This window comes from Homo sapiens, chromosome 2 (genome assembly GCF_000001405.40).
Source record: "Homo sapiens chromosome 2, GRCh38.p14 Primary Assembly".
In the NCBI taxonomy this organism is placed as follows: Eukaryota; Metazoa; Chordata; class Mammalia; order Primates; family Hominidae; genus Homo; species Homo sapiens.
The window spans coordinates 91,849,730-91,993,908 of record NC_000002.12 but is presented as its reverse complement, the minus strand read 5'-3'; the positions used below and the strand labels follow the sequence as shown (position 1 = coordinate 91,993,908).

At 39.9% G+C, this 144,179-nt stretch overlaps 4 pseudogenes across 1 annotated transcript, besides 2 other annotated features; 1 reads left to right on the top strand and 3 right to left on the bottom strand.

Moving 5' to 3' along the window:
- On the bottom strand, window positions 30,297-30,386 carry CHEK2P3 (CHEK2 pseudogene 3; annotated as a pseudogene).
- ACTR3BP2 (ACTR3B pseudogene 2) lies at window positions 51,439-52,776 on the bottom strand (annotated as a pseudogene). The gene has a single exon (NR_027714.1). The product of NR_027714.1 is annotated as an ACTR3B pseudogene 2 (transcript).
- SLC9B1P2 (solute carrier family 9 member B1 pseudogene 2) lies at window positions 62,195-111,003 on the top strand (annotated as a pseudogene).
- On the bottom strand, window positions 113,506-115,214 carry PABPC1P6 (poly(A) binding protein cytoplasmic 1 pseudogene 6; annotated as a pseudogene).
- Window positions 141,128-141,628: an enhancer, noted in NCBI's record as "H3K27ac hESC enhancer chr2:92040307-92040807 (GRCh37/hg19 assembly coordinates)". NCBI's record gives its function as "activates a minimal SCP1, AML or CMV promoter by ChIP-STARR-seq in naive H9 embryonic stem cells {active_cell/tissue: H9 hESC(naive)}" and the evidence as "EXISTENCE:reporter gene assay evidence [ECO:0000049][PMID:30033119]".
- Window positions 141,629-142,129: an enhancer, noted in NCBI's record as "H3K27ac hESC enhancer chr2:92039806-92040306 (GRCh37/hg19 assembly coordinates)". NCBI's record gives its function as "activates a minimal SCP1, AML or CMV promoter by ChIP-STARR-seq in naive H9 embryonic stem cells {active_cell/tissue: H9 hESC(naive)}" and the evidence as "EXISTENCE:reporter gene assay evidence [ECO:0000049][PMID:30033119]".

The window sequence follows — 144,179 nt, the reverse complement described above, 5'->3', positions numbered from 1 at the left end:
ATCATATCGGTATACACAGAAAATATACTGAATGAAACAAATATAATAATTTGAAGAGGTATCTTGATGAACAAGGAGTCATTAGAAAGGTTGTATTCATGTCTTTGAAGGAAATTGCAATGTGAGAAATTAATACTTTGACTACTATACTAAAAGTTTATTGCTAACATCTATTGAGTTATTAACGTGTGTTAGGCAGAGTACCACATAATTTCCAAGTGTTATCTCATTTATTCTAGGTAAAATGTAATTTCAAACTCTGGGAGTATAAATGAATTAGATAGAATAAAATTCTATTTAAATGGCCATCAGTAAATCGGTATCTAGGAACAGGGTGATACAGTGGCCAAGTTTTCTATTCTTACTAATTGTTGTGTTTCATTTTCAATGTTTTCTTGAATATTGCCCTTTTTTGGTGACTGATTTTTTTTTATTTTAGAAAACTAATAAACTGACTCTTCTTGGTACTGACTCTTGGGTTTTATAGAAGAAAAAGTAATTAAATTCTGTACATTTACCTTTACCTCATTTTTTCTCTTTTAAATTTACTTTAATTGACATATAATAAATGTACATGTTATGGGGTACAGAGTGATATTTTGATATATTTATGCAATGCATAAAGATCAAGTCACAGTCATTATCATATCCACTACCTAAATCATGTATTATTTCTTTGCAGTGAGAATATTCAAAATCTTTTATTTTAGTTATTTGAAAACACACAATAAATTCCCGTTAACTACAGTCACCCAACAGTGCTGTAGAGAACTAGAACTTCTTCCTTCTCTCCAGCTGTAATTTTGTATGTACTAACCACATTTTTCTTATACTCTTCTTTCTCCTACTCTTTCCAGGATATGGTAACAAAAACTCTACTATCTACTTCTACGAGATTAAAAATCTTAGCTTCCATACATAAGTGAGAACACATAGTTATGTGGTGTTTATGTTTCTATGCCAGGCTTATTTCACCTAACATAATGCCCTCCACTTGCATTCTTGTTGCCACAAATAACAGGATTTTGTTCTTTATTATGACTAAATAGTATTCCATTATATATGTATGTCACATTTCTTTATCCATTCATCTGTTGATGGACACTTTTGTTGATTCCATATCTTGGCTATTGTGAATAGTGTTGTAATGAACATGCGGGTGCAGGTAACTCTTTGATATACTGATTTTCTTTCCTTTGGATATATACTGAAAACCATATGATTAAATTAATAAACACAATAAAAGCATTTGGCAAAATTAAATATTCTTACATGACAAAAAACTTCTCAACAATTTAATATAGAAAATATATGCCTTAACACAAAGGACATAAAGGACAAATCTACAGCTAAGATCATACTGAGTGTGAAAAAGGTGAAAGATTTTACTGTGAACAAGAAAAGATTTTATTGTAAGAAGAAAAGGATGCCTATTTTCACCAATCATATTTCACATAGTGAAAGTCTTAGCCAGGACAATTAGGTGAGAGAAAGAAATAAAGGACATCTGAAATGGAAAGGAGACAGTCAAATTGTCCCTGTTTAAAGACAATGTGATCTTATACACAGAAAAAAATAAGATGCTACCAAAAGCTTCTTAGGGTGATACATGAAATTAATAAAGTTGCAGGATATAAATCAACATACAAAAATCGGTAGCATTTCTATATATTGATAGTAAACTAGCTGAAACAAGAAATTAAGAAAGCAATTCCTTTTACAATAGCTACAAAAATGTACTTAGAAATAAATTTAAGCAAGCAAGTAAAAGATTTCGACAACAAAAATGACAAATATTAATGAAAGAAATTAAAGAAAACACAAAAAAGGAAAGATATCCATGTTTATAGATTGAAATAACTAATATTCTTAAAATGACCCACTATCCTATGTGATTTACAAATTTAGTACAATCACTAGCTTGTATTTTTAAAAGCACCTTTGCTGCATATTCTTAACATATTCAATGACAATGCCTGGATTTAAGTTTGAGGTATTATTGTATCTATTTTACATTGGGCACAATATAATGTTATCAGAGGTAACGGTTTTGATTGGTCCTAGGTCATACAGTAATATATACATTGTGATTTATAGACATGCTATCTTTTAATACTCAGGCATTTAGAAAGTTCATTTAGACAAAGTTATAAAAACTTGCCTTCCTTTCTGCCTATATCACCTAAAAATCCTAATTTAAGAGGTAATAACATTTTTTATTTGATATACAATTTATCAGCACAACAAAAATCTAACAATTATCATGTGCAGAGTGTGAAAATCTCATCAGATTAAGGAACACAAAGACATCTTTTTCATATTTCGAATGTAAAACTGTTTTGGACACTGTTTTTTTAGAAACAGTTAAAAACATTTTTTCATTAGTTTTTCATGTCAAACTGTGACAACCAGCATGAAATAACTGTCATCACAGAAGCATGGTATATTCGATTCCAAAACATATTCTTTGTAAGTTTTAATATATTTATGTATTATTTATACTTAGATTGTAACCCATAATGTAGATATTATTTTTCCTTCAACTCTTAAGAATATTCTTAAATAATAAAATTAAAATGAATTATAATTTTTGTTGGTTGGGAAAAAGAATAGACACACACGTGACAGTGCATCACTTCACCTCATCATTTCATCTCATCATTTCATCTCATTTTATCTCATCTCATCATATCATCTCATCATTTCATCTCATCTCATCATTTCATCAAATCTCATCTCATTTCCATTTCATTTTCATTATTTCATTTCATCATTTCATTTCACTATTTCATTTCATTTCATCTAATTTCATTTATTTCATTGTGTCACTTCATATCATCTCATTTCATTTCATCTCATTTTTCATATCATTTTTCATCTCATCACTTCATCTCAATTCATTTCATCTCATCATTTCATCTCCTCATCTCATCATTTCCTCCTTTCATTTCAACATTTCATCTCATCATTTCTTCTCATCTCATTTGAATTTCATTTCATTATTTCACCTAATTTCATTATTTCATCTCATCTCAATTCATCTCATCTCATTTCATCTCATCATTTTTCATCTCACCATTTAATCTCATTTCATTTCATCTTATCATTTCAGCTCATCATTTCATCTCACCACATCTCTTCATTTCAACATTTCATCATTTCATCTCATCATTTATCTCATCTCATCTTTCAATTTCATTTCAATATCATTTCATTTCATCATTTCATTTCATCTCATTTCATTATTTCATTATTTCATTTCATCTCATTTCAATTCATCTCATCATTTTTCATCTCATCATTTTTCATCTCGTCATTTCATCTCATCATCTCCTGTCATCATTTCATCATTTCATCTCATTTCTTCTCATCATTTCATCTCATCATTTTATCTCATTTCATCTCACCTCATTTCAGTTTCATTATTTCATTTCATTTCACTTTATTTCATTTCATTTCATCTCATCTCATCATTTCATCTCATCTTACCTCATTTCATCTCATCATTTCTTCTCATCTCATCTCATCATTTCATCATTCCATCTCATTTATCTCATCTCACCTCATCTCATCATTTCATCTCATCTCATCATTTCATCTCATCTCATCATTTCATCTCATCCTTTCATTTCATCTCATCATTTCTTATTTCATCTCATTTTATCTCATCATTTCATCTCATCTCATCTCAATTCAATTTCTTTTCATTATTTCATTTCATCTCATTCATTTCATTTCATTACATCTCATCATTTCCTCTCATCATTACATCTCATCTCATCTCATCATTTCATCATTTCATCTCATCATTGCATCTCATCATTTCATCTCATCATTCATCTCATCTCATCATTTCCATTTCATTTCCATTTCATCATTTCATCATTTAATTTCATCATCTCATTTAATTTCACCTCATTTCATTATTTCATTTCATTATGTCATTTTATTTCATCTCCTTACATTTCATCTAATTTCATTTCATCTCATATCATCTCATCATTTCATTTCATCTTTTCATCTCATCATTTCATGAACTCATTTCATCTTATCTCATCATTTCATCATTTCATCTCATCTCGTATCTTCTCATCTCATTTCAATTTCATTTCGTTATTTCATTTATTTCATGTCATGTCATCTCATCATTTCATCTCATCACATCTCATCATTTCATCATTTTATTTCATCATTTCATCTTATCATTTCGTCTCATCATTTCAGCTTATCACTTCATCTCATCATTTCATCTCATCTCATTTCAATTTTATTTCAATTTCATTTCATTTCATTATTTCATTTCGTCTCATTATTTCATTATTTAATTTTATTTCATTTCATCTCATCATTTCATCTCATCATCTCATCTTATCTCATCATTTCATCTCATCATTCATCTCATCATTTCATATCATCATTTCGTATCATCATTTTATCTCACCATTTCATTTCATCTCATCTCATCTCATCTCATCATTTCATCTCATTTCATCTCATCTCATTTCATCATTACATCTTATTTCATCTCATTTTATGTCATTTCATGTCATCATTTCATCACATCTCCTCTCATCTCATCTTTTCATCTCATCATTTCAACTCATTGCATCTCATATCATCATTTCCATTTCATTATTCCATTTCATCATTTCATTTCATTATTTCATTTCATTATGTCATTTCGTCTCATCACATTTCATCTCATCTCATATCATCATTTCATCTCATCTCATCATTTCATCTCATTTCATCTCATTATTTCATCTGATTTCATGTCATCATATCATGCCATCATTTCATCTCATTTCATCACATCTCATCTCATCATTTAATCTCATCATTTAATCTCATTTCATCTCATCTCATCATTTCATCATTTCATCTCATCATTTCTTCTCATCTCATCATTGCCATTTCATTATTTCATCATTTCATTTCATCATTTCATTATTTCATTTCATCTCATTTCATTATTGCATTTCATTATGTCATTTCATTTCATCACATTTCATTACATCTCATTTCATTTCATCTCATTTCATCTCATTTCATCTCATCTCATCCCATTTCATCTCATCATTTCATCTCATTTCATCTCATCATTTCATCTCATCTCATTTCAATTTCATTACATTTCATAATTTCCTTTCATTATTTCATTTCATCTCATTTCATTATTTCATCTCATTTCATCTCATTTTTCATCTCATTTTTCATCTCATTTCATCTCATCATTTCATCTCATCATTTCATCTTATCATCTCATCTCATTTCATCATTTCATCTTATTGTTCATCTCATTTCATCTCATCATTTTATCTCATTATATCATCTCATCTCATCTCATTTCAATTTCATTATTTCATATCATTTCATTTCATTATTTCATTTCATTTTATCTCATCATTTCTTCTCATCATTTCATCTCGTTTCATCTCATCATTTCATCCATCATCTCATTTCATCTCATCTCATCTCCTTTCAATTTCTTTTCAGTTTTGTCATTTTGTCTCATCACTTCATCTCATCATTTATACTCACTATTTCATCTCAAAATTTCATCTCATCATTTCATCTCAACATTTCATCATTTCATTTCATCATTTCATCTCATCATTTCATCTCATCTCAAGTCATCTTATCATTTCATCTAAGTGAAATGATGTAATGGAATCATAAAATGAAATGGATAGGATGCCCTCAGTGATGTTAAATTTAAAAATTGTTTCTTTTCATGTATTCATTTTTATATTTATATGTATTTCTATTTATATTTACTTATATTTCTTTTTACTTTTTTTAATTATATTTTTACTTATTTATTTATAGACAACGTCCTGTTCTGTGGCCTAGGCTGGAATGCAGTGGTGCATTCACAGTTCACTGCAACCTCAAGCAAACCTCCCACCTTAGCCTCCCAGGTAGCTGGGACCCCAGGTGTGCACCACCACACCTGGTTAATATTTTATTACTTGTAGAGATGGAGACTTGCTATGCTGCCCAGGCTGGTCTCAAACTCCTGGACTCAAGCAATCCTCTTGCCTTGGCAACCCAAAATGCTGGGATTACAGATATGAGCCACAGTGCCCAACCTATTTATTTATTTATTTATTTAATAAAGAAAAGGTCTCACTATGTTGCCCAGGCTGGTCAACTCCTGGACTCAAATGATTCTTCAAACTTGGCCTCTCAAAATGTTGGGATTACAGGTATGAGCCACCATGCCTGGCCTAAAAATAGTATTATATTTTTGCATTATATAATTTTCAATTAGGTAATATGAATATTCTGTACAGGAAATATGCCCTTAATTACACAGGAATAAACATTTGTTATACTGAGAAAAATCTATTAGAGCTAAAAATAAAAATTAATTTGGAGAGGTCATTAGACACTCATATATTCTTACGTTTATACATTCTTTCATATATTCATATATTCTTTTAACAGTATCAATGGTTTGGAGTTATGTGTACAAAACCATGACCTATATGTAATACAACTAATAACAAGCACTTACAATTCAAGGCATATTATATACAAAGCTTTAACTTCTCATCATCATATTTTGTTTTTTTTTCTTTCTGTTTTGGCAGATACTATGAACACAACATTCAACTCACAGACACTATGGAGCCCTTACTAAGCATAAAGTACTGTGAAAGGTCAGGGCTAGGACAGAACTGAGACAGGGCCAGGGATAGGACAGAACTGGGGCAGGGTCATGGCCAGAGAAAAACCAGGGGCAGGGTCACGGCCAGGGACATGAGAGGACCAAGGCCAGGGCCAGAAGTAGGGCAGAACCAGGGCCAGGGCAGGAACATGGCAGGGCCAGGGCCATGGCAGGATCAGGGTCAGCAGAAGGCCAGGGCAGGGTTAAGGTAGCACAGGGCCAAGACAGGGCAGGGTCAGTGTAGAGCAAGGAACGGGCCAGGGTATGGCAAGGCAGGGACAGGGAGGTCCAGGGCCAGAGTCAGTTCCAGGATATGGACAGGGCAGGGCCAGAAACATGGCAGGACCAGAAAGGGGACAGGGCAAGGGCAAGGCCAGAAAAGGACCATGGTAAAAACATGGCCAGGGAGGGTCCAGGGCAAGGGCAAGGCCAGGGCAGAACCAGAGCCAGGGCAGGCCAAAGGCAGGGCCAGGGCAGGGCAATGCCAGGGTGGGGCATGGCCAGTGTAGGGTGAGGGTAGGGCCAGGGCAAGTTCTGGGCCAGGGCAGGACTAAGATAGCACAGGGCCAAGGCCAAGGACCTGTACTAAGATAGCACAGGGCCAGGGCAGGGCCAAAGGAGGGCCAGGGCCAAGCATGCCCAGTGTGGGGCCTGGGGATTGTCAGGGCCAGGGCCAGGGTCAAGGCTGAGCCAGGGACAGGGCCAGAGCAAGGGCAGGGCCAGGGAGAAGGCAGAACCAGAGAGGATCCAGAGAAACAGCAGGGCCAGGGCAGAACCAGGACCAGGATAAGGCAAAGCCAAGGCCAGGGCAGGGCAAGACCAGGGAAGGGCAAGGCCAGGGTAGAAAAGACCAGTGTACAGCCAGGCCAGGGTAGGAAAAGGCCATGGTAGGGCCAAGGCCAAGGCGGGGCAGGGCTAGGGTAGCACAGGGCATGGCCAAAAACAGGGCAGGGCCATAGCAGTGGCAGGACTAGGAACAGGGCCAGGGCAAGCGCTGGACCAGAGCATGGTGGGGACAATACAGGGCCAGGACAGATGACGGGATGGCAGGTCCAAGGTCGTTTCATGGACTCGATAGACCTGGGGTCAGGCCAGGGCAGGGAAAGTGCAAGGCCAAGGAGAAGGCAGGGTCGGGGCCAAGGCACTGCCAGGGCAGGGCAGGACCAGTGCAGGGTGAGGGCAAGGCCAGGGCATGGAAGGGCAGGGCAGGACCAAGGAAGGGCCAGGAGAGTACCATGGCAGAGTCAAGGCCAGAACAAGGGTATGGCTGGGGTCAGGAATAAGGTAGGGCAAGGGCTGGGCTCAGGCTGGGACATGAAGGGCAGAGCATGGCCTGTGCAAGGCAGGGCCAGAGCCAGGCCATAGAGATGGGAGGGCAACACCAAGGCAGAGTCAGGGTAGATCCAAGGCTGAGCAGAGTCAGGGTGGGTCCAGAGTCGAGGCAGAGCTAGGGCACAAGCAGGGCCATGGCAGCACCAGGGCAGAGGAGGGCAGGGCAATGCAGGACTGGGCCATGGCAGTGCCTGGTCAACTGCAGGGCAGGGTCAGAAGCAGGACAGGGCCAGGGCCAATGCTCAAGCCAGGGACAGGTCATGACAGGAAGTGCCAGAGCAGGGCTGGGCCAATGTAGGGGCAGGGCAAATCAGACCAGGACACCTCCAAGTCCAGCTCTGGCCCTCCCTTGGCCCTGGCCCCTTCCTGACCTGACCTTGTCCCTGGCCCTGCCCTATCCATGCCCTGTGTGTTTGACCAGTGTTTTATAACCAGAATCCTACAAGAAACTTAAATCAGCTCTTTTTGTGCATTTTTAGTAGAGATGAGGTTTCACAATGTTGCCCAGGCTGGTTCCAAACTCCTGAGCTCAAGCCATCTGCCTGCCTTGGCCTCCCAAAGTGCTGGGATTACAGGAGTAATCTGGCCAAGTATTTAACTTCTTTATGCCTGTTTCCTACATTTGGAAAATGGGGATGCTTTAAGTACCTAGCACATAGAATTATTGTGAGAATCAATGCCACACATATTAACATATTGATAAAATTATACTCATAGAACAGTACTGGAAGCAGAGATAGTATTAGTTAAAATTTAGTGATTATTTACTGTAAATATTATTACTATTACAAACAACATAGTATAGACATTATTACCACTACTATAGTTATCTTAAAAATCTAAAATAAAAATTTTATGTAATAGCCTAATGTAATCTCTCCTGCTCTGTCCCGTCTCAGCCCTAGTGCCGGCTCCGCCCCTAGTCCTACCACATCCCTGGCCCTGACCCTTCCCTGGTCCTGCCACTGCCCTGGCCCTTCCCATCTTCAGGCCTTACCATGGCCCTACCCTGGTCCTGACCCTGGCCCTACCCCAGAGAAGGGGTATGGCAGAGCCAGGGAAGGGCCGGGGCAAATAAAGGACGGGACACATCCAAATCCAGGAAAGGGCCAGGGCCATGACAGAGCCAGGGCAAGTCCTTGGCAGGGCCAGGTTCCAGGCCAGGGCCAGGAAGGGGTCATGGCATGGTCACTGTATGGCCAAGGTCCAGGCCAAAGCCAAGGCAGGGGCAGGGTCAGGCCTGCATAAGGGCAGGACCAGAGCCAGTGATACAGCAGGGCCAGGTCCAGGGCCAGGACTGTGCCAGGACAGAACAAGAGCAGAGCAGGGCAGGACCAGAGTCAGGCCATAGAGAGAGTAGGGCAAATGCCAAGGCAAGGCCAGGGTAGTGCCAGGGCTGAGGCAAGGTCAGGGAAGGTCCAGGGCTGAGTCAAGGCTGGAACAAAGACAGGGGTAAAGGCCGGGGCAGATCTAGGGCACAAGCAGGGCAGGCTAGGGCAGGGCAATGGCAAGACCAGGCCATGGCAGGGCCAGCCCAGGATAGAACAGGGCACAGGCAGGGCAGCGCCAGGGCCACGGCTGGGGCAGGACAAGGACCAGGACCGGGGTCCAGGCCAGGGCAAGGGTATGGGCAGGGCAGAGGTAGGGCCAGAACCGGGGTCTGGGCAGGACCAAGCAGTGTCCATTGCAGGGCCAGGGTTCAGACCAGGGCCAGAGCAGGGCTGGGACAAGGCCAGGGCCAGGAACAGGAAAGGGCAATATCAGGATAAGAACCATGGCAGGACCAGCAACGGGGCTAGGGCCAGGACAGGGACAGGGACAGGGACAGGGACAGGGTCAGGGCTAGGGCAAGAATAGCATGCCAGGGTAGAACCAGGCCAAATTAGGGCCAGGACAGGGTCAGGACCAGGGCTGGGCCAGGATATAGCCTTAAGTAGTGAAGGGCCAGGGCCAGGGTCCATGCCAGTGCCAGCGCCGGTCCAGGGCAGGGGCAGGGCCATGGCCAGGTCAAGGACAAGTCTGGGGCAGGGCCAAGGTCCAGGTCAGGGTAAGCACAAGACCAGGACAGAGCCAGGGGAGGGACAGGGCCATGGTAGGGCCAGGTTAAATCAGGGACAAGACACCTGCAAATCCACTTCAGGGCCAGGGTCAGGGCAGGGCCAGTTCAGGGCCAGGGCCAAGACAAGGCCAGGGCCAGGGCTCTCAGGGTCATTGGCAGGGCCAGGGCCATGGCAGGACCAGGGTCAGAAGCAGGGGTCAATGTCAGGCCAAGGCCACAGACAGGACCAGGTCTGTGCTAGGGCCAGTGTGAGGGCCAAGGTGGGGTCAGGGCAGGGCTAAAGGGAGGGCAGGGTGGAACAGGCCCAGGGTAGCACAGGGTTAAGGTAGGGCACGACCAACCAGGGCAGGTCTATGGCTGGGGCCGGGGCAGGGCAAGGGCCGGGGCAGGGCCAGAGCCAGGGCAGGGCAAAGAGTGGCAGCTCCAGGGCAGGGCCAGGGTTAGGACCATGGACATGTCCAAGGCCAGTGCCAGGGCAAGGACAAGGGCAGGGGCAGGGCCAGTGTCATCTAAGAACCAGGGACAAAGCCAGGCCCAGAGCAGGGACAGGACAGGTACCTGGCAGGGCTAGGGTCTGGGACAGGGCCATGGCAGGGCCAGGGCCACAACCAGGTCTGTGCTATGGCCAGGTCCAACACAGTGCCCAGGTAAGGCTAGGGTGAAGGCCAAGGTAGGGCCAGGGCAGGGTCAAAGCCAGGCTAGGGCCAAGGCAGGACCAGGGCCGGCAAGGCAGGGCCAGGAAAGCATAGGGCCAAGGCAGGGCAGGGCCAGGCCAGTGCCAAGACCTGGGCAGGGCCAGGGAACAGCCAGGGCAGGGCCAGGGCCAGGGCCTGGGCAGTACCAGGTTTGGGGCAGGAGCAAAACAAGGGCAAGAACAGTGCAGGATCTTGGCACAGCCAGGGTCCAGGACAGTGTCAGGGCAAGGCCAAGGAAGGGTCAGGGCGATGGTAAGACCAGCAACAGGGCTGGGGCTAAGCCAGTGACAGGACCAGAGTCAGGGCAAGGGCCAGAGCAGTGCAAGGCCAGGGTAGGGCCAGGCATTTCAGAGTCAGGGCCAGGGGAGAACCAGGGCAAGATCTCAAGCAGGGAAGGGCCAGGGCCAGGACAGGTCCAGGGCAGGGCCATGACAGGGCCAGGGGCTGTGTTAGGGCAAGGGCAGGGCCAGAGCAAGGTAAGGGTCAGGGCCAAGGCCAGGGTAGGGACAGGGCAAGAAATATGGCATGACCAGGGGCAAAGCCAAGGCCAAGGTTGGGCCAGGGCTGAGCCAGGGCTGAGTCAAGGCAGGGCAGGGCAGGGCACGGTATGGCCAGTGCAGGACAGGACAAAAGTCGGTCCACAGAGAGAGCAGGGCTGATGCCAAGAAAGAGCCAGGCTAGTGCCAAGGCTGAGGCAGTGTCAGAGCATGTCCGGGGCAGGGCCAGGGCCAGGGCCAGAACCGAGCCAGGGCACAGCCAAGGCAGGGTAAGGCAGGGAAATAGCATGGCCGTGTCAGTACTGGGACAGGGCAGAGCAGGGCAAGGCGATGGTAGGGGCAGGGCAGGGACAGGCCAATGCAGAGCCATGTTACGCTGGGGCCAGGACACCTCCAAGTCCACTTCAGGGCCAGGGCTATGGCAGGACAAAGACCAGGTCCAGGGTCTGGGCCAGGTCTGTGCTAGGGCCAGCTCCAGAGCAGGGCCTAGCGAAGACTAGGGTGAGGGCCAAGGTAAGGCCAGGGCAGGATCAAAGGCAGAGTAGGGCCAGGGCAGGGTGATGACACATCCAGAGCACAGTAGGGCAGGTTAATGGCAAGACCAGGGGCAGACCACTGCCAGCTCAGGGCCAAGGAAAGGCCAGTGCAGAGCCAGGAAAGGGTCAGGGCCAGGTAAAAGGCAGAGCAGGGCTAGGGCCATGGCAGAGTCAGGTCAGGTCCTTGACAGGACCAGGTTCCAGGCCAGGGCCAGGGCAGCAGCAGGGGCAGGGCCTGGATAAGGGCAGGGCCAGGGATATGGCAGGACCAGGGCTAGGGCCAGGGCCAGGCCATAGTGAGGGCAGGGCAAAATTCGAGGCAGGGTCTGGGCAGGTCCAGGGAGCGGCCAGCACCAAGCGGGGCAAGGCACAACCAGCACAGTGTAAGGCAGGGCAGTGGCACCACTGGGCCATGACAGGGCAAGGTCAGTGCCAGGAGAGGGCAGAACAGGCAGGCCCATGGTGGGGCCAGGGAAGGGATGGGCCAAAGCAGGACCAGGACATGTCCAAGGCCAGGTCAGGGACAGAACAGGACTAGGACCATGACCACTGGCAGGGCCAGTGCCATGACATGACCAGGGTCAGGACAAGAGGCAGGGTCAGAGCCAGGGCCAGAGCCAAGATCAGGCCAGTGCAGGTTCATGGCAGGGCCAGTGCCAGGGCAACACCAGGGCAGGGACAGGGTAGCACAGGGCAGCACAGGGCCAAGACAGGGTCAGGATGGGACCAGAGCAGGATAGGGCCGAGACAGTCCAGGTAACAGTAGGGCAGGTACAGGGCAAGGCAGGGCAAAGCCAGGCCCATTGCCAATGCACCAGCCCTCCCTACAAGGCTCCTACCACCTGGCCACTGCTGCAGCCCGTCCATCGCTCTAAACCTGACCCCCAACCCTGGCTGCAGCCGCCTGCCCTCCTAGCGTGGCCGCTCTCCTACCTCTCTGGCACACTGCAGTCTCCGTCGCTGCCACCCACCCGCAGTGAGGCGAGTCATGGTGTCGCAGGCTCTAGGTGTCTCCTCCTCCTCCTGGCATGGAGTAGCTGGGCGGGCAAAGCCAGAAAAGCCTAGAGGAAGAGCGGTGGAAGGGTTAGAGCCTCAACTTGTCATGCTGGCCACTGGGTGGCAGGGGCCAGTTTCAGCAAAGGAACTCACACCCACCCTCCAAAGTCCAGCCTCTCCTTTTGGCCCAAGCTGGCCGGGAACTGGTGTCTGGGGTGGGTGCTGGAGACACCACAGCACCCAGCTCCCCACTCCACAGGAACCATTGGGCCCACCAGGGCTGCACTCCTCAGGGAACAGGAGAAGCAGAAAAATTCAGACCCAGCCAGCCCTCCGCACCCAGGTGCCAATTCCTGTTCCGGACGCCTCCACACACAAGGCCCTGTTCCCCGTGGTGTCCCCAGGGGTGCCTGGCAGCCTCTGAGGCACAGACCCAGAGTGCACAGGCCCAGGAACCACGGTGGGTGTGGGGGCTCTGCCATGCTCAAGATTCCCACGCAAACGCTGTGTGCCTGCCGCACTCAAGTATGACCAAAAGTGGGTCACCCTCTGGAGTGTGGAGTCAGGGAGAAGAGAACCACTCCTTCCTTGGATGCCAACTCTGCTGACCGCCGCCAGCAGTGCAGCCCCTGATAGCACCGAACTCCCCCGCCCTCCACAGCTAGTCCTGCCCTCAATAGCGCCCCCCACCTCCGTCCCCCAATGCCGCCAGTAGCGTATACCCGATAGTTCCCTAACCTGTCCTCCTCCATGGGCATTGCAGCCCCAGAAAATGCCCATAACCCACCCTCCCTGCCGTGGGCAGTGCAACCCTGTACAGTGCTACCAACCAGTACCCCTAATGCAGGCAATGACACCCTGGATAGCGCCCCCAACCCACCCCACACTGCGAAAGGTGCAGCCCTGTATAGCCCCTGTGCTACCACTCTGGTCATGCTGCAGTCTCTGTCACCACCACCACCAACCACAGTGAGGCAAGCCAGTGGGCCACAGGCTCTAGCACCCAGCAGCCAGGCACGTAGCAGCTCTTGCCAATGGCCGGCTCCTACTTGACCATGCTGCTATCTCCGTGGCCATCTTCTTTGACTACAAAGGAATAAAACTAGATATCAATAAGAAGAGTAATTTTGGAAACAATACAATCACATGGAAGTTAAACACTACCCTCCTGAATAAATGACTAGCGGGTCAATGAACATACTAAGACAGAAATTCAAAAATTTCATGAAACAAAGGGTAACGAAAACACAGTATACCAAAACTTGTTATGCAGAAAGCAGTACAAAGGCAGAGATTTACAGCTATAAGTGCCTACTATCCAAACAAAAGAAAAACTTCAAATAAACAATACATCTTAAAGAACTAGTAAAGTAAGAACAAACTAAACCGAAAATAAGAAAATAAATAAGATCGTAGCAGAAATAAAATTGAAAGAAAAAACACACAAGATTAAACGAAAAGTTGGTTTTCTGGAAAGCAAAACAAAATTGACAAACTTTTAACCAGGCTAACTAAGAAAAGAGAGACAAGATTCAAATAAATAAAATCAACAGATAAAAAAAGGAGACATTACAACTAATACTTCAGAAATTCAAAGGATCATAACTGGTTATTATATGCCAATAAATTGGAAAGCCTAGTAGAAATTGGCAAATTCCTAGATGCATACAACCTACTTAGGTTGAACAATGAAAACATCCAAGACCAGAACAGATTGGTAACAAGTAATGAGATTGAAGCCATCAGGAAAAGTCTCCCAGTAAAGAAAAGCCCAGGAACTGATGTCTTCACTGCTGATGGCTTCACACCAAACAATTTAAAGACCTAGTACGAATCCTACTCAAACTATTTTGAAAAACAGGAGGGAATACTTCCAAACTTATTCTATGAGACCATTATTACTGTGATACCAAAATCAGACAAAGACATCAAAGAAGGAAACTACAGGCCAGTATCTCTAATATTGATGCAAAAATCCTCAACAAAATACCAGTGAATCAAATTCAGTAATACATTAAAAAGATAATTCATCATGATCAAGTGGGATGTATCCCTGGGATGCAAGGGTCAATCAACATACAATGTGATACATCATATCAACCAAATAAACGACAAAAACAGTATGATCATGTCAACTGAAACTGAAAAAGCATTTGATGAAATTCAACATCCCTTCATGCTATAAATCCTCAAAGAAACGGGTACAGAAGAAACATATTGCAACATAATAAAAACTACAGGAAAGACATCCACAGCTAGAATCATATAGAGTGAGGTCCAGGCTGCAGTGAGCTGTGATCCCACCACTGCACTCCAGCCTGGGCAACAGAGTGAAACCCTGTCTCAAAAAAAAAATATGTAAAAAGAGGTATGAGCCTCTTTTATAGGTGCAGTTACTCACATCTGTAATCCCAACACTTTCTGGGAGGCTGAGGTGAGAGGATCTCTTGAAGCCAGGAGTTCAAGATCAGCCTGGGCAACATAGCGAGACCCTTTATCTACAAAAAATTTTTAAATATTTGCCAGGTGTGGTGGCACGTGCCTGTAGTCTTAAACAATTATCATGTGACCCAGATAGTGTATTCCTTAGGGATATACCCAAGGGAAATGAAAATATACATCCACACTAAAATTTGTACACAAATGTTCACAGCAGCATTGTGCATAATAGCCAAAAATTGGAAAAAAAGCTCAAGTGCCTATCAGCAGAGGAACTGATAAAATATGGTATATCCATTCAAAAGATTACTCAGCATTAAAAAAGAATGAAGTGCTGATATACGCTACAGCATGGATAAACCTTGAAAACACTGTGCCAAGTGAAATAAGTCAATCACAAAGACCATATGTAGTAAGATTTCATTCTGTGAAACCTCCAGAAGAGCTAAACTCAGAGACAGAAAGTAGGCTAGTTATTGCCAGGGACTAGGGGAAAAGGGAATAAGGATGACTGCTAATGGGTATGGGATTTCTTGTGGACTGATGAAAATGGTCTGAAAGTATCTAGATACCTGTCTTGTTTGTGCGATTCTGTGAACATATTATAAACCACAAAATTCTGCACTCGAGGGGTAGATTTCATGGTAGGTGAATTTATCTCATTTATCTTTATCTCAATAAAGCTTTTTAAAGACACTTTAAAAAGACATATCTGTATAAGCTACAAAAATAACACACTGAGAGACTAAAATGCTTAATTTTTCCATTTTTCTTCTTCAGCACAATCTCAAGTCCAAAAGTCTTTCCTTCCTATATATGCATATTTTGTCCAGTGAAACCAGAAACTCTATTAACTTTTTTATTAGAAATAAAAAAAAAGCCAGGTGTGCTGGCTCACAGCTGTGCTTCCAGCTACTCAGAAGGCCGAGGCAGAAGGATCACTTGAGGCCAAGACTGGGAGTTCAAGACCAGCTGAGGCAACATAGCTAGATCCTGTCTTTAAAAATATTTTTTAGGCCAGGCACGGTGGCTCACGCCTGTAATCCCAGCACTTTGGGAGGCCAAGGAGGGCAGATCATTTGAGATTAGGAGTTCAAAACCAGCCTGGACAACATGGTGAAACCCCATCTCTACTAAAAATATAAAAATTAGCCAGGTGTGGTGGTGGGCACCTGTAGTCCCAGCTACTTGGGAGGCTAAGGCAGGAGAATTGCTTGAGCTGGGAGGGTGGAGGCTGCAGTGAGGCCAAAATCATGCCATTGCACTCCAGCCTGGGTGACAGAGCAAGACTCCATCTAGGAAAAACAAAAATATATATATATGTGTATATATATATATATATTTTAAGTTAAAACCCTACTGAAATGAAACTAATAAAATAAAATTCAACTTAAATAAAAAAAGTTCCTGAAATATTAATTTTCAAGCAATTCTATTTTAGCTTTGACTCTGAACAAAATATAAACCTCAATTTCAAAGTATCACAAAGATTGGCTGGGGGCAGTGGCTCATGCCTGTAATTCCAGCACTTTGGGAGGACAAGGCAGGTGGATCACTAGAGGCCAGGAGTTCCAGAGCAGCCTGGCCAACATAGGGAAACCCAGTCTCTACTAAAAAAATACAACAAAAATTAGCCGGGTCTAGTAACCCCAGCTACTCAGGAGGCTGAGGCATTAGAATCGCTGGAATCTGGGAGGTGGAGGTTGTAGTGAGTGGAGATCATGCCACAGCACTCCAACCTGGGCGACAGACTGAGACTCTGTCTCAAAAAAGTAAAAATAAGGCCAGGTGCTGTGGCTCACGCCTGTAATCCCAGCACTTTGGGAGGCGAAGGTGGGCAGATCACTTGAGGTCAAGGAGTTTGGGACCAGCCTGGGCAACACAGTGAAACCTCCTCTCTACTAAAAATACATAAATTAGCTGGGCGTGGTGGCACACACTTGTAATGCCAGCTACACCAGAGGCTGAGGCAGGGCAATCGCTTGAATTCGGGAGGTGGAGGTTGTAGTGACCTGAGATTGTGCTACTGCACTCCAGCCTGGATGACAGAGTGAGACTCCATCTCAAAAAAAAAAAGAAAAAAAAAAGAAAACTTATATTTAAAGTTTAAAAAAATCACAAAGACAACAAATACTCAGGTTTAAGCAAATTCCCACTTTTCTTGAATTAACAGTAATTCATATTTGCTTTGTCAAAAATGTAGATATTTACATGCCCCAACGGAATGAAATCCTAAAAGCCTAGTGTTCGCAAATGATGAAGAGAAAGAAACATGCATATTTTAATTTAGAATTTTGATTCAGAATTAATTTTAACCTAGCTGGAGTATACATAATCATTTATGTATTTATTTACTTATTTAAGAGACTGGGTTTCGCTGTGTTATCCAGGCTGGAATGCAGTGGCACAACCTTGGCTCACTGCAACTTGTACTTCCTCAGCTCAAGCAATCCTCCCACCTCAGCCTCCAGAGTAGCTGGGACTGCAAATGCACGCTACCACACTCAGCTAATTTTTGCGGAGACGAGCCTCGCTATGTTTCCCACATTGGCCTCTAACTCCTTGGCTCACTACAGCCTCAAGCCCCTGGGCTCAAGCAATCTGCCTCCCAAAGTGCTGAGATTACAGGAGTGAGCCACCGCAACCAGCCTAGTGGATAGTGTATACTAAGCAACATATACCCTGCTTTTGCCTAGAACATACTGAAAACATGGCATTAAAAACAATCACGAAAGTTGGGAGCTGAGAAAAATCATATACTGTAAAACAAATCTGACAGATATTAATCTCAAGAAACTCCTGAAAATGTCTCAAGAACTCCTATGCTGCACTATCCCTAATAATTTAGATTTTCTACAGATATTTTCTGATCATCTACCATGTGCCAGGCACCATGCCAGGTACCAAGATGCCATGGTGAGGTATACACAAAACTGGCTCCTGCTTGCAGGAAGCCTACTCTCTAAAACAGTGCTTGCCAAGCTCGACTGATCACAACTTGGGAGCTTAAGTTCCAAATCGGCTTCCCTGCTTTGGTGAGCCACAATCCGTGGCATTTTTATCAGGCGCTCCCAATGATTCCTACACTCTAACGGGTTTGGGAGGCAAGGGTGGGGGTAAGCTGGAGAGCCCAGAGCCATCCCGTCCAGCGGGAGCCCCACCTCTAAAGTCCATGTCGCTCAGCATCCTTCCCCCTGACTAGTGGCCCAAACACAGCACGAAGCTGAGGTGGGTAGAACGCTTTCCAAAATGGCACTCTGTGATGAGCCACCGACAGACTTGCTCGCCTCCAGGGACGAAGAGCTCACTCCTCACAAACCCCACCTGGGAAAGGTAGCACCTGAGCCTCCTGGGCTGCGCCGACACTTGTCTCCCCGCGGGTGCCGCCTACTGCTCTGGTGGACTCCAGTCCCCAGATTCCGCCCCACAGGGACTGGGGGGAGGGGGGAGGCGCCGCGCGCATTAGGCCCCGACTGTATACCGACCCCCCCTCCGGTGTGCTCAGGCCAACACCCATACACACCCTCACACACCCACACACACCCACACACACTCCCATGGAAACTGAGGCAGACAGGCGGTAGACCAGGTCCAGCCGCCTGACAGCTCGCGGCTGGGATCGAACCCGGACTGCAAGACGCCTTCCGCCTCACAGGCGCTCCTCAGCCGCTGAGGCCTGGCCTGGCTGCCACCGCCGGAGTTTCACAAAGAAAGTCTCCCGGCCCGAGCCCCTCACGCACTCACCGGCGCTGACGCCGGCTGCGACTCGGGCTCCCGCCGCCTTCAGCTCCTTGCGGGGGTCGGCCCTTGGGTCGGCTCGGGCGCCGGCGGCGACGACTGCTCCATATCCACGGGGTCCTGGCCGCGTCGGCCTCGAGCTAACGGTCCCGCCAGGTAGGCGCGCGCGCCAGTTCCGCGCGCCATGTTCCCGCCCTGCTGCGCGCCCCCGCGGCGACCCTCACTGCCCCCCAACCGCGCTCGACCCCCCTCCCCGCGCGCCCTGCCTCGCGCCCTCTGGAGCTGGCCGCTGTTCCCAGTGTCTCACCCACCCACGCCGGGCCTGTCCGACTTGGCGGGTGAGCGCGTGGTTCCCGGTTCCGCACCGCCGCCTGCCTCTCTGCAGACCACCCCAGACCTGACCCCTCGGCCACTTTCCCACACTGCCCCTTTCGCTTCCCCTACGACGCGGGGCCTAGGACGAGGGTCTGGGCCAAGAGGAACTTCCCCGCAAGAAGTGCCAAGCTAAGGACGCTACTAAGGGGGCGGGATCACCACAGTGGAGGTGTGCAAGCACGTGCCTGTGTCCCGGAGACAGCCAGACTCAACGGAGAAGATGAGTTCAACTCCCACATCTCCACTATCCCTTGCGTGTTAGGGTCAGGGCTTCGGGACTTGTTTCTCCTAAATCTTTTTCTTTTTTTTTTTTGAGACAGTCTCGCTCTGTCACCCAGGCTGGAGTGCTGTGGCCCGATCTTGGCTCACTGCAAGCTCCGCCTCCCGGGTTCATGCCATTCTCCTGCCTCAGCCTCCTGAGCAGCTGAGACTACAGGCGCCTGCCACCGCCTGCTAATTTTTGTATTTTTAGTAGAGGTGGGGTTTCACCGTGTTAGCCAGGATGGTCTCCATCTCCTGACCTCGTGATCCTCCTGCCTCGGCCTCCCAAAGTGCTGAGATTACAGGCGTGAGCCAGCGCGCTCGGCCTGTTTCTCCTAAATCTAAAGACTCAATATGATAATCAAGAGAACGCCTCAGTACCGCACCTAGCACTTAGTAGGTAGTGATCAAGAGAGAAGACCTCTTAAGTGGTTTTAATGGTTAAGGACCACAGGTTCTCAAGAAAGGGAAATCTCAATTCAAGTCCCGCCTCCATCTCTTGGAAACTGAGAAACCTTGAACAAGTCACTCAGAGGAGCCAAAGATCCTTGATTTCTACATGTGCAAAAGGGGAGTGTGGCAGTAGCACTGCACAGGGTTGACTGAGCTTTCAGGGAGATGATGACTGTACGATCATGCCTCTCTTAATCACAGGATGGTTCTGAGAAATACCTCCTTAGGTGATTGCAGCATTGTGCAAACAGCAAAGTGCATTTACACAAACCTTGTATAGCCTTGTATAGCCTACAAAACACCTAGGCTGTATGGCATAGCCTATTGCTCCTAGGCTACACACCTGTACAGCCTGATACTTTACTGAATATAGCATAAGCAGTTGTAACACAATGTAAGTACTTGTGTACCTGAACATAAAGAAGGTACAGTAAGAATAGAGTATAAGAGATTTTAAAATGGTACTCCTGTATAGGGCACTTACCATGAAAGGAGCTTGCAGGACTGGAAGATGCTGTGGTGAGTCATTGAGTGTGAAGGCATAGGACCTTACTGTACACTACTGTAGACTTTATAAACATCATATGCTTAGGCTACACCAAAATTTTTTAAAGCTTTTCTTCAATAAATTAACCTTAGCTTACTGAAATGTATCTTAAAAAATTTTGCCAGTCGTGGTGTCTCACACCTGTAATCCCAGCACTTTGGGAGGCCGAGGCAGGCAGATCGTTTGAGGTCAGGAGTTCGAGACCATCCTGGCCAACAGGGTGAAACCCTCATCTCTACTAAAAATACAAAACTTAGTCAGGCATAGTGGTGTGCACCTGTAATCCCAGCTACTCAGGAGACTGACGGAGGAGAATCGCTTGAACCCAGGAGGTGGAGGTTGCAGTGAGCCGAGATCATGCCACTGCACTCCAGCCTGGGCTATTACACGCATGGAGCTGTCATATCCTGTGATAACAATGCCTTCTTCTTCCAGAACACTTCCTGAAGGACCTGCCTGAGGCTGTTTTATAGTTAACTATTTTTTAATGTAAGTAGAAGACATACATTCTAAAATTATGAAAAACACTAAATACACCAGGGCTGGGCACAGTGTCTCATGTGGGTAATCCCAGCACTTCGGGAGGCTGAGGAGGGCAGATCATTTGAGGTCAGGAGTTTGAGACCAGCCTGGGCAGTGTGGTGAAACCCCAACTCTGCTAAAAATACAAAGATTAGCTGGCCATGGTGTTGGGTGCCTGTATTCCCTGCTACTCAGGAGGCTGAGGCAGAAGAATTGCTTCAACCTGTGAGGCAGAAGTTGCAGTGAGCCAAGATTGCGCCACTGCACTCCAGCCTGTGTGACAGAGCAAGACTCTGTCTCAAAAAAATAAACCAGTAACATAGTTGTTCATTATCAAGTATTATATATTGTATGTAATTGTACATGCTAGGCTTTTATAGAACTGGCAGCACAGATTTGTTTACACCAGCATCACCAGAAACACAGAAATGCATTACCCTAACATTACAATGGCTATGTCACTAAGCAATAGGAATTTTTCAGCTCCATAATCGTCTTATGGTCAACTGACTTACATGTGGTTTGTCATTGACTAAAATGTCATTATACAAGACATGACTGCATATCCCAGGGCCCAATGCCTGGCACACACAAAGCTAAGTTTCACTGGTGTAATTCCCACCCTATCCATCCAAGACTCCTAAAAGTTTAATGAAAGGGCTCTGCTCCCAAAACCCTGTGGTATAAGTAGCTGGGAGGAGCTCGCCCAACTTGGGGCTGCAAGGACTCTTTCTTCCCGCATCTTTGCTTTCCTCTCTCTCCGCCAAACTTCTCTGAAAACCCTAAAGTTGGCAGAAAAATGGAGAATGTTTTCCCTACTAAAAAAAAGAATCTTCAAGGTCTCTTGGAATTTGTAAATGGGTGCATTTACTAGTCTGTTTTTTTAATGGTTTTTTAATTTAATTTTATTTTTTTATTATTATTATACTTTAAGTTTTAGGGTACATGTGCACATTGTGCAGGTTAGTTACATATGTATACATGTGCCATGCTGGTGCACTGCACCCACTAACTCATCATCTTACATTAGGTATATCTCCCAGTACTATCCCTCCCCCCTCCCCCAACCCCACAACAGTCCCCAGAGTGTGATATTCCCCTTCCTGTGTCCATGTGATCTCATTGTTCAATTCCCACCTATGAGTGAAAATATGCGGTGTTTGGTTTTTTATTCTTGCGATAGTTTACTGAGAATGATGATTTCCAATTTCATCTATGTCCCTACAAAGGACGTGAACTCATCATTTTTTATGGATGCATAGTATTCCATGGTGTATATGTGCCACATTTTCTTAATCCAGTCTATCATTGTTGGACATTTGGGTTGGTTCCAAGTCTTTGCTATTGTGAATAATGCCGCAATAAACATACGTGTGCGTGTGTCTTTATAGCAGCATGATTTATAGTCATTTGGGTATATACCCAGTAATGGGATGGCTGGGTCAAATGGTATTTCTAGTTCTAGATCCCTGAGGAATCGCCACACTGACTTCCACAATGGTTGAACTAGTTTACAGTCCCACCAACAGTGTAAAAGTGTTCCTATTTCTCCACATCCTCTCCAGCACCTGTTGTTTCCTGACTTTTTAATGATTGCCATTCTAACTGGTGTGAGATGGTATCTCATTGTGGTTTTGATTTGCATTTCTCTGATGGCCAGTGATGATGAACATTTTTTCATGTGTTTCTTTTGGCTGCATAAATGTCTTCTTTTGAGAAGTGTCTGTTCATGTCCTTCACCCACTTTTTGATGGGGTTGTTTGTTTTTTTCTTGTAAATTTGTTGGAGTTCATTGTAGATTGTGGTTATTAGCCCTTTGTCAGATGAGTAGGTTGAGAAAATTTTCTTCCATTTTGTAGGTTGCCTGTTCACTCTGATGGTAGTTTTCTTTTGCTGTGCAGAAGCTCTTTAGTTTAATTAGATCCCATTTGTCAATTTTGGCTTTTGTTGCCATTGCTTTTGGTGTTTTGGACATGAAGTCCTTGCCCATGCCTATGTCCTGAATGGTAATGCCTAGGTTTTCTTCTAGGGTTTTTATGGTTTTAGGTCTAACGTTTAAGTCTTTAATCCACCTTGAATTGATTTTTGTATAAGGTGTAAGGAAGGGATCCAGTTTCAGCTTTCTACATATGGCCAGCAAGTTTTCCCAGCACCATTTATTAAATAGGGAATCCTTTCCCCATTTCTTGTTTTTCTCAGGTTTGTCAAAGATCAGATAATTGTAGATATGTGGCGTTATTTCTGAGGGCTCTGTTCTGTTCCATTGATCTATATCTCTGTTTTGGTACCAGTACCATGCTGTTTTGGTTACTGTAGCCTTGTAGTATAGTTTGAAGTCAGGTAGTGTGATGCCTCCAGCTTTGTTCTTTTGGCTTAGGATTGACTTTGTGATGTGGGCTCTTTTTTGGTTCCATATGAACTTTAAAGTAGTTTTTTCCAATTCTGTGAAGAAAGTCATTGGTAGCTTGATGGGGATGGCATTGAATCTATAAATTACCTTGGGGAGTATGGCCATTTTCACGATATTGATTTTTCCTACCCATGAGCATGGAATGTTCTTCCATTTGTTTGTATCCTCTTTTATTTCCTTGAGCAGTGGATTGTAGTTCTCCTTGAAGAGGTCCTTCACATCCCTTGTAAGTTGGATTCCTAGGTATTTTATTCTCTTTGAAGCAATTGTGAATGGGAGTTCACTCATGATTTGGCTCTCTGTTTGTCTGTTGTTGGTGTATAAGAATGCTTGTGATTTTTGTACATTGATTTTGTATCCTGAGACTTTGCTGAAGTTGCTTATCAGCTTAAGGAGATTTTGGGCTGAGACGATTGGGTTTTCTAGATATACAATCATGTCATCTGTAAACAGGGACAATTTGACTTCTTCTTTTCCTAATTGAATACCCTTTATTTCCTTCTCCTGCCTAATTGCCCTGGCCAGAACTTCCAACACTATGTTGAATAGGAGTGGTGAGAGAGGGCATCCCTGTCTTGTGCCAGTTTTCAAAGGGAATGCTTCCAGTTTTTGCCCATTCAGTATGATATTGGCTGTGGGTTTGTCATAGATAGCTCTTACTATTTTGACATACGTCCCATCAATACCTAATTTATTGAGAGTTTTTAGCATGAAGCTTGTTGAATTTTGTCAAAGGCCTTTTCTGCATCTATTGAGATAATCATGTGGTTTTTGTCTTTGGTTCTGTTTATATGCTGGGTTACATTTATTGATTTGCGTATATTGAACCAGCCTTGCATCCCAGGGATGAAACCCACTTGATCATGGTGGATAAGCTTTTTGATGTGCTGCTGGATTCGGTTTGCCAGTATTTTATTGAGGATTTTTGCATCAATGTTCATCAAGGATATTGGTCTAAAATTCTCTTTTTTGGTTGTGTCTCTGCCCGGCTTTGGTATCAGAATGATGCTGGCCTCATAAAATGAGTTAGGGAGGATTCCCTCTTTTTCTATTGATTGGAATAATTTCAGAAGGAATGGTACCAGTTCCTCCTTGTACCTCTGGTAGAATTCGGCTGTGAATCCATCTGGTCCTGGACTCTTTTTGGTTGGTAAGCTATTGATTATTGCCACAATTTCAGATCCTGTTATTGGTCTATTCAGAGATTCAACTTCTCCCTGGTTTAGTCTTGGGAGAGTGTATGTGTCGAGGAATTTATCCATTTCTTCTATATTTTCTAGTTTATTTGTGTAGAGGTGTTTGTAGTATTCTCTGATGGTAGTTTGTATTTCTGTGGGATCGGTGGTGATATCCCCTTTATCACTTTTTATTGTGTCTATTTGATTCTTCTCTCTTTTTTTCTTTATTAGTCTTGCTACTGGTCTATCTATTTTGTTGATCCTTTGAAAAAACCAGCTCCTGGATTCATTAATTTTTTGAAGGGTTTTTTGTGTCTCTATTTCCTTCATTTCTGCTCTGATTTTAGTTATTTCTTGCCTTCTGCTAGCTTTTCAATGTGTTTGCTCTTTCTTTTCTAGTTCTTTTAATTGTGATGTTAGGGTGTCAATTTTGGATGTTTTTTTTCTTGAGTTGGAGTCTTGCTCTGTCACCAAGGCTGGAGTGCAGTGGCACAATCTCGGCTCACTGCAACCTCCACCTCCCAGATGCAAGCAATTCTCCTGTCTCAGCCTCCTGAGTAGCTGGGATTAAAGGCGTGCACCACCACGCCTGGCTAATTTTTTTGTATTTTTAGTAGAGACGGGATTTCACCATGTTGTTCAGGCTGATCTGAAACTCCTGACCTCGTGATCCACCTGCCTTGGCCTCCCAAAATACTGGGATTACAGGCATGAGCCACCGCACCCAGCCTTCTAGTTTGGTATTTTTCTTATTCAAGTAGCAAGGAAAAAAAAATAAGTCTACCAAGAGTAAAACAGAAAAAAGGAACAAAACTGATAGCATGACTGGAAAGGCCTGGGGTGGTACCTCACTTCAGGCATAGCTGGATACAGGCACTTATACAAGATAAGTCTCTCTAATCTCTCAGTGCTTGCTTCCCTTTGATCACTTCATTCTCACACAGTTCTTTCCACATAGTGGCCTGAGCAGCTCCTAACTCACATCTGCGCAAGAAAGCAGAGGCTGTTCCCCAATAGTTCCAGCCAAAGTCCCAGGACTGACTTTCACTGGACCCGTTTGGGCCACATGCCCCTGCCTGAGCCAATCACCACATCCAGCCTGGCCAGACCTGGCTTTCACGAAGCCCCTTCAGGAAGCGGTTGGGGTCATCCCCTCCAGAAGGACATGGGGAAAACCAGAAAGTGGCAGGAGGGATGCTTCCTTCTGAAAAATAGGGATGCAATTACCACAAGAGGTATCAGGTACAGGGCTGGCACAAACAAGAGCTATCCACGGCACCATCATGTAGGCGTGCAGCAGGTCCACCATGAAGCAACCTGGCTGCTCCGCAAAACGGAGTCACAGTTAATTCAGTCAATGAGAAATATCCCTCTATTTGGGTTCCCACCATTCACACCAGGCCTGGCACATCCCAAATTTGCTTGGTCAAAGGCAAGCAAATTACCCGCCTTTTATGCTGCACAAAAAGCTGAAAATATTATCTTACTTCTCTGGCTCAAGAACTTTCTATGACTCCCTCTGGCTACTTATGTGGCTCCCCCACCCTTAATGATAGAAGCCAACATTCATGAATCCCTAACCACATGCCAGTTACCTTATGGACCTGCCTCTTCCAAACAGCATAGAAGAGGTTGGTACTCTTACCGCACCCATATTATAAATATGGAAACAAAGGCTCTGCAATTTGAGGTAATTTACCCAGAGCCAAAGTTAGGAAGTGCAGAGTTCAGATTAGCACAATATTGTTCCCGCCATTGCCATCCCAGCTCCATTTGTTCATGTTTCAAAGTCCTACACCCATCTCTAGCTAGTGGCCAGTGGGAACAGCTCCACAGCAGAAGACAACTCTAGGAACCCCTTCAGCTTCTGCAGTGGTGGGGCTGGGGAGTAGGTGCAAATGATACTTAGCTTTACCATCCTCTCCCATAATTTTTTTTTTTGAGATGGATTCTCACTCTGTCACCCAGGCTGGAGTGCAGTGGTGCGATCTCAGCTCACTGCAACCTCTGCTTCCTGGGTTCAAGCAATTCTCATGCCACAGCCTCTGGAGTAGTTGGGATTACAGGTGCCCATCACCACACCTGGCTAATTTTTGTATTTTTAGTAAAGATGGGGTTTCACTATGTTGGCCAGGCTAGTCTCAAACTCCAGACCTCAAGTGATCCACCCGCCTCAGCCTCCCAATGTGCTGGGATTGCTAAGCCACCATGCCTGGCCTCATCTCCCATAACTTAATGGGATAGGGAAAAGAATTCCTCCAAGATAAAATTAAAGTGACGTTAGGAAAGGAAGTAGGTGTTTGGTAGCCTTCAACCAGCAGCTGATTTCTCCCATTGGTGAGTCAATTAGTTTTCTATGGCTGCTGTAACAAATTACCACGAACTGATTGGCTTACATCAACACAGACTTAATATCTTATTGTTCTATAGGTCAGAAGCCTCAAATCAGTTTCACTTGGCTAAAGTCAAGTTGTAAAGGACTGATTCCTTCAGGAGGTTCTGAAGGGAAAACCCGTTTTCTTGCCTTTTTCTGCTTTTAGTGGTTACCTATGTACCCTGAATTGTGGCCCTTTCCTCCATTTTTAAAGCACACCACTCCAATCTCTGCACAGTGCTATGGTTTGAATGTGTCCCCCAAAGTTCATGTGTTGGAAATTTAATCTCCAATGCAACAGTGTTGAGAGGTGGGACCTTTAAGAGGAGATTAGGTCATGAAAGATCTGCCCTCATTAATAGAGTATTGATGTTATCTCAGCAGAGGGTTAATTATCATGGGGATGGGTTGCTAATAAAAGGATTGAGTTCAGCCCCCTGTCTCTCTTGGTGTGATACCTTCCATCATGGGATGACACAGCAAGAAGACCCTCACCAGAAGCAGGCCCCTTGATCTTGACATTCCCAGCCTCCAGAACTGTAAGAAATAAACCTGTTCTTTATAAATTACCCAGTCTCAGATATTGCATAGCAATACAAAAAAGACTAAGACACTCAATCATCATCACATTGCCATCTCCCCTGACTGCTGAGTCCCTCTTAAAGGAGCACAGTAGGCTGGATGTGGTGGCTCATGCCTGTAATCCCAGCACTTTGGGAGGCCAAGGTGGGCAGATCATGAGGTCAGGAGTTCGAGACTAACCTGGCCAACATGGTGAAACCCCATCTCTACTGGAAAAACAAAAATTAGTTGGGCATGTTGGCGAGCGCCTGTAATCCAGCTACTCGGAAGGCTGAGGCAAGAGAATCGCTTGAAACTTGGGAGGTGGAGTTGCAGCGAGCCGAGATTGCGCCATTGCACTCCAGCCTGGGCACCAAGAGCTAAAAACTCCATCTCAGAAAAAAAAAAAAAGCACTGTGATGGGACACTGGGCCCACAGGCAACATAGGATAAGTTCCCATCTCAAGATGCTTAATCACATCTGCAAAGTCCCTTTTGTCATGGAAAGGAACACAGTCACAGATTCCAGGGATTAAGTTGAGGACACTTTGGAGGGGCCATTATTCAGCCTGCCATGGAAGATATCATGAGAAGGAGTTAATACAAAATGCTCTGGAAACAGAGAAGGGTTGCCGGGCATGGTAGCTCATGCCTCTAATCCCAGTACCTTGGGAGGGAGGCGGGGGGATTGCCTGAGGTCAGGGTTCAAGACCAGCCTGACCAACATGGTGAAACCCCATCTCTACTAAAAATACAAAAATTAGCTGGGCATGGTGGCAGGTGCCTGTAATCCCAGCTACTCGGGAGGCTGAGTCAGGAGAATCGCTTGAACCCAGGAGGTGGAGGTTGCAGTGAGCTGAGATTGCACCATTGCACTCCAGCCTGGGCGACAAGCATGAGACTTCATCTCGATTAAAAAAAAAAAAAAGAAAGAAAAAGAAACAGAGAAAAGCTGGCTAACTTTCCACAGTGGGAAAAATGTCCCAGGAAACCACAGCCTCCACGTTAAATATTCAAATGAGCTAAAACCTATCTAATTGGCAATCTCAGCCTTATTCCTTTAAACATGCAAACCACCTAAATTCCCAACAAACCCCCTACACCAGGCCAGCCAAGTCTCAGAATGCTTATATACCCTTTAATAGATATTTCCAACCACCATCCCCATTTCCTAAGGAAATGGCTGTGTGCCCTTGAGCCTGCCTTGACTGAATCGCCAGTGGCCTTTGAACAGTGGCACTCAATTCATGGCATGGCCAGCGAGCTACAAAGTGTCCTAGAATCAACCAAGCAAAGTTATAAAAGCAGATTCAGTGGACAATAAGGAACATTAGTTTTAGAGTCAAAAAGACCTGGGTTGGGTCCCAGCTCTGCCATTTACCAGCTGCACGACATCAGAAAATTTACCTTCATCCTCCAACTTTGGTTTCCTCACCTGTGACATGACAGTGGCTAGAGGACCTCATTCATAGAATCACTGTGAGGACAAGAGCAGCCAAGGGTAAGTCTTTGCACAGGGCCTCCCCAGTCATTATTGGGTCAACAAGACATAACCATGCCTTATCTCCACTTCCAAAACCCAAACAGCTCTCAAAAATGAGTCATTGTAGCTCATTTGGAAGAAAAGACTGATATGAATCAATATGCAACTACCTATAATCTTTCTCTATCCCTCTTACTGTGAATATTTTCTGTGGAAATATTAACATGTTTGGTCTCCACTGGGGTAGGACTCCACATGTGTAGGACTCCACTGGGGTGCTACACATACACATAGTAGATATGCCTTACCACCTTCCTAAAATTGGGTAATTAAATTTCACAACTTATCTAGCCCAAAGGTTTCAAAGACTGTAGACCTGTATCTTTATGAGGGCAAGGATGAGAATATAACCTGGCCTGTTATTATGCACCAAGGTACCTGCTGTTCTCATGAAGATGTCAGCAGCCAGCCAGCCAGTCTCTACAAACTCCACCCCCAACCTCGCTATGCTCCTTTCCCTGGAACTTTCCAAGGGGCCCTTAGAATTTGTATTCAGCTCTCACAGGCTGAGACCAGGGTGACATCCTGGGAAACCTGCCTAGTGATAGCCAAGGTGTAGCTCCAGATGAAAGGTACACAACAACTTTAAATATAAAAAAGCCATTCAGGCTAGGCACAGTGGCTCACATGTGTAATCCCAGCACTTTAAGAGACCGAGGCAGGCGGATCACCTGAGGTCAGAAGTTCAAGACCAGGCTGGCCAACATGGAAAAACCCTGTCTCTACAAAAAAATTTAAAAATTAGCTTGGCATGCTGGTGCATAACTGTAATCCCAGCTACTTGGGAGGCTGAGGCACGAGAATCGCTTGAACCTGGGAAGCAGAGGTTGCAGTGAGCCAAGCTTGCACCACTACACTTCAGGCTGGGCAACAGAGTGAGACTCCGTCTCAAATAAATAAATAATAAAGCCATTCAACTAAAGAACTGATTATCAAGCAGAAGCACAAAGCCCAGGTTCCATCAGGTTTTTAATTGTACATCAGCGACTGTGAAAAAGCAATTATTCCCATAATTAAAATATAAACTATAAAAAACAGACTCAAAGAAAAGAAAGATGACAGAGTGAAAGAAGGTACATTTCTTTCATGTTCAAACCACGGAGTTCACAACACAGCAGCACACACAGCCGGGTGCTTTGTGGTCTCAGCACCCTCAGCTTCCCCTTCACGAGGCCGCTTTCGACTAGTAGAAGGCTGAAAATAAAGGAAAATGGAGAAATGTTCAAAAGAAAATCACTGGCTTCTTTAAGATTATCAAAGTTCCTCAATGTACTTCCAGTAAAGTGGGGGTATTTGATGTGAAATTCTAGTACCAAAAATTACTGGTTGTCATAATTGACAACTGAGTCCTCACTGTAGCCCGCAACTCAGACATGCTTATCTAATAGATATTTCTCTCCCTATGGCTTCTGACCCCTGAATGATGTATACTGAAAGCAAGTAGCATAACCAACTTCCTCTTGATCATCCTCTTCTAAATATCAAGTTTAAAAGGGCTACAATACCTCTCAGTTGAAGCCCCAAGTCTTGGTCTTTTGTGGGAAGACAACCTTTGTGCCTTAGTTGTTTTCCCATATACAAAATTGGGAGGAAGGCTGGGTGTGGTGACTCACTCCTGTAATCCCAGCACTTTGGGAAGCCGAGGTGGGCAGGTCTCTTCAGGTCAAAAGTTCGAGACAAGCCTGACCAACATGGCAAAACCCCATCTCACCTAAAAATACAAAAATTAGCTGGGCACAGTGGCGGACACCTGTAGTCCCAGATACTCGGGAGACTGAGGCAGGAGAACTGCTTGAACCCAGGAGGCAGAGGTTGCAGTGAGCTGAGATTGCACCACTGCACTCTGGTCTGAGTGACAGACTAAGACTCTGTCTCAAGAAAAAAAAATCAGGGGGGAGGAAACAGTGGGAAAAAGGACAGCTACCATTCAACAACAACAACAACAAAAAAGCAGGACTGGAATTAACTTATACTCACAAAGAACTTTAAAGAATAAAATTGTAATCAAGAAATCAACTACTGACTCAAATTTTAATTTTTCCAACAAATTTATATTTGAGCCTCTAATAGAGTCTTTCGAAATTGCCTTGCAGGTGACCTTTTGGATGACAATCCCTAGCTGTGTTTATCTGTCTATTATGTGTTAGACATTAAACATATCCTGCATTTTTAAATCTAAGGGTGCTGGAGTGAATCAAGTTCAAACAGAGTTTCTACTACATTATAACTGAAACAATGTTAAGCAATTGCTACTCAGGAAAATCTTGAATTTCATCATCTTTGCTTATCAGCTCCTTAAGCCCAGACTACATTTAGTGATCATCAGGAATACGAATACCTGGGCTAGAACCTGAGATAGAGCTGTGGATTCATTTTCCTCAGACAGAAGATCTTGAAACTTTCTCTTCATGTCTTCATAATGTGAGGGAATTAAAAACATAAGTAGCTGTGTCTGAAGGATAATAAAATCCTAGAATGACAGGGGTGGCATGCCCCTGTGGAAAGAGGGAGGAAAAGATGTCCGTCCAAGAATCATCCCCTTGATGAAGCTCCCACAGCGAAGGCATTATGTGTTGCCCCCTCTACCTTCCCAGAGGAGTCCAATTAGCAGTCAATGCTCCATCACTGGCTGACTCACCTCCACATGCCTAAAAGCTCTCAGTGGGTCAATCACAGCCTCCAGCAGTCAAGAGTTTCTGAATTAGCATCCCAGATCCTGAGAAAGGTGACAATCAGGGGGCCAGGGGCTGGGCCTGACTCCATGCAGCTCTTCAAATCCTTCCGGGACCACTCTCCACCTGCTGCCCCTGCCATGAATGAGGCCAGTCACCCAGGCTGTCCTAACAACCAGCCCAGCACCCTAGGAAAATTCACCCAGCAGATGCCATACAAATTTTCAGAAGTACTTAAGCCCACAATATCCCAGAGCTCAGGTCTAATGAGAAAGGGAGACAATAAACAGAACAAAGCATTACAGGTGTTTCATGCTGCAGAAGCGGGAGATGAGGAGGGAACAGACGGTGTGTATACGAGTAGCTCCCACCTCTCTGGATGCTTACTTCTGCAGGGTTCAAGGATTTGCATTAGGAAACCCTGAGAGGTGGTCTGGTGCAGCTCTCCCCATCTTCAGCAAGGTGAAAGGACCATCTATAACTAGGAATGTGGCCTTTGAGTGTTGGCCAGAAGCCCAGCTCAGCCACTCACAGGTGGCATGTGCAGAATACAGACCCAGAGTTATCTGATTCCAATGCCTCATGTACTTTCCCACCCAACTCCAGCCCCTCCTTCCACTGAGCCAAGCATACCACAGTGGGGAAAGGGAGAGGATACAGCAAAGTCCTCCACCTTTTGGCAATTTGATGGATATGGAAATTTTACAACACTAGGTTGGGCATGGTGGCTCATGCCTATAATCCCAGCAGTTTGGGAGGCCAAGGTGGGAGAATTTCTTGGGGCCAGGAATTTGAGACCAGCCTGGGCAATATAGTGGGACTTTGTCACTACAAAACAAATTTAAAAATTACGCCAGGCATGGAGGCTCACGCCGGTAATCCCAGCACTTTGGGAGGCCAAGGCGGGCAAATCACCTGAGGTGAGAAGTTTGAGATCAGCCTGGCTAACATGGTGAAACCCTGTCTCTACTAAAAATACAAAATTAGCCAGGCGTGGTAGTGCATGCCTGTAATCCCAGCTACTCAGGAGGCTGAGGCAGGAGAATCGCTTGAACTCGAGAGGCGGAGGTTGCAGTAAGCCAGGATCACACCACTGCACTCCAGCCTGGGCAAAAGAGTACGACTCTGTCTCCAAACAAACAAACAAAAAAAAATTAAATTAACCAGACATGATGGCATGCGCCTGTAGTCTCAGCTACTTGGGAGCCTGGGGCAGGAGGATCACTTAAGCCTGAAAGTGATGGTGCAGTGATCATGCCACTGCACTCCAGCCTAGGTGAGAGAGCAAGACCCTGAGGAAGGAAGGAAGGAAAGAAGCAAGGAAGAAAAAAGGGAGGGAGGATGAAAGAGGGGAGGGGAAAGAAATGGAGGAGAGGGGAGGGGGAAGGAAGGAGGAAGAAAGAAAGAAGGAAAGGAGGACCAGGCACAGTGGTTCACGCCTGTAATCCCAGCACTTTGGGAGGCCAAGGCAGGGCACATCACTTGAGGTCACTCTGTTTTGAGTTTCTCAGTGTAGCTCCCCATTGCCATGTGACAGCAGCAAGCTCATCTGGATTCCTCTCTGCACCCTCTCACAGCCTTACTTAGGATCTCAATTATCTTGCAGTGTCACTCTCAAAAGTCCATCTCTTGGCAGCCCTTCAGTGAAGCCAAACAGAGTGGCCACAAGCCTAATCAGGCCTATATTTAAAATAAGTAATCAGGTCAGGCACAGTGGCTCATGCCTGGAATCCCAGCACTTTGGCAGGCCAAGGTGGGTGGATCACCTGAGGTCAGGAGTTTGAGACTAGTCTGACCAACACGGTGAAACCCCATCTCTACTAAAAATACAAAAATGAGCTGGGCATGGTGGCAGGCACCTGTAATCCCAGCCACTTAGGAGGCTGATGCAGGAGAATCACTTGAACCCAGAGGTGGAGGTTGCAGTGAGTTGAGATCACACCATTGCACTCCAGCCTGGTAGACAAAAGCGAGACTCCATCTCAAAAAAGGAAATAAATAAATAAACATTGATTTTCTTCATGATGTCTACAATTATTCCAAAATATTAAATTAGCCAGGAACAGTGGCTTGTGCCTATCATCCAAGCACTTTGTGAGGCTGAGGCGGGAGGATCACTTAAGGCCAGGAGGTCGAGGCTGCAGTGAGCTATAATTGCACCAGTGCACTCCAGTTTAGGCAACAGAAGAAGACCTTGTCTCCAACAATAAATAAAATAAAAATTAAATTATAATATCCCTTGAAAGCAAACAGAAGAAATCCTCTATTTCAGGCAGTAAATATGAGGCAGACAGTAGATGTAAGGGATGCTCCCAAAACTGGGCACTCTGTTAATGACAAAACAGAGACCAGAATCCACATTCCCAACACTCAGTCCAGCGCCAGACCCACAAAACCATTTGGTTTTTGTGAAAACACTGAATTTTCCCAAAATAAAACCCAAACTATCACTAACAGATGTTTTAGATGGTCAGTCTTCATAGTCTTCATCCTTGTCTTCATTCAATGCTCATTCCTCCTTTTACTGCAAAAACAAAAGGTGGCTAAAAGAGTATTCCAGGGAGATCCTGCAACAGAGTTGAACTTCACCTTCTCCTTGGTTGTTAATAAGTTTTCTTTGAGACGAAGAAGTACAAGAAAAATGGGCTACGCTTGCTCATAAATTTCAGACAGATGCAAACCCTGTTCCCAGGCTCAATAGGCCAGCTCTGTTTTTTTGCTAGAGATGAACACAGCTCCTGTACCTATACATTTAGACCCAAGAGTTTCCCTATTAGGACACATGAAAAGAGCCAAAAGACATGTTTCTCTTTTTCATCAAAATTAAAATCCTCACATGCAAAGGCACCCTTTGTTTCCAAAGCCCTTTCCTCCAAGGTCCCGCTGTTTCAAATCTGTGTGGTCTATTAAATGCTAAATCATCTGACAGATTTCTTCTGGGGAGACTGTAGTTTCCAGGGCAACATCCAAAACACATATATCTGTCTTTTTTTTTTTTTTTAAGTTTTTGTTGTTCTCAACCTGAGCTGACCTGAGCAAAACTGTTAGGTGTAGAGTATTAGAACAGAGAATGGGGAGAGTCTTCCTAGAGTCCCAGAAGTACGGGGCTGAGGCTGGATTGCCCAAGGAGTTCCTGGACCAGTAATCCCCAGAGAAACAGCATTTAGCTCAAGTAACAGCCTCTAGCTCAAGCTACCAGTTCTGTCCCCCATCTCCACAGAAAACGGATTGATACAGTTGGCTTTATGTCCCTACCCAAATCTCATCTCAAATTGTAATCCCCAAGTGTTGAGAAAGGGACCTGTTGAGAGGTGATTGGCTCATGGGGGCAGTTTCCCCCAGGCTATTCTCGTGATAGTGAGTTCTCACGAGATCTGACAGTTTCATAAAAGGATCTTCGCCCTTCACTTCCTTCACAAGCTCTCTCACCTGCTGCCATTAAGACATGCCTTCTTCCCCTTCCACCATGATTGTAAGTTTCCTGAGGCCTCCCCAGCCATGTGAGCTGTGAGTCAATTAAACCTCCTTTCTTTATAAATTACCCAGTCTTGGGCAGTTCTTTATAGCAGTGTGAAAACAGACTGATACACAGACCAAAAGAAGATTAATAGAAAGGGACATGGCTGTGTTGAATGGAACTGCTCGTTACAGAAGACCAGACATCTATCAGAAAACCTTCCCAATGGCGTAGCTAATTCCAAAACTAAAGATTAATCCAGCAAAGCCAAAACGTACTTCTAACTCTTGGCAGTTCCAAATGAGGTCAGCATTTAATAATGGCAGCCCCAACCCCTAGCAGGAGCACAGCAGTAACACAGATGAAAGGTGCAGGTGATGGCCTTCACTAAGGACACATTTACTCACCTGAATGAACAAGCAGTGGGACCCTTTATACCCAGTCACTTGGGCTTGAAAAATAGCTGGATTCTCCCCAGGGAGGCTGCCCTCCTCCCCCTCCCCCACTTCCCTTATTTAAGGTTGAAGATGGCTGGAATGCACCCCACCTATGAAGAGCAGTGGACATGGCTGGGGATAGAGCCAGAACAAGCCCTCAAAAGAACACAGGCCAGACTGGAGACTTAGGGCAGCCAAGTGGAACCAGAACAGGACATAAAGTGAGCTTGTACATCCAACAGCCATGAGTAACATCAAAAAGGTTGTAGCCTGGCCAACACGGTGAAACCCCATCTCTACAAAAAATACAAAAGTAGTTGGGCTTGGTAGCATGCACCTTTAATCCCAGCTACTTGGGAGGCTGAGGCAGGAGAATCACTTGAACCCAGGGGGCAGAGTTTGCAGTGAGCTGAGATCGTGCCACTGCACTCCAGCCAGGGTGACAGAATGAGAACCTGTCTCAAAAAAGAAAAAAAAAAAAGACAGGTTGTAACCCATCCTCCAAGATACCCCCCATACATCTAAAACAATTAGATTAAACAGACTAAACATGTTTCTGTCCTCTGTCTCATGTCTCTCAGGCAGCAGGGCTTCCCAAGTATTTTATGCTTGCAGGCACTGTCCCACACCCACCTGAAGCCACGGTGTCTTAAGGCTTCTTCTGTCATAAAACGTGCCTTTGGATCCACTACCAACAACTTCTTGACAAGGTCCAGTGCTAAAGCAACAACTGGGCAAATCACAGTGAAAAGGATAAATATATTATCAGTAATAGTATGCCAGGATTAACAGGTCACCATCCAGAAAGAGCAGAGAGGGTCTGAGATCATCAGGGAGTCAGCAGACAGGGCCCCCTAATCTTCCTCACTCTCTGTATGCAGAGTACTGTGAGAAGACCAGGAATGATAATGACACTCCCTGTCTCCTGCTGCTGGGACATCATTCACGACCTCTTCCCTGCCTGTTCCCTCTCCTGTTGCTAGACTCAAGGTCAAACTAATTAAAGCTAAACTTCTACCCAATTCTAAGATACTTGGGATGCACAGCAAACTCTCCCTGACAGATGGATGGGTGAGAGTTACTCAGCCAGGGAGAGGCTCCCTGGAACTGCAGACTTGTCAGAAATAAAGCTTGACTACTCCAGCAAGCAACAAATGCACTCTGACCTGTATATTACAACATAATTATTCCTTAAATATTCTGACATTTAACACAATCACCTATGGTATGTTATTTGACATTCAAGACCTAGAATATTATATAGGCTAGTGAATATTATCCTTCATGTCTGGAGTACGAAAAGGAGCGTAACTGGTGAAATTGCTGGTTTTTTGTTATCTGACTAAGTGTATTAATCAAATCCAGTGAACGTTTCTGTCTGCATCGTATTCAAGATCTTTGCAGCTTTTGACGCCAATGATCACTCTCTTATTGAAACACTTGTCTTTTTTTTTTTTTTTTAATTCTGAGGCACCACTTACTGGTTTTCTTCTTCCCTCACTGCTTCTTCCTTTCTTGTCTTCCATATTCCATTCTTCTTTTCCTAACTTCTAAATATGAAATATCACTCAGGATTTAGACCTGGGCCATTTCCTCTTTTCCTTTTATATAGTTTGTCTATGTGGTCTCATCAATGTCCAAGATATCATATTTATGCATACAACCTTCCAATTTAAACATTATCTGGCCAGGCACGGTAGTTCATGCCTGTAATTCCAGCACTTTGGGGGCTGAGGCGGGCAGATCACCTGAGGTTGTGTGTTCAAACCAGCCTGGCCAACATGGTGAAACCCTATCTCTACTAAAAAATACAAAATTAACCAGACATCATGGCATGCACCTGTAGTCCCAGCTACTCAAGGGGCTGAGGCAGGAGAATCGCTTGAACCCAGGAGGCAGAGGTTGCAGTGAGCCAAGATTGTGCCACTGCACTCCAGCCTCAAAATATATATATATATATATATATATATATATATATATATATATATATATATATATATATATAATCATTATAGATATAGTTGAAGCTTCCTGTGTACTATTTTCCAACCTCATTCCTCTCCTTTTCCTGGAGGTACCAGCTATGCAGATAAAAGCAGAAGTTAATGTCAGTAGCAGTGTGTTCATCATGTGTCTATGCCTTCATGACAAAGAAAGTTTAAAAACTTGTGTTCCTGGCTTCTGCTTTGGGAAAGTAATATTAATAATGTTAGAAATTATCCAAACATGGGGTGACTTATTAAAACCTGCTCATGCCAGGTGCCATGACTGATGCCTGTAATCCCAACACTTCGGGGCACCAAGGTGGAAGAATCATTTGAAGCCAAGAGTTTGAGGTTAGCTTGGGCAACATAGTGAGATTTCATCTCTATAAAATAAAAATTTTATAAATTAGCTAGACATTGTGGTGTGTGCCTGTAGCCCCAGCTACTCAGGAGGCTAAGGCAGAGGGTCCCTAGAACCCAGGAGTTCAAGGATGCTGTGAGATATATGATAGTGCCACTATTCCAACCCAGGCAACAGGGCAAGACCCTGTCTCTTTAAAAATAATAAAATAAAATAAAAGCTGCTTGGGCAAACTGTTAAACATTTGCTTCTATTCCTGAGATACCCAACTGGTCCAGAATTTTTTTTAGAATACATTACTAGATTTACTATTATTTTATTTTAGATGTTTGTATCTAAGCTTAGTTTGGCCTCCAATTTTCTTGGATTATAATGATCTTAAATATTTATATTGCATTTATGTTAGCCTCACAAAATGAATTGAAGGTGTTCCCTCTTTTTCCATTCTCTGAAATTATTTTGATATGATAGTGCTTATTTATATGTTCTTTGAATGTTTGGTAGAACTTTCATATTAAAGTATCTCATACTAGTGGGTGTTTTCTATGAGAAAGTATTTACTGATTGAATTTTTAAAAATAGATACATGAATATTCAGGTGTCCCATTTCTTCTTGACTAAGTGTTTATAAGTTCTAGTAGCCAACGAAGTTGTTCATTTCACTTATGTTTTTAGACTGTTGTCATATAGTCATTTATAGTATTCCGTTTATTATTTTTTCACTCATATTTTATGTTACACTTCATTTTTTATTCCTAATATTGCTTATTTATACCTTCTCTTTTTAATTAATCAATGTTACCAGAAGAGTGCCTATTTTATTATTCTTTTCAAAGAATCAGCATTTGGTTTTGTGAATCTTGCCTATTGTTTCTTTGTTTTATAGTTTATTAATGTCTATTTCTACTTTTAGCCTTATTGCCTTTAATTTATTTTATTTAGGTTTACTCCAATTTTTTTTTTTTTTTAGACAGAGTCTTGCTCTGTTGCCCAGGCTGCAATGCAGTGGCCCAATCTCGGCTCACTGCAACCTCTGCCTCCCTGGCTCAAGCAATTCTTCTGCCTCAGCCTCCCGAGTAGCTGGGATTATAGGCACCCACCACCACACCCAGCTAATTTTTGTATTTTCAGTAGAGACAGGAGTTTCACCATGTTGGCCAAGCTGGTCTTGAACTCCCGACCTCAGGTAATCCGCCCTCCTTGACCTCCCAAAGTGCTGGGATTACAGGCCTGAGCCACCATGCCCAATCTCTTTTTCTCTTTCCAAACTTCCTAAGGTGGACACTTAACTAATTTTCAGCCTATTTTTCAATATAAAAATTTAAAGATATAAATTACCCTTTCAGTACTGCCTCAGCTTTATCTCACAAGTTTTGTTATGTAGTATTTCACTTCCAAATATCTTCTGATTTTTGTTTTCGTGTCTTCTTTGACTGAAAAATTATTTAAGGTATAACTTCAGTTTGAAGATGAAAGAAATTTACATTTTTTTCTCTTATAAATTGCATTTTGGTTACAGAGTATAAGCCGCATGTTATAATGTTTGTTTATTTGTTGTGATTTGATTCATAGGCTAGCATAGGTTCAGTACTCCTAAGACTTTATCAGGCTTCAAAGTATATATATTCTCTAATTTGAGCATACAGAAGTCTATATATTTCCTTTAAATTAAGCTTTTTTAATACAGTGGTTAAAATCTGAGATAATCTTACTACATTTTGATTATCATTGACTCAGAGGTTTAAGTTTCTTCAAGGTTGAGGATTTAGCCTTTTTTCTTTGTAATTCTGCAACTTGTGCTTCATATATTTTATGGTTGAATTGTTACATGTCTACATGTCTTTACAAATGACTTTTATTCCTCAGAATGTTTTTTGTCTTAAATTATAGTTTTTGATATGAAAATAGCTATATCAGCCATATATTGGTTAATATTTGTTTTATTTATCATTTACTCATCTCATACCTTCAGAATTTTGTGTCGTCATGTTTTTAACTATTACGGGTTATACCTGGATTTTCACGTTTTTATCCAGTCTTCAAGTGTCTGTCTTTAGCTAATTTAGACCATTTAAGTTTGTTGTGGTTATGGATAAATTTATATTTACTTCTGTCATCATATTTTGTGCTTTCTGTTAACCATATTATTTCTCCAATTCTTTTCCCCAATGCATTCTATTAGATTGATCAAGGTTTTTCCCCTCTATTTGTTTAAATGTTGTATGTTCTAATTCTATTCTATTCACGATTACCCTTGAAATGTAATATGTGTACTTGAATTGACAAGTAATGTAAAAAACTAACTGTAAAATTAAAATCACTAGTTTTGTCTTGAAGGATGCATTAATTTTGATCACCCTCATTCATCCCCAACTTACTGTTTTCCAGTACATTTTTTCCAATTTATATTTTATCAGCTTTTTTGAGGTATAATATACAGAGCACAAAATTTATTTAATTTAAATGCACATTTCGATGAGTTTTGACAAATTTAGAAAGTTGTACAACAATTACAAAAATTCAGTTTTTGAATACTTACATAATCTCAAAAAGTTTCCTCATGCTTATTTTCATTAAATCCTCACTCCCACCTACCTAAGTCCCAAGTAACAAATGATCTGCTTTCTTTATAGATTTGTCTTCCATGAAAAGTTACATAGATTGGCTGGGCACAGTGGCTCACATCTGTAATCCTAGCATTTTGGCAGGCCAAGGCGAGCAGATCACCTGAGCCCAGGAGTTCAAGACTAACGTAGGCAGCATGGTGAAACCCCATATCTACTAAAAACACAAAAATTAGCTGGGCATGGTGGCGCACCAGATAGCTACTCGAAGGCTGAAGTGTGACGGATTACGTTTATTGATTTGCATATATTGAATCAGGCTTGCATCCCAGGGATGAAGCTGACTTGATAGTGGTGGATAAGCTTTTTGATGTGCTGCTGGATTCGGTTTGCCAGTATTTTATTGAGGATTTTTGCATTGATATTGATATTGGTCATCAGGGATATTGGTCTAAAATTCTCTTTTTTGGTTGTGTCTCTGCCAGGCTTTGGTATCAGGATGATGCTGGCCTCATAAAATGTGTTAGGGAGGATTCCCTCTTTTTCTATTCATTGGAATAGTTTCAGAAGGAATGGTACCAGCTCCTCTTTGTACCTCTGGTAGAATTTGGCTGTGAATCCATCTGGTCCTGGACTTTTTTTGGTTGGTAGGCTAATTAATTATTGCCTCAATTTCAGAGCCTGTTATTGGTCTATTCAGGGATTCAACTTCTTCCTGGTTTAGTCTTAGGATGGTGTATTTGTCCAGGAATTTATCCATTTCTTCTAGATTTTCTAGTTTATTTGTGGAGAGGGGTTTGTAGTACTCTCTGATGGTAGTTTGTATTTCCATGGGATCAGTGGTGAAATCCCCTTTATCATTTTTTATTGCATCTATTTGATTCTTCTCTCTTTTCTTCTTTATTAGTCTTGCTAGTGGTCTATCAATTTTGTTGATCTCTTCAAAAAACCAGCTCCTGGGTTCATTGATATTTTGAAGGGTTTTTTGTGTCTCTATCTATCTCCTTCAGTTCTGCTCTGATCTTAGTTATTTATTGCCTTCTGCTAGATTTTGAATTTGTGTGCTCTTGCTTCTCTAGTTCTTTTAATTGTGATGTTAGGGTGTCGATTTTAGATCTTTCCTGTTTTCTCTTGTGGTTATTTAGTGCTATAAATTTCCCTCTACACACTGCTTTAAATGTGTCCCAGAGATTCTGCTTTGTTGTGTCTTTGTTCTCGTTGGTTTCAAAGAACATCTTCATTTCTGCCTTGATTTCGTTATTTACCAAATAGTCATTCAGGAGCAGGTTGTTCAGTTTCCATGTATTTGTGTGGTTTTGAGTGAGTTTCTTAATCCTGAGTTCCAATTTGATGACACTGTGGTCTGGGAGACAGTTTGTTGTGATTTCTGTTCTTTTACATTTGCTGAGGAGTGCTTTACTTCTAACTATGTGGTCAATTTTGGAATAAGTGAGATGAGGTGCTGAGAAGAATGTACATTCTGTTGATTTGGGGTGGAGGCTTCTGTAGATGTCTATTAGGTCTGCTTGTTGCAGAGCTGAGTTCAAGTCCTGGAAATCCTTGTTAACCTTCTGTCTCATTGATCTGTCTAATATTGACAGCGGGGTGTTAAAGTCTCTCATTATTACTGTGTGGTTGTCTAAGTCTCTTTGTAGGTCTCTAAGGACTTGCTTTAAGAATCTGGGTGCTAGTGTATTGGGTGCATGTATAGTTAGGATAGTTAGATCTTCTTGTTGCATTGATCCCTTTACCATTATATAAAGGCCGTCTTTGTCTCTTTGATCTTTGTTGGTTTAAAGTCTGTTTTATCAGAGACTAGGATTGCAACCCCTGCTATTTTTTGCTTTCCATTTGCTTGGTAGATCTTCTTCCATCCCTTCATTTTGAGCCTATGTGTGTCACTGCACGTTAGATGGGTATCCTGAATACAGCACACTGATGGGTCTTGGCTCTTTATCGAGTTTGCCAGTCTGTGTCTTTTAATTGGGGCATTTAGCCCATTTACATTTAAGGTTAATATTGTTATGTGTGAATTTGATCCTGTCATTATGATGTTAGCTGGTTATTTTGCTCATTAGTTGATGCAGTTTCTTCCTAGGATGGATGGTCTTTACAATTTGGCATGTTTTTGTGTTGCTGGTACTGGTTATTCCTTTCCATGTTTAGTGCTTCCTTCAGGAGCTCTTGTAAGGCAGGCCTGCTGGTGACAAAATCTCTCAGCATTTGCTTGTCTATAAAGGAGTTTATTTCTCCTTCACTTATGAAGCTTAGTTTGGCTGGATATGAAATTCTGAGTTGAAAATTCTTTTCTTTAAGAATGTTGAATATTGGCCCCCACCCTCTTCTGGTTTGTAGGGTTTCTGCCAAGAGATCTGCTGTTAGTCTGATTTGATTCTCTTTGTGGCTAACCCAACCTTTCTCTCTGGCTACCCTTAACATTTTTCCTTTCATTTCAACCTTGGTGAGTCTGACAATTATGTGTCTTTGTGTTGCTCTTCTCGAGGAGTATCTTTGTGGTATTTTCTGACCCTAACATCACAATTAAAAGAACTAGAAAAGCAAGAGCAAACACATTAAAAAGCTAGCAGAAGGCAAGAAATAGCTAAGAACAGAGCAGAACTGAAGGAAATAGAGACACAAAAAACCCTTCAAAAAATTAATGAATCCAGGAGCTGGTTTTTTGAAAAGATCAACAAAATTGATAAACCGCTAGCAAGACTAATACAGAAGAAAAGAGAGAAGAATCAAATAGGCACAATAAAAAAATGATAAAGGGGATATCACCACTGATGCCACAGAAATACAATCTACCATCAGAGAATACTACAAACACCTCTACGCAAATAAACTAGAAAATCTAGAAGAAATGGATAAATTTCTCAACACATACACCCTCCCAAGACTAAACCAGGAAGAAGTTGAATCTCTGAATAGATCAATATCAGGCTCTGAAATTGTGGCAATAATCAATAGCTTATCAACCAAAAACAGTCCAGGACCAGATGGATTCACAGCCGAATTCTACCAGAGGTATAAGGAGGAACTGGTACCATTCCTTCTGAAACTATTCCAATGAATAGAAAAAGAGGGAATCCTCCCTAACTCATCTTATGAGGCCAGCATCATCCTGATACCAACGACTGGCAGAGACACAACCAAAAAAGAGAATTTTAGACCAATATCCTTGATGAACATTGATGCAAAAATCCTCAATAAAATACTGGCAAACCGAATCCAGCAGCACATCAAAAACTTATCCACCATGATCAAGTAGGCTTCATCCCTAGGATGCAAAGCTTGTTCAACATATGCAAATCAATAAATGTAATCCAGCATATAAACAGAGCCAAAGACAAAAACCACATGATTATCTCAATAGATGCAGAAAGGGCCTTTGACAAAATTCAACAAGCCTTCATGCTAATAACTCTCAATAAATTAGGTATTGATGGGACGTATGTCAAAATAGTAAGAGCTATCTATGACAAACCCACAGCCAATATCATACTGAATGGGCAAAAACTGGAAGCATTCCCTTTGAAAACTGGCACAAGACAGGGATGCCCTCTCTCACCACTCCTATTCAACATAGTGTTGGAAGTTCTGGCCAGGGCAATTAGGCAGGAGAAGGAAATAAAGGGTATTCGATTAGGAAAAGAGGAAGTCAAATTGTCCCTGTTTACAGATGACATGATTGTATATCTAGAAAAGCCCATTGTCTCAGCCCAAAATCTCCTTAAGCTGATAAGCAACTTCAGCAAAGTCTCAGGATACAAAATCAATGTACAAAAATCACAAGCATTCTTGTACACCAATAACAGACCAACAGAGAGGCAAATCATGGGTGAACCCCCATTCACAATTGCTTCAAAGAGAATACAATACCTAGGAATCCAACTTACAAGGGACGTGAAGCACCTCTTCAAGGAGAACTACAAACCACTGCTCAATGAAATAAAAGAGGATACAAACAAATGGAAGAACATTCCATGCTTATGGGTTGGAAGAATCAATATTGGAAAAAAAATACTTTAAAGTTCATATGGAACCAAAAAGGAGCCCACATCGCCAAGTCAATCCTAAGCCAAAAGAACAAAGCTGGCGTCATCAGGCTACCTGACTTCAAACTATACTACAAGGCTACAGTAACCAAAACAGCATGGTACTGGTACTAAAATGGAGATATAGATCAATGGAACAGAACAGAGCCCTCAGAAATAATGCCACCTATTTACAACTATCTGATCTTTGACAAACCTAAGAAAAACAAGCAATGGGGAAAGATTCCCTATTCAATAAATGGTGCTGGGAAAACTGGCTAGCCATATGTGGAAAGCTGAAACTGGATCCCTTCCTTACACCTTATACAAAAATTAATTCAAGATGGATTAAAGACTTACATGTTAGACCTAAAATTATAAAAACCCTAGAAGAAAACCTAGGCAATACCATTCAGGACATAGACATGGGCAAGGATTTCATGTGTAAACCATTCTCCCCATCACTTTCAAGTACACCAATCAAACTTAGATTTGGTCTTTTCACATAGTCCCATATTTCTTGGAGGCTTTGCTCATTTCTTTTTACTCTTTTTCTCTAAACTTCACTTCTCACTTCATTTCATTCATTTGATCTTCCAACACTGATACCCTTTCTTCCACTTGATTGAATCAGCTACAGAAACTTGTGCATGCATCATGTAGTTCTCATGCCATGGTTTTCAGCTCCATCAGGTCATTTAAGGTCTTCTCTATGCTGTTTATTCTAGTTAGCCATTCATCTAATCTTTGTTCAAGGTTTTCAGCTTCCTTGCAATGGGTTCGAACATCCTTCTTTAGCTCAGAGAAGTTTGTTATTACTGACCTTCTAAAGCCTACTTTTGTCAACTCATCAAAGTCATTCTCCATCCAGCTTTGTTCCATTGCTCGCAAGGAGCTGCAATCCTTTGGAGGAGAAGCGGCGCTCTGGTTTTTTGAATTTTCAGCTTGTCTGCTCTGGTTTCCCCCCATATTTGTGGTTTTATCTACCTTTGGTCTTTAATGATGGTGACCTACAGATGTGGTTTTGGTGTGGATGTCCTTTTTGTTGATGCTGTTCCTTTCTGTTTGCTAGTTTTCCTTCTAACAATCAGGACCCTCAGCTGCAGGTCTGTTGGAGTTTGTTGGAGGTCCACTCCAGACCCTGTTTGCCTGAGTGTCACCAGTGGAGGCTGCAGAACAGCAAATATTGCTGCCTGATCCTTCTTCTGGAAGCTTCATCTCAGAGGGACACCTGGCTGTATGAGGTGTCAGTAAATCCCTACGGGCAGCTCTGTCTATTCTCAGAGTTCAAACTCCATGCTGGAGAATGACTGCTCTCTTCAGAGCTGTCAGACAGGGATGTTTAAGTCTGCAGAAGTTTCTGCTGCCTTTTATTCAGCTATACCCTGCCCCTAGAGGTGGAGTCTACAGAGGCTTCCAGGGCTCCTTGAGCTGCAGTGAGCTCCACCCAGTTCAGGCTTCCCAGCTGCTTTGTTTAACTATTCAAGCCTCAGCAATGGTGGACGTCCCTCCCCCAGCCCAGGCTGCCACCTTGCAGTTCGATCTCGGACTGCTGCACTAGCAGTAAGCAAGGCTGTGTGGGCATGGGACCCGCCAAGCCATGCAAGGGATATAATCTCCTGGTGTGCCGCTTGCTAAGACCATTGGAAAAGCACAGTATTAGGGTGGGAATGTCTGGATTTTCCAGGTGCCGTCTGTCACGGCTTCCCTTGGCTAGGAAAGGGAAATCCCCCGACCACTTGTGCTGCTTCCCAGATGAGGTGACACCCTGCCCTGCTTCGGCTCACCCTCTGTGGGCTGCACCCACTGTCCGACCCGTCTCAGTGTGATGAACTAAGTACCTCAGATGGAAATACAGAAATCACCTGTCTTCTACGTCAATTATGCTGAGAGCTGCAGACAGGAGCTGTTCCTATTCGGCCATCTTGGAAAAATCCTCTCTTTTCATTTATTTAAGAAATATTTGAAAAGCAAAGATTTCATCATTTTGGTGCAGTCCAATTTATCTGTTTTTCTTTTATGGAACATGTTTTTGATATTATATCTAAGAAAACTTTTCTTAGTCCAAGGTCATAAATATTTTCTCCTATTTTTTTTCCTAGAAGTTTTACAGTTTTAGCTCATACAATTAGGTCTATGATCCATTTTAGTTAATTTTCGTATATGACCTAAGGATCTAGGCTTAGTTTTTGTAAATGAATAACCAGTTCCTATAGAATCATTTGTTGAAAGAACATCTTTTTCCTACTGAATTGTCTTAGCATCTTTGATGAAAATTAATTGACTATTTATGTGGTTGGATTCTGAACTCCACTTAGTTCCATTGATCTATCTATCTCTCTTAATGTGGATTCTACACTGTCTTGACTACTGTTGCTTTACACTGAATTTTAAAATAAGGCAATATTAAGTACTCTAAATTCATTCTTACTTAGCAAGATTGTTTTGGCTATTCTAGGTATTTTTGTATTTCTATATAATTTTAGAATCAGCTTGTCAGTTTTTCCAATAATCTTTCTAGACTTTTGGCAGGAATTGCAGTTAATTTGTAGATCAATTGACATCTAACAATATTGACTCATCTAATCCATTAACATGATATATCTCTCCATTTATTTAGGCATTTATCTGAGTGATGTTTTTTAGTTTTCAGTGCAAAGTTTTCACACTTATTTTATTAAATTTATTCCTAATTATTATTGCTATAGTTTGAGTGTCTCTACCAAAACTCATGTTGGAGCGCTTAAGAGGTGGGGCCTAATGGGAAGTGTTTGGGTCTTGGGAGCTCTTCCTTTGTGGGCAGCTTGGTACTATTCTTACACTGGTGAGTGAGTTCTCACTCTTGTGAGATTAGTTCTCTCAGGAATGGATTAGTTACCATGAGAATGAGTTGCTATACGGTGAGGTCACGCTTCATGCTTGGCCTCCTGGTACATGCCTACTCCCCTTTGACCTTCTTCTACCATATTGTGACACAACACTAAAGCTTTCACCAGAACCCAAGCAGATGCCAGTGTCATTCTTTCCAGCCTGCAGAACTGCAAGCCAAATATACCTCTTTATAAATTACTCAGTCTCCGGTATTCTGTTATAGCAACACAAAACGGACTAAGACAGAAAATTGGTACTGAGAGTGGGATGTTGCTGTTTAGATTCTCAAAAATGCAGAAGCATCATTGGAAACGGGTAATGGGCAGAAGATGGAAAAGTTTGAAGGAGCAGACTAGAAAAAGACTGTATTGCCATAAACAGAGCATTAAGGATAATTTCAGTGAGGGCTCAAAAGACAACAAAAAGATGAGAGGAAGTTTAGAATTTCTTAGAGATTGGTTAAGTAGTCATTACCACAATGCTGATAAAAATATGGACAGCAAAGGCCATTCTAATGAGATCTCAGATAGAAATGAGGAACAAGGTATTAGGAACTGGAGACCAAGTCATCCTTGTTAGATCATAGCAAAAATTTGACTGTGTTGTTTCTAAGGCTTTGTGCCCTAAGGTTTTGTGGAAGGCCAAACTTAAGAGTGATGAACTAGGGTACCTGGCAGAAGAAATTTCTAAGCAAAATATAGAGCAGCTATGTAGTTACTCCTTACTACATTCAGTGAAATGCAAAATGACAAGGGAAGCAAACACAAAAATTTGAAAATTAATAGCCTGGCCATGTGGAAGAGAATGAAAGAGCATTTTCAGGCAAGGAATCCAAGGGTGCAGCAGAACAACCAATACTAAAGAGATTAGCACTGAGAGAAGAAAGCCAGTTGACAATTATTGAGACAATTTTTTTAAAGGCCCTGAAGACATTTCAGAAATTTTTGAGGTTGCCTCTCCAGAGGTTTAGGAGGACAGAATGGTTTTAAGAGACAGAACCCATGCATCACTGCCCTGTGCTGTTTTGAGATCCTGCTCCCCAAATTCTGGCACAGCCCTCAGCAGCCACCCCAGCCATGGCACAATCATACTCAGGTGTGGCTCAGGCTGCCATTCCACAAGATACAAACCATAAACCTTGGTGGCACGCAGTCATGGATCAAGCAGCCTCAGATACCGCTCATGACAGCACTCTGGAGGGTGCAAGTGGTAAGCCTTGATGGCTTTTACAGCCATGTGGTAGTTGCTTTGCAGATGTGCAGAATACAAGAGAAGTGGAGGCATGGTGGCTGCTATCTAGATTTTAAGGAATGTACTGAAACGACTGGGAGCTCAGGTGGAGACTTGTTGCAGGGCCAGAGCCACTGCAGTGTATCTCCCCTAGGGCAATGCTGAGCAGAAATGTAGGGTTGGAGCTGCCACAAAGAGTCTGTACCAGGGCAATGTCTAGTGAGTCCCTGAAGTGGACCACCACTGCGACTCCAGAACTATATAGCCATTGCCACCATGCAACCTCAGCCTGGAAAGGCCACAGGTATCCAACTCCAACCAGTGAGAGTAGCCATGTGGCTATGCCCAACAAAGCAATGGAGGTGGGGCTGCCCAAGGCTTTAGGGATAAAAACTCCCCACTGTGCCCAGGAGGTAGCACATGGAGTGGAGAATTATTCTGGAGCTTTAAGATTTAGTGTCTGCCCTGCTGAGTTTTGAACTTGCTTGAGGCCTGTCACCTCTTTCTTCTTTTGGCCTATTTCTCCCTTTTGGAATGCAACTGTCTGCCATATGACTATTCCACCATTGTATCTTGGAAGTAAATAACTTTTTATTTTATTTTATTTTACAGGCTCATAGCTAGAAGGAACTTGCCTTGAGTCTTATATGAGACTTTGGACTTTGACCTTTGAATTATTACTGGAATACATTAAGACTTTGGGGACCATTGAGATTGAATAATTACATTTTGTAGTGTAAGAGGGACATGACTTTGGGGTTCCAAGGGTGGAATGCCATGGTTTCCGTGTTTCTGTCAAAAATCATGTTGGAACCTTTAAGAGGTAGGGCCTAATGGGAGATGCTTGGGTCATGGGGGCTCTGCCATTTTGAGCAGCTTGGTGCAGTCCTCATATAGTGAGTGAGTTCTTGCTCTCATGAAACTGGATTGGTACCTGTGGGAATAGATTAGTTGCCCTGAGAATGGATTGTTATAAAGCAACCCATTGTACAAGGTTGTACCTTGTGTTTGGCCTCTTGGCACATTCCCACTTCCTCTTTGGTCTTCTGCCATGTTGTGATGCACTGCTAAAGCCCTCACCAGAAGCTAAGCAGATACTGGTGCCATGCTTCTTGAACTTCCCAGTCTGGAGAAACGTGAGCTAAATAAACCTCTTTATACAGTCTCAGGTGTTCTATTATAACAACATAAAACAAACTAAGACATTTATTTTTGATGCTATTGTGATTGGAATTGTTTTCTTTATTTCATCTTTGTATTGTTTGTTGCTACTATATATATAACCGATTTTTGTATATTGATCATATACTCTACAAACTTACTAAGCCCCCTCTTAGTTCTAGTAAGTCTGGGAGGGGGTGTGGTATGTGGGTGTGTGTGTGGGTGTGTTCCTTAGGATTTTCTGCATACAAGGCTAACAATAAAAAGAGTTGTCTTTTTTCCATACCTTTTTTCCTTGACTATTGCACAAATTAAGTCCTGTGGTGCATTGTTAAATAGAAGTGGTAAACACAGATATCTTTGCATGTTTCCTAATCTAGAGGGAAGCACATTCTTACCATTAAGTATGTTGGCTATAGGCTTCTGGTAGATGCCTTGATCATTTGAAGAAGTTCCCTTCTATTCATAAGTTGATGAGATTTTTTTAAATATATGAGTGTTGAATTCTGTCAAATGCTTTTCTGCATCTATTGAGATGATCATATGGTTTTGTCCTTTATTCTGTTAATATAGTTTATTACATTGATTTTTGGATGTTAAGTCAACCTCACATTCCTGAGATAAACTTCATTTGATTATGGTATAAAATCCTTTTCATGTTACTCAATTACATTTGCTAATATTTGGTTAAGAATTTTTATGTCTAGGTTCACAAGGGATATTGGTATATAGCTGTGTTTTCTTGTAATGTCTTTGTCTTGTTTTGATATCAGGGTAATATTGATATCAAATGAAGTAAAGTTAGTTGGGAAGTTTCCTTCATCCTCTATTTGCTGAATAAAGTTTTTGTAACATTGGTATTATTTCCTCCCTTAATAGTTTGATAGAATTCACCAGTGAAGTATATTTTTTCTCTACAGGAAGATTTGAAATTACTGATGCAATTTCTTTACTTGATATTGGTATTTGTTTTTTTTCTTTTTCCTTGAGTCAGTTTTGGTAATTTGTGTCTTTCTAGGAATTGTTCTATTTTATCGAAGTTGTCAAATTTTTTGCCTTAAAGTTATTATGCTATTTTCTTAACATCCTTTTAAGGGTAGGGTCTGTGTGATATTTCTCTTTGATTCTTGATCTTGGGAATTAGTGTCTTCTTTCTTTTTTCTTGGTCAATTTAACTAAATATTATTTATCTTCTTGACTTTCTGAAATAAGCAATTTTGGGTTTCTTTGGTTGTTTTTAATGTTATCCTGTTCTGTATTTATCGTTTTCCACTGTGACATTTTTATTTCATACATCCTACTTACTTTTGGCTTGGTTTACTCATCTTTTTCTAGAGTCTTAAGATGGAAGTTTTAATTATGAATTTTAGATTATTTTTTCTTTCTGTTTTAAAGCTATACATTTTCCTCTATACACTGCTTTAATTGCATCCTGTAAATATTGCTATGTTATTGGTTTTTTGTATTTTGTTTATAACATTTTATTTATAAAAATAGGCTGGGGGAAAAGGATTTATACCACTGCATTCTTTCCTGGGGGAGAACTATTTTGGGCCATTTTTGAAATTTTTTTTCCTCTTAACAATTTTCAGAGTCACATTTGAATTCCTTCAGAATGGTATTTGTCAACAAAAAAGTTCAAGTGAAAAGGGGGAGGAAAACTGTGGAAGCATGAAGAAAGGGAGTGAGAGAAGGAGGAGTGGGCATACAACAGTCAACACATAAAGAAATGGCTTTTACTGAAATGACTCTGCCCTGTGCCTCATGCACTAGGTGATGCAAGCATGCTGCTCAGACATCAACACCAAATGTCATTTAGAAATGGTAGTCTTCTCTGGGTTCTGAAGGACACTTGTTCCCCAACATGACACTATTAAATGGTGCTTTCAAGGCAGACACTAAGACATTACTCCAAAGAGAAGGTTCTGGTGGCAGATGCTGGGACCATATTCTTTATAGTCCTTCTTGGTGTGACAGACCTGAAATAACTCCAGAGTTGAGGCTAGCATTAAGCTTCCAAACCATAAGGCATAGTGCTGCATGTGATGGATTACCACCCGAACCTCTGTAAGCTTAGGTTTGATTCTCCTGCCACTGAGCTCCTTACTGAGTTTTAATCTGGCATGTACCACTCTTCAAATCTCTCTGTAGTTGAGATTCAAATACCTGAATATGGTCAAACCCCTTGAAAGAACAACATTCTTATACAGTGGACAATACACATCAGTGGGACAGTTTTGTATTCATCAACAACATTCAAGATGGATTCCATAAAGTCTGGGTTGGCAAACTCTGGGTAAAAAAATATTTCAGGTTGCAGGAACCTTTTGTAACCAACGTTTATTATGAACTTCTCCTGGTTGATCACATTGATACCTGTGTACTGTTTCATCCACTTCCAGGGATCCACATCATACTTAGCAAATTCTTTGACTATATCAGGGCAAATGTAACAGTATTTCTCCTTAATGACTTTTGTGGTCTCCAGTGACTGCTCAAGAGGGATTCCTACCTCCCTCTCCCTTAGCAGTTGTTGAATGAAATACACAGTATCACCTACAATCAGGATGTGATTGATGCAGCTCCCAATTACATAACCTTCTACAACTGGGAGAACAAGGGTGACTCCATCTCCTTTGTCAATGACTATACTCATTAACATATATTCACCCACTTGTTGAGATGTCCAAGATACTTCCAAGGCTAGTACCTCCTGAACTGCAATGTAGAATCCTGGTACATTAAATAATTCAAACATAATTTCTGCAAAAATGTTCTGTATTTTCTAGTGTATTCAGTGGAAGTTCTGTCATTAAAAAATAATGGTCCTCAGATTCTGCTCAAAGATATTTAAAAACCACTTGCTCCATGAACCTTTCCATAATATCCCAGTCTTCAGTGATTCCATGTCATATTGACCACTTTGTAGCATACATAGATTTATCAATGGCTTCATCCTGTATGAAAAAGTCAAGCTCATCAACTCCCCTCAACATTCTCCCTTGGGCTTTGTCAACTACCTTTGCTGACTCTCTGATAGAAATGCATGAAAGAATAGTAAACTATGGCTCAGTGTTGCCTGCACAGCCAAGCTCGGAATATCTGCTGAGGTGATCACAGGGCTGAGACCCAGAGCAGTGGGTGCAGCTCAATCTCCAGGTATGGGCTGGATGTCAGGGGCTGAGAGCAAGGCAATGGAGGAGCCAGGGCGGGCACTGAGTGGCCCTTACCTGATGCCACAGTCTGCCACACAGGAAGGCAGGAACCCCGCCATGCTTGGAATACACAACACTTAGCCCTACTGGCCACCGTGGAGCACCCTGCCACCATCCACTTGGCAACCCACTCACCCCATACACCCTGTCTCCTGTGTGTTTCCACTTTTATTCATTTTAAGATATATTGTAGATGGGTGCAGCAAACCACATGGCACGTGTATACCTATGTAACAAACTTGCACGTTCTGCATATGTAACCCAGAACTTAAAGTACAATAAATTTTAAAAAAGGAATATTTTAAAGGATCAACCTACTATTTGACAGTCATGGAAATAGTGAATGGGAATTAAAGGGAAAAAAATAAGTAAGCAAAGGAAGGGAGGAGGAAAGGGAAAAAGAAAGGAAAGAAAAGGAAAAGGGAAATACAAGAAAAGGAGACAAATAAATAAATAAATAAACAAATAAGTGACTGAAAGTCTGAGAGTTGGCAAATACTATTCAGACAACACTGACAAAATAGGCCTCTTGCTAAAAATAGCAGAATGCACAAAGTACAGGAGCAGCCTGTCTGTCCTGAGAGGCTGAGGAGGTTTAGGAAAAGAGGCTGGGGAGATTTGAGACAGGTCTGACATATGTAGTCAGTTTTTGCTTGGTGGAAAAAGTAATCACGGGTGATTCAGAAAAAGGAAGATACTTACATAATAATTGTTTTGTACCTTTTTTTAGTATTCTATTACTTTCATAAAATTATCTTTGCATCAAAAGTTATTAACACTTTCAGGACTCCTTGTATGCAAAATTCTTTGAATTGCATTTCTTAATTTGTGATTGCACTGTTAATTTATCTAGCACAATGAACTGAATGTGTGTCTTTATGTTTAAAGGGAAAAATAAAATTCAAAACAGCATATTTGATATAATTTATGATTAGATAATAGAGAAATATCAATTTTAATATAATTTTTAGAAAGTAAAGCTTAGGCCAGTCACGATGGCTCATGCCTGTAATCCCAGCACTTTGGGAGGCTGAGGCGGGTGTATCACCTGAGGTCAGGAGTTCAAGACCAGCCTGACCAACATGGAGAAACCCTGTCTCTACTAAAAATACCAAATTAGCCGGCACTAATGATTCATGAGAAATCTGCCCCCATGATCCATTCACCTCCCAGCAGGACCTATCTCCAACTTTGGGGATTACAATTCAACATGAGATTTGGGCAGGGACACATATCCAAACTATATCAACAGAGTTTCATTGTGTTGCTCGGGCTAGTCTCAAACTCCTAGCCTCAAGCAATACTTCTGTCTCAGCCTCCCAAGTACCTTTGGGGATTATAATAATCAATCATCTTCACTTTTTACAATCTACTTTGGTTTAATAAGTTTTACTTAATTCCAGTGTTATATAGCAACTTTGATCCAATGTATCTCTTATATGCTATGAGCTCAGCAGTATTGTTATAGTTATTGCCTATAATAATCAGATGATTTTTTAAAAAAAGAGATGAAATCAGAATACACACACACACACATACACACATACAATCTTTTGTACTTACAAATTTATTTACCATTTCCCATGCCGTTTATTACTTATAGGTTCAAGTTGCCATCTGGTGTCATATCCTTTTATCTTAAAAGCATTTTCTTTAGTGTTTCTTTAGCAAGGTTAAGTTCTTTTTATTTTTATTTATCTGGAAATGTCTTTATTTCAGCTCCATTTTTGAAGGATCGTTTAACTGGATACAGAATTCTTAATTGACAGTTATTTTTCCCTCCACTTTTGAAATGTCGCTTCATAAGGCCTCCATTTTTTTCAGATAAAAATGCCAGTATTGATAACATTATTGTTCCCCTGTATGTGATAAGTCATCTCTTGCTACTTTCATGATTTTCTTATTATCCTTGGTTTTCACCAATTTGACAAGGATGGCTCTAGGTGTGAATCTCTTTGTGTTTATCCTACTTGAGATTTGTTGGACTTCTTATATCTGAAGATTAATGTTTTTCATAGCATTTTTGAAGTTTTCAGACATTATGTTTTCAAATATTTTTCTGCCCTCTTATCTCTCTCTTCTCCTGGAATTCCAGTTATGCATATGTTAGTGCTCTTGATGGTATCCCATAAGTTTCTGAGGATCTGTTTATTATCCTTCATTCTTTTTTCTTTTTGTTCTTCAGATTGATTAACCTCTATTGGTCTACCTTCAAGTTCACTGATAATTTCTTTTACAAGGTCAAATATGCAATTGAACCTCGCTAGTGATTTTTTCACTTTAACTCTTGTACTTTTCAATTCTAGATTCTATTTTTAAATGTATTCTGTCTCCTTATTCATATCCTCTATTAGACAGCACATTATCATATTTTTAATTTGAACATATTTATAATATATACTTTGAAAACTTTCTTTCTAAATCCAATATCTGAATTGAGACAGTTTCTATTCACTGCTTTTTTTTCAGAGTATGAGCCATATTTTCCTGTTTCCTTACATGTCTGATAATTTTTAATTGAAAACTAAACACTTTAATTACACATGATAGCAAATCTGGATTTGGTTTTTATTTGTTATTGTCTTTGTTGTTGTTATGTTTTGGTAATTGGCCTATACTTGTGCTGTGTAATCCTTCTACCCAGTGGTTTCCAGCATTGATGTCTTTTATATTGTGTTGTTGTTGTTGTTGTTGTTTTAGCCTGTCTTTCTAGGGATTTCCTTTGTGTCTGTTGCATAGCTTGATTTTGGAGAGACATTACATTAAAGCTAGTAAGGCTTCCACTCTCTGCCAAATAATCTGTGGGTGGGTGGGTGAATGCATTCAAAGTTGCAATTAATACTCAAGTCTTACTTCATTTTTACTTTTTGTCATACTCTCTTGAGTCTTTCTTGCACTTCCATACTTTTCCAATTGGCCATATGTGTGGAGAACTTTTCTCAAACTTTCTATGATTCTCTCCTTTCCAGGATTTCTCTCTCTCTCTCTCTCTTTTTTTTTAGTAATACTCAGGTTTTTAATTTATTATAGTGAATGGATACAAAGCAAAATTAGCAAAGGGAAAAAGTTGTATGTGGTAAAGTCTGGAGGATACCAGGCACAAGCTTCCTGGAATCATCTCTTGTGGAGTTACAAGGATGTGTTTCTCTTTCCCAGCATGAAATTTTGACAGCACATGTGCAATGTCGTCTACCAGGACCAGAGTCTCATTAGAGACTCAGTACTCAGGATTTTATGGAGGTTGCTCTCCTTCACATGTACCAGAATTCCAGACTCCCAGAGGAAAAGCAGCTGTTCAGAGTAAACCACATTGTTTGTATGAACTGTTTAGGCACAGTGAGCCACTCTTCTCAGTGAGAGAATTGGAACTTGGAACTGGAAAACTCTAGCCTTGCATGTGTGTCTTTCTTTTCTTTTCTTTTCTTTCTTTCTTTCTTTTCTTTTCTTTCTTTCTTTCTTTCTTTCTTTCTTTTTCTTTCTCTCTCTCTTTTTCTTTCTTTCTTCCTCTTTCCTTCTTTCTTTGTTTCTTTCTCTCTTTCTTTCTTTCTCTTTCTTTCTTTTTTAATTTTACTTTGAGTTCCAGGATACATGTGCAGAACATTCAGGTTTGTTACACAGGTATACATGTGCCATGGTGGTTTGCTGCACCTATTGACCCTCAGGATCTCTCATTTAAATTTTTCTCTTGTCTTCCACTTCCCCAATTGAAACTGCAACCTCAGACTATCAAATCTGCAATTCTCTCTGTTCATTCCCAAACCACTCTGCTATATTTAACTGGCAAAACCATTGATTTCTTCCCTCTACTCCATACCAAATCCACCCGTACCCCCAGCCCTAACAGGAAAGCTGCTGGGTTTTACATCCAGCTTCAAACTTGTAAAACTACAGTTTTTCCCAACTGAGCTTGGGGGTGAGAAGAGACATGGGAGTGTATTAGTCCGTTTTCATTCTGCTGATAAAGACATACCCAAGACTGGGAAGAAAAAGAGGTTTAATTGGACTTATAGTTCCAGGTGGCTGAGGAGACCTCAGAATCATGGCGGGAGGTGAAAGGCACTTCTTACATGGTGGCGGCAAGAGAAAATGAGGAAGATGCAAAAGCGGAAACCCCTGATAAAGCCATCGATCTTGTGAGACTTATCCACTACCACGAGAACAGTATGGGGGGGAGCCACCCCCATAATTCAATTATCTCCCACCAGGTCCCTCCCACAACACATAGGAATTATGGGAGTGCAATTCAAGATGAGATTTGCATGGGGACACAAAGCCAAACCATATCAGGTAGCAACCCCAGTCAGGAAGGGCTCATATTTTACCAATCCTACCCAAAACCCTAACACTTTTTTCAAGAATAAATGCTTCTTAAATTTGATAACTGCCTTTGATGAGTTTTCAGGGTCCTGAAATGATTGTTTTTGGTACTTCTCCAATTTCTGGGGGGAGTTTTGGTGTAGAAATAAATTGCCAACCTTTTCATGTCTCCTCCCAACCTTATCTTTATATCCTCTGATTAACAATTTTCATTAGTAATGTGTTACACAACAAATACTTGTTTAGACTAACCTACCTTTTACCAATTTCTTTTCACATTGTTCTGTCTTTTTTGATTCTATGTCATATTTCTAAAGCATATCTTTCAGTAGATTTTTCCCTGGTAAAAAATGGCATATGTTCTTAAATGTGTTTGTTTGACAGTATCTTTCATTTGTCTTTTTTTCGAGTGACAGTTAACTGGCTACAGAATTCAACATTGAATGTTTTATTTATCTCTGTACTTTGAAGACTTTATTTAATTATCCTCCATCTTCTATTGTTGCTGATAAGAATTGAGAATCTGCTCTATTTTTTATTCAATTATGATTAATCTCTCTTTCTCTGTCTAGATTATTTAAGATTTTATTTTTGCCTTTGGTAGTCTATAGTTTCTCAACATTTTATCTAAGTATCTATTTTTACTTAATCCTGATTAGAACTCATTTGACTTCCTGTGTCCAAATCAATAAAAACCCTAATCAATTCTGTAAAATTTGAAGCCAGTTTTCTTCTCAAATATTATGTCTTCTTCATTCTTTCAATTATGTTTCTGAAACTACCATTAGTTGTGTTTTAGGTCTTTTCCATAATCTAAATCTCATTTTCCACCTCTTTTTTTTTGTGTGTGTGCTATGCTCTTAAATAATTTCCTCATATCTACTACTTTGCTGTGTTCTCTCTTCAGCTTTGTCTAGATTGCTATTTGGGTACTTAGTGGGTTTTTTTTCAGTTGAGTAAATTTTAAAGTTTTTTCTAGATGTTCTATTTAATTATTTTACAATACTTTCAAGTAATTTCTTCTTCTCATGTCTCCAATTTTTAAAAATTGTCTCTAGTCCCTTTGAAAATAAATATTTTATAGTGTCTATCTAGTGGTTCTATTAGCTGAGGTTTTTAGACATCTAATCCCATTCTTCGTTGTATCTGTTAACTTTTGCTCATGGGATATTTCTTCTTATTTTAAGTTCAGATTCACTTGGCTTTACCTTTGAGACTTTATGCAGTCTGGGATCAGGAGTGTCTATTAGAGATTTTTTGAATTAGCATCTACTAAGTGTTCTAGGGATACTTCTATGCAGGGACAATTTTATGGTAGGTTTAGAACTTTGGGATCCCTAACCTGTGCATGTAATGTAATTTGAGCCCTACACATAAGTTGGATGAGGCCAGTTGTACATATGAATTCTCAAAAAAGACTATGCCACACAGAGACCAGCTAAGACAAACTGCCTTGTCTTCTCAATTTGTCAATAGGATGACATTTTCTGGTCTATGTTTTTTATTTTTTTTTTGTTTTTTGTTTTGTTTTGTTTTGTTTTCTTGAGATGGAGTTTTGCTCTTGTTACCCAGGCTGGAGTGAAGTGGTGCCATCTCAGCTCACTGCAATATCCGCCTCCTGGGTTCAAGCAATTCTCCTACCTCAGCCTCCCAAGTAGCTGGGATTACAGGCATGCACCACCAGTCCAGGCTAATTGTCTGTATTTTTAATAGAGACGGCGTTTCACCGTGTTGGTCAGGCTTATCTTGAACTCCTGACCTCAGGTGATCCACCCACCTCGGCCTCCCAAAGTGCTGGGATTACAGGCGTGAGCCACCATGCCCAGCCTGGTCCATTATTTTAGTAAGAGTTTAGCCCTCCAAGGCTTCCAGTTTTGCAGGATGACAATAATCAGAGGGGAGGAGGAAAGAAACTTTGTTCTAACTTTCTGCCTGGAGTAAGTCAAAATCCTCCTCTTCTACCCTGGCAAATTCTATACAGTCAGAAAGGGGTCATAGCTAAAAAATTCATGTAAGCTGTTTTAAGAATATTAAAAGCATTAGCAATTATAATTCATAGCAAATAAAGGTAGCCATTTAATTAGCAAATGGAAATTTACCATGTTATTGTCTGTTCTTTACAGAAACCTATGGATTCCTCAGTGAGTATCACCTAGTTGCCAGAAACAAGATGTCTAGTAACTTATACCTACTCATCTTAATCTCTCTCTACTTCCTACACATAATCTAAGATACTTTATATTTATTCCCACAAAATCTAGGTTCATTTCTTCCTGCCATTACCTCCTATAATACATTTATGCCAAATATCAGTTGAATTAGCCTTTCAATAAAAAGATTTAGCAGGTTCCTTTTAAAAGATTTGGCACCTTGACACTGTGATCTTCAATAAGGTTGTGAATTCTTATCACAGCCAATCATCCTCTTATTTTCCATCCTGATAAAAAAGCTATCTTAAAATATAAAATGAAGTAAATCTCATCATATTGCCATGATGTTTTTAACTATCATATATTATAAGTTAGCATTTTCAAGATTTCACATATAGGTTTTTTTTTTATTTTTTATTTTTTTATTGAGACTGAGTCTCACTCTGTCACCCAGGCTGGAGTGCAGTGGCACAATCTCGGCTCACTGCAACCCTCTCTCCTTTTGAACTCCTCAGTGTCTATTATTTCCATCTTTATGTCCATATGTACCCATTGTTTAGCTCCCACATATAAGTGAGAACATGTGGTATTTGAGTTTTCTGTTTCTGAGTTATTTCACTTAGGATAATGGTGTTCAGCTCTATCCATGTTGCTACAAAGAACATGATGCTATTCTTTTTTATGACTACATAGTATTCCATGGTGTATATGTGCCACATTTTCTTTATTTAGTCATTTAAGTTGATTCCATGTCTTTTTATTGTGAATAGTGCCACAATGAACATATGTGTGTGTATGTCTTTATGAATGATTCACATGTTGAACCATCCTTGTATTTCTGGAGTAAAACCCACTTAACTATAATATCTTTTTGATGTACTATAGAATTCATTTTGCTAGTTGAGAATTTTTGCATCTATGTTCATCAGGGATATTGACCAGTAGTGTGTGTGTGTGTGTGTGTGTGTGTGTGTGTGTGTGTATGGCTTTGCCTGATTTGGGTATAATTGTGATACTAGATTCATAGAATGTGTTAGGGAGGGAGTCCCTCCTTGATTTTTTTGGATTAAGTTTCAGTCACCTTTGACCCTGAACTAGTATCCTAGTGGATTGTACAATGACCCTGAACTAGTGGATTGTACAATGAATAAATGAGTGAATATAAATTATTGTAAAATAAAATTTTGTTAAGTATATGACAACCATACAAATGCAAGACAATAAACAATGTGATATGAAAACTCTCAGCCAGCCTACCATATTTGTGTTTGTTTTTGAACTGCATAGTGGGAGGAGGTGCTCCTTACAATTTTCACTTTGTAAACATTTATTCTTTGATTTTTAACCATCACTGCTATAACCACCATCACTAGTGGATTCACCAAAAATTAAGTAAAGAATTATCTTATTTGTTTTTATAAAACTTTGTAAAATGTATGTAGAGCTCACATTTATTTCATTGTTTAATACTAGAAGTGTTTTGGATCTTTATTTAGAAGCTTGGTGATGTTTTGTGACCAGAAATATGATGTAGGAAATTGACTCTTGTTTATATCATTTAGCCTATGGTAAAATTGGTTTTGTTATATACCATTTTACTCAAAGTTGCCATTTCCAATCACCTATTGACGACGTTAAGTGAGAACTTACTGTATTCAAATATATCTAAATATTCAGTACAGTGGGCCAGGCATGGTGGCTCATGCCCATAATCCCAGCACTTTGGGAGGCCAAGGAAGGAGGATCACCTGAGCCCAGGAGTTCAAAACCAGCCTGGGCAACATAGCAGACCTTGTCTTTACAAAATATTAAAAATTTTTCTGGGTCTCAGCTACTCAGGAGGCTAAGGCAAGAGGATCACTTGAGCTCAGGAGGTTAAGCCTACAGTGAGCAATGTTTGCATCACTGCACTCACCTTGGGCAACAGAATGAGACCCTGTCCCCCAAAATAAATATATATTCGGTACACTGTCAGTAGAGATAATCTCTACATCTTATCTCTACTGTTCCTTCTGTATCCACAGTTTTCTTGCAGCACCTTCTAAGTATTTATTGAATCATTTTACTCCTCTCCAAACTTTCTCTTTTGCTCTAGCTTAGGCTATTTGTTTCCAACTTTTGCGTGGACTGTGGCAGAGCCTTCAATTTGGTCTCTGTCTCCAGTTTTATCCCTAACTAATTCACCAAGGCCGTCATATAAAAATCACAAGACTCATTATGTTACTTCCTGCCTAAAACCTTCCCATGGTGCCTTACTTTGCCAAAGTGGGGGGAGACCTTTCTATGATCTGGCCCACCAAGCTCATTTTTCTCCCTCCTTTCCTTGCCCTGTATGTTCCAGCAACACTAAATTACTTGTTGAACCCCATTTAGGTGTATTGTTTCTTATCGCCATTCCTTTATTCATGCTGCCTTCTCTACTTGCTTGTAACCTGCCCTTTACCAAAATAATGAGAGACATAGTGCATTAGAAAATAAAGTAAACATTTCTGTTTTCTTTCTCAGAAAAATGAACTGTCATGTATGTTTATTTTCTTTCTTTTAAGGGATGTTACTGGCTGGTTTTACAATTAGGAATGTTCCATTCATCAATGAACATGTCCATGTTCCTAACGCATGGTCTTCAATTTTAAGAAGCATTGCCCTTAACATTATTCTAATACGAGCTGGGCTTGGACTCGATCCACAGGTAGATTTACAATTACAAATCGAGTAAGGTTATTTCAAATATTAGAGGATGGTGAGAAAGAAAAAGAAGCAAAAATTTTATTTACCTGTTCCAAGTGGAGTCTGTAAACAAACCTAAGATAAAGAAAAAAAGGCCGGGCATGATGGCTCATGCCTGTAATCTACAAAAATTAGCTGGGCATGGTGGCATTTACCTGGTAATCCCAGCTACTCGAGAGGCTGAGGCAAGAGAATCGCTTGAACCTGAGTGACAGAGGTTGCAGTGAGCTGAGATAATGCCACTGCAATCCAGCCTGGGGGACAGAGTGAGACTCTGTCTCAAAAAACAAAACAAAACAAAACAAACAAACAAAGGTTTTATAAGAAAAACCTTATACAATTCTTTTTCTTTTTTAGGGTGATTAAGGATTTCAGTAATTTTTTATGACGTTTTCTCTACAGGATTATGTTCCTGATTATCTTTGCATTATTGTAAAATCTAATCTTTTAAAACATTTCTTAAAATATTACATTCTAGGGATCATAAATTCCATCTATAAGAAGATGACTATTCATGAATATGACAGCCACTCAAATATATGTGGCAAATGTGGTTTAATAGAAATAGCTCGAGCACAAATAATTATAGCCAATGAGATTATATTCTCCAGTAGAAAGTATGAACCAAGGAGAAAATTGAAAAGTTCTCCCTTTTAAAATGAATTATGCAGTTTTTAAGTTATTTTCTTTGGCATGTTAGTATTGTATTTATACTTATTAAGTTAATCAAACAGTTCATATCAAAAAGTTAATGGGAAAACACTAATAGGACACTATTATTATACTATGTATTAGGAAAGTTCAGGAAGGTAGCATTAACTATTTAATCACAGTAAAATTGATCTTTTAATAATTAAAATATACAATAATATTTTATAAAAGATGAAATTGTTTATAATCCAACCTATGATGACATATAAAATATAATAGAGTTCAAAGTCCAGTGGGACAATCTGTTGAAATGAGATTTTGTTTAGTGAAAGCTTCTTATGAAAAAAGACTTTATAGACCAACATTTGTTAAAATAATTTTCTTTTTGGCCATTGTAAATGTATCAAATGTGACTGTTTTGTGTTTCAGGCTTTGAGGCATTTGAAGGTGGTTTGTTTCAGATTGGCTATAGGTCCATGCCTTATGGAGGCAAGTGCAGCTGCTGTTTTATCCCACTTCATTATGAAATTTTCCTGGCAATGGGCAATTCTATTAGGGTAATTTCTTTCTCATTTTTTCTTACGAAAATATTCAATTAAAGAGGCTTGGTTAAAACTGTTAAAATATTCAGAATATTGTATAGAAAAGCTCTATTAAAATTCATTTCACAGTGTTAAAATCCTTGGAAAGCACTTGATTAAAAGCAGAGCATGTCCCAAATTGCACGAAATTTTTTAACAAACATTAATAGCCCCTAAATGTTTATCATCAAGAAAATTCGCGTGATCAATTTATTCCTTTTCATCTGTATTATAACATATCTGTATGCTTTAATCTATCTAATGGCCTCTTCCTCATGGCTATATGTAAATACAGTTGCACATTTCATATATATGTATGTGTATATATATATATATATTTGAGAAACATTTTATATAGACAGAAGAAAGCAAGCAAACAAAATCTCTTGCCGTATATCCAATGCCCCATCCATCTTTATCTACCATCCATTTGTCTTATGTTTGAATTCCTCAAAATAAGTCTATAACTACTGTCTCTAGATCCTAACTCCTTTTCATTTCTTAATTAATCAACTTTTGTCTCTGCTTATCCATTCCAATGACACTCATAGCAAAGTTCATCCATTACATAGTTACTACAAAATCCAGTGAATTTTTAAATTAATGTTTATGATAAAATACTCAAATGCACTTTTATTTTAAAAATTAGAACTTTATAAATAAAGGAGGAATGACCTTAAACTATGCCTTCAAATCATAATGCCCATAACTCTACCCAAAGTGACAACTCTTAGGAGTTTTTTTCTTCTCCAATTTTTATTTTGGCTCAAGGGGTACATTAGCAGGCTTGTTATATGGATAAATTGCATGTCACAGGGGTTTGGTATGCAGAGTGACGATTGATCCCTTCTTTCTGTCCATGTGTACTCAGTGTTTAGCTCCCACTTATAAGTGAGAATATGGGATATTTGGTTTCCTGCTCCTGCGTTAATTAACTTTGTGTATTATTCTATGGTGTATATGTGCCACATTTTCTTTATCCAGTTCACCATTGATGGACATTTAGGTTGATCTCATGTCTTTTTTATTTTTTTTCATTAGTTTTTAAGGAACAGGTGGTGTTTGTTTACATGGAAAATATTTTTAGTGGTAATTTCTGAGATTTTGGTGCACCCATCACCAGAGCACTGTACACTGCACCCAAGGTGTAGTCTTTTATCCCTCACCCTCCTCCTACTCTTCCCCCTAAGTCCCCAAAGTCCATTGTATCATTCTTGTGCTTTTGCATCCTCATAGCATAACTCCCACTTATAAGTCAGAATATACAATGTTTGGTTTTTTCATTCCTGAATTACTTCACTTAGAATAATGGTGTCCGACTCCTTCCAGGCTGCTGTGAATGCCATTATTTCATTCCTTTTTATAGCTGAGTAGTATTCTGTCCATGGTCTGTGTGTGTATATATATACACACACATACACATATATATACACATATATACACATATGTGTGTATATACACATATATACACATATATACACACATATATGTGTGTATATACACATATATATACACATATATGTGTATATACACATATATACACATATATGTGTGTATATACACATATATATATGCACCACATTTTCTCTATGCATTCATTGATTGATGGGCATTTGAGCTAGTTCCATATCTTTCACAATTGCAAATTGTGCTGCAGTAAACGTGTGTCCAAGTATTTTTTTCATATAAAGACTTCTTTTCCTCTGGGTAGATACCTAGTAGTGGGATTGCTAGATCAAATGGTAGATCTACTTTTAATTATTTAAGAAATCTTCATACTCTTTTCCATAGTGGTTGTCCTAGTTTACATTCCCCCCAGCAGTGTAAAGGTGTTCCCTTTTTACCACACCCATGGCAACATCTATTTTTTTTTAATTTTTTGATTATGGCTATTCTTGGAGGAGTGAGATGGTATCGCATTGTGGTTTTGTTTGCATTTCCCTGATAATTAGTGATATTGAGGATTTTTTCATGTTTCTTGGCCATTTATATCTTCTTTTGGGAAGTGTCTATTCATGTCCTTAACACACTTTTTGATAGGGTAGTTTGTTTTTTTCTTGCTGATTTGTTTGTGTTCCTTATGGATTCTACATATTAGCACTTTGTTGGATGCATAGTTTGTAAAGATTTTCTCCCACTCTATATAGGTTGTCTTTTTACTCTGCTGATTAATTCTTTTGCTGTGTAGAAGCTTCTTAGTTTAATTAAGTCCCATCTACTTATCTTTGCTTTTGTTGCCTTTGCTTTTGGGTTCTTGGTCATGAAGTCTTTGCCTAAGCAAATGTCTAGAAGGGTATTTCCAATGTTACCTTCTAGAATTTTTATAGTTTTAGGTGTTAGATTTAAGTCTTTGATCCATCTTGAGTTGATTTTTGTATAAGGTGAGAGATGAGGATGCAGTTTCATTCTTCTACATATGGCTTGCCAATTAACCCAGCACCATTTGTTGAATATGGTGTCCTTTCCCAACTTTATGTTTTTGTTTCCTTTGTTAAAGATCAGTTGGCTTAAGTATTTGGCTTTATTTCTCAGTTCTCTATTCGATTCCATTAGTCTACGTGCCTATTTTTATAGCAGTATTATGCTGCTTTGGTGACTATAGACTTATAGTACAGCTTGAAGTCAAGCAATGTGATGCATCCACATTTGTTCTTTTTGCTTAGTCTTGCTTTCGTTATGCGGGCTATTTTTGAGTTCCACATGAATTTTAGGAATGCTTTTTCTAGTTCAGGGAAGAATGATGATCTATGATCATCAGTGATAACTGTCCTGAAGTTTTCTTTTTTGTTGTGTCTCTGCCAGGTTTTCATATCTGAATGATGCTGACCTCATAAAATGAGTTAGGGAGGGATCCTTCCTCCTCCTTTTTTCGGAACAATTTCAGTAGCATTGATACCAGCTCTTCTTTACACTTCCGGTAGAATTTGTCTCTGAATCTGTTGGGTCCTGGGCTTGCATTTTTTTTTCTTTTTTTGGCTCAGAGACTTTTTATTACTCATTCAGTTTCAAAACACATTTTTTGCTTTGTTCAGGATTTCAATTTCTTCCTAGTTCAATCTTGGGAGGTTGTATGTTTCCAGAAATTTACCCATTTCTTTTTTTTTTTTTTATATACTTTAAGTTTTAGGGTACATGTGCACATTGTGCAGGTTAGTTACATATGTATACATGTGCCATGCTGGTGCGCTGCACCCACTAACTCGTCATCTAGCATTAGGTATATCTCCCAATGCTATCCCTCCCCCCTCCCCCCACCCCACCACAGTCCCCAGAGTGTGATATTCCCCTTCCTGTGTCCATGTGATCTCATTGTTCAATTCCCACCTATGAGTGAGAATATGCGGTGTTTGGTTTTTTGTTCTTGTGATAGTTTACTGAGAATGATGATTTCCAATTTCATCCATATCCCTACAAAGGACATGAACTCATCATTTTTTATGGCTGCATAGTATTCCATGGTGTATATGTGCCACATTTTCTTAATCCAGTCTATCATTGTTGGACATTTGGGTTGGTTCCAAGTCTTTGCTATTGTGAATAATGCCACAATAAACATACGTGTGCATGTGTCTTTATAGCAGCATGATTTATAGTCATTTGGGTATATACCCAGTAATGGGATGGCTGGGTCAAATGGTATTTCTAGTTCTAGATCCCTGAGGAATCGCCACACTGACTTCCACAATGGTTGAACTAGTTTACAGTCCCACCAACAGTGTAAAAGTGTTCCTATTTCTCCACATCCTCTCCAGCACCTGTTGTTTCCTGACTTTTTAATGATTGCCATTCTAACTGGTGTGAGATGGTATCTCATTGTGGTTTTGATTTGCATTTCTCTGATGGCCAGTGATGATGAACATTTTGTCATGTGTTTTTTGGCTGCATAAATGTCTTCTTTTGAGAAGTGTCTGTTCATATCCTTCACCCACTTTTTGATGGGGTTGTTTGTTTTTTTCTTGTAAATTTGTTTGAGTTCATTGTAGATTCTGGATATTAGCCCTTTGTCAGATGAGTAGGTTGCGAAAATTTTCTCCCATGTTGTAGGTTGCCTGTTCACTCTGATGGTAGTTTCTTTTGCTGTGCAGAAGCTCTTTAGTTTAATTAGATCCCATTTGTCAATTTTGGCTTTTGTTGCCATTGCTTTTGGTGTTTTGGACATGAATTCTTTGCCCATGCCTATGTCCTGAATGGTAATACCTAGGTTGTCTTCTAGGGTTTTTATGGTTTTAGGTCTAACGTTTAAATCTTTAATTCATCTTGAATTGATTTTTGTATAAGGTGTAAGGAAGGGATCCAGTTTCAGCTTCCTACATATGGCTAGCCAGTTTTCCCAGCACCATTTATTAAATAGGGAATCCTTTCCCCATTGCTTGTTTTTCTCAGGTTTGTCAAAGATCAGATAGTTGTAGGAATGCGGCGTTATTTCTGAGGGCTCTGTTCTGTTCCATTGATCTATATCTCTGTTTTGGTACCAGTACCATGCTGTTTTGGTTACTGTAGCTTGTAGTATAGTTTGAAGTCAGGTAGTGTGATGCCTCCAGCTTTATTCTTTTGGCTTAGGATTGACTTGGCAATACGGGCTCTTTTTTTGGTTCCATATGAACTTTAAAGTAGTTTTTTCCAATTCTGTGAAGAAAGTCATTGGTAGCTTGATGGGGATGGCATTGAATCTGTAAATTACCTTGGGCAGTATGGCCATTTTCACGATATTGATTCTTCCTATCCATGAGCATGGAATGTTCTTCCATTTGTTTGTATCCTCTTTTATTTCCTTGAGCAGTGGTTTGTAGTTCTCCTTGAAGAGGTCCTTCACATCCCTTGTAAGTTGGATTCCTAGGTATTTTATACTCTTTGAAGCAATTGTGAATGGGAGTTCACTCATGATTTGGCTCTCTGTTTGTCTGTTGTTGGTGTATAAGAATGTTTGTGATTTTTGTACATTGATTTTGTATCCTGAGACTTTGCTGAAGTTGCTTATCAGCTTAAGGAGATTTTGGGCTGAGACAATGGGGTTTTCTAGATATACAATCATGTCATCTGCAAACAGGGACAATTTGACTTCCTCTTTTCCTAATTGAATACCCTTTATTTCCTTCTCCTGCCTAATTGCCCTGGCCAGAACTTCCAACGCTATGTTGAATAAGAGTGGTGAGAGAGGGCATCCCTGTCTTGTGCCAGTTTTCAAAGGGAATGCTTCCAGTTTTTGCCCATTCAGTATGATATTGGCTGTGGGTTTGTCATAGATAGCTCTTATTATTTTGAAATACATCCCATCAATACCTAATTTATTGAGAGTTTTTAGCATGGAAGGTTGTTGAATTTTATCAAAGGCTTTTTCTGCATCTGTTGAGATAATCATGTGGTTTTTGTCTTTGGCTCTGTTTATATGCTGGATTACATTTATTGATTTGCATATATTGAACCAGCCTTGCATCCCAGGGATGAAGCCCACTTGATCGTCGTGGATAAGCTTTTTGATGTGCTGCTGGATTCGGTTTGCCAGTATTTTATTGAGGATTTTTGCATCAATGTTCATCAAGGATATTGGTCTAAAATTCTCTTTTTTGGTTGTGTCTCTGCCCGGCTTTGGTATCAGAATGATGCTGGCCTCATAAAATGAGTTAGGGAGGATTCCCTCTTTTTCTATTGATTGGAATAGTTTCAGAAGGAATGGTACCAGTTCCTCCTTGTACCTCTGGTAGAATTCCGCTGTGAATCCATCTGGTCCTGGACTCTTTTTGGTTGGTAAACTATTGATTATTGCCACAATTTCAGCTCCTGTTATTGGTCTATTCAGAGATTCAACTTCTTCCTGGTTTAGTCTTGGGAGAGTGTATGTGTCGAGGAATTTATCCATTTCTTCTAGATTTTCTAGTTTATTTGCGTAGAGGTGTTTGTAGTATTCTCTGATGGTAGTTTGTATTTCTGTGGGATCGGTGGTGATATCCCCTTTATCATTTTTTATTGTGTCTATTTGGTTCTTCTCTCTTTTTTTCTTTATTAGTCTTGCTAGCGGTCTATCAATTTTGTTGATCCTTTCAAGAAACCAGCTCCTGGATTCATTGATTTTTTGAAGGGTTTTTTGTGTCTCTATTTCCTTCAGTTCTGCTCTGATTTTAGTTATTTCTTGCCTTCTGCTAGCTTTTGAATGTGTTTGTTCTTTCTTTTCTAGTTCTTTTAATTGTGATATTAGGGTGTCAATTTTGGATCTTTCCTGCTTTCTCTTGTGGGCATTTAGTGCTATAAATTTCCCTCTACACACTGCTTTGAATGCATCCCAGAGATTCTGGTATGTTGTGTCTTTCTTCTCATTGGTTTCAAAGAACATCTTTATTTCTGCCTTAATTTCGTTATGTACCCAGTAGTCATTCAGGAGCAGGTTATTCAGTTTCCATGTAGTTGAGCAGCTTTGAGTGGGATTCTTAATCCTGAGTTCTAGTTTGATTGCACTGTGGTCTGAGAGATAGTTTGTTATAATTTCTGTTCTTTTACATTTGCTGAGGAGAGCTTTACTTCCAACTATGTGGTCAATTTTGGAATAGGTGTGGTGTGGTGCTGAAAAAAATGTATATTCTGTTGATTTGGGGTGGAGAGTTCTGTAGATGTCTATTAGGTCCGCTTGGTGCAGAGCTGAGTTCAATTCTTGGGTATCCTTGTTGACTTTCTGTCTCGTTGATCTGTCTAATGTTGACAGTGTGGTGTTAAAGTCTCCCATTATTAATGTGTGGGAGTCTACGTCTCTTTGTAGGTCACTCAGGACTTGCTTTATGAATCTGGGTGCTCCCGTATTGGGTGCATATATATTTAGGATAGTTAGCTCTTCTTGTTGAATTGATCCCTTTACCATTATGTAATGGCCTTCTTTGTCTCTTTTGATCTTTGTTGGTTTAAAGTCTGTTTTATCAGAGACTAGGATTGCAACCCCTGCCTTTTTTTGTTTTCCATTTGCTTGGCAGATCTTCCTCCATCCTTTTATTTTGAGCCTATGTGTGTCTCTGCATATGAGATGGGTTTCCTGAATACAGCACACTGATGGATCTTGACTCTTCATCCAATTTGCCAGTCTGTGTCTTTTAATTGGAGAATTTAGTCCATTTATATTTAAAGTTAATATTGTTATGTGTGAATTTGATCCTGTCATTATGATATTAGCTGGTGATTTTGCTCGTTAGTTGATGCAGTTTCTTCCTAGTCTCGATGGTCTTTACATTTTGGCATGATTTTGCAGGGGCTGGTACCGGTTGTTCCTTTCCATATTTAGCACTTCCTTCAGGAGCTCTTTTAGGGCAGGCCTGGTGGTGACAAAATGAGTCAGCATTTGCTTGTCTGTAGAGTATTTTATTTCCCCTTCACTTATGAAGCTTAGTTTGGCTGGATATGAAATTCTGGGTTGAAAATTCTTTTCTTTAAGAATGTTGAATATTGGCCCCCACTCTCTTCTGGCTTGTAGGGTTTCTGCCGAGAGATCCACTGTTAGTCTGATGGGCTTCCCTTTGAGGGTAACCCGACCTTTCTCTCTGGCTGTCCTTAACATTTTTTCCTTCATTTCAACTTTGGTGAATCTGACAATTTTGTGTCTTGGAGTTGCTCTTCTCCAGGAGTATCTTTGTGGTGTTCTCTGTTTTTCCTGAATCTGAATGTTGGCCTGCCTTGCTAGATTGGGGAAGTTCTCCTGGATTATGTCCTGCAGAGTGTTTTCCAACTTGGTTCCATTCTCCCCATCACTTTCAGGTACACCAATCAGACATAGATTTGGTCTTTTCTCATAGTCCCATATTTCTTGGAGGCTTTGCTCATTTCTTTTTATTCTTTTTTCTCTAAACTTCCCTTCTCACTTCATTTCATTCATTTCATCTTCCATTGCTGATACCCTTTCTTCCAGTTGATCGCATCGGCTCCTGAGGCTTCTGCATTCTTCACGTAGTTCTCGAGCCTTGGTTTTCAGCTCCATCAGCTCCTTTAAGCACTTCTCTGTATTGGTTATTCTAGTTATACATTCTTCTGAATTTTGTTCAAAGTTTTCAACTTCTTTGCCTTTGGTTTGAATGTCCTCCCGTAGCTCAGAGTAATTTGATCGTCTGAAGCCTTCTTCTCTCAGCTCGTCAAAGTCATTCTCCATCCAGCTTTGTTCTGTTGCTAGTGAGGAACTGCGTTCCTTTGGAGGAGGAGAGACGCTCTGCGTTTTAGGGTTTCCAGTTTTTCTGTTCTGTTTTTTCTCCATCTTTGTGGTTTTATCTACTTTTGGTCTTTGATGATGGTGATGTACAGATGGGTTTTCGGTGTGGATGTCCTTTCTGTTTGTTAGTTTTCCTTCTAACAGACAGGACCCTCAGCTGCAGGTCTGTTGGAATACCCTGCCGTGTGAGGTGTCAGTGTGCCCCTGCTGGGGGGTGCCTCCCAGTTAGGCTGCTCGGGGGTCAGGGGTCAGGGACCCACTTGAGGAGGCAGTCTGCCGGTTCTCAGATCTCCAGCTGCGTGCTGGGAGAACCACTGCTCTCTTCAAAGCTGTCAGACAGGGACATTTAAGTCTGCAGAGGTTGCTGCTGTCTTTTTGTTTGTCTGTGCCCTGCCCCCAGAGGTGGAGCCTACAGAGGCAGGCAGGCCTCCTTGTGCTGTGGTGGGCTCCACCCAGTTCGAGCTTCCCAGCTGCTTTGTTTACCTAAGCAAGCCTGGGCAATGGAGGGCGCCCCTCCCCCAGCCTCGCTGCCTCCTTGCAGTTTGATCTCAGACTGCTGTGCTAGCAATCAGCGAGATTCCGTGGGCGTAGGACCCTCCAAGCCAGGTGTGGCATATAGTCTCGTGGTGCGCCGTTTTTTAAGCCAGTCTGAAAAGCGCAATATTCGGGTGGGAGTGACCCGATTTTCCAGGTGCGTCCATCACCCCTTTCTTTGACTCAGAAAGAGAACTCCCTGACCCCTTGCGCTTCCCAGGTGAGGCAATGCCTCGCCCTGCTTTGGCTCACGCACAGTGAGCACACCCACTGGCCTGTGCCCACTGTCTGGCACTCCCTAGTGAGATGCACCCGGTACCTCAGATGGAAATGCAGAAATCACCCGTCTTCTGTGTTGCTCACGCTGGGAGCTGTAGACCGGAGATGTTCCTATTCGGCCATCTTGGCTCCTCCCCCCGAAATTTACCCATTTCTTGTAGGTGTTCTACTTTGTTTGCATAAACATGTTCATCATAGTCTCTGAGAGTTTTTTGTATTTCTGTGTGGTTGGCGGTAATGTCCACTTTACCATTTCTGATTGTGTTTTTTGTATCTTCTCTTTTTTTTTTTCCTTATTGGTCTAGCTAGTGACCTATCAAATTTATTTATTCTTTTGAAGAACCAGCTTTTAGTTTCATTTATCCTTTGTATGCCTTTTCATGACTCAATTTTATTCCATTCTGCTCTGATTTTGGTTATTTATTCTCTTCTGCTAGCTTTGGGTTGGTTTCCTCTTGTTTTTCTATTTCCTTTAAGTATGATATTAGGTTGTTAATTTAAGATCCTTCTAACTTTTCAATATGGGCATTTAGCACGATAAACTTTTCCCTTAACACTGCTTTGCCTGTGTCTTAGAGAGCCTAGAATGTTGTATCTTTGTTTTAATTAGTTTCAAAGAATTTATTGGTTTCTGCCTTAATTTCATTGTTTACCCAAAAGTCATTCAGGCACAGGTTGTTTAATTTCCATGTAATTGTATGGTTTTGAGAGTTCTTCTTAGTGTTGACTTCTATTTTTGTTACACTGAGCGGTCCAAGATTGTGGTTGGCATGATTTCAGGGGTTTCTTTTAATTTACTGAAAATAATTTTAGACTGATAGTGTGATCAATTTTACAATATATGCCATGTACAGATGAGAGGAAGATATATTCTGTTGTTGTTGGGTGGAGTGTTCTGTAGATGGCTGTTAGGTCCATTTAGCCAAGTGTTGACTTCAAGTCCTGAATATCTTTGTTCATTTTCTGTCTCTATGATCTGTCTAGTACCGTCAGTGAGATGTTGAAGTCTCCCACTATTCTGTGGTTATCTAAGTCTCTCTATAGGTATCTATGAACTTGTTTTACGAATGTGAATGCTCCAGTTTTGAGCACATTTATCTTTCAGACAGTTAAGTCTTCTTGTTGAATTGAACCCTTTATCATTACTTAGTGCCCTTCTTTGTCTTTTTGATTGTTGTTGGTTTAAAGTCTATTTTGTCTGAATTAGAATAACAATGCTTACCCTTTTTTGTTTTACATTTGCTTGGTAGATTTTTTTCCATCCTTTTACTTCAAGCGAATGGGTATTGTTGCATATGAGCTGGGTCTCTTGACAACAGATAAGGTTGGGCTTTGCTTCTTTATCCAACTTGTCATTCTGTGAGTTTTAAGCGGGGCATTTATACTGTTTACATTCACAGTTAATATTGGTATTTATAGCTTTGGTCCTACCATTATGTTGTTAGCTGGTTATTATGCAGACTTGATTGTGTAGTTACTTTACAACGTCAATGGTCTATGTACTTAAATGTATTTTTGTGGTGGCCATTAACAGTCTTTCACTTCCACGCTTAGCACTCCCTTAAGGACCTCTTGTAAGGCATGTCTGGTGGTAACAGATTCCATTAGCATTTGCTTGTCTGAAAAGGATCTTACTTCTCCTTCACATATGAAGTTTAGTTTGGCTGGATATTAAGTTCTTGGTTGAATTTTTTTTTTTTTTTTTTTTTTTTTTTTTGTGACAGAGTCTTGCTCTGTCCCCAGGCTGGAGTGTGGTGGTGTTATCTCGGCTTACTGCAACCTCCACCTCCTGGGTTAAGTGATTCTCTTGCCTCAGCCTCCCGAGTAGCTGGGACTACAGACACGCACCACCATGCCCAGATAATTTTTGTATTTTTATTAGAGATGAGGTTTCACCATGTTGGCCAGGATGGTCTTGATCTCTTGACCTTGTGTTCTGCCTCCCTCAGCCTCCCAAAGTGCTGGGATTACAGGCATGAGCCACCACACCCAGCCAAGTATTTTTTTTTTAAGAATGCTGAAGGCCGGGCATGGTGGCTCACACCTGTAATCCCAGCACTTTGAGAGGCCGAGGTGGTCAGATCATGAGGTCAGGAATTTGAGACCACCCTGGCCAATATGGTGAAATCCTGTCTCTACTAAAATTACAAAAAATTGCTGGGTGTTGTGGTGCACACCTGTAGTCCCAGCTACTTGGAAGGCTGAGGGGGAAGAATTGCTTGAACCCGGGAAGTGGAGGTTGCAGTGAGCCGAGATAGCACCAGTGCACTCCAGCCTGGGCAACAGAGTGATACTCCGTCTCAAAAAAAAAAAAAAAGAATGCTGAATATAGGCCCCCAATTTCTTTTGGATTGTAGAGTATCTTATAGTTCCACTGTTAGCCTGATGGGATTCCCTTTGTATGTGACCTGCCCCTTCATTTTAGCTGCCTTTCATATTTTTTTATTTCATGTTGACCTTGGAGAATCTGATGACTCTCTGTCTTGGGGATGGTCATCTTGTATAGTGTCTCACAGGATTCTCTGCATTTCCTGGATTTAAATGGTGACTTCTCTAGCAAGATTTGGGAAATTTTTGTGGGCAGTATCCTCAAATATGTTTTCCAACTTGCTTGTTCTTCCTCCCTTTCTTTGAGTGATGCCTTGAGTCATATGTTTGGTCTCTTTACATAATCTCATATTTCTCAGAGGTTTTGTTCATTCTTTTTTGTTCTTTATTTTCATCTGACTGAGTTGATTCAAAGAAGTGGTCTTTGAGATCTGAGATTCTTTCCTCAGCTTGGTCCGTTCTGCTGTTAGTACTTGTTATTGTATTATGAAATTCTTGAGGTGCATTTTTCAGCTCTATCACTTTAGTTTGGTTATTTCTTAAAATGCCTGTTTCATCTTTAAGCTCTTATGTCATCTTATTGGATTCCTTAGATTATTTGGATTGGATTTTGACTTTCTTCTGAATCTCAATGATCTTTGTTTCTATCCAGATTCTGAATTCTATGTCTGTCATTTAATCCTGGTTAACAACCATTGTTGGAGAGTTAGTATGATTGCTTGAAGACAGGAAGACATTCTGGATTTTTACATTGCCAGAGTTCTTGCACTGGTTCTTTCACATCTGTGTGAGCTAAGGTTCCTTTAATGTTTTGAATCACTGTCCTTTGGATGGAGTTTTTTCCTTTTTTATATTCTTTAATGCCCTTGAGGGTTTGACTGTGGCACAAGGTAGTTTCAGTCAAATGGCTTCATTTCTGGAAGATTTCAGGGGGTAAAGGCTCAGCTCAGCACTCCTGAACTGCATACTCTAACTTTGCAAGGCTGGTACCATACCAACAGATTTGTTGTCTGGCCCTTCAATGTTAAGCACTGAGGTGTTCCCAGTCCACTGGCAACAACACTCTGATGGGGTGTGCCAGCCAAAGTGCTTCATTGTAGTGATTGTAGCAAGGTCCCCACTCACACATATGTGTCAGCAGCAGCAGCACACAGCAGGTATGCATGTGTTGGCAGGGGTGCAGTGCTGGCAGGAGTGGGATGGGGGTGTTCTGCATACTTGCATGTGTCAGCCGGGGCAATGGTGTTGTGGGGTGCACTCATGTGCTGCTGGAGACAGAGTGGCAGCATCTTCATGAGTTTTATGTTATCATTCTAAATCTTTAAAAATAATGTTCTAGACTTCTAACAAATGTATTTGTGAACCCAGAGAAAAAAAGAGTATTATTTTGTGCATTATTACTTAATCATATCCAAGAAAATTTTACTTTACAATTTGTTCTTTTCACTCAACAATAGTGTTGAGGTTTATCCATCTCAAGATGGATACACATGTAGTTTATTCCTTTTAATTGTATAAGATTACATTGTATGTCAACAGCAGATTTTATTTACTATGTTATAACAAAAATAGCATTTTATTTGTCTCATTTTATATAAATATAAGTTTGTCTAGAATAGTTACCTGGGTTACATGAATTTTTAGTTTGATGTATACTGCCAAAATCTTTTTGGTATGGCCACTTTAATTTGCCCTAATACCAATAGCTTATGAGCATACCTGTTGTTCTTGAAAATCCTTGCAAATCCTTGATATTATTAAATTTTATAATGTTTTCCAGTCTGATCATTGAAAAAATGGCATATTTTTGTTATTTTAGTTTGCATTTCTGTGATTATTCACAAGCTTGAATATCTTTTATATACGTGTTGTCCTTCAGCTTTTCCTTATCTGTAACTAGCCTGTTCATATCCTTTGTCCATTTTTTTGTTGAGTTGGTCTTCTTTATTAATTATATCTGTTATATGCATTTGTAAATTATATGTATTGCAAATATCAGTAGATATTTAATTTTGTTTGTGATGATTTTTTTTTCACTCTAAGAAGTGTATTTTGTTATTTTCAACAGACAGAATTGCCAATACACAACACCGTTCACTTGACTTTGAAAATGAAAAAGAAAAAGGGGGAGAAAGAGCAGAATTGCTTTTGAAGTAGTACTTTATTATAGTACTTTTGAAGTTGCTTTTGAAGTACTACTTTAATATAATTGAATGTATTACAATCTCTTTTTATGTCTAATGTCTTTGTATGTATCATTCAAAAGGTCCTTTTTACCTCATGATCACAAATATATTATTCTACATCTTTTTTTTGTTGTTCAGAGTCTTGCTGTCACCCAGGCTATAGTGCAGTGGCATGATCTCAGCTCACTGCAACTTCCACCTCCCAGGTTCAAGTGATTCTCCTGCCTCAACCTCCCAAGTAGCTGGGACTACAGGCATGCACCACTGCACCCAGCTATTGGTTTCACCATGTTGGCCAGGCTGTTCTCAGATTCCTGATCTGTCCACCTCAGCCTCCCAAAGTGCTGGGATTACAGGTGTGAGCCATCAGGCCTAGCCCACTACATTTTCTTATTACTACTTTTCCTTTTGAGCTTTTAACATTTATTATATGTAAGGATCTATCTATATTCCTTTCCACATAAATAGTTATCTCAACACCATTTGTGAAAGATTTCTTTCTTTCTCCCACTGATTTAAAATACCAATTGTATGATGTAACAAATCCCATAGATTTGTTTCCACACTTTGTATTCTCTTTTCTTCCAATTTATTTTGTCTTTTTATATGTCACTATTATTCAGTTTTAACTATTTTACCTTTACAAAAACAGTATCTTGTTTTCTTAAGTTTACTTGATCTTTCATTCTAAGACCTTATTCTTCCAAATGAATTTTATAATCAGCTTGTCAAGCTCAGTATAAATCCCTGCAAAGATTTTGATTGGTGTATCTGATTAATTCATTTGGGGGAGAGTTTACATCTTTATATTATTGAGGCTTTGGCCAGGCATGGTGGCTCACACCTATAAGCCAAGCACTTTGGGAGGCCAAGGCAGGCATATCACTTGAGGTCAGGAGTTCAAGACCAGCCTGGCCAAAATGATGAAACACCGTATCTACTAAAAACACCAAAACTAGCCAGGCGTGGTGTTGAGCGATGGTAAAATTGGGGCTTTTTAGTTCACACTTGTGAAATGTCTCCCTAAGTATTCAGGTATTATCTTAATTATTATATTATTATATTCACAATTTTTATAAAAGTATAGACTGTCTTCACAGTTTTGTTCTTAGATACTTTGTGTTTTTAATTGATGTTGTGGATTAAATTCTCTTTGATCACTTATTCCTGGGGAAGCCAGCTGCCATGTCCTGAGGCAGCCCTGTGGAGAAAACCCCACTGGAAAAAACTGAAGCCTGCAATGGCTACATGAGTAAACTTGGAAGCAGATCTTCTCCACCCCACCCTACCTCATGGGAAATCTTAAGTCAAGGCATACAACTAAGCCATGCCCAGATTCCTGACCCACAGAAGTCATAAGACAATAAATATTTGTTGTTTTAAGCTGCTATGTTTGGGGATGACTTGTTAAGCAAAATAAGAAAAATAATACAACAGGTGATTACAATGTGCAGCAGAGTTCAGGAACCACTGAACTAGACCAGTATGTGGTTTTAGAGAAGTCTAGTCTCTTCTTGAGCCCACAGGGAAATCTGTAGCATAAACTGCGCCATAGAGTTGTACAGCCAGAAGCAAATCTCACATCAGTACGTCATTGGCAGATGCTGTCTGGAGGGAAAGTAGAGGGGTGCACAACCTCCCTAGTATTCCCAGGTAGGTGCTTGTCAGCAGGACAAAGGTTCTAGAAACCTGCAGATATTAGCAGCCAACAAGAAGCACTGGGAGATGTGTTCATAGACCTGGTAAATGGATTCTGGCAGGAGCACCAAAAGCATTTCTACACAGGATATACTTCACACTTTATAAAGTAAATGTAGAAGAGATGAGGTGAATTTCTGGATAAGATATGCCAATAGAAAGTATTCTGAGCAGGAGCCTCCCCATTCCTCATGGGTGTCATCAACCACTCCAGAAATGTTCTCATTTGCCTTTGTAACTTAGGTGGCCACACTTGTTCTTTTGGGCAGACAACTCTGTTCCTTCCTTCCTTACTTACTTATTTACTCAAGAGGTAGGAAATGTGTGGAAGGTAGATTTGTCTGACCATTCTTACAGTGGTACTCCAAATAATCAACTATTTGGTTTCCCCAGAGGTCTCTCCTGCTCCCAGCATCTGTCATTTCAGGGCTTGGACCACTTTTAGAAGCACATGTATCTTTTGAGGCAATTTTATTTACACACATTTTGGTTTATGGTTTCCTTTTTTCAATCCTAAATTGTCTGTCTCTTATCTTTCTGGCATATACTTAGTTACTTGTCCATTGATGATTCACCTTTTGCTTTCTAGTTAGGTTATGAATTTTTCTATTACCTTTACATCTTCACTTCTAAGGATTTAGGAATAGAGGGAGAGGCTGCAACCTGTGCTCAGCCCAACATTTTAAACAACGTCTGTATAAAATTTTAGCCAGCACTAAACAATGCATGGAAAGTTTTATCACCATTAAATTGCATTCACTCAAATTTGAAATTCTTCTAAACAATGTTTGTTATAAATTTATTATAAACTACTTGTACTTATAAAACACTACTTGATTAAAAAGATGCTTTTAAATTAATTTTCATTCTTCTTTCAGTTTTGTTCTAGGTGCTGTCTCTCCTGCTGTTGTTGTTCTTTACACGATGGTGTTGCAAGAAAATGGATATGGTGTTGAGGAAGACATTCCAACCTTACTAATGGCTGCTAGCAGTATGGATGACATTCTGGCTCTCACTGGATTCAATACATGCTTGAGCATAGTCTTCTCCTCGGGTAAACAAGAAAATATAACAACCACCAGATCATTCATGACCTTTTTTGTTAGTTCTTTAAACAGGGTTTCTGGCTTTGCTTCTTCATTTATTAACCAAGACTGTTCAATTTAACATCTTTTTAATCTCCATAGAAAGCTCATTCCAGACCAAGGAAGATATTTCAGTGGCTTAAGATACCACTACTTAACACACATGATCTCACTTTAATAATCATATGACAATTAGTTTGATAAACCATATTATTACTATTTATCTGCTTATGTTGCTTTTGAATTTTATCAGTTCTCATTAGAAAAAATTAAGCAGCAGTATTATTTGTACTACTAATATTTTAATAGGCATTTTTGAAATGCGCCTTTTTGGCCATCCTAATAAACAACTGGTTGCTCTATTATAAGACAACATAAACATACAGAGCTGGGACAGCCATATGCCTTTTTGGTAGTGTTAGGACAAAATCCTGCACCAGTTCTGATTCCCAAGGTGATATCTGGTCTTGAATATCACTACAGAAATTGTGAAACTAAACATTTCCACATGTAGTAATGCTTTAATTATCTGCAATGTTTGAGTCTTCTGTATTATTGAAGCGCTAAACTATTTTTAAGTTGAAAAGTAATATATATAGTTTTATAGTTTCTCTTAAAATAAGAAAATATAAATAAATAAGAAAAAGAGGAAAAGTTAAAAATAAAATCTGCAATAGTCACATCCAGAAGAAAAGAATCATTTCCTTCTGAACCTTTTGGTATAAATCCACCCATATTCCCTTCCCTTCCCTTCTTCCCTTCTTCCCTTCTCTTCCCTTCCCCTCTCCTCCCCCTTCCCTTCCCTTACCCCTCTCTCTCTGTCAAATATTCTTATAAAAATCAGTGAATATTTACCAACATGTTCTTTTATTATTTTTTTTTGAGGCGGAGTCTTGCTCTGTCACCCAGGTTGGAGTGCAGTGGCACAATCTCGGCTCACTGCATGCTCTGCCTCCCGGGTTCATGCCATTCTCCTGCCTCAACTGCACAAGTAGTTGGGACTACAGGCGCCCGCCACCACGCCCGGCTAATTTTTTTTGTATTTTTAGTAGAACCAGGGTTTCACCATGTTAGCCAGGATGGTCTTGATCTCCTGACCTCGTGATCCGCCTGCCTCAGCCTCCCAAAGTGCTGGGATTACAGGCGTGAGCCATCGCACCCGGCCTAATATGTTCTTATAAACTGAATTGTTTTACACTTAACTGTATATCACAAACATGTTTCTTTACAGTAAATGTATTTGTATATCATTTTTAATAGTTGTTTAGCTTAATGAAAGAGTATTCAATGTGCTGCATCATGATTACTTATCCTGTTCAAAATTAAAGTTAACTCCAATATTTACTATTAAAATGATACGTAGTTGTGTTGCTATAAAAATTTTTTTTAAATTAAAAAATTGGCCGGGCATGGTGGCTCACACCTATAATCCCAGCACTTTGGGAGGCCAAGAAGGGTGGATCACTTGAGGTCAGGAGTTCAACACCAGCCTGGCCAACAAACATGGTGAAACCCTGTCTCCACTAAAAATACAAAACTTAGCCGGGCATGTTGGTGGGCATCTGTAATCCCAGCTACTCAGGAGGATGAAGCAGAAGAATCACTTGAACCCAGGAGGCGGAGGCTGTAGTGAGCTATCCAGCCTGGGCAACAGAGCAAGACTCTGTCTCAAAAAAAATTTTTTAATTAAAAAATATACTTAGTTGAACATATAGAGAAATATTTGTACCTAATCTTCATATTTTCTTAAGCTTAAAAGTGTAATTGTTGATCTAAAATGTATATACATTTATGAGTGTTCTGAAACATATTGCCACAATATCATGTCCTACCCGGGTACATAAACTTGTCATTTCCTCTCACCTCTCTTCAAAACTTGGTATTACTAGCCTTTTTCATCTTTGCTAATTTGATAGGTGAAGGAGGGATCTCTATAAATGAAGTACTTTGAATACTAGTGATGTTAAATATCCATGTTTATTAGTCATTGGCATTTTGTAAATTGCTTTTCTTGAAAGTTTTTTGCCTATTTCTTTTAGGTGGGTTCACCTTTTATTCTTTTTGATTTGTCAAGATTCTGCATTAAATTGAGAATGAAAACCTTTGTTTTATATACTTTAGTTTTTTCAATTTGTAATTTGGCTTTTAATTTTCTCACTCTTTTTACCATTCAGAAGTTAAAGTTTTTTATTGTCAATTGTGAAAATCTTTTCCTTCATGATTGGTATCTGTCATTCTTTCAAAAAATATTGTTATCAGTCATGTTTCCAAAAAATATTTCCAGGCTGGGCCCAATGGCTCACGCCTATAATCCCAACACTTTGGGAGGCCAAAGCGGGGGGATCACTTAAGGACATGAGTTCAAGACCAGCCTGGCCAACATAGCAAAGCTCCATCTCTACTAAAAATACAAAAAGTTAGCTGGGTGTGGTGGCACAGGCCTCTAATCACAGCTACTCAGGGGGCTGAGGCACAAGAATCGCTTGAACCCAAGAGGCAGAGGTTGCAGTGAGCCAAGATCACACCACTGCACTCCAGCCTGGGTGACAGAGGGATACTGTCTGAAAAAAAGAAAAAAAGTATTCCTCTTCCTTTTGCCAGCTACTATGCCAAACACTGAGAATAAACAGTAGGCAACAACATTAGCTTTTATTGAATACTTGCTTGACTCTTGTTCTAAGTTCCATATATGTCACCACTCATTTACAGGTAAGGAAACCGAGAAAGATGTTAAGTAATTTTCTCAAGGACAGAGATCCAATAAGTAGGGGAGCCAAGATGCAAATCTGACAGTCTCCCTCCACACCCACACATTTAACTCTTCTCTTCTCCACTGCCTCCCAACACAACAGAGAGACAAGATCAAATGGTGCATGTTCTCAAGGAGCTTGTATATTAAAGAAAAATTACAAATGGGATGAATATTACATTGTGAAGGTTAATATTAAGTAAGTGTCAACTTGATTGGATTGAAGGATCCAAAGTATTGTTCCCGGTTGTGTCTGTGAGGGTGTTGCCAAAGGAGATTAACATTTATTTAGTGGACTGGGAAAGGCAGATCCACCCTCAATGTGGGTGGGCACCATACAATCAGCTGCCAGCATGGCTAGAATAAAGCAGGCAGAAGAAGGTAAGGAGAAGCTGACTTGCTGAGCCTTCTGGCCCTCATCTTTCTCCCATGCTGGATGCTTCCTGCACTCAAATATCAGACTCCAGGTTCTTTGGCTTTTGGACTCTTGGACTTCCTCCAGTTGTTTTCCAGGGGCTCTCAGGCCTTCATCCAGAGACTCAAAGCTGGCCTGTCTGTTTCCCTACTTTTGAGGTGTTGGGACTCAGACTGAGCCAATACTAGATTCCTTGCTCCTCAACTTGCAGACGGCCTGTTGTAGGACTTCACTTTGTGATGGTGTGATTCAATTCTCCTTAATAAACTCCCTTTCATATATATATATTCTATTAGTTCTATCCCTCTAGAGAACCATGACTAATACAGATTTTGATACTGAGGTAATGGAGTATTGCTATAAGATACCTGAGAATGTGGAAGTGACTTTGGAACTGTGTAATGTGCAGACTTTGGAACAGTTGGGAGGACTCAGAAGAAGATCAGAAGATGTGGGAAAGTTTGGAACTGCCTAGAGACTTGTTGAATGGCTTTGACCAAACTGCTGATAGTGACTTGGACAGTGAAGTCCAGGCTGAGGAGGTCCGAGATGGAGATGAACAACTTGTTGGGAACTGAAGTAAAGGTCACTCTTGCTATGCTTTAGCAAAGAGACTGGTGGCATTTTGTCCTTGCCCTAGAGATTTATGGAACTTTGAAATTGAGAGAGATGACTGAGGACATCTGGTAGAAGAAACGTTTGTTGTTGTTGTTATACCTTAAGTTCTAGGGTACATGTGCACAACGTGCATGTTTGATACATAGCTATACATGTGCCATGTTGGTTTGCTGCACCCATCAACTCATCATTTACATTAGGTATTTCTCCTAATGCTCTCCCTCCCCCAGCCCTCCACCCCCCAACAGGCCCCAGTGTGTGATGTTCCCAGCCCTGTGTCCAAGTGATCTCATTGTTCAATTCCCATCTATGAGTGAGAACATGCGCTGTTTGGTTTTCTGTCCTTGTGATAGTTTTGCTGAGAATGATGGTTTCCAGCTTCATCTATCTCCCTGCAAAGGACATGAACTCATCCTTTTTTATGGCTGCATAGTATTCCATGGTGTATATGTGTCACATGTCTTAATCCAGTCCATCATTAATGGACATTTGGGTTGGTTCCAAGTCTTTGCTATTGTTAATAGTGCCGCAATAAACATACATGTGCATGTGTCTTTATAGTAGCATGATTTATAATCCTTTGGGTATATACCCAGTAACGGGATTGCTGGGTCAAATGGTAATTCTAGTTCTAGATCCTCGAGGAATCGCCACAATGTCTTTCACAATGGTTGAACTAGTTTACACTCCCACCAACAGTGTAAAAGCTTTCCTATTTCTCCATATCTTCTCCAGCATCTGTTGTTTCCTGACTTTTTAATGATTGCCATTCTAACTGGGGTGAGATGGTATCTCATTGTGGTTTTGATTTGCATTTCTCTGATGACCAGTGATGGTGAGCTTTTTTTCTTGTGTCTGTTAGCTGCATAGATGTCTTCTTTGGAGAAGTGTCTATTCATATCTTTGCCCACTTTTTGATGGGTTGTTTTTTTCTTGTAAATTTGTTTGAATTCTTTCTTTGTCAAATGGGTAGATTGCAATTTATCTCCCGTTCTGTATGTTGCCTGGTTCACTCTGATGGCAGTTTCTTTTGCTGGAAGCTCTTTAGTTTAATTAAATCCCATTTGTCAATTTTGGCTTTTGTTGCCATTGCTTTTGGTGTTTTAGTCATGAAGTCCTTGCTCATGCCTATGGCCTGAATGGTATTGCCTAGGTTTTATTCTAGGGTTTTTATGGTTTTAGGTCTAACATTTAAGTCTTTAATCCATCTTGAATTAATTTTTGTATAAGATGTAAGGAAGGGATCCAGTTTCAGCTTTGTACATATGGCTAGCTAGTTTTCCCAGCATCATTTATTAAATAGGCAATCCTTTCCCCATTTCTTGTTTTTGTCAGGTTTGTCAAATATCAGATGGCTGTAGATGTGTGGTTTTACTTCTGAGGCCTCTGTTCTGTTCCATTGGTCTATATATCTGTTTTGGCACCAGTACCATGCTGTTTTGGTTACTGTAGCCTTGTAGTATAGTTTGAAGTCAGGTAGTGTGATGCCTCCAGCTTTGTTCTTTTTGCTTAGGACTGTCTTGGCAATGCAGGTTCTTTTTTGTTTCCATATGAACTTTAAAGTAGTTTTTTTCCAATTCTGTGAAGAAAGTCATTAGTAGCTTGATGGGGATGATATTGAATCTATAAATTACTTTGTGCAGTATGGCCATTTTCATGATATTGATTCTTCCTATCCATGAGTGTGGAATATTCTTCCATTTGTTTGTGTCCTCTTTTAATTCGTTGAGCAGTGGTTTGTAGTTCTCCTTGAAGAGGTCCTTCATGTCCCTTGTAAGTTGGATTCCTAGGTATTTTATTCTCTTTGTAGCAATTGTGAATGGAAGTTCACTCATGATTTGGCTCTCTGTTTGTCTATTAATGGTGTATAGGAATGCTTGTGATTTTTACACATTGATTTTGTATCCTGAGACTTTGCTGAAGTTGCTTATCAGCTTAAGGAGATTTTGGGCTGAGAAGGTGGGGTTTTCTAAATATACAAACATGTCATCTGCAAACAGGGACAATTTGACTTCATCTTTTCCTAACTGAATACCATTTATTTCTTTCTCCTACCTGATTCCACTGGTCAGAACTTCCAACACCATGTTGAATAAGAGTGGTGAGAGAGGGCATCCTTGTCTTGTGCTGGTTTTCAAAAGGAATGCTTCCAGTTTTTGCCCATTCAGTATGATATTGTCTGTGGGTTTGTCATAAATAGCTCTTATTATTTTGAGATACGTCCCATCAATACCTAGTTTATTGAGAGTTTTTAGCATGAAGGAGTGTTGAATTTTGTCAAAGGCCTTTTCTGCATCTATTGAGATAATCATGTGGTTTTTGTCTTTGGTTCTGTTTATGTAATGGATTATGTTTATTGATTTGCATATGTTGAACCAGCCTTGCATCCCAGGGATGAAGCCCACTTGGTCATGGTGAATAAGCTTTTTGATGTGCTGCTGGATTCAGTTTGCCAGTATTTTATTGAGGATTTTTGCATCAATGTTCATCAAGGATATTGGTCTAAAATTCTCTTTTTTTGTTGTGTCTCTGCCAGGCTTTGGTACCAGGATGATGCTGGCCTCATAAAATGAGTTAGGGAGGATTCCCTATTGTTCTTTTTTTGTTTTTTGGATGAAAAAAGAACTGTTTAATTTTTTTGATGTTTTCAATGTTGATATTTTTTCCAAGAATTAGAGAAATATCTCTGGATGGTTATCTAAAATTTATAATTTTTTTACCGGTATGGTATGTAGGAGAGTGTCATAGTTTTTCTATTATTATACTTTAAGTTCTAGGGTACATGTGCACAATGTGCCAGTTTGTTACATATGTATACATGTGTCATGTTGGTGTGCTGCACCCATTAACTCGTCATTTACATTAGATGTATCTCCTAATGCTATCCCCCCTCCCCCCACTCCATGACAGGCCCCAGTGTGTGATGTTCCCCACCCTGTGTCCAAGTGTTCTCATTGTTCAATTCCCACCTATGAGTGAGAACATGTGGTGTTTAGTTTTCTGTCCTTGCGATAGTTTTTTCAGAATGATGGTTTCTAGCTTCATCCATGTCCTTACAAAGGACATGAACTCATCCTTTTTATGGCTGCATAGTATTCCATGGTGTATATGTGCCACATTTTCTTAATCCAGTCTATCATTGATGGACATTTAGGTTGGCTCCAAGTCTTTGCTATTGTGAATAGTGCCGCAATAAACATACATGTGCATGTGTCTTTATAGCAGCATGATTCACAATCCTTTGGGTGTATGCCCAGTAATGGGATGGCTGGGTGAAATGGTATTTCTAGTTCTAGATCCTTGAGGAATTGCCACACTGCCTTCTACAATGATTGAACTAGTTTACACTCCCACTAACAGTGTAAAAGCCTTCCTATTTCTCCATATCCTCTCCAGCACCTGTTGTTTCCTGACCTTTTAATGATCACCATTCTAATTGGTGTGAGATGGTATCTCATTGTGGTTTTGATTTGCATTTCTCTGATGGCCAGTGATGATGAGCATTTTTTCATGTGTCTGTTGGCTGCATAGATGTCTTCTTTTGAGAAGTCACTGTTCATACCCTTTGCCCACTTTTTGATGGGGTAGTTTGATTTTTTCATATAAATTTGTTTAAGTTCTTTGTAGATTCTGGATATTAGCCCTTTGTCAGAGGGGTAGATTGTAAAAATTTTCTCCCATTCTGTAGGTTGTCTGTTCACTCTGATGGTAGTTTCTTTTGCTGTGCAGAAGCTCTTGAATTTAATTCGATCTCATTTGTCAATTTTGGCTTTTGTTGCCATTGCTATTGGTGTTTTAGTCATGAATTCCTTGCCCATGCCTATGTCCTGAATGGTATTGCCTAGGTATTCTTCTAGGGTTTTTATGGTTTTAGGTCTGATATTTAAGTCTTTAATCCATCTTGAATTACTTTTTATATAAGGTGTAAGGAAGGGATCCAGTTTCAGCTTTCCACATATGGCTAGCCAGTTTTCCCAGCACCATTTATTAAATAGGGAATCCTTTCCCCGTTTCTTGTTTATGTCAGGTTTGTCAAAGATCAGATGGTTGTAGATGTGTGGTATTATTTCCGAGGGCTCTATTCTGTTTCATTGGTCTGTATCTCTGTTTTGGCACCAGTACCATGCTGTTTTGGTTACTGTAGCCTTGTAGTGTAGTTTGAAGTCAGGTAGTGTGATGCCTCCAGGTTTGTTCTTTTTGCTTAGGATTGACTTGGCAATGCAGGTTCTTTTTTGGTTCCATATGATCTTTAAAGTTGTTTTTTCCAATTCTGTGAAGAAAGCCATTGGTAGCTTGATGGGGATGACATTGAATTTATAAATTACCTTTGGCTGTATGGCCATTTTCACGATATTGATTCTTCCTATCCATGAGCATGGAATGTTCCTCCATTTGTTTGTATCCTCTTTTATTTTGTTGAGCAGTGGTTTGTAGTTCTCCTTGAAGAGGTCCTTCACATCCCTTGTAAGTTGGATTCCTAGGTATTTTATTCTCTTTGAAGCAATTGTGAATGGGAGTTCACTCATGATTTGGCTCTCTGTTTGTCTGTTATCAGTGTATAGGAATGCTTGTGATTTTTGCACATTGATTTTGTATCCTGAGACTTTGCTGAAGTTGCTTTTCAGCTTAAGGAGATTTTGGGCTGAGACGGTGGGGTTTTCTAAATATACAATCATGTCATCTGCAGACAGGGACAATTTGACTTCTTCTTTTCCTAATTGAATACCCTTTATTTCATTCTCTTGCCTGATTGCCCTGGCCAGAACTTCCAAGACAATGTTAAATAGGAGTGGTGAGAGAGGGAATCCTTGTCTTGTGCCAGGTTTCAAAGGGAATGCTTCCAGTTATTGTCCATTCAGTATGATATTGGCTGTGGGTTTGTCATAAATAGCTCTTATTATTTTGAGATACGTCCCATCAATACCTAGTTTATTGAGAGTTCTTAGCATGAAGGCTGTTGAATTTTGTCAAAGGCCTTTTCTGCATCTATTAAGATAATCATGTGGTTTTTGTCTTTGGTTCTGTTTATATGATGGATTACGTTTATTGATTTGCATATATTGAACAAGTCTTGCATCCTAGGGATGCCAACTTGATCATGGTGGATAAGCTTTTTGATGTGCTGCTGGATTCAGTTTGTTAGTATCTTATCGAGGATATTTGCATCAATGTTCATCAGGGATTTTGGTCTAAAATTCTCTTTTTTTGTTGTTGTGTCTCTGTCAGGCTTTGGTATCAGGATGATGTTGCCCTCATAAAATGAATTAGGGAGGATTCTGTCTTTTTCTATTGATTGGAAAAGTTTCAGAAAGAATGGTACCAGCTCCTCTTTGTACCTCTGGTAGAGCTCAGCTGTGAATCCATCTGGTCCTGGACTTTTTTTTGTTGGTAGGCTATTAATTATTGCCTCAATTTCAGAGCCTGTTATTGGTCTATTCAGAGATTCAACTTCTTCCTGGTTTAGTCTTGCAAGGGTGTATGTGTCCCAGAATTTATACATTTCTTCTAGATGTTCAAGTTTATTTGTGTAGAGGTGTTCATAGTATTCTCTGATGGTAGTTTTATTTCCCTGGGCTCAGTGGTGATATCCCCTTTATCATTTTTATTGCATCTATTTGATTCCTCTCTCTTTTCTTCTTTATTAGTCTTGCTAGCAGTCTATCAATTTTGTTGATCCTTTCAAAAAACCAGCTCCTGGATTCATTGCTTTTTTGAAGGGTTTTTTGTGTCTCTGTCTCCTTCAGCTTTGCTCTGATCTTATTTTTTGCCTTCTGCTAGCTTTTGAATATGTTTGCTCTTGCTTCTCTAGTTCTTTTAATTGTGATGTTAGGGGGTCAATTTTAGATCTTTCCTGCTTTCTCTTGTGGGCATTTAGTGCTATAAATTTCCCCCTACACACTGCTTTAAATGTGTCCCAGAGATTCTGGTACATTGTGTCTTTGTTCTCATTGGTTTCAAAGAACATCTTTATTTCTGCCTTCATTTTGTTATTTACCCAGTAGTCATTCAGGAGCAAATTGTTCAGTTTCCATGTAGTTGTTCAGTTTTGAGTGAGCTTCTTAATCCTAAGTTCGAATTTGATTGCACTGTGGTCTGAGAGACAGTGTGTTGTGATTTCTGTTCTTTTACATTTGGTGAGGAGTGCTTTACTTCCAGTTATGTGGTCAAATTTAGAATAAGTGAGATTTGGTGCTGAGAAGAATGTATACTCTGTTGATTTGGGGTGGAGAGTTCTGTGGATGTCTATTGGGTCTGTTTGTTGCAGAGCTGATTTCAGGTCCTGGATATCTTTTTTAACCTTCTGTCTTGTTGATCTTTCTAATATTGACAGTTGGGTGTTAAGTCTCCCTTTATTATTGTGTGGGAGTCTAAGTCTCTTTGTAAGTCTCTAAGGACTTGCTTTAAGAATCTGGGTGCTCTTGTATTGGGTGCATATATATTTAGGATAGTTAGCTCTTCTTGTTGCATTGATCCCTTTACCATTATGTAATGGCCTTCTTTGTCTCTTTTGATCTTTGTTGGTTTAAAGTCTGTTTTATCAGAGACAAGGATTGCAAACCCTGCCTTTTTTTGTTTTCCGTTTTCTTGGTAGATCTTCCTCCATCCCTTTATTTTGAACCTATGTGTGAATTTGCGCATGAGTTGGGTCTCCTGAATACAGCACACTGATGGGTCTTGACTCTTTATCCAATTTGCCAGTCTGTGTCCTTTAATTTGGGCATTTAGCCCATTTACATTTACAGTTAATATTGTTATGTGTGAATTTGATCCTGTCATTATGATATTCGCTGGTTATTTGCCCGTTAATTGATGCAGTTTCTTCCTAGCATTGATGGTCTTTACAACTTGGCATGTTTTTGCAGTGGCTGGTACCGGGTGTTTCTTTCCATGTTTAGTGCTTCCTTCAAGAGCTCTTGTAAGGCAGGCCTGGTGGTGACAAAATCTCTCAGCATTTGCTTGTCAGTAAAGAATTTTATTTTCTCCTTCACTTATGAAGCTTAGTTTGGCTGGATATGAAACTCTGGATTGAAAATTATTTTCTTTAAGAATGTTGAATATTGGCTCCCACTCTCTTCTGGATTGTAGGGTTTCTGCCAAGAGATCAGCTGTTAGTCTGATGGGCTTCCCTTTGTGGCTAACCTGACCTTTCTCTCTGGCTGCCCTTAACACTTTTTCCTACACTTCAACCTTGGTGAATCTGACAATTATGTGTCTTGGAATCGCTCTTCTCAAAGAGTATCTTTGTGTTGTTCTCTGTATTTCCTGAAGTTGAATGTTGGCCTGCCATGCTAGGTTGGGGAAATTCTCCTGGATAATATCCTGAAGAGTGTTTTACAACTTGGTTCCATTCTCCTCATCACTTTCCAGTGCACCAATCAAATATAGATTTGGTCTTTTCACATGGTCCCATATTTCTTGGAGGCTTTCTTCATTTCTTTTTACTCTTGTTTCTCTAACCTTGTCTTCTCACTTTATTTCATTTATTTGATCTTCAATCACTGATACCCTTTCTTCCACTTGATTGAATCGGCTATTGAAGATTGTGCATGCATCACAAAGTTCTGGTGCCATGGTTTTCAGCTCCTTTGGGTCACTTAAGGTCTTCTCTACACTGTTTATTCTTGTATGCCATTCGTCAAATCTTTTTTCAAGGTTTTTAGCTTCCTTGCAATGGGTTCCAACATCCTCCTTTAGCTCAGAGAAGTTTGTTATTACCAACCTTCTGAAGCCTACTTCTGTCAACTCGTCAAAGTCATTCTCTGTCCAGCTTTGTTCCGTTGCTGACAAGGAGCTGTGATCCTTTGGAGGAGAAGAGGTGCTCTGATTTTTAGAGTTTTCAGCTTTTCTGCTCTGGTTTATCCCTATCCTTCTGATTTTATCTACCTTTGGTCTTTGATATTCTTGACCTACAGATGGGGTTTTGGTGTAGATGATCTTCTGTTAATGTTGACACTATTCCTTTCTGTTTTTTAGTTTTCCTTCTGACAGTCAGGACCCTCAGCTGCAGTTCTGTTGGAGTTTGCTGGAGTTCCACTCCAGACACTGTTTGCCTGGGTATCACCAGTGGAGGCTGCAGAACAGCAAATATTGCAGAACAGCAAATATTGCTGCCTGATCCTTCCTCTGGAAGCTTCGTCCAAGAGGGGTAGCCGTCTATATGAGGTGTCTGTCAGCCCCTACTGGGAGGTGTGTCCCAGTTAGGCTACACAGGGGTCAGGGACCTACTTGAGGAGGCAGTCTGTCCATTCTCAGAACTCAAACGCCATGCTGGAAAAACCACTGCTCTCTTCAGAGCTGTCAGACAGGGATGTTTAAGTCTGCAGAAGTTGCTGCCTTTTGTTCAGCTATCCCTGCCCACAGATGTGGAGTCTAGAGGCAATGGGCCCTGTTGAGCTGCGGTGGGCTCCACCCAGTTCAATCTTCCCTGGCCACTTTGTTCACCTACTTAAGCCTCAGCAATGGTGGACGCCCCTCCCCCAGCCAGGCTGCCACCTCACAGATGGATTTCAGACTGTTGTGCGTGTGGGTGTGGGACCCACTGAGCCAGGCACAGGAGAGAATCACGTTGTCTGCTAGTTGCTAAGACCTTGGGAAAAGTGCAGTATTTGGGTGGGAGTGCCCTGTTTTTCCAGGTAGTCTGTCACAGCTTCCCTTGGCAAGGAAAGGGAAATCCCCCAACCCCTTGTGCTTCCCGGGTGAGGCGATGACCCACCCTGCTTCAGCTCACCCTCTGTGGGCCTGCACGCACTCTCCAACCAGTGCTGATGAGATGAACCAGGTACCTCAGTTGGAAGTGCAGAAATCACCTGTCTTCTGTGTCGATCGTTCTGGGAGCTGCAGACCGGAACTGTTCCTGTTTGGCCATCTTGGAACCCATCCAGGACATCTGGTAGAAGAAATTTGTAAGCAGCAAAGTGTTCAATTTATGACCTGAGTGCTCTTAAAAGTGTTCAGTTTTATGCACTCACAAAAATATGGTTTGGAATTAGAACTTATGTTTAAAAGGGAGCAGAGCATAAAAATTTGGAAGATTTGCAGCCTGATGATGTGATAGAAAAGAAAACCCATTTTCTGGGGAGAAATTCAAGCTGACTGCAGAAATTTGCAAAATTAACAAGGAGCCAAATGTTAATTGAAAAGATAATGGGGAAATTGTCTCCAGGGCATGTCAGAGTTCTTCACGACAGCCCCTCCCATCACAGGGTTGGAGGCCTAGGAGGGAAAAAATGGTTTTGTGGGCCAGGCCCAGAACTTTGCTGCTCTGTGCAGTCTTGGGACTTGGTGCCGTGTGTCCCAGCCATGGCTAAAAGGAGCCAATGTACAGCTCAGGCTATTGCTTCAGAGTTCAATCCCCAAGCCTTGGCATCTTCCACATAGTGTTGGGTTGATATGCTAGTTGGCCATTTGTATTTTTTTTTAGAAAAAATGTCTATTCAAGTCTATCTTAGTCCATTCCTGCTGCTATAACAAAATACCTTAGGCTGGTAATTTATAAAAAACAGAAATTTATTTCTTGCATTCTGGAATGTGAGAAGTCCAAGATTTAGGCTACAGCAGACTCAGTGACTGGTGAGGTCACTATATTCACTATACATAGCACCTTCTCTGTGTCCTCACGTGTTCAAAAGGCAAAACAAACTCCCTTAAGCCTCTTTTATAAAGGCCCTAGTCCCATTTCTGAGGGCTATGACTTCATGAACTTATCATCTCCAAAATGCCCCACCTCTTAATATTATCACATTGAATATTAGTCTCCAGCATATGAATATTGGGAGAACATTTGGACCATAGCAAAGTCAACTGACCATTTCTCATATAGGTTGTTTTGTTATTGAGTTGTTATTCTGCATATATTTTAGATATTAACCCCTTATCAGGTATGTGGTTTCCTGGGAGGTTTTTGATTCCTGATTCAGTTACTAGTTATAGGTTTATTAAGATTTTTTATTTTGTGACTTAGTCTTGGTAACTTGCATGTTACTAGGAATCTGTTCATTTCTCCTAGGTTATCCAACTTGTCAGTATATAATCATTCATAGTAGACTCTTAGAATCCTTTTTATTTCTGTAATATCTGTTGCAGTGTCTTCTCTTTTGTTCCTAAAAGAAGTTGAGTCTTCTTTATTTTTTTTCTTAAATATTCTAGCTAATGATTTGTCAATTTTGTTGAACTTTAAAACAACTACTAGTTTCATTGGGTTTTTTCTATTCTCTAGCCTTTTATTTTATTTTATTTTATTTTATTTTGAGATGGAGTTTTGCTCTTATTGCCTAGGCTGTAGTGTAATGGCGTGATCTCCGCTCGCTGCAACCTCTGCCTCCCAGTTCAAGTGACTCTCCTGCCTCAGCCTCCAGAGTAGCTGGGATTACAGGCATGCACCACCATGCCCGGCTAATTTTGTATTTTTTAGTAGAGACAGATTTCTCCATGTTGCTGAGGCTGGTCTCAAACTCCCGACCTCAGGTGATCCACCTGCCTCGGCCTCCCAAAGTGCTGGGATTAGAGTCATGAGCCACTGCAACTGACCTTCTGCTCTAGACTTTATTATTTCCTTCCTTTTGCTAACATTGGGTTGAGTTCTTCTTTTTCCAGTTTCTTGAGGTGTAAAGCTAAGTTGCTGATTTTAGATCTTTCTTCTTTTTTAAGGTAGGTAGTTAGATACATAAACTGTCCTCTTCACATTCATTTTGCTGTATCCCACAAGCTTTGGAATGTTGTGTTTCCATTTTTATTTCTCTCAAGACATTTTATAATTTTCCTTGTGACTTATTCTTTGACTATGTATTAATCAGAGTTCTCCAGAGGGTCAGATCCAATAGGAGATATAGATATAGATATAGATATAGATATAGATAATAGATATAGATACATATACATGTATCTAAAAGAGAATATATTTATATATATATGAAATATAATTTATTAAGGAGAATTGGCTCACATAATTACAAAGGCAAAGTCCCACAATAGGCCATCTATAAGCTGGAAAATGAGAGAAGCCTACAGCATGGCTCCCAAGGAAGGCAGTGACATGGCTCAGTCCAAATCTGGAAGTCTCAAAACCAGGGAAGCTGACAGTGCAGCCACTAGTCTGAGGCCCAAGGCCTGAGAGCTCCCAAAAGGCTGCTGATGCAAGTCCCAGGGTCCTAAGACTCAGGCCAAAGAACCTAGAGTTTGATGTGCAAGGGCAAGAGGAGAAAAAGGCATACTGCTCTGGAAGAGAGAGAAAGTGCATAAAACAGAAATCTAAGCAAGCTGAATGTTTCCATTCTTCTGCCTTTTTGTTCTAGTCACACTTGCAACCAATTGCATGTTGCCTACCCACAATGAGGATGGATTTTTCTCTCTCAGTCCACTAACTCATCCATCATTCTCCTGTGGCAGCACCCTCACAGATATACCCACACACAGTGCTTCATCAGGCATCTAAGCATCCCTCAATCAAATTGACAATTAATATTAACCACACAGGCCAATTGGTTAAGAGAGTATATTTTTGTAATTTCCACGTATTTATTACTTTTCCTTTTTCCTTCTGCTATGAATTTGTAATTTCATTTAATGTGGTCAGAAAAGATATTTGGTATGAGTTCAGTTTTCTTAATTTTTTAAAAACTTGTTTGTGGACTAGCATGCCATCTATCCTGGAAAATCTTGGTATGTACTTGAGAAGAAAGCATATTTTGCCATTATTGGGTGAAGTGTTCTGTATATGTCAGACAGGTCCAATTGGTCTACAATGTTGCTCAAGTTCTGTGTTTTCCAGTTGATCTGTCTGGTTATTGTATCCATAATTGAAAGTGGAATATTGAAGTTTTCTGTTATTATGATGTTGTTATCTATGTTACCCCTCAATTCTGTCTATGTTAGCTTCATATATTTAGATGCTGCACTGTTAGTTGCATATACATTTATAATTGCTATATCTTCTTGGTCAATTGGCCCTTTTATTATTATGTAATATCCTTGTCTCTTGTGCTATTATTTGACTTAAACTCTATTTTGTCTAAGTATGGCCATCCTTGTTCTCTTTTGGTTACCAAATGCATTGAATATCTTTTTCCATCCTTTCACTTTCAACCTTTGTGTGTGTTTAGATCTAACATAAGTCTCTTGCATATAGTATATGTTTAGATTTTTTTAATCCATTCGGGCAATTCTCTGTCTTTTGATTGGAAAATTAGCCTATTTGCATTTAAAGTAGTTACTGATAGAGAGGGGCTTACTATTGTCATTTTGTTCATTGTTTTATACATGTCTTGCAGGTATTTTTTTCCACTTTTCCTCTCTTTCTGCCTCCCTTTATGTTTCACTGATTTCTTTTTTTGGTAGGGATGTGCTTTGGTTCCTTTCTCATTTTTATTTGTGTATCTTCTGTAGGTCTTTTCTTTGTGGTTACTGTAGAATTACATGAAAACATCTTATAGTTATAATAATCTATTTTAAATTGACAACAACTTAAGTTTAATCACATACAAAAACTCTACTTATTTACACCTCCTTCTCACTTTGTTATCAATGTCACAAAATATATATTTTATATTGTTTATTCACATAATTTAATACAGTAATATTATGCTTTTACCTTTTAAATTCTATGCTTCAATTAAAAGTGAATTACAGGCTAGGTGTTGTGTCTCACACCTGTAGTCCCAGCACTTTGAGAGGCCAAAATGGGAGGATCGCTTGAGCCTAGGAGTTTGAGACCAGCAAGGCCTTATCTCTGCTAAAAATTTAAAAATATTATCTGAGTGTGGTGGTGCATGTCTGTAGTCCCAGCCACTCGGGAGGCTGAGGTGGGAGGATAGCTTTAGCCCATGACTGCAAGGCTGCAGTGAGCCATGATCAAACCACTGCACTCCAGCCTGGGCAACAGAGCAAGACTTTGTCTCAAAAAAAAAAAGTAAAGGAAAAAAAGTGTTTTGCTTACCACCATTAGAGTATTAAAGGATTCTATGTTCACTCATATATTTACCTTTACCAAAGAAGTTTATATTTTATATGTTTTTGTATTTCTATCCAATGCCTTTTCATTTCCACTTGGAGGACTCCCTTTAACATTTTTTGTAAGGTAGGTCTAGTGGTGATCAACTCCCTCACCTTTTACTTCTCTGGGGAACTCTTTGTTTGTCCTTCACTTTTGAAGTAGAGTTTTACTGGCTATACAGTTCTTGGTTGACAGTTTTTTTTTTCTTTCAGCCCTTTTAATATACCACCCCATTCTCTTCTGGCCTGTAGAGTTTTTGCTGAGAATTCCATTGATTACCATATGGCATCTCCCTTGTATGTGACAAGTTGCTTTGATCCTGTTCCTTTCAAAATTCTCTCTTTGTCTTTGACTTTTGACAGTTTGATTGTAATGTGTCTCATTGTAGGTCTTTTGCAAATTATCCAACTTGGAGTTCTTTGAGCCTCTTGGATTTGTATGTCCATTTCCTTCTTTAAGTTTGAGAAGTTTTTGGTCATTATTTTTTTAACTGGCTCTCTGCCGCTTTATTTTTCTCTTCTCCTTCTGGCACTTTCATAATGCATACATTGGTCTGCTTGATGGCATCCTGTAAGTCTCTTAGGCTGTCTTCACTCTTCACTCCTTTTCCCTTTTGCTCCTCTGACTCTATAATTTCAGATGACTAGTCTTCCGTTTCACTGATTCTTTCTTCTGCTTGATGTTATTGAAACTGCCTTTGCAAAAATTATAACTGAAGAAATTATGACAGCAAAAGACATCAGACTTAATCAACTCCATCTCGCTTCTAGCATTTAAACTGTCCTTGTTCATTCCTGGCAGTAGGATGAACTAATTTTGGGAAGGTATTCAGTTCATGGTTTGACTCTGAAACAAAGTTGATAATAACCATTTCCCAAAAAGATCCCCTTCTTGCCTGGAACCAGTCTGCCTTTGCAGGATAAACACATTAGCTATAACATTAGAAATTACAGTTGAGGGGTTATGCAGCCTCTGGCTCCAAGAGTCTAAACCTCTCCAAATTGCTCCTGGGGATAACATCACTATTGTAAAACCTAAAATCAGTGCTTGAGATATTTTGCAGACCCTGCACTGGATGAATCAGCTGACACCACCCAGACTGGTAATATGGCTCAACTAGTTCTGCCACCCCACCCACAAACAGAAGACAGCAAGAAAACATCACTTCAACCCCGTCTGATTTCATCTCCAACCTGATGAATAAGCAGTCCCCACTTCCCAAGCCCCTACCTGCCAAATTATCTTTAAAAGTTCTGATCCCCGAATGCTCAGGGAGACTGATTTGAGTAGTAATAAAATTCTGATCTCCCGCACAGCCAGCTCTGCCTGAATTACTCTTTCTCCATTGCAATTCCCCTGTCTTGATAAATCAGCTCTGTCTAAGCAGGACACGAGGTGAACCCATTGGGCAGTTACACAGTCTATTGGTGATTTCCGATAGTGAATTTTTCAATTGAGCTATTGTATTCCTTAGCTCCAGATTTTCTGTATGATTCCTTTTTTTTTTTTTAGTTTCTATCTCTGTTAATATTTTCATTTTGTTCATGAATTATTTCCTGCTTTCACTTAGTTGTCTATTTCTGTTGTCACTGGGCTTCATTAAGAGAGTTAATTTGGATTCTTTGTCAGGTAACTGATTTATCTATTTCTTTAGGGTTGGTTTCTGGAGATTTATTTTGCTCCTTTAATTTAGTCATCAGATTTCTCTGTTTCTTCTTATGTCTTGTTATTTTTTATTTTTTATTTATTTTTGCCAAGATTTGGGCGTTTGAAAAAACTGCCACTTCTCCCAGTTTTTATCAGCTGGCTTCATACGGAAGAACTTCATACCTGAATCAGCATGGCTATAGGTTCCAGCAGCCTCTCAAACTTTTTCTGGGAATGCATCTTCTTTGGGTTTATACATTGCAATATCCCAAGTAGAGGTTTGCCAGTTTCTTTTTCTGGAGCTGTTGCTCCCTCTGGTATCTGTCTGTGGTACTGCAGGTTCCCTGGTGCTGCATCATCTCTGACCTCTCCTTTATTCCCAGTGGCTCCCATGCATCCAAGGTATGCCAGTTGGGCGTCAAGTTAGAGAGAGAGAGAGAGCTTCAGGTAACCTCATAAAACTATTCCGTTCCAGTCTTCTCTTTCCCTGCTAACGGAGAAGCTGCAAGTTGAGTGCTTCCCAGCCAAACCAACCTGTTCGAGCTTGGGGAAGGGGTATCATGAGTATAATGCAACAGCTTTTCTTATTTGTTCAATGCCACTATTCTTGGCTTTGCACTTGTCTGTGCTACTACAACTTCTTAATGGTTTATGGAACTCCATAAAGGCTTTTAGACCATATATTGTTTTTCAGTTGCTATCTTTATGGAGAATCAAGGTTTGGAGTCATTCCACCACCTGGCTGACATCACTCTGTTTATATTATTTTTTACTTTTATTATACTTTATTTTCTTGAGACAGGATCTTGCTCTGTCAGCCAGGCTAGAGTGCAGCCTCGAACTCCTGAGCTCAAGGGACCTCCTCCCTCAGGCTACTGAGTACTTGGACTATAGGCACACACCACATACCGGGCTAATTTCTTATTTTCTTGTGAAGATGGGGTTTCACTATGTTGCCCAAGTTGGTATCAACTCTTGGGCTCAAGCAATCCTTCTGCCTTGGCCTCCCAAAGTGCTAGGATTAAAGGTGTGAGCCCACCATGCGCTGCCTGTTATATTTAGTAGAAAATATATCTAAAAATATACTTACGTACTCTATTGAATCCACTACCCAGAGCTTAACTGAACTATTTTTGTGACTCATTCTGTTTTTTTTATTTTTTGCTTTTTACTTATTACAATGAACTACAAGTATGGATATATTAATATTAATTAATATAAAATATACTGGAATCTTTTGTATTTTTTTTCCTTTTTTCTTCACCAAAAGCAGAAACTTAAACATACTGAAATCTTAAATGACCATTGAATGTTTCTAGGACTGACCCTGGAACAAAATTTTTTATGTTGTTATTACATTGTTCTTTTCATGTTTAAATCATTTGTTTCTTTTTCATGTAGTACATCAAAGAAGAATTGTTGATATAGCCCTTACCAGCCATATGCTAAGTGCCACAAGTGTTTCGGTCTCTCTCAATTCTTGTACCTCACTTGGTCTTTTTTTTTTTTCCTTTGGGGGTGTAGCCTCCGTCTTTCACCCAGGCTGGAGTGGGGTGGCACGATCTCAGCTCACTGCAACCTCTGCCTCCCGGGTTCAAGTGATTCTCCTCCCTCAGCCTCCTGAGAACCTGGGACCACAGTTGTGTGTCACCATGCCCACCTAATTTTTGTATTTTTAGTAGAGATGGGGTTTCATTATGTTGGTCAGGCTGGTCTTGAACTCCTGACCTCAAGTAATCCACCCTCCTCAGCCTCCCAAAGCGCTGGGATTACAGACATGAGCCACTGCACCTGGACTACCTCACTCTGTCTTTTAAATTGGCTATGTAAGGGGAGCATCTTGTGCTTGTTAAGTCTTTGTTTTCTGGCCTATTTATATAATGGACATTTCTGAGTTGTGTGTATATATTAAATTATTTGAGAGTATATATTTAATGTACTAAATAGAGCTAAGTGTTTTCATACATGTCACTATAAAAGGACCATTTGCATATATTTGTTCTATAAAATGCTTACTTTTCTTCATGAACCACCTAGATTTGCTTTTCTGATGTGTAGTGTATGTGAAAATATTTCTTTGTGTTTTTTTTTTATTGTGTGCCCCTACAGGTGGTATGCTTAATAACGCCATAGCCTCTATAGGGAACGTATGTATTAGTCTGCTGGCAGTAATTGTTTTGGGACTTTTTGTTCGATATTTTCCAAGTGAAGACCAGGTAAATACAAAATCTATTTTATAGAAGTATAGTATTAGACATTTTTTTCAAAATATTAAACTTTGGTAAGATCCATGAAATTTAGTACTTAACTCTATTTTTCTAAAACTAGCCTCCAATGCCTACTCTGTATTTAAAACTGAGCACAGCAGTGATTGATACAGGTCAATGGCTTTGATTAAAGTCTCTGCTTCCTGATTTGGCAAATAAGGAATGTCAAAAAATATACTTAATGCAGAGTATCCCTCTGAATTATACTTTCCCTTTCTCTACTAAATTGTCTATTGATGTTTGATAATTTCCCCCAAATTTTCCCTTAAACATTTTAGGGGGAGATAGGTTCCCATTTATTTCTGCATATTTTCTGACTGAAATTCACTCCTGCTATCCTTTGACAAAGGCAACACTCAAACTTAGCCATTTCCTGCCTTAAAGGAAAACATGCCATTACTTTTGTATTTCTGTAATTTCCATCCAAATTTAGCTGTAACATATTGACCAAAGAGATATTCAAATATTTTTTAAGAATTCACTGGATATGTTATATGAAATTGGAGATTTTATGGGTCTCTTTTCTTCTTCACTTAAAGTAACACTTTAACCATTTTACTGATACTAGTATCAGAGATGTGGCAGAAGATGAAACGTTACTAATTGGAAATTTTGTTACTTGGTAGTAAGTCTGCTAAAATGTATGGTGAGAAAGAAAATCAAAATTTTAGACATTTAATATAACATTTAAAGACATAATATCAAAGGGTCAAACATATATAATAGATAATGTCAAATCTTGTATTATATATTTAATATAAACTAATTTCTAAATATCTATCTAATTCTAGAAAAAACTTACATTGAAGAGAGGATTCCTTGTTTTGACTACGTGTGTTTCTGCTGTCTTAGGCAGCCAACATATTGGTTTACATGGATCTGGAGGATTATGCACACTAGTGTTGAGTTTCATTGCAGGGACAAAATGGTCCCAAGAAAAGGTGAATATTTTTAATATGCTATATTTTAAAAGCTAAGACAACTGAATTTTTTACATATATTTAGGAAATCCCCTCATTCTGGTTGGAAAATATTCCAAAAGGTTTGCTATCCTCAAGAAAGTGTATGAATCAATCGAGGAAATAAAATATTTAGGAAAAGCAGCTGGAAATATACTAATATGGAATCAGAAGTTGAGTTAATCACATCAGGCTTCTCTTTTTCCCAAGTTTTATATAATATTATTATATTACTTATATCAATCTAATTATTGTATTCATTGAAATTTTAATTATACAATTAATCCATGAAGAATGTTTGTAAAAGGCCAGGCACAGTGGCTCATGCCTGTAATCCCAGAACTTTGGGAGGTCGAGGTGGACAGATCACCTGGGGTCAGGAGTTTGAGACCAGCGTGGCCAACATGGTGAAACCCCATCTCTACTAAAAATACAAAAATTAGCTGGGCATGGTGGCGTGGTGGTGGGCACCTGTAATTCCAGCCACTCAGGAGGCTGAGGCAGGAGCATTGCTTGAACCCAGGAGGTGGAGGCTGCAGTGAGCCGAGATCATGCCATTGCACTCCAGGCTGGGCAACAAGTGCAAAACTCCATCACACACAAAAAAAATAATAATAAACAAATAAATAATAAAAATAGAAATGCTTGTAAAAGAAAGATTTCTTTATTCCCCACCACTGTCAAATATCTAACCCCCTTACATTTTTTTAAGTAACCAGTATTCTATTTATAGACATTAAGATCGTTTCCACTTTTAGTTATTTACAAACAGTGCTGTCATAAACAGTGTTGTTCATGTCTTTTTTTTTTTTTTTTGAGACACAGTTTCACTCTTGTCACCCAGGCTGGAGTGCGGTAGCATAATCTTGGCTCACTGCAACCTCCACCTCCTGGATTCAAGTGATTCTTCTATTTCAGCCTCCCTAGTAGCTGGGAATACAGGCGCGCACCACCACGCCCAGCAAATTTTTGTATTTTTAGTAGAGACGGGGTTTCACCATGTTGGCCAGGCAGGTCTTGAACTCCTGACCTCAGGTGATACTCTTGCCTCGGCCTCCCAAAGTGTTGGGATTACAGGTTCATCTGTAGGAATAGAGTCCTAGAAATGATTTTTTTTTTTTTTTTGAGACAGAGTCTCTGTCTATGTTGCCCAGGCTGGTCTCAAAATCCTGAGCTCAAGGGATCCTCCCATCTTGACATTGCAAAGTGCTAGGATTACAAGCATGAGCTACCACACCTGGCTGGAAATGATCTGTGTTTTATTTTGATGGACACTGCTAAATTATCCCTTCAAAAATTTTGGTTATTTACACTCTGCCAACAGTGCACAAAAATATCTAATACTTTAACTCATCAACAGCACTTGATATTATCACTAGTTCTATTCTTTTTACTATTAAATGACCTCACCATCCAATTCTTATAGTTTCTTACAATTATGTGATGTTGTTATTCTTTATTTACATTTCTCTGATTAGTAGTATAGTAAGCTTCTCTTCATATATTCTTTTTAAAATACCTATGATCTTCTTTGACCATTTTTATTGGGTTATTTATTTTTTTGTTTCTAATTTATAGTTTCTCTTAGTGTTAGGGCTACTGATCCTTTGTTATGTATATATTGCATATAATTTTTGCTTATCTTCAACTTTGTTTATGGTTTCTGGTGTAGGAAAGTAAAATTTCCTATGACCAAACCTATTGGGTTTTCCTGTTTTGGTTTTGGATTCTGCATCTCATTTAAGAAGGACTTTCTCACTGAAGATTATAACGTATAAACATTACAAAGATATACTATTTTGTGTATTATCATTTAATATTTTGGTAGTTTTTGTTTGTTTAATTTGTTTTTTTATTTAGTCTTTTAATCTATCTGGAATTTATCTTTGTGAATGCTGTGAGGTAAGGTAATAATATATACATATGTGTATCTTACAAACTATATATATATATGTACACACACACATACAGTTTGTAAGTTAACTGAACAGAGATAGAACTACATCATGCCTGATGTGTGTGTGTGTATATATATATATATATACACACATAAATATAAATGCATATTCAGACACACATATATACTTGCATGTGATGAATATGTACATACAGATATATGCACATAAACTAGACAGTCATTTTTTGCCAAATTGTTTATTTATTGACCAATTCATTAATAATTCAGTTTTTTAACATGAACTAAATTCTCCCATATATATTAATTCTGAAGTCTATTTAATCCTACTTCTCTATTTCTATGCCAACACTACTGTTTTAAATCACTGCAGTTTTATGTGTCAAAATCTAATATAGATTATACTTCTTTTTAAAGTATTTTTGGCTGTTCCTACACATATTCTTTCTTAGATAAATTTTAGAATCAGCTTGAGAAGTTCCCTAATCAAAAATCATAGTGGCATTTTGCTTAGTATTCTTATATAATCATAATTATAAAAGAAATGAAATGAATGAAATGCAAATCAATAAATAAAATTAAAACTGCTAGAATTTTTTTAAATGGTAAAAGAAACAGAACTAAAACAAGTTTTAAAGATTAAAAGTAACAAATAGGATAATTATACTGTAAAGAGTAGTAACATCGTTTTTCTTTGTTTTTCTTTTTTTAAACTATAATAAGTGGGGATCAGAAAACACAGTCATAAGGGAAATAGTTATGAAGATAGTTTATGCCTCAAGGAAGAGACATCAAAGTTCTTATGTATCTTCTGTTTAAAAAAAAAAATTAAACCCAGACTGAGACTGAAATCTCTTCATCCAAATTCCTGGAGAAGAGCCAGAGTAATGTAGGCCAATAGGGGACTTTCCTGTAATCTTTTAATTGGGGAAGTAGCACTGGGAGGCATTCATTTCCAGAAAGGGAAGCTGGGTAGGCAGCTAAATGAGAATCTAATATATGTTTTGGTTTTGTTTTAAGGAAAAAGTAACTTTAAAGTATTCAACATGGGTTTTTTGGAAGCAGGCCTAGCAGACTTCCAAATTGTTTTTCCTAGTAGTATACACTATATATATCAGGATTCACTTTAATGGGATTGAGTTCCAGGATGGTTGTTAGTGGAAGGCTTCCCAACCCCCTTCTGAGAACCCAAATGTTTGCATGAACTGGGTATGTTCTCATCAGGCATGATGTAGTTCTATCTCTGTTCAGTTAACTTAGAGACAAAATCTGGAACTCATATGAAACATGGCTAGAACCCTAAGGACATCACTTATTCTGTGACAAAATGGCCAAATAGTATTATTTTATTGCTTTGTGAGTTTCTTTTAATCAAATTCTACCTAAGTGTTTGAGTAAAACTATTGAAGTGTTCAGTTTTTATTAATTAAGTTTAACATTTTTATTAAAATAAAGTATCTTAAATTTATTAACTGTTAAGTGACTTTAGGTCAGGCATGGTGGCTCTTTCTATAATGCCAGTGCTTTGAGAGGCCACAGCCAGAGACCACTTGAAGACAGGAGTTCTAGACCATCCTGGGCAATATAGCGAGACCCCATCTCTATAAACAATTTAAAAATTAGCCCAGCATGGTGGTACACACCTGTAGTTCTACTTGGGAGACTGCGAGAGGATTACTTGAGCCCAGGAGTTCAAGGCTACAGTGAGCTAAGATTATGCCACTACACTCCAGCCTGGGCAACAGAGCAAGACCGCATCTCTAAAATACTTAAAAAGTGAAAAAAAAAAGGTGAGGGAGACTTTAACTTTCTGAAATTTATTTATGTGCCAAAATAATTATAAATGTATTTCTCTTTTCTATAGATGAAAGTCCGAAAGATTATTACAAATGTATGGGATATTTTTCAACCACTTCTTTTTGGTTTAGTTGGAGCAGAAGTATCTGTTTCACTGCTTGAATCAAATATTGTTGGTAAGAATAATTAGAGCACAAAAAATATGAAATTCAAAAATATTTAAGAAAATTATAAATACATTTATTTTTATTTACAATATATCTTTGAATGGCTACAAGGACCTTCTTCAGAAACACATGTTGATACACTGTCATATTTTCCTATTGCTCTTCCTTTACACTGTGTGCTCTTTTTTTTTAAACCAAGGACAGCCCTGAATATCTTCCCTGAGTTTTCTAAGGAAATAAATATAAGATTTCTTTCCTGAGGGAACATATTTGATATGATCAGCACTTTTTGAGTACTTTCATTTAAAACTATTGGCTGGGTGTGGTGGCTCATGCCTGTAATCTTAGCACTCTGGGAGGCCGAAGCGGGCGGATTTCTTAAAGTTAGGAGTTCAAGACCTGCCTAGCTAACATGGGGAACCCCATCTCTCCTAGAAATACAAAAATTAGCCAGGTGTGGTAGTGCGCACCTGTAATCCCAGCTACTCAGGAGGCTGAGGCAGGAGAATCACGTGAACCCGGGAGTTGGAAGTTGCAGTGAGCTGAGATTGTACCACTGCACTCCAGCCTGGGTGACAGAGCAAGAATCCTTCTCAAAAAGTAAATTATTATTAATAATAATAAAAGTATTCAAAAAAAGTCTATTAGTTCAGAATTGTATAAATGTCATCTGTCTTATTTTTCATGGTACCTCCACCGTCAGATACTGTCTTGCATTTTACAGAGAATCCTCCATCATATTCATTTTTATTATCATTGTTTTATGTAAAAATTAAACACATGAAGAGACAATAGCCTTAAAATGCTTTTAAAAGTTTTAGAAATCATATTCCTGGGCATAAAGAACACTTCTTCACAAATATTTTGTTATTTATGTTTGTTTTCATCTGTTGTAGGCATATCTGTTGCCACTCTGAGTTTGGCATTATGTGTTCGAATTTTAACCACATATCTATTGATGTGCTTTGCTGGTTTTAGTTTTAAGGAGAAAATATTTATTGCTTTAGCATGGATGCCCAAATATGTACAGGTAAGAACATATTAAGCCTATTGCTTAATGCTTTCGTTTTGATGCTTTTAAAATTTAAAATGAAAAATGTTACTCCAATCACAAAATATGAGCTATTATCCTTACTTTTTAAATGTTTGATTGATCATAACTATTCATTAAAATTAACGTAACCAGTCCCAGCTACTCAGGAGGCTGAGACGGGAGAATTGCTTGAACCCAGGAGGCGGAGGTCACAATAAGCTGAGATGGCACCACTGTACTCCAGTCTGGGAGACAGAGCAAGACTCAATCTCAAAAAAATAAATAAGTAAACAAAAACAAACAAAGAAACTCAATGTAACCTTTTTCTATTTTTATTTTCATTTTGGGACCAGGTCTCACTCTGTCACCCAAACTGGAGTGCAGTGGCATGATCATGGCTCACTGCAGCCTCAACCACCTGGGCTCAAACAATCCTCTCACATCAGCCTCCTGAGTAGCTAGGATCACAGTCACCTGCCACCACACCCAACTGCTTTTTTTTCAGATTTTTTTTTTTTTTTGAGACAGTCTTACTCTGTTGCCCAGGCTGGAGTGCAGTGGCATGATCTCAGGTCAATGCAACCTCCACCTCCCAGGTTCAAGCGATTCTCCTGCCTCGGCCTCCTCAGTAGCTGGGATTACAGGTGCACACCACCATACCCAGCTAATTTTTTTATTTTTTGTGGATATGGGGTCTCACCATGTTGGCCAGGCTAGTCTCAAACTCCTGACCTCAAGTGATCCGCCTGCCTCAGCCTCCCAAAGTGCTGGGATTACAGGCATGAGCCACAGTGCCTGGTCTTTTCTTTATGATTTTTTTGTAAAGAGGAGGTCTTGCTATGTTGCCCGGGCTGATCTTGAACTCCTAGGTTCAAGTGACCTTCCTGTCTCAGCCTCCTAAAGTTCTGAGATTACAGGCATAACCCACTGGGCCCAGCCAACGTAACCTTTTGAAATCTCAGTTTTAAAAGCAATTATTTTGAAATCAAAAAGTATTCTTTCAATAAGTACTTCCTAAGTTTATGAAAATATGTTTTTTATTTTCCTAAAATATATAATAAGAATATATCTGAAAATTGGAGTTTTTATATTTTGCTGAATATAACAAAGCTAAATGTTACAATTTTAAAAAGTAGAGACACAGGCCAGGCATTGTGGCTCATGCCTGTAATCCTAGCACTTCAGGAGGCTGAGGCAGGCAGATCACTTGAGCTCAGGAGTTCAAGACCAGCCTGGGCAACATGGTAATACCCCCGTCTCTACAAAAAATACAAAAAAATTAGTCAGATGTGGTGACACGCATCTGTAGTCACATCTACTGGGGGGCTGAGGGAGGAGGATTGCTTGAACTTGGGAGGTTGAGGCTGCAGTGAGCTGAGGTCACGCCACATCACTCCAGCTTGGGTGACAAAGTGAGACCCTGTCACAAAAAAAAGTAAAGTAAAATAGAGAAACATTGATTTTTTAAAAAATACTTTTCCTACCTTTCCACTCACTCCATCACACAAATGCACATATATTTTTTTAATTACACATTTATTTGTATACTATTTGGTTAATGGCTAAATCCCTGCCCCCGCCCCTTTGATAGACTATGTAAGGACAGGGACAGTGTCTGGTTGTTGCAGTTGTTTTTCATTATTTCTCCCTGGCACTTAACACAGTGCCTGACATGCAGGAGGCAAATACGTATTGCATGCCTGCAAGGATGAATGAACGGAAAGGGAAACCTTGTAATTTTGCCCTGTTATTCAAGGAGATTCTCCTCCTACTAAAATATATTGCTACTTCTTGTCAGACTGTTTAACTTGGCAGCATAATATAGCTTAATTTCCTGTGGCTCTTTTCTTAGTTGTTATTCCAAAACAGAAGCTCCTAAATTTTCATGCAAAAAAACCTCTATTATGTTAGAAAAGCAGGCTCAGAGGGCCAGACTACCTGTTTTGAATACCATGTTACTTGCCTATAACCTCAGGAAAATTATTTTCTAGTCTCTCAGTCCTTCAGTGTTCTCATCTTACAATGAAGTCTATGACTGTATCTGTTTCTTAGCAGTGTTGTCAGGATTCAATGAGATAATCCACGTAAAGTGCTTAACACTCTCTCTGGCATATGGTGGTGCTCAGTTAACAAACAATGTTGTTATTTTATCTTACCTTCAAGTAATATAAATAATAACTTTTTATTTTTAATGTCTACTGTAGGGAATAATAAATCTACAAAAGGAGTAACTGTTCTCTCTCCTTCCAACAATACTCTTGCAATTTTGTTTCATTATTTCATAATTTTCATAAAGCAGGGAAAAAAGAAAAGCAGGTAGGAGGAAAGAGACCACTCACTCGAGTCCTGCAGTATTATTCTGCTTCTGCCTATTCCTGTCTGCTGGCTCCAGGCTAGCTTCTACACAAAGAATATCAAGCTGGTTCCAGGAACTGGCAAGACATAAAAAATTAATTAGTTATACAAGTAGAGTCACAACAGCAATAATAGATAACAATAATGTCACAAGTAAATACGATCAACAAATATTTAAATTTCAATTTTAAATTATTTTCACCTTTATCCTCTTCTGCCGTTCTCTGCTGCTAAAATAAAATTGGCTAAGGTTCAGCTTTCTCTTATTCCTTAGTTTTGAGTTACTGATAAAAATTAGACTGGAAAAATAGAAGCTATTAGGAGAGTAAATAAATAATTTAGTTTACAAATGTAAGATCAGCTTGGCAATTGGATTTTTTTAAAGAAATAATATTAAATCTCAGTCACTAGGAGGAAATCATTTATCATCTAATAAAAGTCCTCACATAATAAGGTTGTCATAAAAATTAAATGAATTGATAAATGGAAAGCTTTAAGAATGATACCTGACATATGATGAATGCCATATAACTATAAAAATATTATTTCTAGTTTCACCATTATCGTCATCATCTCCTAAAAGTCAATGGGTTTGGTTTTTGTTTTTTTTTTTTTCTGTTGGCAGTTCTTTTATGTTCAAATCCTCTTCTAAACTGTAAGATTCTTTCAAGGTGGTTTTCTGCATGATTATTTTTTTCTCCCTAGCATCCTCCAGCACACTGGATCATGTTCAGTACATTAAAAGTTATGATATAAAAATAATACCATTTTAAATTATTGATTTAGGATATAGAAATTGATCTTAAATTGAGGGGTTCTTTTGCCATAATGTTCCATATCAAAGGTAATGTTTAATGTTGTTACTTTGCAACTCCATAGAAAATATGTTATATATTGGTATTTAATTCCCCCAAATTTTAAGGCAATTTCATGCCTAGTTATTAAACACAAGGAAAGAGAGTTAGCAAGAAATTTGCTTTATGTTATTAAAAATAATGTGGTAGAAGGTAACTAGGGAAAAAAACTTGTGACCCAGTAGAGTCATTCTAAAACAAAAACTTCAAAGGAACTCATTCTCTGACCTGGCAGGGGATGAGGAGTGAAGGAGAAAGAAACTTACTACTATCTGAATACCTACTCTGTGCCAGGTATTCTTCACATTCTCATATTTAATTTTCACAACCGTCCAGTAAGAGAAGTATTTTGTTCTTCATTTTACACGTAAGTAAGTAGAAGGTTAGAGAGTGTGAGTCATTTGTACAAGGTCACTAGCCTGGTTGCAGCAAAAATAGAATTCAAACCCAGTTTGCTAGATTCCAAGCCTGCTGTCAGTTCTGCTATAACCCAGTGCCCCCTGAATAAGGAGAACAATGAGAAGAAGGGCAACAAATCCTAGAGAACCATAAGAAAACTTAATATTTTATTATGTCTTCTTGTAGTCAAAAACCACTGGTACACGATAAAGGCAACTAAGCAAAACCGGTTTCCTTAGAACTCCTGGTGTTATGAGGGCAACACTCAAAAGAGATATTTGAATAGAGGAACACTGAGAGGACAAGAGTGCAAAATCAGCCCAAAAATGTTTGCATGCTGATTTGTCACTATTGTACTCTTCCTCCACATATATTTTCTAGGAAGAACATGGAACTGATGAGTAACTTATGAAAATTACTGAGTACTTTTTTTCTAATAGTCTAGTACTAGATTTTGTTTATTTTAACAGAGCCATTTACATTATATATTAACTCAGTTTAATATTTTTCTTTATGCCCCATTTTTACCCCTAATTGTAGACTGTGTTAGGTCCTCTGGCTCTAGAAACAGCAAGAGTCTCCACACCCCACTTGGAACCATATGCGAAGGATGAGATGACAGTAGCATTTTTAGCCATCTCGATCGCAGCTCCAAATGGAGCTCTACTTATGGGCATTCTGGGGCCTAAAATGCTTACACACCATTATGATCCAAGTAAAATAAAACTGCAATTGTCAACATTAGAACATCATTAAAAAGTTTACCTGTCATCATCTGCCTGCTTCTTTTAATGAATTATTTCACATGACAGAAGAATTTTAAAGTAGAAATATGTAGGGACTGTACAGAAAATCCAGGATTTAGTAAACATGTGATTTCAGTACAGGGCTTTTCTTGGACATTTTACTCCAAAGTTAATTTAATAAAAATAATAATTAAATGGAATGCTCTCTTGGTATTTACATACTGTAAGAACAAATTAAATCTGTAAATCCCTAGGAAAGTTTAAAATAATCCCTCAGGCTGAATTTGATATCATAATACAAACTGAGCTTAATATAAAATTAAACAAATTTAATGGCAGAAAGAAAAACTTTGAATATTGAACTTGGTAAGATAGCCTAAGTTTCCAAATAGGAGGAGTAGAACTCCCCATGATGTCCAGTAATTCAGTTAAAACGATCACTACAAAAAAAAAAGGAGTAAAACACATCAACTTTAAATGGGTTAACTGAATAGATTTTAAATTCTGGTTTTGGTGACTACCTGAATAAATAATATGTTAAGTAATAGAACCAAGTTAGTCTTTCCTTATTTCTGCCATGCCCTTAAAATGAAAGTCTGGTTTAGCAGTTTTTAGATGAAACACTATCTATATTTTTATTTATAGAAATAAAATTAAATCACAAATGGAAGTAAACTATATTTTTTTCAATTAGTATTTTTAAATCTAGGCATAAAAGGCAGCCTCCAAAAATGAAAGATTTGGAGACTACTGTCATGTGGCAGTTTCTTCTCCTTAGTAATATAGAATTACCTTTTAATTCTGGCTGATTAAATCTGCCATGTTAATGTAGAACCCATCACAAGCAAAGTGAGTTTTAATTAACTTCAAGACTCTTTATTTTAAAGTTATAAGAGTCATATAAACACTTCTAAAATGGCCTTATTGAATGGCATTTTAGAAATTGTTTAGACTTCTTTGGCAAAAGCTCAATGCAAGGACTGAATATTACTTTCATTCCTCTTTTTCCTCTTATCCACAAGCAAGGTATTAAAATACCACAGAATATGAAATTTACACATAAATTTGCCAAGTGAAGCAATTAAAATTTAAGGCAATCAAAACTATGTGTTATTCCTATTAAGACTAAGGGCTTTTACAGAATATATCACTGAAACTGCCATAAGTTCTAAAACTGTCTGGGAAATAACTTAGAAAATACACTCTGGGAGAATAACTCTGGGAAAAGATAAAATAGTACTGTTTTAGTGACATTTTCTCTTTATAGTTTTACAACAAAGTACAGACTCCATTTTCAAATATTGTAATTCTAGTACTCAAATTCTAAAAATTTAAACTGTGCCAGTGTTTTGACTACTATTTAAATCATGAGGACATCTCATTGTCACTTATAAAAAAATAAAAATATAGGCAGGGTGTTGTGGCTCATGCCTGTAATCCCAGCACTTTGGGAGGCCAATGTGGGCAGATCACAAAGTCAGGAGTTCGAGACCAACCTGACCAACATAGTGAAACCCCGTCTCTACTAAAAATACAAAAATTTGTCAGGTGTGGTGGCATGCACCTGTAATCCCAGCTACTCAGAAGGCTGAGGCAGGAGAATCGCTTGAACCCAGGAGGCAGAGGTTGCAGTGAGCTGAGATCGCACCACTACACTCCAGCCTGGGAGACAGCAAGACTCTGTCTCAAAAAAAAATAATAATAAAATATATGTATATATATATATTTACAAGATAGTATTTTACATTCACAAGAGAATTAGATTTCAAAGTAGAAAGTTTATTTTAATAAAAGAGAGATAAGAAATAATTTTCAAAATGAGGAATTGTGTTTTTGATTAGGAGGAAAATTGTTGTACCTATTCTTTTTATTCTTTATTTATTGAACTTTCTCTAAGTGTCTGTGATATATAATTATTATACTGAAATAGTCGCCGTTTTAAGGTAGTGTGGCAGATGTTGTTATTTATTTGAAATTTTAAGTTTTTTATTTATAAAAAGTTTTTATAAAAATTTATTAATATAATTTAAAAATTACAACCAGTTAACCATGTGTATGATATTAGTGTTTACAGTATTTAAACAAATAAGGCTGGGCACAGTGGCTCACACCATCCCATCACTTTGGGAGGCCAAGGTGGGTGTATCAGGAGGTCAGGAGAAGGAGACCGTCCTGGCTAACATGGTGAAACCCTGTCTGTACTAAAAATACAAAAAACTAGCCAGGCATGGTGGCAGGTGCCTGTAGTCCCGGCTACTCAGGAGGCTGAGGCAGGAGAATCACTTGAACCTGGGAGGCAGAGGTTGCAGTGAGCCAAGATCATGCCACTGTACTCCAGCCTGGGTGACAGAGCGAGACTCCATCTCAAAAAAAATAAAATAAAATAATAAAATAAAATAAAATAAAATAACAAATAAATACAAGATTGTTGTTTCTTATAAACTTTTTTTGTATCTTTGCCTACTTTTTTCACTGTTTAAGGAATTTTTATTAAAGCAAAATTTTATAATCCAAATTACCTTTCCTTGCTCAGTTATCAATTCTGTTACTTAAAACAGAAGTGACATTCTTAGCTATTCCACACTAATGAATTACAAAATTAAAGGAAAGCTTTAAATTTTTATACTTTGCTGAAAATTATTTATCACAGAGTCTGAAAAGCATTACAGTGTTTTTATATTTTATTATTTTGGGAGGATTTTTTCTTTTCAAATCAATAAGTAATCTAGGACTATCATTGCATTTGTTAGATCTGACATTTGCTTGGTATGTAAAGTTCAAAGTTTCCTTTTTAAATTTATTTTATACTTTACAAATTTTTTCCATAGTATTTAAGGTTTTCGATATTGAGATATTTTTCTTCAGTGATGCTCAAGTTTCTTTCTGTGGTCCCTGATCAGTTTTAAACAATTGGAACACCAGTGGCACCATTAACTGCTTTCTGGGCAGCCTCTTTAGCTTGGTGGTCTCGTAGTACAGCTATACCTTTGTCAACCTTAGTATAGAGAGGCTCTGGAGATTCAAGCATATGAAGGAGTTCTAAATTACCAATCTCCAACAACATGCCAATGATTTTAGCAGCACGACTAGGGCATGGCTTCAAGAAGAGGAAACAGCCATTCACTCGTTTCCTTTTGCTTTTGAGGAAGAGCAGATGCCATCATGGAAGTCAAAGGTTCTTGACCTTCTACATGAACAGCAGGCTGCTGCATGGTAACCTGGGGCTGTGCATGAAAATGCCATTGAGGATTGTGAACTTCCATAGCATATTTATACTGTGAAATGGTACAAACAGCAGGAGTATCTGTAGTAGCAGTAGCGGCAACTGCAGAATGTGCTCCTATTGTCTCTGTCGATGTGTTACAACAGCTGTGTTGACATGACTCGTGGAAGCTGTGAAGAAGCTGGTCTCTTACTACTAAATGTAGTGAGCTAGGAGTGGCTTGGGCATATTTTTCAATGGATGAGGTCTGGCACCCTGAGCAATTTAGGGAGGATTTGATCTTAGTTGAGCAGTTTGGCTAGGAGAATACTTTGCAGCATGGCTCTCAGTCTGTGGGATAACTGCCATGAAGTCAATTGAAGAAGGTGCTGGCTGATAGGGACTGATTCCCAGGTTGAGCATAGTTTTTACACTTGCCATTCTTTGCACATACTGTACTGGTTAATGAGCTGAGCCTGGTGCTCTTCATTGCTTTTCTTCCCATGGAGTTAACACTATATACAATGGCTCAGTGCCCACAATTCTACCATTCATTTCTGAAAGTGCTTTAGTTGTTTCCCCTGGAGAGGAGAAACATACACAAATCAAACCCTTTGTTGTGACAACCATCCTTCATAACCTTTGCATTGGTGATTGTACCAAGTGGAGAAAGTTCTTTCCAGAGACATTCATCAATACCATCAAGATTTTTTGCATAAATGTTAACACTTTGTTATCTGGTGATCCTATACTGCTTGATCTTTTCAAATTTGCACACAAGTTCCATCTGCCATTCTACTTCTTTCTGAGCTTGACCAACATCAATTTGTTTTCCATTGAGCTTCTTTCTGTTCATCTCATCTGTGCATCTTTATGCCTTTCAAAGCTGACAAATCCAAAACCTTTGGGTTTTCCACTTTCATTAACCACTACTATCACACTTAAGACACATCCCAACTTGCCAAAGAGATCTTTAAGACACCTACCATCCATGTCTTCTCCAAAAATCTTCCTGTAAACATTGGTGAACTTTTTAACTCTGAGTTCTGCCTCTCATTGTTTACAAGACTTAATCCAACAAAGACTTTGCTATCATTTAGAAGCACCCATTTCATTTTTGAATAGATCTTTCAGCTGCTTCTGTGTGTCAAAATGTACAATGTCATCACCCTTGAAACCGTTTTCACCACAAAGCACCTAATGTGAAAGTGATAGAGACAGGAGGCAGCCAAGGGTCCCCTGGTAAAACCCCACCTTCAAGACTAAAACAGCCTGAAGGCTGATAAACTGGACTGCAGGTCCTGGTTGAAGCCGCCCTTTCCTCACTGATTCTGAATAATGCCCACCTGCGCACTGGGATTACGGGGTGGAGCTGCGGGAAGTTTGTGCAGTGTGCAGTGGAGAGGAGTCTGGCCTGTTCCCATGTAGTGACCTAGGATTTAATTTATGAGGTGGGAAACCCGCTAGCAGGACTTTTTCTCTCTTTGCTGAGAGTTATTTTTCCTTTTTCCTTTCCACCCAATAAACTCCGTTCCCCCTCACCCTTCAAGTGTTTGCGTGCCTTTTCCTGGTGGTATGACAAAACCTGTTTTTTTCTGGAACAAAAAGATGTTACCAAAAGCAGATGTATCATGCAATGCTTTATAATCAATAGATTTGTCCAATTTTTTTATGAACATGTTGCCCACTCCATTTTTGCGGAGTGATGGATCACACCGAGACCACTTAGTGTGTATTGGCTAGTCTTCTATAACATCAAAATTCATGGGGTCTTATGCACATTCCACATCCTGCGTTTCCCAAGGAGCGCCGGTGATCTGGTTCCTGTAGCCCGGGATAGAGAGGACCGGCCAGCAGGCCTGGTCACGTGCGGTGCGAGGACAGGGGATGGCTGGGACGCTGGGCTCACCTCTGCACCTGTCTGCCGGTAGGGCCACAGGCTGCGACCTTTCTGTGAAAGGAGAGTAAGGGCTGGGGAGGAAGCCTTGGCCAGCGCAGAGAGATAAAATCACCTGGAATCCGAAGAACTGCGGCCCGCAGCGGGCTGGGACGAGGGTGGCGTGTAGGGTCCAGCGTCCAGGCCTCGGGATCCTGTTCCTTCTTGAAGCTTTTTCGGAGCTGCGAGGGGGCGGGTGGGTCGCTCTCGGCTGCCTCACCGGGTAATCTTATACAAGAAGAAAAGGAAAATATCTCTGGCAGTGAAGACAAGGATTTTTTTGTAAAGTGTTTTGCAGGGGTGACGGGTGTTAAAACAGAAACCTTTTTTTTTTTTTAAGTTTTTTTCATGGGATTTTTTTCGGGGGAATGGATTTTTCAAGATAATAAATATGTGCTGATCCTGGAGAACATACTCCACACTCTCAGCACTAACCACTTGGGAGAAGGGACCCATTAATGTTTAATTGTACCTTTTCTTGTGGCCCCGTTTTTTCCCTTTTAATTATGAAACATTGGAGCCTACAGAAAGGTAGAAAAAATGGGCACCCACATAACCACCACCTAAATCCAATTAATTGTTAATATTTTTTCAAGTTTTCTTTATGTAATTTTTCAATTTGAATTAAAAGTAAATTATAGGCATCATGCTAATTTGCCTCTGTATACTTAAGCCTGCATATTCAAAAACTAAAGCCATTTTCTTGCATAACCACAATTCCCTTATCCTTTCACACCAAGTTATCAGTAATTCCTTACAATTATTCAACTCCCAAATATTTTCAAATATAAGCAGTCATGCCCCATTTAACACATTTCAGTCAACTAGTCGACCATCTAAACTGTGGTGGTCTCATAAGATTAAACTGGAACATATATAGAAACCTGATAAGCAGTATATGGCCCTTGATATTGGCATTGCAGCTCAAGTAGAGGAAATGACTGATGCTCAGTAGTGGTGCTGGAACATTTGATTTTCCTTATAAAAAATAAATAAGTGAAAATATATAGGGCCGGATGTAGTGGTTCATGCCTGTAATCCCAGCGCTTTGGGAGGCCAAGGTGGGCAGATCATCTGAGGTCAGGAGTTTGAGACCAGCCTGGCCAACATGGTGAAACCCCGTCTCTACTGAAAATATAACTAGCCTGGTGCAGTGGCAGGTGCCTGTAATCCCAGCTACTCAGGAGGCCGAGGCACGAGAATTGCTTGAACCTGGGAGGCTGAGGTTTCAGTGAGCTGAGATCGCACCAGCACTCCAGCCTGGGTGACACAGTAAGACTCTGTCTCAAAAATATACATATATATACCATCTAGGTTTGCATAATTACACCCTATGATTCACATTTTCTTAATTGTTTCTCAATTATAGCAATTTTTAAAAGCCAGGATCCAATCGAGAACTGGACACTACATTTTGTTTTTGTCTCTTATTTTGTAATCCAGTACATTTCTCCATACTTAATCCCTTGCTAAATGGCATAGACTCTTTTTTTTTTTTTTTTTTTTTTTTTGTTGAGACGGAGTCTTGCTTTGTCACCGGGCTGGAGTGCAGTGGCGTGATCTTGGCTCACTGCAACCTCTGCCTCCTGGGTTCAAGAGATACTCTTGACTCACCCTCCTGAGTAGCTGGGATTACAGGCGCCTGCCACCACGGCCGGATAATTTTTTGTATTTTTACTAGAGACAGGGTTTCACCATGTTAGCCAGGATGGTCTCGATTTCCTGACCTCATGATCCACCCTCCTCAGCCTCCCAAAATGCTGGGATTACAGGTGCGAGCCACCGTGCCCAGCCGGTATTGACATTTTAAAGGAACCATGCTAGTTGTCACGTAGAATATCTCACATTCTGGATTTGTGGGACTGTTCATGGTTTCATTTAGTTTGTTTGTCTATCCCTTCTATTTTCTGAAATTTGAAGTTAAATTTAAAGACTTGGTTACATTCAGGTTAAACTTTTTTGGCCAGAATCATTCAAAGTTGATGTCGTATACTTCCAATAGCGGCACATTACGAAGTTTATGTCTGGTTGTCCCACTGCCAGTGATGCTAATTTTCATTCCTAAATTAAGGTAATGATTGCCAGATATCTGTATCATAATGGTATATTTTCCTCTGTAATTAGCCAGTGATCTCTGAGGTTATACCTTGGTACTACATGAATATTCATTCTTCATCAAATTTCTCAAAATTAGTAGACTTTGTTTTTTAGAGCAATTTTAGGTTTACAGAAACCAATGAGCAGAACGTACACAGAGTTCCCATGTAACACTACCTTCCTATCCCACTCTCCACCCAATCCCTACCTCTGTACACAATTTCCCCTATTATTAACACCATGTATTAATATGGTATATTGGTTACAATTGATACATATTGATACATTACTATAACTGAAGCCCATAGTTTACATTAGCGTTCACTCTTTGTGTTGTAAAGTTCTGTGAATTTTTACAACTGTATAATGACAGATATCCACCAGTATCATACAGAATAGTTTCATCAGCATAAAAATCTTCTGTGTTCCACCTATGTATCCCTCTCTTACTTTCCTCAAATTGCTGAAAACCACTGATGTTTCTACATTATAGTATTGCCTTTTCCAGATTGTCATACACTTAGAACCATACAATATATAGCCTTCTCATGCTGGCTTCTTTTACTTAGCAATATACATTTAAGTCTTCTCCATGTCTTAGCTTAATATCTGATATCTTTTTAGTGCTGTATAATATTCTCTTGTCTGGATGTACTACAGTTTGCATAGCCATTAACCTACTGAAGGATATCTTGGTTGCTTCCAAGTTTTGGCAGTTATGAATACAACTGTTATAAACAGCCATGCACAGGTTTTTAAGGTTTTAACAAACTCTCCCTGGCAGTTCCTGTTTTTCCTCACTTTTCAAGCCCATGGGCTATCTCCCAGTGCTGTTCATTTTAATATTCTGCAGACTACTTAAGCATTACAGAATATAGAAGCTGGAAGATACTTGGCAGTCATTTAGTCCCTCATGTTCCAGATGAGAAAACTGAAGCCCAGATACCTTATTATTTGTTCAGTCCCCCAATCTGAGTGTCAAATCCACCTCTCCCAGTTGTTTTCTGTTCAAATAACCCTGTGAACTTCAGTGACCCTCACTGACCACATCATCATTATTCACCAATAGTTCCCCAATAGATCCGCTCTACATTAGCTCATTTCAAATGTTCTTTTCCTTTCATGTACATACCATACAGTACTTAAAATTCTGTTGACAACAATAAATATGAATTCAAATTAAGTTCTTGCCCCAAGGATGTGACTTCTACTACACAGTTCCTTTTGGCCTGAGGGCAATTCCTAGGGCATGAACTTAGTCATGTGCCCTCAACAGACAGCACTCTAAGGAAGCTGGGGAATGAGGGTCTCCATTCTGCAGGGAGGCCTGGACTACACAGCACAGAAGACACTACTCTGTCCATCCCTCATGTCATTTGGATCCATGACTTCATATAACTTCTCTCCATCTAGGAATAGCTCCTCCAGGATTTTGGTTGGTTTCTTTTGCTGGGGAAACGTGAAAGTAACATTCATGGAGGGAACAATAGCTCCTTGGCTCTTCAACTGGTCTTTCACCCTAAATTGATCATCTGCCTTTCCTGCTATACAGGTACTATCAGGTTTACATTCTTACCCTCAGCTAGCACCTCCACTGGTCTAGGTCACTTACCTGGTGATAGGAGAGGGGGGTGTAGTAGCCATGGCTACTAGACTTGTCCTTTTAAATTGAGCAATCAAAATTTAGTAAGGGACTACTTAAACATCCCTTGGCTGCCAAACACATTCCTGGCTACTTCCGTTGTGTAACAGCATTGAATTGCAGAGATAAGAAGCAGAAATTTCCCAAGTGAATCCCTGGGGGTGATGGTAAATAGTGCTACTCTTTCTTCAATCCATGATCCTCTTTCTATTAGCGACAAGGGACCATATAATGGTTACTGATCTAGGATATATGCTTGTATCCCATCCCTGCAGCTTCAAAGGGCTACTGGAGGCTGTTCCATCACTCCGTCAGTTTGACAGCTTCTAGTTGTTGTGATTTCATGATTTGTAATAGGATCACTGAATTGCATTTTCATGTGTCCACCACTGCAACTACAGTGCTACAAAGTACATTCCCTTTATACAGTGCTATAAAGTACAATGCAAGGATGTGTAGGATTCCATATTGGAGGATTAAACATTCTGTCAACACTTGGATAGTGGTGCTGGTTGAGGCCATGTAAGTAGGAAAGATAAATCCGTACTCAGAATAAGTATCAGTTCCAGCCAAGATGAATCATTACCCTTCCTGTGATGGAAAGCATCCAGTGCATTCAGCTTGCCACCAGGTGACTACTTGGTGTCCTTGAGGGATGATGCTATCTTGAGGCCTCAGTGTTACTCTGTCTTGATGACAACTTTGACATTCAGAAGCAGCAGTAGCTAGATAAGACTTAGTCAGTGGAGACTTCTGCTGTTTGGGCCTCTGCATAGCCTCCATCCTTGTCACTATATTTATTCACCAATTGTGCCAGTACTGAGCTGGCCAATGGAAGAGGTTGGCTAACATCATCTGGCTGAGTCGCTTTTCTCTTTGGTTGTTGATAGATACCTCTTGTAGGTGTTAACATGTGAAACAAAGATCTTCATACTTTTTGTACATCCCCATAAGTCCACCCATATGCCCTTTTCTCAGATGTCTTTTTCTCCAGTCTTCCAAATTTTCTCCTTCCATCCCCCTGACCTGTAGCCAAGCCATTTGACCATGTGTCAGTACATACTTACTTTGAGTCTCTTCTCTTTTCATGCAAAGTGAATGACAAGGTGCATAGTGCAAAGTTCTGCCAACTGAAATTTTTTTTAAATTTTTTTATTTTTTGAGACAGAGTCTTGCTCTGTCACCAGGCTGGAGTACAGTGGCGTGATCTCGGCTCACTATAAGCTCTACCTCCTGGGTTCATGCCATTCTCCTGGCTCAGCCTCCCGAGTAGCTGGGACTACAGGAGCCCACCACCACACCCGGCTAATTTTTTTTGTATTTTTTTAGTAGAGATGGGGTTTCACCATGTTAGCCAGAATGGTCTCGATCTCCTGACCTCATGATCCACCGCCTTGGCCTCCCAAAGTGCTGAGATTACAGGTGTGAGCCACTGTGCCTGGCCAAGAATTTATTTTTGAGTTGAATTTTTAAATATTAAAAATTTTTAAATATACAAACAAAAATTGTATATATTTGTAGTGTACAACCTGATGTTTTGAAATATGGATACATTGTGAAATGGCTAACTCAAGCTAATTAATACATGTGTTACCTCACATACTTATCATTTCTTTTGTGATGAGAACACTTAAAATCTACTGTCCTAGCAATTTTCAAGTATGCAATACATTGTTATTAACTGTAGTCACCATGTTGTACAATAGGTCTCTTGAACTTGTTCTTCCTGCTTATCTTAATTTTTGTATCCTTTGACAAACATCTCCCCAGTTCTACCCTCCTCCCCCCACCCCTAATAACCATTATTCTATTTTCTGCTTCTATGTGTTTGACTTTTTTAGATTCCACATATAAGTGAGGTTACATGGCATTTATCTCTCTGTGCCTGGCTTATTTCACTTAATATAATGTCCTCCAGTTTCATCCATGTTATTACAAAGGACAGGATTTCCTTCTTTAAGGCTGAACAATATTTCATTAGGTATATATACACCACATTTTCTTTAATCGTTCATCTGTTAAAGGATACTTAGGTTGATTTCATATCTTGTCTATTGTGAATAATGTTGCAATGAACATGAGGTACAGATTTTTCTTTGACATATTGAATCATTTTCTTTGGGTATAAATAGTATTAGGATTGCTGCATCATATGGTAGTTTTATTTTTAACTTTCTGAGAAACCTCTATATTATTTTTCATAATGGCTGTACTAATTTACATTCCTGCCAACAGTATACAAAGGCTCCCTTTTCTCCACATCCTCGCCAACACGTTATCTTTTGTCTTTTTCATAGTAGCCATTCTAAAAGGGATGTCTCATTGTGGTTTGGATTTGGGTTTCCCTGATGACTGGTGATGTTGGTTATTTTTTTATATTCCTGTTGGTCATTTGTATGTCTTCTTTGGAAAAATGTTTATTCAGGTACTTTGCCTCCCTTTCATTAATCAGGTTATATGTTTTCATGCTATTGAGTTGTATGAATACTTTATATATTCTGGATATTAATCCTTTATCAGATGTATGGTTTGCAAATATTTTCTCCCTTTTTGTAGGCTATCTCTTTACTCTATTGATTGCTCCCTTTGCTTGCACAGCTTTTTAGTTTGATATAATCCTGTTTGTCTATTTTTGCTTTTGTTGCCTGTGCTTTGGGGGTCATATCCAGAAAATCATTGCCCAGACCAGTCTCATGGAACTTTTCCTGTATGTTTTCTTCTAGTAGTTTTATGGTTTCAGGTTTTATATTTAAGTCTTTAGTCCATTTGTGTTATTTTTTTGTATATGGTGTGAGATAAGGGTCTAATTTCATTTCTCTGCATGTGGAGTTCTCCCAACACCATTTATGGAAAAGATTATCCTTTCCCCATTGTGTATTCTTGGCATATTTACTGAAAATCAATTGACCATAAACGTGGATGTATTCTATTCCATTGGTCTACCAGTCTGTTTGTATGCCAGTATCATGTTATATTTTTGATTACTATAGCATCATAGTATAGTTTGAAACTGGATAATGTGATGCCTCCTACTTTGTTCTTTTTGCTCACAATTTGCTATTTGGAGTTTTTTGTGGTTTCACATGAATTTGGGGACTTTTTTCTGTTTACATAAAAAATATCATTGGAATTTTGATAGAGATTACATTGAATCTGTAGATCACTTTGGGTACTAAGAACATTTTAACAGTATGAATTCTTCTAATCCATGAAGATGGGATATATTTCCATTTATTTGTGTCTTCTTCAATTTCTTTCACCAATGTTTTATAGTTTTCAGTGTACAGGTCTTTCACCTCCTTGGTTAAATTAATTCCTAAGTATTTGTGTAGCCATTATAAATGAAATTGTTTTCTTGATTTCTTTTTCAGATAGTTCATTGTTAGTGTATACAGATGCTACTCGTTTTTTTATGTTGATTTTGCATCCTGCAACTTTACTGAATTAATTTTCTAGTTCCAACGGTTTTTTTTGGTGGACTCTTTAGGGTTTTCTACATTTAAGATCATGTTGTCTGCAGAGACAATTTCACTTCTTCCTTTCTGACTTTAATGCCTTTATTTCTTCTTCTTGACTAATTGCTAGAACTTGAATAGAAGTGGTGAAAATGGGCATCCATCTTGTTTCTGATCTTAGAGAAAAAGCTTTCAACTTTTTACCATTGAGTATGATGTTAGCTGTGGGCCTATCATATGTGCCTTTATTGTGTTATGTGGACATTGATACCTAATTTGTTGAAAGTTTTTATTACAGAAAGATGTTGAATTTTGCCAAATGCTTTCTCTGCATCCATGGAGATATTCATATAGTTTTTGTCCTTCATTCTGTTAATGTGTATATCACATTTATTGATTCAATATATGTTGAACCGTCCTTGGGAGGATTTAATCTACTGCTATCTTTCCATAGCTGAAGTAGGCTGCTATCATATTTTACTTACATCTGCATCCTGAGTTGATCTTCCAATGAACAAGCTTAGCTTTTTTCCTCCTTTAGCAATATTGGAACTCCCACATAGGCAGAGTTGCCAGCTGAGGGAGAGAATCTAGTGTCACAATTTGGATAATGTGGGGACCTGGATCACCTGATCATACTGCTTACTTGTGTCCTCTAGTCTTTCTCATGCCCAATCCTTGATGTGATATGGTTTGGCTCTGTGTCCCCACAAAATCTCATCTCAAATTATAATCCCCACATGTAGAGAGAGGGACTGGGTGGGAAGTGACTGGATCATGGGGGCAGTTTCCCTCATGCTGTTCTCATGATATTGAGTGAGTTCTCATGAGAGCAGATGGTTTAAAAGTGTTTGGCACATCCCCCCTTGCTTTCTGTCTCTCTTGCTGCCTTGTGAAGAAGGTGCCTGCTTCACCTTTGCCTTTAGTCATAAGTGTAAGTTTCCTGAGACCTCTCCAGCCATACGGAATTGTGAGTCAATAAACCTCTTTTGTTTATTAATCACCCAGTCTTGGGTAGTTCTTTATAGCAATGTGAAAATGGACTAATTCAATGTGGTACTTCTATTTTATTATGATTTGTTGCTGGGCCAGCCTGTCCTTATGATCTGGTAGATCTAACAAAACCAAACTCACGGTGGGAACTTTTAGCCACATGGTCACTTAATATTTGTTGTCAGATAGTCCGTCTCTACCTAGGTGCAGTAGCATGCTAGGAGCTATTAAAGTACACAATTATGCTATATATTTATACAATATACAATTACTTGCAGATAGCATGACCATGCTAGTGAACCCCACAAGACTATGTATGAATCGTCTATTAGGGTTTGCTATAAACTCTACATGGTGCTTTTTCCAACTGCATATACTTCTAATACCATAGAGCCTACTAGATTTTATGGCTCAAACACTAGGGCTGCTTGCCCTGGATCCTGGACCTGCTGCAGAGGCCTTTTCTGCCCTAAGCTTTTGTCAAAGGTGGAAGCCTTCTGTGTCACTCAGCAAATGTGTCAGAACAGTATTCCTTAGTATAGGGGGACCAATGGGCCCCTTAAAATCTTCTGCGACTGATGTCATAGGTCCTTAAATCTTCAGATGATTTTCTCTCTCAGGGTTGCTTGTGTCTCTCTAGGCCATCCAACATGCTATTTCTTACCCAGTCTATTTTAACTGGTAAATAAAATGGAAAAATGTAACATGCTACAGAATGTCCAGACAGCTCAGGTCTCTGGACTACGTTAGGACAGAGAGTCAAAGAACTAATATACATCTTAGACAAGTCTCTAAATGCATGCTGTTGTCCTTCCCATGAATGTGAATTGCTTCTGGTAAATTTCACTCTAAGTACGGCTTCAGTTATTTTACATATATATTGATCGGTAATCTTTTCATTTTAATTCAATTTTAAGCATGTTCTAATTTTTATTATAATTTCTTCTTGCTTCCATGAATCATTTGGAAGCTGTTTGTAGTTTCTAAAATTCATGGATTACTTTTGGATAAGTTTTTGTTATTGATTTCTAATAGTGCTATTACACAATAGTTATACCAATGTAAACATTTGATACTACCTTTAGGCCTAGTATCTGGTCAATTTTTGTAAATACTCCAAGTGTGCTTGAAAAGAATAGAAATTCTTTAACTGTTGATTAGCCTTACTAATTTTATGTTTATTCAATTACTAAAAATGAAATGTTAAAATCTCTCACTGTGTAGATTTTTTTATTGCTCTTTCCAATTCTAATTTTGGCTTTATTTATTTTGAGACTACATTATTAGGTATCCACAATTTTATAAAAATTAAGAAAAAATTAGAAAAGTTTAGAAAAAAATTAGAAAAATATAGAAAAAGATGTGACAGAAGCACACATGGGCTTTATCTGGATGATCTCTTGTCAGGTTTGTATCCTGGGGAAGGCCTTCACAGCAAGAGATGGACCAGAGGATTGAGACAAGGGGGCCACCATTCAGAAGGGGAGGAGGGCAAAGGAACTCCTGAGGGAGGAAAGGATCAGAGAGGAGGCTTTCATGTCTCAGTGATATCACTCAGCAGCATGGCATGGAGTCTGTAGTTCACAGAGTTCCAAATAACAGAAGCAGTTTGGGGTCTTTACAGCCTAGAGTTTATCTGTGGCAAGCAGATTTTGGACGTAGTTTCCCAGGGCATGTAAATCAGGCAGGATCTAAATGCCTACAAATCTGCATGTCTGGGCTATGTTTAACACAATTGGATGTTTAAAAATTTGAGTTTGGTGCCAGTTGGTTTTTGAGCTAATGGGTTTCAGCTTGCTGTGAAGAAATAACCTAGGCGCCAATACACAGAGGCCATCCTTGTCTCATTTACATTATATGCAGTGACTCTATCCTTTTTTGCTCACAATTGTTTTATTCATTTCTTTTAGATTTGTTTACTTTACTGAGATTATTTGGTAGGTAAGATTTCAGTTTATTGTAGTTTGCTAACTCATTATTCAAAGTGTTCTAATAAAAATTTTGCTCCATCCTTAATCCCCATTTAAACAAAGCTGCTGTGGGTAAGGTCATCAATGGCCTTCGTGTTATCAAATCCATTTTGTTAACAAAATTTTAATGTTTAAAATTTTCTTATGTGTACACATGTTTAATTTATGTAATTTCAAAACGGGGTATCATACATGGAATTTGGTAGTTTTCTTTTCTTTTTTTGTTCACTTACTCTGTTTCTTAAGGCTTTACTGTAACCCACAATGCAATGTCCCCCATATTTATTATGTATGACTGATATTCACATAGAACATATTTTGTCATTAAGTGTTATCTTTTTCCACATAGGTGTTCCTGTCTTTAGTCTTCTATTTTCTCTCTCTCCCGCTTCTCTCCCACCCTTCCTCTCTCCATTTATGTACGTATTTAAATCATTTTAAAAATCATTTTATGTATCACTTCAAAGACTTCAGTGTAAATTGAGGGTCCAATTTTGTTTTATTTGAATTGTTTATTTTCATATATTAATTTTTCATCTACATGTAAATTCTCAGTTTTTTACCACTCTTGCTTATTCTTAATTAATACAATTGTTTTTCTTAATTGATCAATTCCAATAGTTCTATAGTAGGTGCTGATATCTGGTGAGAAAAGTTCCTCTCAATAGTCTTTTTTTTGGTACAATTTTCTGACTATTCTTCTACATGAACTTTAAGATAATTTAATCCAATTTTAAAATGCTTTTGTGATTCTAATGTGAATTTAATTGAATTTATATATAATTTTAGGAAATTAATGTTTTTACAAGAGTTTTGTTTGTTTTTTTGAGACAGGGTCTCACTTTGTCACCCAGGCAGGAGTGCAGTTGTGGGATCTCAGCTCACTGAAGCCCCAACCTCCCACCTCAGCCTCCCAAGTACCTGGTTCTATAAGCATGCACCAAGCCCAATTAGTTTTTTGTTTTGTTTTGCTTTGTTTAGAGATAGCGTTTCACAATTTGCCGAAGCTGGTCTTGAACTCCTGGGCTCAAGCAGTCCTCCTGCTTCAGCCTCCCAAAGTGCTGGGATTACAGGTATGAGCCACTGCGCCTAGCCTCATGTGTTTCTTATTCAATAGCTTTTGGTAACATTTTTATAGTTTTTTCTTATGGATCTTCTTTCTTGGTAAATTTATTTTACCTTTATTATTTTTGTTATTGTGAATATTTTTACCGTTAGCATTTCAAGGTGCTTATTGCTAATATATTTTGTATTATGATCTTATTTCCAAATACCTTACCAATATTCCTCTTTAAAATAGTTGAAAGTTCTGTTTTTCCTAATCTCTATGATTTCCTAGGCATATAATCATATCCACAAAAAGTTTTCTATATATTTATACTGATTATTTCATTTAAAAATCTTGTTACATTCATGGATCCTCCAAGATAATCTTTAACAACAAATAATGACAGCAGCTATTCCTACTGGTTCCTTGTTTTATTTGAAATGTTCCTTTATGATTTAAAATACTTGTTTTGTAGGCATTTCATAAATAACGGTTATGTTTAGACACTTTCCTTCAATTTCTATTTTACTCAAGAATCTTCATTAGGAGTGGATGTTTAATCTTAACAATAGCCCTCTCGGCATCTACTGATATAATCACATTTTCCTCTTCTTTGATGTCAATTATGTAATTGTGTTAATATACTTAACTGATATTGAAATACCCGTGAATTCCTGAAATACAATGCTCTTTGCATAGGCCTGTATTACTCTTTTTTGTTGTTGCAATTATTGATAAAATTGCTGGGTTTTTATTTAGAATATTCATTCATATGTATAAGTCAGATTGGTCTATAGTTTTGGTTTTTTTGTTTGTTTTTTTGTTTTGAGACAGAGACTTGCTCTTTCACCCAGGCTGGAGTGCAGTGGCGTGATCTTGGCTCACTGCAACCTCTGCCTCCTGGGTTCAAGCTGGGATTATAGACATGCACCACCATGCCGGGCTAATTTTTGTATTTTTAGTAGAGACGGGGTTTCGCCATATTGTCCAGGCTGGTCTTGAACTCCTGACCTTAAGTGATCCACCTGCCTTGGCTTCCCAAAGTGCTGGGATTACAGGTGTAAGCCATGGCACCTGGCCTATAGTTTTTTCATATGTTTATAAGGTTTTCATATTAATGCTGCACTGCCTATGTGAAATGAATTGGTTTTTGTTTTTAAAAAAATTTGGGATACTTTAAATAACACTGGAATTATCCTTCTTGCAACCCTAGTACTTTTTAAATTATGGATTTAAAAAATCACTTTACATTCTCTTCTTTGTAACTGGTCTATTAACATTTTAAATTTCTTCTTGGATTAGTTTTGGTCATTTATATTTTTCCATAAAATTACCCATTTTCTCTAGATTTTCCAATGTGTGGCCTTATAGTTGCATGCAGCATTTCAAAGTGAATCTTTCTTTTTTCTTTTCTTTTTTTTTTTTTTTTTGAGATGGAGTCTTGCTCTGTGGCCCAGGCTGGAATGCAATGGCATGACCTTGGCACACTGCAACCTCTGCCTCCTGGATTCAAGAGATTCTTCCACCTCAGCCTCCCGAGTAGCTGGGATTACAGACATCCGCCATCATGCACAGTTAATTTTTGTATTTTTGTAGAGACGAGTTTTCACAATGTTAGCCAGGCTGGTCTTAAACTCCTGACCTTAGGCAATCTGCCCACCTTGGCCTCTCAAAGTGCTGGAATTAATTACAGGTGTGAGCCACCTGTAATTAAAGATTCAAAGAGAATCTTTCTACCTTCATCTTATTTTACTTCTTGGTAGCTTTCTACAGAGTTGAAGATTGTACTTGTGAGTTTTGAGTTTCTTGATTTGTTGAATGGATGTGATTAATTTATATCTTTAGTGTGATCATGCAGAGAAGTGTATGAGGGATAGTGATGGAAAATTACAGGAAATCTGAAAATTTAATAAATAGTTGGCATTTTTGTTTTCTCACTAGTACAGGGTTCATCTCAGTAATTATGAAATGTACTACCCTTTTCTCCTTTTCTATATTATTTTGGAAAATTACAGCCTTATAATAGAGATCAGAAATGTGTTAACATTATGGCTGATCTGTCTGACAACAGTGTTCTAAGAAAACAGTATCACAAATATACTTTCTCACCATAATTGTTCAAAACAGAAATTTTGTAAGCAAAGAATCAAGCATTTAAACCAAAGGAAAGTTAGAGTGATGTCATCTCTGGTTGAAAAACACAGTCTTTCTGAACAGATTTTCAATGTCCTTGAAGACCATAAGTAATATAAAATTACACAATACATTTGCTAATAATATGAACTGTACACTTTTTATATGAAAATGATGCTTGCTACAACATGACTTTACTAAATTGGATTTCTGCAAAAGATAAAACACCAGGCATGGTTGCTCACACCTGCAATCCCAGCACTTTGGGAGTGCTGAGGCAGGGAGGATCACTTGAGTCCAGGACTTCGAGACCAGCCTGGGTAACATAGTGAGACTCTGTCTCTTAGAAAAGTAAAAAATTAGCCGGGCATGATGAAGCATGACTGTAGTCTCAGCTGCTTGGGAGGCTGAGGTGGGAGGATCACTTGAGCACAAGAGGCTGAGGCTGCGGTGAGGTAAGATCACGCCCCTGCACTCCAGCCTGGGTGACAGGGCCAGACTTTGTCTCAAAATATATGAAAGTAGATAAAATTAGTTTACTTGCTGAACATAATCAAATATAGCAACTTTCTAGTAAAGGACTATTAGGACAAACTATGTTAACACAACCTCAGATGATGCAGCATAGTTAAAACAAAACAAAACAGCTTTGGGCATATTCTATACTCCAACCTCTGTGGTGCAAAGGGACTATATGGCCAACTAGGTGTTGAGGCAGTCACAGAACTGCTGCACATGTGGTTTTTAAACAAGATTTTTAATTCCCCCTAAAGTGGAAGAAGTCATCTAACAAAATTTATTATGACTTGAATTGCTACTTCTTTATTTAGTTTTCCTCAAACTTTAACAAAATAAATTATGTTGTAAATTATAGTCATTAAGCTTGAAAAATGTTTCAATTGAATGGGAAAACTTCCTGTGATAAAACCTCCAATCATCAAGGAATAAGTCAATATATTTTAAGCATTAATTTTCCAACATGTTAAGCACTAAGCTTTTAACTAAATAGCTAAGGGGAAATTGTTGCCACCGAATGCAACACATATCCTGCCTTTTTAAATAACACACACTACTTATCTTGATTCCAATTCATCACTAAACATCACTTGTATAATTTGATCACAGTGATGTCCTCAGAGACAGTTGTATGCAGAATCCTATAAATTGTCTCAAGCTGCTATGCTTTTAATATTCACCTTAAATTTATTTTTGTTCCCCTGCCTTGCTGTCAGCTGTCACATTTTATAGTTCACCCCTTCTGCAAGACCCTTTCGATACTTGTGATTTGTTAGGAAGCAGAAATCAGATAACCTAACTTGATAGAATTCAATGTGAAGTAAGAATAAGTAGACTCTGGGTAGCTGCTGCCTCTACCATTAAAAATTTTTTAAAAAGAAGACTTTTCAATTACCATTTAATTTGAGCTTGACTTACCTAGACTACTATTAGTCAATATTAGTTTAACAGAGGGAAAATTGTTAATAAAGTAGATCTAATATGTAAACACATACATCATTCCCTTGTTCTGGATCTATCAATGATTTCATACTTTGACTATATCTAAATTATCTGCTTTTCCTGGCCTTCAATGTGGTCTTTAATTCAGCCCTGCTTTCCATGGGTTAAATTTCCTACAATGCTGAGATGTTTATATTGGTTTCCTCCTGTCCTATGAACTTCATACTGATTTCTGCCCCAATAAATTGGATTAGATGAAGAAAAAAAGACTTTTTTTTTTTTAAGATAGGGTTTCACTCCTGTTGCCCAGGCTGGAGTGCAGTGGCACAATCTTGGCTCACTGCAACCTTGGCCTCCTCAACTCAAGAGATTCTTGTGCCTCAGCCTCCCGAGTAACTGGGACTACGCGTGTGCCAGGTGCCCGGTTAATTTTTGTATTTTTTTGTAGAGATGAGATCTCACCATGTTGCCCAGGCTGGTATGGAACTCCTGAGATCAAGTACTCCACCCACCTCAGCCTCCCAAATTGCTGAGATTACAGGTGTGTAGTCACTGCACCAAGCCAATGAGGCACTCACTTCTGAATAAAGTACAAGCATTAGTAACATCTCCCCTTGTCTCTCCAGATTGGTGATGCTGCCACAACTGAATTCTAAATGGGTTAAGTGTTATACAATTAGTTAAGTTTCTTTGGTAGGTATCAAATAAAACATCCACCTAAATTCTTAAGAACCTTGTTAAATAGTGGAATTTACAAACTCTTTATACAGATTCTGATAGGACATTTCTATTGGAAGACTATGGAATCACAATGAGGAAGGTAGTACTATATAGATCAGCAGCTGGCTTAATTGGCTTCCTGTAACTTATTAACAAATTAGGTTACAAAATACAAAGGCAACTTAATGAATCATCATATTTGGCATTGAACTCAAAGCTGAATTGTGTGAATTGTGAGGTGCTTTCCATAATTCAACTTGCTTAATTACCCATATGAATGAATCATTCATACCTCAAGCCTGCTAACACTTTTGGATACCTGATGTTTATGTAATGGTGGTGCTCATTTGCTGAGTAAGGCATGAGTAGTTTCCTAGGTAAGCAGAAGTAGCCCTCAAAACAATCATAATGTGACACAGTAACAACAGGGCTGTATTTTGAAGGCTCTAGAAACCCAAGACATATTTCAAGAGCCAAGTTACTTTTTTTTTTCCTTTACCACTTATCCTCAAGTTCTACAAGTTACTTATACTGTATCAATTCAAATACATTTGGTTATTAGATGTCTATTTTTTAAAGATGGACAAGATAAAATTGTGTAAATTTACAAGAAGTAATGGAAACTGCTAATAATGCTTATTTAAAAGAGTTATTAAAGAAACAGCTTACTACCAACCCTAGGCTTCTGAAAAATTTGCACAGGTGGGAAAAGATATGGGCATAGCTCTTAGCATATTTTAACAACTGAAAATGTGGCAGGGAAAAAGTCTTTATTCTGAGAGTATAACCATCTTACTTTTGGGGTATTAAAATTACCTTTTATGAGATAATTCATTTTCAATGTTATTTGACAAAATTCAAAGTTGGTCATTCATTTTAGTCTCCTCATTTTTAGTAAATTTACCTCCTGTAAAATCTAAGTTATGGGAACCACTAGAACATGTGTGAAAACAAGTTGCTGTGAGACGCAGTGACAGATTTTACAAAAAGAAAAGCATTTCATGACCACAGACCAGGATATACAAAATTTTGGTGAGGTGGATTTTTTCCAAAGTCTGGTGACCAACTGTGGAAAAATAATTGGTTAATCTGACAGTGAGGCCCCTTAACAGTGTTGAAGAAAATGTATCCAAAAAAAATACCCTAGAGTCAAAGAAGTGAGAGCAATGCTGTATTTATCCCCCACTGACATGTGAGGAAAGAACAATAATTTTAGACATACACCTTGTAAAACTTCTCAAAAACCAGACTACATTTCTAACTCTAAAATACATGCTGCTGGTCATGAAGATGTTCTGATCATATAATTGAACCTACTGACATTACATGTAATAAATTAAAAACCCAAGTACCATGCTTAGTGTAGTGTCTGGTACATACACGTTCTCAATAACAATTAGTTTTATTTCTAGAAGGATTACCTCTGCCTCTTGTACCTTCTTATAAAAAGAAAGCAAAGTGAACTGAATAAATTGTGTCTTAAATAGACTAAAGAAAAGCTTTTGTGTTTGTCTTTTCTCAACTAAGCAATTTCCATAGTGCCTAGCAAGGTCTCAGAAATGCACTCAGTGAAGAGGGTTAAATGGTAACTCTTTCAGAACAGAAAGGATTCCCTACAGAGCCCAGCAGAGGCAGAACACTATTTTGCCCAGCCTGGCCTTGAACTCCTGGGCTCCAGCACTGCAGCCATCCTCCCACCTCAATCTTCCCAGCAGTTAGGACTACAGGACTGTGCCATGGCACCTGGCTAAGGATAGCTATTATGAGAGTAGTAATGTAAGATGAAACTAAAAAGACTCATAATAGTAGAATTAAAAAGCACAAAAATTTTAAAGATTCTCCGGTACGTTTATTTCACAAACTTTTTTGTACAGTTGACCCTTACACATGGGTTTGAACTGGGTGGGTACACTTATGCGCATACTTTTTTCAATCAAATGCAGGTGAGGTCACACAGATCAGCATTTGTGCATGGGATGTGAAACTCATGTGTATGGAGGGTCAATTGGAGGGCCAACTTTTCTACATATGGGTTCTGCAAGACTTTCTGTGAGACTTGAGTATGGGCAGATTTTGGTATATGTGTGGCCCTGGAACTAGTCCCCAGTGTATACAAGGGATGACTGTATTTTAATGGTTTATAGTGTTAAAAAGAGAAAAATGTCCACGTAACCACAATTTTGAACACTGAACTATTTTAATATGAATTAATATGTCTTATATTTATTACCAATTGATCTTCAAATTGCAGCAGCCCATGAGTTTTGTTGTAAGTGTTCTTGCCTTTCCACCCCAGCTGTCACTGAGTCAAACAGTTTAAAATATACACACACACAAACAGACACAAGCCTTTTGTAAAGTAAACAAATCTTTTATACTGTAAATAACTGTTCCTCAATGGAACTTTTTGTATCCAGTTTACTTCTTTTCTAAAGCTGGGATATTCATATTAAATACCCAACAATCTCTATAAAGCAAAGAGTCTATCTCTGTGAAAACACAAGTAATTCTTGATGGCAATATTTTTCTTAATTCACCTAAACAAATGCAGTTTGGAAGGCCAAAAGGAGAAAAAAACACTTCAGATTATCAAAACCAAAAGAGATATGAAAAAATAACATTTAACAATGTAGGCAGAAATTTTAAATACAAGATCCTGTTGAAAATATTGATATTCAAATAAACAAACAGCTTTGGATCCATAGCCACAATTTAGGTTTTCCTAAATTAAAATCAGAAGTGATTTTATTATTGGAAGATACATTAATTCTTTGAAGTCAGAATAAGAGGCTTGACAATTTAATTTCTAATTAAGTGACTGAATAGACAAAGGATCAAATACAAACAGTAGTGCAGGAAGAAAATAAATTGGAAGAAATAATTGTTCAACCAGTAGTAATAATTAAGACCACCATTTTAAAATTTTCTGTACACAAAGAATGAGAAAACATTGTTATAATATTATTATTATACTTCTTTCTTTTTCAGTATTAGTGGACCCACATTATCTCCTGTCAATTCATTGTGTTTATTATGTGAACCATCCCAGGCAGGAAACTAAAAAGAAAAAAGAATTACAAGTGTTATTTTTAAAATATGATTCATTAGGTAGAAACATTTGTGAAATGCTCTCAGAAAGAAAGAATATCACTTGCTAAAAAAAATCATATCGTTTTCCTGAGTAATAGTTACATTTTACATCCAACTGAACCATATTCAAAATCTAACAATTTAAACAGTTACTTCATTATTTGGTTTAGATTTTAAGTAAAAACCTATGAATGATTCCATATGAGTGATTAAAACAGACAACAGGTTTAAAAGGGAATCAAAGAAGTTCTTGGTCATTTGTGGAGCTTAAAATTCGAGCTCAGCTATTGCTTAATTTTAAAACAATGGAATTTAATTCAAAATAAGTTATAATTTTTTCTTGCTATAAAACTCATGCATACCACACAATTTTTGAAAACAAAAATATATTTTAGGCTGGGTGCGGTAGCTTATGCCGGTAATCCCAACACTTTCGGAGGCAGAGATGGACAAATCACTTGACATCAGGAGTTCAAGACTAGTCTGGCCAACATGGCAAAACCCCATCTCTAACTAAAAATACAAAAGTTAGCTGGGCGTGGTGGCATACGCCTGTGTCTCGGGTACTTGGGAGGCTGAGGTGGGAGAATTCCTTGAACCCAGGAGGTGGAGGTTGCAGTAAGCTGAGATCATGCCATCGCACTCCAGCCTGAGTGACAGAGCAAGACTCTGTCCCCGCAAAAATAAATAAAGAATAAATAAAAATAAATTTAAAAAAATTCACTCATAACCCATCCAGATATAGGTAATAATAATTAACAGTTTTTTTTTTTATCAAACTCCCGCTTGGGGGAGTGGGCGTAGCCCAGCAGCCGGTGTTCCTTACTAGTGAAAAAGCTGGGGTTGGAGATGCCACGGGGGGAGGTGTGGGGGGCCTAGGGGGCTCTGCTTGGACCTTCTGGGTGTCCTCCTGTGACCTCAGGTTCCTCACCTGTCTCAGAGGACTGATGGGCTGCTATGGCAGCTTTGTTTGGAGGATTAAGACAGATAGTCCCAGTAAAGCCCCATTAGCCCCACCTCCACCCCCCGCCCTCTGGATTTTTTTTTTATTATTATTATTTTTCTGGCTTTCTGAGGAAACTTTCCGGAATGTGTCCAGGAGTTGAAGCGGGAAGGCTGGACACCCTCCCTTGGCGTTGCCGTTCCTTCCAGACGCCCCCTCTTCTTAGGCTCTTTTCAAGCGCACGCCAGGCAACATGTGCTCTACCCAAGTGCACTTCACAGATCTTCCTGTGGGTCTAAAACCAGAACGCTTTCTTCCCTGACCCCTGCCCTCGTATCACCCCAACCCCAAGTCTTTTGGCAGAGCCGGCTACAGACTCGAGTGTCAGTTTAATGCTTGTTCCCTAAGGTCTCCCCAGGGCTCTTAGGACAGCGTTAGGTTTAGGATTCGGGTTCGGGTGCGCCTTTCGGCGCCCTGCGCGGTCGCCATGTGCCTTTGGGAGGGCGGAGCTGCGTTCTCCTCAGCACAGGATGAGGTGTGTTCTGCTCAGCACAGACCCGGGGAACCACCACGAAGGCAGAGCAGCATTCTCCTCAGCACAGACCTTGGGGGCACTGCCTCGCTTTGGGACAACTCGGGGCCGCATCGACGGTGAATAAAATCCTTCCTGTTTGCAGCCCTGAATAATCAGGGTCAGAGACCAGTTAGAAGGGTTCAGTGTGGAAAACGGGAAACCAAAAGCCCCTCTGAATCCTGCCCACCGAAGTTCTCCCCTGCCAAGGCGAGGCGGCCGCAGTGCGAGATCCACACCGCAGTCTCAGAAGACAAATGCAGCATTCCTAATGCAGACATGACACTCAAAATATGACACCCCCATTGCTCATGTAACAAGCACCTGTAGTGCTAATGCACTGCCTCGACACAAAAACATTAATATAAGATCCACAATCCCCTCGCTGCCATGCAGTCCTAAGACAGCAATCATAATAATCAACATTGACATAGTCAATACAAACGTAGTAACGAACCTAGGTTTAAGGTTGATGTTAGGGTTAGGGGTTAGGGGTTAAGTTTAGGGTTAGGGGTTGGAGATAGAAGTTGGGGTCAGAGTTAGGGGTTAGGAGTCAACGTTTAGAGTTAGGGGTTAAGAGAGGTTAGGGGTTAGGGATTAGGGGTTAGGGTTGGGTTAGGGTGAGGGTGAGGGTTGGAGTTAGGGCTTAGGGTTAAGGTTAAGGGTTAGGGTTAGGGGTTAGGGTTATGGTCAGGGGTTAGTGGTCAGGGTCAGGGGTTAGGGGTCAGGGTCAGGGGTTAGGGGTCAGGGTTCCCACTCTGATAGTTGTCTATTTACTCTGCTGACTGTTCCCTTTGCCATGCAAAAGCTATTTAGTTTAATTAAGTCCCAGCTATTTAGCTTTGTTTTTATTGCATTTGCATTTGGGTTCTTGGTCATGAAATCCTTGCCTATGCCAATGTCTAGAAGGGTTTATCCAGTGTTACCTTCTAGAATTTTTATAGTTCAGGAATTAGGTTTAAGTTCTTAATCCATCTTGAGTAGATTTTTGTATAAGGTGAGAGATGAGAATCCAGTTTTACTCCCCTACATGTGGCTCACCAATTATCCCAACATCATGTGTTGAAAAGGGTGTCCTTTCCCCACTTTATGTTTTTGTTTACTTTGTCGAAGATCAGTTGGCTGTAAGTATTTGGGTTAATTTCTGGGTTCTCTTCTTCTGTTCCATTGGTCTATGTGCCTATTTTTAAACCAGTACCATGCTGTTTTGGTAACTATGGCCATATTGTACAGTTTGAAATCAAGTAGTGTGATGCCTCCAGGTTTGTTCTTTTTGCTTAGCCTTGGTTGGGCTACATGGCTCTCTTTTGGTTCCATATTAATTTTAGAATTGTTTTTGTAATTCTTTGAAGAATGATGATGGTTTTCAGATGGGGATTGCATTGAATTTGTAGATTGCCTTTAACAGAATGGTAATTTTCACAATATTGGTTCTACCCAACCATGAGCATGGGGATGTGTTTCCATTTGTTTGTGTCATCTATGATTTCTTTTCTTTCTTGGTCTTTTTTTTTTTTCAGAGGGAGTTTCGCTCTTGTTGCTGAGGTGGGAGTGCAATGGTGTGATCTCAGCTCACTACAACTTCTGTCTCCTGGGTTCAAGCAATTCTCCTGCCTCAGCTTCCCGAGTAGCTGGGATTATAGGCATGCGCCACCGTGCTTGGCTCCATCTGTGATTTCTTTCAGCAGTGTTTTGTAATTTTCATTGTAGAGGTCTTTTGATTCCTTTGTTAGGTATATTCCTAAGTTTTTTTTGTTTGTTTGTTTTTTGTTTTTTGCAGCTATTGTAAAAGGGGTTGAGTTCTTGATGTGATTCTCTGCTTGGTAGCTGTTGATGCATAGAAGAGCTACTGATTTGTGTACATTAATCTTGTATCTGGAAACTTTGCTGAATTCTTTTATCAGTTCTAGGAGCTTTCTAGAGGAGTCCATAGGGTTTTCAAGGCGAAAGATCATATCGTCAGCAAACAGTGACAGTTTGACTTCCTCTTTACCAATTTGGATTTCCTCTATTTACTTCTTTCGTCTGATTGCTCTGGCTAGGACTTACAGTAGTATGTTGAAGAGGAGTGGTGAGAGTAGGCTCCTCATCTTGTTCCAGTTCTCAAAGGGAATACTTTCACCTTTTCCCCATTCAGTATTATGTTGGCTGTGGGTTTGTCACAGATGGCTTTTATTACATTAAGGTATGTCCCTTGTATGCCCATTTTGCTGAGAGCTTTAATCATAAAGCAATGCTAGATTTTGTCGAATGCTTTTTCTGCATCTGTTGATATAATCATGTGAGTTTTTTTTAATTCTGTTTATTTGGTGTATCACATTTATTGACTTGCGTATGTTAAACCATTCCTGTATCACTGGTATGAAACCCACTTGATCATGGTGGATTATCTTTTTGATATGTTGTTGGATTCAGTTAGATAGTATTTTGTTAAGGATTTTGGCATCTGCGTTCATCAAGGGTGTTGGTCTGTAGTTTTCTTTTTTGGTTATGTCATTTCATGGTTTTGGTATTAGGGTGATGCTGGCTTCATAAATGAATCAGGGAGGGTTTCTTCTTCCTCTGTCTTGTGGAATAGTGTGAAAGGATAGGTATCATTTCTTCTTTGAATGAAAGAAGACATTCTTTGAATGTCTGGTAGAATTCTGCTGTGAATCTGTCTAGTCCTGGGCTTTTTTTGTTGGTAATTTGAATATTACCATTTCGATCTTGCTGCTTGCTTTATTGGTCTGCTTGGGGTATCTACTTCTTCCTGATTAAGCTAGGAGGGTTGTATTTTTCCAGGAATTTATCCAACTCTCCTAGGTTTTCTAGTTTATGTGCCAAAAGGTGTTCATAGTACCCTTGAATAATCTTTAATATTTCAGTAGTGTCAGTTGTAATATCCCCTGTTTCATTTCTTAGTGAGGTTATTTGGATTTTCTCTCTTCTTTTCTTGGTTAATCTTGCTAACGGTCTATCAATTTTATTTATCTTTTCAAATAACCAACTTTTTGTTTTATTTATGTTTTGTATTTTTTTGTTGTTGTTGTTGTGTCAATTTCATTTAGTTCTGCTCTGATCTTGGTTATTTCCTTTGTTTGCTGGGATTGGGTTTGGCTTGTTCCTGCTTCTCTAGTTCCCTGAGATGTGAACTTAGATTGTCTGTGCTCTTTCAGACTTTTTGACGTAGGTGTTTAGAGCTACAAACTTTCCTCTTCGCACTGCCTTTGCTGTCTCCCAGAGGTCTTGATAGGTTGTGTCATCCAGTTCAAAGAAATTTTTTACATTTCCATCTTGATTTCATTTTTCACCCAATGCTCATTCAGGAGCAGGTTATTTAATTTCCATGTATTTGCATGGTTTTGAAGATTCCTTTTGGAGTTGATTTTCAGTTTTATTCCACTGTGATCTGAGAGAGTGCGTGATACAATTTCAATTTTCTTAAATTTATTGAGACTCGTTTTATGGCCTATCATATGGTCTATCTTGGAGAAAATTCCACGTGCTGTGGAATACAATGTGCATTCTGTGGTTTAAATCCAGTGTTTCCTTGTTGACTTTCTGTGTTGATGACCTGTCTAGTGCTGTCAGTGGAGTATTGAAGGCCCCCACTATTATTGTGTTGCTGTCTATCTTATTTCTTATATCTACTAATAATTGTTTTATAAATTTGGGAGCTCCAGTATTAGGTTCATGTATGTTTAGGATTGTCATATTTTTCTGTTGGATGAGGCCTTTACCATTATATACTGTCTGTCTTTGTCTCTTTTAGCTACTGTTGCTTTAAAGTTTGTTTTTTCTCATATGAGAATAGCTTCTGCTGCTCACTTTTGGTGTCCATTTGCATGAAATGCCTTTTTCTACTACTTTCCTTAAGTTTATGTAAGTTGTTATGTGTTAGGTGAGTCTCCTGAAGGCAGCAGATAGTTAGTTGGTGAGTTCTTATCCATTCTGTGGTTCTGTATCTTGTAAGTGGAGCATTTAAGCCATTTACAACCAACATTACTATTAAAAAGTGAGGTACCATTGCTTTCATCATGCTCTTTGTTGCCTCTGTACATTGTTTTTGTTTTCTGTTTTTGCTTTTTAACTTGTATTTTTGTTTTATAGGTCTTGTGTGATTTATGCTTTAATGAAGTTCTGTTTTGATGTGTTTCCAGGATTTGTTTCATGATTTAGAGCTCCTTTTAGCAGTTTTTACAGTGCTGGTTTGGTAATGGCAAATTCTGTCAGCATTTGTTTGTCTGAAAATGACTGTATCTTTCCTTCATATGTGATGTTTAGTTTTGCTGGATACAAAATTCTTGGCTGATAATTGTTTTGTTTGAGGAGGCTGAAGAAAGGACCCCAATTCCATCTAGCTTGTAAGGTTTCTGCTGCAAAATCTGCTGTTAGTTTGATAGATCTTCCTTTATAGGTTACCTAGTGCTTCTGTCTCACAGCTCTTAAGATTCTTTCCTTTGTCTTAACTTTGGATAACCTAATCACAATGTACCTAGGCTAAGATCTTTTTGTGATGAATTTCCCAGGTGTTATTTGTGCTTCTTGTATTTGGATGTCTAGGTCTCTCACAAGGCCATGGAAATTTTCATTGATTATTCCCCCAAATATGTTTTCCTGGCTTTTAGAATTCACTTCTTCCTCAGGTACACCAATTAGTCTTAGGTTTCATCGTTTAACAGAATGCCAGACTCCTTGGAGGCTTTGCTCATATTTTCTTATTCTTTTTTCTTTGTCTTTATTGGATTGGGTTAAATCAAAGAACTTGTCTTCGAATTCTGAATTTCTTTCTTCTACTTGTTCAATTCTATTGCTGAGACTTTCCAGAGCATTTCACATTTCTAAAAGTGTGTCCAAAGTTTCCTGATTTTTTTTTTTTTTTTTTTTTTTTGATAATACTTGGGTGTTTCTCACAGAGGGGGATTTGGCAGGGTCATGGGACAATCGTGGAGGGAAGGTCAGCAGATAAACAAGTGAACAAAGGTCTCCGGTTTTCCTAGGTAGAGGACCCTGCGGCCTTCCGCAGTGTTTGTGTCCCTGATTACTTGAGATTAGGGAGTGGTGATGACTCTTAACGAGCATGCTGCCTTCAAGCATCTGTTTAACAAAGCACATCTTGCACCGCCCTTAATCCATTTAACCCTGAGTGGACACAGCGTTTCAGAGAGCACAAGGTTGGGGGTAAGGTCACAGATCAACAAGATCCCAAGGCAGAAGAATTTTTCTTAGTGCAGAACAAAATGAAAAGTCTCCCATGTCTACTTCTTTCTACACAGACACGGCAACCATCCGATTTCTCAATCTTTTCCCCCCCTTTCCCACCTTTCTATTCCACAAAGCCACCATTGTCATCCTGGCCCGTTCTCAATGAGCTGTTGGGCACACCTCCCAGATGGGGTGGTGGCCGGGCAGAGGGGCTCCTCACTTCCCAGTAGGGGCGGCCGGGCAGAGGCGCCCCTCACCTCCCAGACGGGGCAGCTGGCCGGGCGGGGGGCTGACCCGCCCACCTCTCTCCCGGACGGGGCGGCTGGCTGGGCGGGGGGCTGACCCGCCCACCTCCCTCCCGGACAGGGCGGCTGGCCGGGCGGGGGGCTGACCCCCCCACCTCCCTCCCGGATGGGGCGGCTGGCCGGGCAGAGGGGCTCCTCACTTCCCAGTAGGGGCAGCCGGGCAGAGGCACCCCTCACGTCCCAGACGGGGCGGCTGGCCAGGTGGGGGGCTGACACCCCCACCTCCCTCCCGGACGGGGCGGCTGGCGGGTGGGGGACTGACCCCCCCACCTCCCTCCCGGACAGGGCGGCTGGCCGGGCGGGGGGCTGACTCCCCCACCTCCCTCCCGGACGGGGCGGCTGGCCGGGTGGGGGGCTGACCCCCACCTCCCTCCCAGATGGGGCGGCTGCCCGGGCGGGGGGCTGACCCCCCCCACCTCCCTCCCGGACAGGGTGACTGCCAGGCGGAGACGCTCCTCACTTCCCAGATGGGGTGGCTGCCAGGCGGAGAGGCTCCTGACTTCTCAGACGGGGTAGCTGCCGGGCGGAGGGGCTCCTCACTTCTCAGATGGGGTGGCCGGGCAGAGGCGCTCCTCACATCCCAGATGGGGCGGCGGGGCCCTGATTTTTTTTTTAATTTAAGCTATCTATTTCCTTGAATGTTTCTCCCTTCACTTATTGTATTATTTTTTGGATTTTCTGGCATTGGGCTTCACCTTTCTCTGGCCCCTCCCTGATTAGTTTAATAACTAACCTGAATTCTTTTTCAGATAAATCAGTGATTTCTTCTTTGTTTGGATCCATTGGTGATGAACTGGTGTGATTCTTTGGGGGGTGTTGAAGAGTCTTGTTTTGTCAGATTACCGGGGTTGGTTTTCTGGTTCCTTCTCATTTTGGTAGACACTGTCAGAGGAAAGGTCTAGGGCTGAAGACTGTTGTTCAGACTCTTGTCGCACGGAGTGTTCCCTTGATGTAGTACTCTCCCCCTTTTCCTATGGTCATGGCTTCCTGTGAGCTGAAGTGCATTGATTGTTGTCTCTCTTCTGGGTCTAGCCACCCAGCAGGTCTACCTGGCTTTGGGCTGGTACTAGGGGTTGTCTGCATAGAGCCCTGTGATGTGAACCATCTATGGTTCTCTCAGCCATGGATACCAGCGCCTGTTCCAGTGGATGTGATGAAGGGTGCAGTAGACTCTGTGAGGGTCCTTAGCCTTAGTGGTTTAATGCTCTATATTTGTGCTGGTTGGCCTACTGCCAGGAGGTGGTGCTTTCCGGAAAGCATCAGCTGTAGTAGCATGGAGGTACTGGCAGTGGGCAGGGCCCTAGGACTCCCAAGATTATATGTCCTTTGTCTTCCACTACCAACTTAAACATTTGTGACAATTTCAGTGTCAGAAATTTATGTGTAATCGAATTTATTCTGGTAGCCTAAATTCTGGTAGCTTATTTTCTTATATGCTTCAATCTTTATAATTTAGTTCTCACATGAGGGAGATCTAATATTGGAAATATTTTCAATCTGTATGTTTATGTATTTATTCTAGTTGTCCTGGCACAAGGTTATCAATGTTGCTGTGTGACCAGCCATTGGCTTTTCACATTTACAAATCCTCTGAATTTTTTCTTGCCTCATTTCTGGTGCTAGGAAATTCTGATATTTTCTCCTCATCTCCATTGTACATTTTAGGGATTCTTGAAACTTTTGATGCACAAACATCCACACTTTCTGCATAAGTAGAATATTTTACTTAGATATTTTCTAGCAGACACTGAGTTCTCATGAGAAATCCTCAGTCTCTTTATTTGGAACACCCCCTCCCCAATATTCCATATGGAGTAGTTTTGTGTAGAATGTGATTACTTCATTAATATGTCAAAGTATGGATACATTTTGAACACATTTCTGAAGTTGTAATAACTTTCTTGATGAATAGTACCTGCGCATGACCAGAATTGTATTTTTAGTAGATACGGGGTTTCACCCTGTTAGCCAGGATGGTCTCAATCTCCTGACCTCGTGATCCGCCTGCCTCGGCCTCCCAAAGTGCTGGGATTACAGGCATGAGCCACTGCACCTGGCCAATCACATCATTCTTGTATTCATCTAGTGGTCGCTGTGTACCTCCCACGTCAGGCACCGTAGTACCAGACACTGAGGATCCGGTGGGGAGCCAGAGGGACTTTAAGGACTGAGTCAGTAGGACACGGGCTCGTGGGATAGGGAAGGATGAGGGAGACAGAGGGTCAGATGATCCCCATGATTCTGCCTGGGGCACCTGAAGGGAAGTCAGAAAGGAAGCCAGGTTGAAGAGGGATGGCAATGAGTTTTGTGTTTGGTCTGCAGGACAGAGATGCCGGGCTGCGGGGAGGACAGGTAGGAGGTGTGTGTCACAGGTAAAGGCAATTGCTCTATGGGCCTGGGTTTTGATGGGAAGAGACGCTAAATCATGGTTCATGATTCTTTCTCAAAATTGTAATGCAAAGAGCCCTCATTGAATCTGCATTTTATAGCATGTACTGTGCAAATTTCGGGGGTATCAGGAAGAAGAAACATGCTCCTTTGTCTCCTGAAGCTCACAGGCCAGTGGACATGGCAGACATGTAAACGAAGGGAGAAGAGGTCAGTCCACAGAGAACAGCTTTGGGTT